General features: G+C 50.1%; 10 protein-coding genes and 1 long non-coding RNA gene across 26 annotated transcripts; 6 read left to right on the forward strand and 5 right to left on the reverse strand.

The window, feature by feature from the left end:
- The first annotated feature begins 1,725 nt into the window (after window positions 1-1,725).
- Agfg2 (ArfGAP with FG repeats 2) lies at window positions 1,726-26,015 on the forward strand. 5 transcript variants are annotated; one of them, XM_021728549.3, is made up of 13 exons: window positions 1,726-2,083; window positions 11,129-11,222; window positions 12,059-12,174; window positions 14,107-14,260; window positions 14,782-14,947; window positions 15,871-15,996; window positions 16,773-16,805; window positions 22,267-22,345; window positions 22,545-22,630; window positions 22,797-22,877; window positions 23,753-23,881; window positions 24,446-24,531; window positions 24,806-26,015. In XM_021728549.3, the coding sequence occupies exons 1-13, from the start codon at window positions 1,863-1,865 to the stop codon at window positions 24,863-24,865; spliced, it is 1,431 nt and encodes a 476-aa protein (XP_021584224.2). In that variant the 5' UTR covers window positions 1,726-1,862; the 3' UTR covers window positions 24,866-26,015. The 5 variants fall into 5 exon arrangements, with proteins under 5 accessions (XP_021584224.2, XP_005328511.2, XP_021584225.2 ...); XM_005328454.5 differs by having other exon boundaries at window positions 1,727-2,083; window positions 22,225-22,345; XM_078023803.1 differs by lacking the exon at window positions 1,726-2,083 and adding an exon at window positions 10,379-10,425 and having other exon boundaries at window positions 22,225-22,345.
- Window positions 26,016-26,158: 143 nt separating this feature from the next.
- On the forward strand, window positions 26,159-32,796 carry LOC101975126 (uncharacterized). Of its 2 annotated transcripts, none has more exons than XM_040278379.2 (3): window positions 26,159-30,153; window positions 30,322-30,928; window positions 31,141-32,796. In XM_040278379.2, the coding sequence occupies exons 2-3, from the start codon at window positions 30,493-30,495 to the stop codon at window positions 32,196-32,198; spliced, it is 1,494 nt and encodes a 497-aa protein (XP_040134313.2). In that variant the 5' UTR covers window positions 26,159-30,153; window positions 30,322-30,492; the 3' UTR covers window positions 32,199-32,796. The 2 variants fall into 2 exon arrangements, with proteins under 2 accessions (XP_040134313.2, XP_077879928.1); XM_078023802.1 differs by having other exon boundaries at window positions 30,427-30,928.
- A 132-nt stretch (window positions 32,797-32,928) lies between these two features.
- On the reverse strand, window positions 32,929-34,656 carry Sap25 (Sin3A associated protein 25). The gene is given in 7 exon segments (XM_078023807.1): window positions 32,929-33,304; window positions 33,391-33,488; window positions 33,597-33,747; window positions 33,837-33,952; window positions 34,036-34,065; window positions 34,068-34,126; window positions 34,292-34,656. Coding segments are annotated over 7 exon segments (900 nt in total). The 5' UTR covers window positions 34,438-34,656; the 3' UTR covers window positions 32,929-33,004.
- A 763-nt stretch (window positions 34,657-35,419) lies between these two features.
- On the reverse strand, window positions 35,420-46,659 carry Lrch4 (leucine rich repeats and calponin homology domain containing 4). 2 transcript variants are annotated; one of them, XM_005328457.5, is made up of 18 exons: window positions 46,370-46,658; window positions 42,500-42,644; window positions 42,236-42,362; window positions 41,935-42,040; window positions 39,078-39,214; window positions 38,831-38,943; window positions 38,596-38,695; window positions 38,275-38,365; window positions 38,106-38,182; window positions 37,934-37,998; window positions 37,706-37,831; window positions 37,496-37,564; window positions 37,309-37,418; window positions 37,107-37,190; window positions 36,806-36,891; window positions 36,494-36,631; window positions 36,325-36,402; window positions 35,420-36,052 (listed from the first exon to the last, which is right to left on the reverse strand). In XM_005328457.5, exons 1-18 carry the CDS (start codon window positions 46,587-46,589, stop codon window positions 35,855-35,857), a joined length of 2,070 nt encoding a protein of 689 aa, XP_005328514.1. In that variant the 5' UTR covers window positions 46,590-46,658; the 3' UTR covers window positions 35,420-35,854. The 2 variants fall into 2 exon arrangements, with proteins under 2 accessions (XP_005328514.1, XP_040134307.1); XM_040278373.2 differs by lacking the exon at window positions 37,496-37,564 and having other exon boundaries at window positions 46,370-46,659.
- On the forward strand, window positions 46,218-59,034 carry Fbxo24 (F-box protein 24). 5 transcript variants are annotated; one of them, XR_013426847.1, is made up of 12 exons: window positions 46,835-47,149; window positions 49,285-49,383; window positions 49,479-49,662; window positions 50,610-50,848; window positions 51,076-51,310; window positions 52,498-52,656; window positions 52,924-53,045; window positions 53,291-53,422; window positions 55,650-55,820; window positions 56,138-56,569; window positions 58,333-58,394; window positions 58,527-59,034. XR_013426847.1 is itself a non-coding variant. In XM_078023800.1 (10 exons), the coding sequence occupies exons 1-10, from the start codon at window positions 46,233-46,235 to the stop codon at window positions 56,498-56,500; spliced, it is 1,740 nt and encodes a 579-aa protein (XP_077879926.1). In that variant the 5' UTR covers window positions 46,218-46,232; the 3' UTR covers window positions 56,501-56,727. The 5 variants fall into 5 exon arrangements, 4 of the variants coding, with proteins under 4 accessions (XP_077879926.1, XP_040134310.1, XP_077879927.1 ...); XM_078023800.1 differs by lacking the exons at window positions 46,835-47,149; window positions 58,333-58,394; window positions 58,527-59,034 and adding an exon at window positions 46,218-46,268 and having other exon boundaries at window positions 56,138-56,727; XM_040278376.2 differs by lacking the exons at window positions 58,333-58,394; window positions 58,527-59,034 and having other exon boundaries at window positions 46,836-47,149; window positions 56,138-56,727.
- Window positions 56,622-62,871, forward strand: Pcolce (procollagen C-endopeptidase enhancer). 2 transcript variants are annotated; one of them, XM_021728552.3, is made up of 10 exons: window positions 56,622-57,857; window positions 58,661-58,769; window positions 59,280-59,538; window positions 59,743-59,817; window positions 60,380-60,504; window positions 60,925-61,061; window positions 61,415-61,698; window positions 62,140-62,217; window positions 62,335-62,505; window positions 62,632-62,871. In XM_021728552.3, the coding sequence occupies exons 1-10, from the start codon at window positions 57,754-57,756 to the stop codon at window positions 62,796-62,798; spliced, it is 1,509 nt and encodes a 502-aa protein (XP_021584227.2). In that variant the 5' UTR covers window positions 56,622-57,753; the 3' UTR covers window positions 62,799-62,871. The 2 variants fall into 2 exon arrangements, with proteins under 2 accessions (XP_021584227.2, XP_005328519.2); XM_005328462.5 differs by lacking the exon at window positions 59,743-59,817 and having other exon boundaries at window positions 56,821-57,857.
- LOC120887606 (uncharacterized) lies at window positions 60,559-64,970 on the reverse strand. 2 transcript variants are annotated; one of them, XM_078023806.1, is made up of 4 exons: window positions 64,325-64,970; window positions 64,045-64,066; window positions 61,669-61,704; window positions 60,559-61,275 (listed from the first exon to the last, which is right to left on the reverse strand). In XM_078023806.1, exons 1-4 carry the CDS (start codon window positions 64,873-64,875, stop codon window positions 61,108-61,110), a joined length of 777 nt encoding a protein of 258 aa, XP_077879932.1. In that variant the 5' UTR covers window positions 64,876-64,970; the 3' UTR covers window positions 60,559-61,107. The 2 variants fall into 2 exon arrangements, 1 of the variants encoding a protein (XP_077879932.1); XR_013426848.1 differs by lacking the exon at window positions 64,325-64,970 and having other exon boundaries at window positions 61,391-61,704; window positions 64,045-64,313.
- A 54-nt stretch (window positions 64,971-65,024) lies between these two features.
- On the forward strand, window positions 65,025-66,846 carry Mospd3 (motile sperm domain containing 3). The gene is made up of 5 exons (XM_005328464.5): window positions 65,025-65,229; window positions 65,466-65,541; window positions 65,748-65,977; window positions 66,365-66,529; window positions 66,633-66,846. Exons 1-5 carry the CDS (start codon window positions 65,025-65,027, stop codon window positions 66,662-66,664), a joined length of 708 nt encoding a protein of 235 aa, XP_005328521.1. The 3' UTR covers window positions 66,665-66,846.
- A 4,251-nt stretch (window positions 66,847-71,097) lies between these two features.
- On the reverse strand, window positions 71,098-85,969 carry Tfr2 (transferrin receptor 2). The gene is made up of 20 exons (XM_021728554.3): window positions 85,902-85,969; window positions 85,092-85,141; window positions 84,774-84,834; window positions 84,250-84,502; window positions 83,960-84,146; window positions 78,805-78,945; window positions 78,622-78,733; window positions 78,393-78,515; window positions 77,928-78,044; window positions 77,683-77,822; window positions 77,183-77,346; window positions 76,506-76,625; window positions 76,006-76,088; window positions 75,859-75,922; window positions 75,693-75,760; window positions 75,533-75,609; window positions 75,370-75,454; window positions 75,054-75,281; window positions 74,555-74,695; window positions 71,098-71,773 (listed from the first exon to the last, which is right to left on the reverse strand). The coding sequence occupies exons 3-20, from the start codon at window positions 84,804-84,806 to the stop codon at window positions 71,501-71,503; spliced, it is 2,409 nt and encodes an 802-aa protein (XP_021584229.1). The 5' UTR covers window positions 84,807-84,834; window positions 85,092-85,141; window positions 85,902-85,969; the 3' UTR covers window positions 71,098-71,500.
- Window positions 85,843-95,009, forward strand: LOC144367456 (uncharacterized). Its single transcript, XR_013426850.1, has 2 exons — window positions 85,843-86,192; window positions 94,630-95,009. It is a non-coding gene; the product is annotated as an uncharacterized LOC144367456 (long non-coding RNA).
- On the reverse strand, window positions 86,254-99,441 carry Actl6b (actin like 6B). 4 transcript variants are annotated; one of them, XM_021728555.3, is made up of 14 exons: window positions 99,309-99,441; window positions 98,774-98,850; window positions 98,402-98,567; window positions 98,002-98,102; window positions 92,640-92,737; window positions 91,920-92,014; window positions 91,746-91,852; window positions 90,966-91,055; window positions 90,755-90,816; window positions 90,517-90,631; window positions 90,314-90,394; window positions 90,123-90,218; window positions 89,835-89,921; window positions 86,254-86,537 (listed from the first exon to the last, which is right to left on the reverse strand). In XM_021728555.3, the coding sequence occupies exons 1-14, from the start codon at window positions 99,331-99,333 to the stop codon at window positions 86,457-86,459; spliced, it is 1,281 nt and encodes a 426-aa protein (XP_021584230.1). In that variant the 5' UTR covers window positions 99,334-99,441; the 3' UTR covers window positions 86,254-86,456. The 4 variants fall into 4 exon arrangements, with proteins under 4 accessions (XP_021584230.1, XP_040133121.1, XP_077879930.1 ...); XM_040277187.2 differs by having other exon boundaries at window positions 98,002-98,174; XM_078023804.1 differs by lacking the exons at window positions 98,002-98,102; window positions 98,402-98,567.
- Between the last annotated feature and the right edge of the window lie 3,381 nt (window positions 99,442-102,822).

Here is a 102,822-nt window from a genome sequence, read left to right on the forward strand (position 1 = left end):
CCCTACTTCCAATATTACTCACCCATAACCATTTCTCCTACATTGACTAGAATGAATTTTTTAAAAATATTTTTTAGTTGCCAATGGATTTTTCACTTTATTTATTTATATGTGGTGCTAAGGATCGAACCCAGGGCTTCACACATGCCAGGCAAGTGCTCTACCACTGAGCCACAACCCCAGTCCTACTAGAATGAATTCTTTAAAACTGAAAATAATATCAAGTGTTACCTTTGCTTTAATCCTCCAATGGCTTTGTCGCAGAGACTGTGGTTTTATCCTAATATTCCTTCTCTCTTATTTGGTGTTAGAAACTCTGGAACTTAGATAAGCACATGGAAGCCCCAAATAAAGAATATATTTTCCAGAGTATTTGAACTTAGGTGTGGTCACATGACCAAATTATAGCCAGTGAGATGAGAACCAACAGGGTGGTATGCAATTTCTTCCCAGGTCCTTAAAACAGTGGGCTCTTCCTGCTACCCAACAGGCATGATGGCTAAAGCTAGACTAGATCATGAGTGAACATGGGATAGAGGTGAGGCACTATGGAGCAACAAAAAGAAAAAAGCCTGGGTCCTAAACATAGTTTGAGGTTTTCCATCATTGTGGAAAATTATATTCTAACTAGATAATTTGCCATCATACATAGAAAATCCAAACCTTGCTGCTTCAACACAGGAAGCTCCATCTTGCTGTAGGGTTGCAGTTGTTTTTCTATCTGCCTGGGATGCTCTTCCTCCTCAGATGTCATCATGACTGACTCCTTTTTGTTATTCAGGTCTCAGTTTTAAAATCACTATTTTAAAGATGGTTTCCCTCACCAACCCTCTCCAAATTACCCAACCAATCATTCTCTTTTCCAAGAATTTATTTTAGTTACTTGCATACAAATTATCACTAACTGATGATTCTTCCACTTGTTCTGTGTCTGCTTCTCCCCATCAGAATGTAAATTCCACAAGGATAGAGATTTTGAGCGCTTCACTGCTGTATTTCCAGTGTTTAGAATGTGCCGGAAACCCAGCAGACACTCAGTAAGTGTCAAATGAAAAATCAAATACTACTTCACCAAACATGATGATTAAAAGTAGGGTTTAAAAAGCCAAGACTCAGATTCGAATTCCAGCCAGGCCACGTACCATTTGTATAATCCACTCCAAACGATTTAATCTGTAAAATTAGTATCCCATCTATGACTTTGGGCAGGAATACACGAAACAGCATTATTAAAGCACTCTCTTTCCTTCTCCCTCCTCCTTTCCTCTCTCCCCCTCATATGGCCACTTTTCTGTTATGCGTGTCATTCCGCGCAGCCTAGAGCAAGACTTTGAAATTTGGCGGCAATTATCACAGTCCGCAGGACTAGATTTGCGCAAGCGCAGAACACCTCCTCTACCTCGCGCGCTAACTTTGAGACCTCGACAGCCAATCAGAGTTAGCGTAGGAACCCTAGAGCGGAGAAGTCGCAAAGCGAAACCGGGAGGCGGGCTCCGGTGGAGGCAGTGGCGAGAGTGGGCGGGGACAAGATGAGGGCACGCACAGTTCTTGCAGCCGGGGTCTCTGCGGGCCAATGGGAGAAGCTTGAGGCCTGAAGGCAGTGGGGCGTGGCTTTGGAGGCTCCGGCAACCGGAGGCTGTCCCAGCTCGGACCAATCATAGTGAGGAGGTGGGAGAAGATTAGCCAATCAGCGTGCAGGATAGGCGAGGCAGGGGGCGGTGGAGTCTCGCGCGGACGCCGCCGGCTCCTGAGCTTCTGTCAGGGTTGCCGGGCGTGCGAAGGCGGCGGAGGCGGGAAGGTGGCAGTGGTTGAAGGAACGATTGCCGAGTTGTGGGGAGGAGGTCGGAGGGAGGTGGGCAGCAATGGTGATGGCGGCCAAAAAGGGCCCAGGCCCGGGTGGCGGAGTCGGCGGGGGAAAGGCGGAGGCGGAGGCGGCCTCGGAGGTGTGGTGCCGGCGGGTGCGGGAGCTGGGTGCCTGCAGCCAGGCCGGGAACCGCCACTGCTTCGAGTGCGCCCAGCGCGGGGTCACCTACGTGGATATCACCGTGGGCAGCTTCGTCTGCACCACCTGCTCCGGCCTCCTGTGAGTGGACGGGCGTGGGGAGGACAGGGAGCAAGGGCAGAGAGCCAGCCCAGGGGACCACGGGGATCCCAGGTGGTCGGGGAGGCCCAGCTCCGAGGGGCGAGGGCGGCGGGGAGGACACAGTCGCGCCAGACACGGTGAGAGGGTCGTCTGCTGCAGAGATGTTGGGAAGGGAAGCACAGGGGAGAGAAGAGCAAGCTGGAGTCGCGTTGTGGAGAGAAGGGTGGGGGCTGAGGAAGGACACCCGGAGACTATGGAGAAATTCCCTGAAGGAAGCGAGGCGAACTGCAGGTGCGGAGACAGAAAGTGTGGAGAATTGAAGGGAACCTGGGGTGAGCTTATGGAGTAGGGATTTAAAGGGCCAGAAAATGACATGCACCTTTAAAGGAAACTTCTTGTAGGTGGAAGGCAAAAAGGTAGGGAAAGCTGGACTCAAGATGAATAGTGCCCCCCCCTTCTGGCTTATGCCCCTCTTGAAGTGTCAGATGCAGGAACCAGTTGAAAATAGGTGAGTTAACCCAGCCTAGAGATAGTATCAGATAGGGAGCCAGGGTCCAGGGTTCAGGTGCAGACCTAATCTTGCAGAGCTTTGGAATGCTACCCAGGTTGACTTCTTACGAAATCTCAATAGTTGAGAACCAGAGGGTTACCGTAGTAGAGAGCTTAACTTTTTCAAAAAGTATGGGATGAGACATCCTTAAATATAATCATTTACACCTTTTTGTTTACCTGCATCTAGTCAACTCTTTCTAAATTGGGGAGGGTTTGTAATGCTACCCTTGACACTGACACTGTATTTGATCATGCCAGAGATACTTTTAGCTTCAGTTCTAGCCCAGATTTCTGCTTGTATAGTAAGGTTCCGTCACCCCAGCGAATGATCTGATTAGATGCTTGATTAACATCTGATACCATTCATAGATCTCTATTTTTTTGTAAGTTTTCCAAGGGATTTATTTTGCCCTTTTTTTAGTATTAATATATGTTGTTTTCTAAACAAGAAAAGCTTTCCTTGCTCTTACACCTTTAGGAGCCAAAAAAAATAAGCAGTATTGTTCTTGCATGACAGATGGGAGAACAGAAGCAAAGAGGTTTAGTAACTTTTCCAGTGCCATATGGGGGTTGCTGTTTTCAGCACTTGTTGTTTGATATTAGTTATGATCATGGCAGACCAGAAATGAGGAATTTCTGGAAACCTAAAATACTGTTTGGAACTATTTCTCTACTTTGTTTTACCTCCTTTGTCACATTTATGTGTTCTGATCATCCTCACTCATATGTTGTAAGGATGAACTTCATTTTGGTCTGAGTAAAAGCCATTGTGACTCTTGGGACAATAATTTAGAACCTCAAAAGGAGTGTGCCATAAGATAGATTCTCAAATGAAGTAAGAGAGTAGAGACTTGAGACTGAGAGAAATACTCTGTGAAGACAAGGAGGAAAGTTTTGGAATTATTTATGTAGCATAATGTAGAAAGAGAAAGGGCTGATTCCTGAAGATGCTGTTATGAAAAGGAAAACTGGATTAGAAGGTCTGGGAAGAAATAAAGGAAAGTAGGGGGGATAACATGGATGGTCCCCAAGAGCTAGGTATTGGAAGAAAATATCAGGAAATGGTGTTAATCTATTTCTTGGTTAGTGGTGATGGCATGGAAGATAAAAGTCTGAATAAATAGGCAGTGCTCTCACATCGTTATCATTTTCTAGATCTTGATTTAAAGTATTCCACAAATAACATTTCACTTCTGTAATGAATATCCCTCAATCAGGACAGAAGGAAGGCCAGGGGATCTGGGCCACATTAAAAACCTGATTTCTTTTGGTGGAAATGTTAACTCCTTAAATATCGATGCACAATTTTCAGAACCTTACCACTTTTCCTCATGGTCCCTATCACTATTGTGGGTCTTACTAATGAAAAGTCAGATGCCAGTGATCAGGGCATACGCTAGATGGAGGTGGCTATGGCCTAAGGATTGATAGTTTAACAGGGAATTGTCTAAGGAGGCCTGTACCTCTCTGGAATGTATGAACCTCAAACTCAGTGAAACTCTTTAGGGATATACATTCCTGTGGGACCAAATAGGAAGAATCAACTAACCCTTTTGAAGATTCAGGAAATTCTGGGGCTGGGGTTATATAGCTCAGCAGTAGAGGGCTTGCCTCACATTTGTGAGGTACTGGGTTCGATCCTCAGCACCACATAAAAAAATAAATAAATAAAAAGATATTGTGCCCATCTTTAAAAATATATGTTTTTTTAAAAAAGATTCAGGAAATTCTAAGCCAGGCATGACAGTGCATGCCTATAACCCCAGCAACTCAGGAGGCTGAGGCAAAAGAATGGCAAGTTCCAGGCGAATCTCAGCAACTTAGTGAGACACTCTCAAAAAAAAAAAAAAATTAAAAGGGCTGAGGATGTAGCTCAGTGGTAGAGCACTACTGAGTTCAATCCCTAGTACTGCAAAAAGAATTACTAGAAAGGACGTATTTTGGTAAAACTTTATGAGAATTACTGAAGGAATGAATTCTGGAGACAGTAGACTTTATAGAACATATTTTGGAAGTTAGGAAATGAGAAGTGAGGACAACACTTTGTTAGCAGGAAGTAAGACTTGAGTGAAGGATCAAGAGAATGGGCCAATGAATAAGGCTGAACTGAAGACATGGTGAGATAAGAAGAAGAGAAATATCAGGGAAAACTCTTAAGAGAGCTGGAGTTCCCCAGGGTATGACTGTTTGCCCAGGCTGTGGTGGAACTTCTCATTAGAAATTGGATTTCTGATTAACATGGATTAGGGCAAGGCATATAAACCTTTTACAGGAATCTTAAATTATTACCTGTGTCCCTGCTATGGGAAGGGCTAGGAGCTGGCAGGTATGCAGAATATGTGAGGCAGGGGGATGCCTTTTTCTGGCTGCCAAGTGAAGGGGGCACACAGTCCAGCAGACGATGAAGAGTCCTGGTCCATAGTAACACGCAGACCAGTTAGCATCTTAAGTCCATGTGTTGATTGCCATAGATTAGAATTTTGTGGTAGTGGGAAGTGGAAATTATGGTAAGCCAACAACCTGCACATTTATTCATTCAGTTAGCTGACAAATGTTTCTTGAGTCCCTATCAATGTTTTAGGTTCTGGAGATAATGGTAGCTGCAAAACCTCCATCTTCATATAGTTTGCTTCCTAGTGGAGGCCATAAAGAAGTTCTTCTGGGCTGGGATGTAGCTCAGTGGCAAAGCATCTGCCTTGCATTTGCAAAGCCCTGGGTTCAACCCCCAGTTCAAAAAAAAAGACAAAAAAGAAAAGGAAGTCCTTCTATATATAATTGTAGGTAGTGGTAAGTGCTTTGAAGTAAGATAAAGCTTAGTTGGGTTAGAGAGTGATAGGAGCTCACATTGAGATATGATGCAAAGAGAATATTCTTTGTTAAAATGAAGGGCATTTTGAAGGGACATTTTTTAAATACCATCCTCAGCAACCCGGCCAAAGAAAGAAGACAGCAGGATTGGCTTTGTTTTGAAGGCCAATTTTCTGTTGACTGTGTTACAAATATGTCTACCTCTTAGGAAGAGGGCATCTTCTGAGGGCAGTGAGCAGAACTGCCAGTGGTCTCAGCTGGCTGGTTTGGCTGATGGAGCAAAGCTGACTGTTCCAGCCAAAGATGAATTTCCAAAGATCTGAAGAAAAATCCACATTTTAATATTGGTGGGTGGGTATGACTCTGCCTTCATCCCTGCGTGGATGAGCTCATTCTTGCTCTTTTTTAATGGGAAATATTTTTTCAGCTGTAGCAAAAACCTATAGCGTTGGTGTGAGGGCCTGAGAGAGGCTGCTAGTTTCTGTCGTTTCTAAATTTACATATGGGCTGCCACAATTGTAGGTCCCAAATTTGACCTAGTTTTATTGATTTGGTTTTCTTCCAATACCTAATTTCCTTAACCTGGATTCAGATCCTTTTAATTTTCCCATATGCTTATTTATTTAGTTACAATTTCAACTCCTCTACTAAAGGATGAGCCTGCAATTTAATGCTTTATATGGGGTAGAAAGTGCTACTAAAAAAGCATCTATTTCAAAGTAATGCTTTGAATATTCTTTCTTGTTCTGGTTTATCTGATTACCTCTTTGGATAAAAGACTATTCTTCAGAAATAAAATGGACACTGAGGCTTGTGGTCTTGTTGACATCAGGGATGGTCACTAACTTTGACACCCATTTTTTTCAGTCAAGTATGACATGCTTCCATGACCTGGTTGTTTGGTCTTCCTCTAGTCCCTTGGGTCTCAATAATGGAGACTTATCCCTTCTACTTCTGCCCAACTTTACTTTAATAATGGAAATCAACTTAAGGTGGGTAGAGCTCCGGGCTAGGTGTCAAGAGATGTACTTGACAATTGTTTATATAACTGACAGATTCCTACACTACTTATGCCTTAGTTTCCCTTGTCTGGTTTATTACTAATAATTCTGAGTTGAAGTATTTGTATCTCCATGGAAGGAAAGGTGTAGTATGTTGTTCAATAATTCAGTACTTTTCCATCTTTCTGGGTTGAGGAGGTGTACATATACCTTGCACCTAATGAGTCTCTTTGCTCTCTCCCTACCTCCCTCACATTTTATATTCACCTCTGCTGGGCAGAAGTGGACTGGGCAGGCTACTAAATGACTGATTTAGGCACTTTATTATAGGGTCCCATGAACAACTAGAAAAGCCCCAAGGAAGTAACAAATTACCGAAAGATATGAAAAGAAGAAGGGGAAATGAGAACATGTAAAAATGTTTTGGAATTGAGACAAAAGAGGAACATAGCTGGTAACACTATCAGGCCTCTACCAGGCTCTGCCCAATAGGAGAGCTGTTTATTATTTCTGCTGAGGAATAACAAAGGAAATGGGTTGGAGCAAAATTGAGATTAGAAAAAGTTTCCTTAAAATTAGTGATATTGACCCTGGAGCAGATTAAAAGAAAAGCCTTCTATTTGGAACTTTTCAAAGTCTCTAACAGGGACTCTTAGTAGTTTGAGTCCAAGAAAAGAGCTAAATGGTTTAGCTGTCATCTGCTTAGGCAGAGGAGTGGAATCCCAGGAACAGAGAAACCCATTCTAGGGTAAAAGGATTTGAACACAAATATTAAGAGTTGAGGAATTCCCAAGTTCAAATTTGGCACAAATAAAAGAACTTGGATGCTGGGTGGAACTGGTTTTTTCCATTGTTGACCTGACAGAACCTTCTTATCTGAGCAGCTGAGCAGGTTTGATGCTTTTATGGAGCCAGATCGAAGCAAAATATAGGCCAGCTTGAGGGTGATGACCACAGGAAAAGCAAAAGGTGTGATATTTGTGGAAATGGTTATATGCTTCATGGAACCAAGGGAGAGGAGAGAGAAGGAAAGAGAATTGGGCAGACTAGAATTTACACTGGCAAGACTTGCCAAGTATTTCAGAGTACTTCAAATGTTGCAAGGAGCCTAGTGAAAAAGAAACTAAAGTAGATAAAGACAGCACAACTAGCTTAAGGCTTGAGTCCCAGTAATATGCTTGCTTTCAATTGGAAAAATGTGCCTTATTCTGGACAAATTGATATCTGTTTTTGCCTAGCACCTCGGGGGTAAAAGTAACAGAAAGGATCTGCTGTGGTAACAGAAGGGCAGCGCCTCCTTCTAACATTCTTCTTTTAGGAAGAACCTGAGAGTTTTGTTGGGGACACTGGGTACATATCAGAAGGTTGGATCTGTTTAATTCCAAGCCAGTGACTCACATCTGTCCAATTGCATAGCCCTGGTGTGTACCCAACAAAATGCAGCACACCTAGAACATTTGCTTTCAGCTGCTGGCAGGAGAGGGTTCATTTCTAAATTGCGTCTCTCAGCCAGCAATGGCTTCCCTATGATTCAGAAAGAAACACTCTGACTCATAAGCCATGTAACTAGGCCCTCTTCCTGAGCTGCAGAGTGTTGCCTTGTAGAGAATTCTCCCTGCCCCCAAACTGTGGCTTTGGTTATACATAATCCAGCCTACAGACATCAAGGTCAGAGCAGTGCTTTTTGTACTGTGCTGTGGAAACATCCTGTTCCATCAGATTCATTTGGTCCAAAGCACTTAAATCACTTCTTACTTTCTCTGCCTTTCCTTTATCCCATCATCCCCCATCTCCATGCCCCCTGCCCCCCCCCAAAAGAAAAACAACTCCAAGCTCAGCCATAAGAAGTTCTGTTGTTCTGAGCATCCCCTTTTGATTGATGCCTGGGTGAGCTCCTCTCCTCCCCCTGACAAGGAAGCGCACCTCCCTGTTTATATTTTGCTAACAGTTCCTGGTTGTCCTTTCAGGAAATGTCAGTGACCTTCATGTGATAGGCTTAGGATCTGTTTTTCTAATGTAAACATAACACGTTTTACCATTCCCATGACCATTTCTCTTCTTGCACTGCTGTGTCCTGAAGATACATTCTTCCTAATCTGTCAGTGTCTGACTGAATAGCGTCCTACACTGTAAAGAAGTACTTGTATGCAGGCTTCTCAAGTCCTTCTTGTAAGCTCCTGGGGGTCAAAAACTAGGTCCTGATATTTTTGTATCCCCCAAAGTGCCTACCATGTGCACAGACCTGTGTCTGTGCAAAGCAAATATTTGTTAGTGGGAGGTGAAGAGGAAAGGACCAGGTTCATAGGCACAGTGAGGTCAACTCTGGCCAGACTTCAAAAGGCGGGGCATTCTGAACCAGAGAAGCCTAGTGGTTAAGGTGAGAAGAAGCAATGGAAAGAGTATAAAAGCAGCCTGGTTAGAATTAAAAATGAAATCAGGCTGAGCCAGTAGCAAGAGAGGCCTTAGGAGAAAAAATTGGACTATCTCAGAAATGTGACTGTAAGAGTCTTCAGGGAAGATCATATTTAAGAGGTATTGTTTGGTGCACACCTGTAATACCAACAACTGGAAGGCTAAGGCAGAAGGATCCAAGTTTAACACCAGGCTGAGCAGCTAGCAAGTCTCTGTCTTGGGGAGGGAGAAGCAAAAAAAGGCTGGGGAGGCACACAGTGGTGGAACCCTTGCCTGGCATGTACGAAGCCCTGGGTTCAATCCCAGTATTAGGGAGGAAAAAAGAGCTGTTGTTTGAGTTTGCTGTGTCCAACTAAAGCCTTCCTTTTGGCTCTCCTGCTCTTGTTTCCTTAGGGCATCAGTCAGCTTTGATATTGCTTGTCTTTTCTAAGGACATTTTGAGACCCTTTACTTGAAAATCTAGCAGCAGAATTGTTGAAAATGATCTCCGCTGAAGCCTCCTGTGTCCTGTCCTTTGTTAGAATTCCTTAATGAGTAATTTATCATCCAAAAGAGAAGCCGCCCTTCACTGTTCACTCTGTACTGTGTCATCTGTCCCACTCCCCACCCTTCTCCTGTCACTTACACTGACAGGTTCTCTGCCATTCTCACAGACTCGTCAGGAGCACCTTTGTTCTGTGTGTGCACCTGTGATCGTGAACATGTTTCTCCACCTTCTTTATGAATTTTCAGGATTTCCCTTTGGTAAATGTCCTTATCTATTTCTTCTCCCTTTGTTTTTCTGAGGACATTAGCTGGGACCCTATTCCAGTTTTATGGTTGTCCCTCAGTATCTGTGGGGGGAAGATTCCCCAACCCTTATATAAAATGGCAAACTATTTGCATAGAACCTACGCACATCCTCCTGTATATTTTAAATTATCTCTAGATTACTCATAATACCTGATACAATATAAAAGCTATCTACATAAATAGTTGTTCTCCTGTAGTGCTTAGGGAATTATAATAATAAAAAAAAAAGTCTGTACATGTTCAGTACAAATGCAAATTTTTCCCCAAATATTTTTAATCCACGGTTAGTTAAAGGTATGCATGCAGAACCCATGGTAACGGAGGGCCAGCTGACTTTTTAATTCTAACTTCTTGATTTGCCCGGTTTCTTAAAGTTCAAAGAGGTCTCATCCGCTGTGACCCTCTTTCCTGCATGTGTCTGATCTTTCACTCCCAGATCAGGTTCATTTGTTTGGGTTTGGCTAGTTGTGTTTTAGCATAATGAGGGCAGAAGGTCTAGACCAGAGTAAAACTTAAGGTGTAAGGAAAGGCGAACCCAAGAAGCCCCAGCTGGCTTAGCCCCAAGTTTCCCTATTAGAATACTCCAGAGTCTAATTGAGTGGAGGTAAGGACGCCTTTCCTGCTGTATTCTCTACAGGATGGAACTGGACCCCCTGGGAGTTAACAGAAAACACAGAGCAAGCACAAAGCATCTCTACAGGATATACATTCTGGCCAGTGCCATCCTTACATCCCATGGTTGAATATGACTTCTTCTTGCTTTTTGAATAGATCTAGGTAATCTGGAATATTCCTTTTCTCAAAGATGGCTTCCTGAAAGAGAGGGTCCCTTCTTATACCCCCCAGCACACCACCCTTTTGTGGAGCCCAGGAGACGCAACTGGCTTAGGGATTCTGGTCACCATTATCAGGAATAGTTGTGGGCCTTCATTTTTGCCTTCCCTCATGATTGAGGGGTTTATATTTTCATAGTCTCTGGGACCTTGGGATATGCCCTATCTTTGAAACAATGGCAAAACAGGAGATGGGACATGGTCACATGCCTGAGTTCTTGGAGGTAGCTCCTTAGCCTGTTGGGACCTGAGCCAGGCTACTGGAAGCTGTTTCTGGAGGGTAGACTCTGCTTTTTCCTCTCTAAAATGATTAGGTCACAGTATGTCCCTAACTCTTCCCTGTCTCTCATTCAAGGCTTCCAAAACATTCTTATGTTCCTTCTTTCTTGGAATTAAGAAGCAGCTTTGAATGAGGTTCTTTTCTTATCTCTTCACCCCATGCTTGGGATCAAACCCGTGGCCTGATGCATGCTAGGCAAGTGCTGTACTACTGAGCTCCTCAGCCCCAGGTCTGGGTGGGGGCTCTTTCTTTCTGAGCCTAGCTTGTATGCTGTTGCTTCATTCTTCCTCCCTCCCGCTCTTCTCATAAGCAGACCTGCAGTGCTAACTGCATTATACTTCTCTTGCTTTCTATTTCTCCCCCACAGGAGAGGCCTGAACCCTCCTCATCGTGTCAAGTCCATCTCCATGACAACTTTCACGGAGCCTGAAGTAGTATTTCTACAGTCTCGTGGAAATGAGGTGAGCTCTCACCGAGGGAATGGTTAGTTGGTGGTAGTTGCCTTGTCTACCCACGGAGCTTGTCCTCAAGTATAAAAAATCCCCACAGTTTTCTTTTGAGGTCAAGTCTCTCTTAATTTTTTAGTATGTGAGATTTCTTGTATATGTATATTCGTGAATTTAAAGAAACTTAGTTATGTAAATTGTGGTTTGTCCAGTTTGAGGAAGGGGGGGAGCGGAGGCAGGAGGAGCAGTGTCTCTGTAGGGGTTGCCCCTGGGCAATGGGGATGGGGCAGTTAGCAGTCTGTGTTGCATTCAGAGTTGATGGGCCAGCCCCTCCTAGTGGAGCTGGGGTTGCTCTGCTGCCTTGAGCCTTGACTACCTGGGTTTAAGTCTATGTCATTTACTTGAAAGTAAGTTAAACCCCTTCCTAGGCTAAATCTGCCAATTGGAAAGTTGCTATCTTTGGTTTGAGCAGTACTTCTAACTTGCAAGTGATTAGTTTACTTAGACAGGAATATCAAGGGCTCTGAAAATTCTCTCTGATCTCATCCCCACCCAAATTTAGTTTTCTATAATTCTTATGGCTATTTTCCTTTTTTATTGTGCATCACAATATGTAATTATAAATTTATTTTTTATTCATTTAAGATATGACCTCCCCATTAGATCACAGACTTTGTGAGGATAGAAATTATGTCTTATTTGTTAGATATATCAGATCCTAGCTCTGTGACAATGCTCAGTAAATATTTATTGACGAAGACATTGAAAGTGGTATATCAATGAAAGATACATCTTTTCATATTTCAGTTTCTCTGCTCCATTTTCTCTGTCACCTGGCTCTATTCCTTCAGGTTTGCAGAAAGATTTGGCTGGGTCTTTTTGATGCTCGGACATCTTTAATACCAGACTCTAGAGATCCTCAGAAGGTGAAGGAGTTTCTCCAGGAAAAATACGAGAAGAAAAGATGGTAAGAAAGAAGATAGAGATTGCTGTGGAAACATGAATCTAAGATGTGTTTCATCTGACCTTCCAATGTCCAAAGTAAAATTTAAAATTAAAGCTAGGTTTGGGCTGGGTATGGTGGCACATGTCTATAATCCCAGCAATTTGGGAGGTACAGGCAGGTACATGTGTATAATCCCAGCGATTTGGGAGGCAGAGGAAGGAAGATCACAAAGTCAAGGCCAGCTTGTGCAACTTAGCGAGACCCTGTCTCAAAAAAAGGGGAGGAGGTCTGGGGATGTGACTCAGTGGTAATGAGCTCTGGTTTCAGTCTTCATTACCAAAAACAAATAAATAAATAGATTGATTAATAGGGCTAGGCATGTAGGTCAGTGGTAAAACACCTTGGGTTTTTCTTCCCAGTACCAAAAAAAAAGCTAGATTTGGGTTCCACTCAGATTCAATCAGGGCTAAATTCTGGCTTCAAAATAATAAATTAACATGAAAGAACATCTTGTCATCAGCTCCCAACCCAATCGCTTTTGGCTCACATCAAGTATAGCTCCCAACCCGGCAATTTTGATGTCCCCTGTTTTGGGGAGACTAGCCTGTAGAGCAAGGAGGTGGGCTTGTAGAAGTGTGAGCTAGTTTTTATAACTCCACTGATCTTTATATGGGGAGAGATGGTTGCAAGCTACACATCCTGTAGCTTTATGCTTTTCATCAATCTTCTTACCCATGGTTTATAGGTATTCAGTTTTCCTAATGAGGAAAACATCATCTCCATTCTCCCTTGCCTTTTTTACCCCCAGGTTTTCTCTCCTCTTGTTGCTCATTGGCGCTTATATATAGTTAAGGTAACTATTAGGTGGAGAAGAAAATTCAGAGAGAAGGGAGACTGACATGGATAAAACTACATTTTGAGTTCCTCATTGGAGTATCTCAGAATTAGATGCTTACTGAGCAGGGACTACTTGTGCTATGGTAGGAGGGGATTTTTATCAGAAGTAACATGAGCTGGAGGACAAGATAGATTGTGAGCACTAAAAGGATGAGATATTGACACCTTTTCTGTGGGCTTGAGAAGGAAGAATCTGAAGAAATATCCAGAAAGTAAAAAGGATGACCTTGAATCAGAAATTGAAAAATAGGCCCATCAGCATTATTGAATGTATTATTACTTGAAACATGCATGGTTTGAGATGTCAAAATAGGACGAGGAAGGAGCTGGGGTTGTGGCTCAGTGGTAGAGTGCTCACCTAGCACGTGCAATGCACTGGGTTTGATCCTCAGCACCACATAAAAATAAATAAATAAATAAAGGTATTGTGTCCAACTACAAATAAAAATAAATATTATTAAAAAAAAAAAAAAGTACGGGGAGAGGAGAAGGAGACACAACCTAGAGTAAACTCTGTGTTCCTGCAGAAACAATGAGCATCAAAGTGCTAAGAGGCAGCCAGGGCAGTGACTCACGCCAACAATCCCAGCAACTCAGGAGGCTGAGGCAGGAAGATTCCAAGTTCAAGGCCAACCTCAGCAACTTAGCAAGACCCTGTCTCAAAATAAATAAAAATAAAAGGGACTGGGAATATAGTTAAGTGGTAGAGTCCCCCTGGGTTCAATCCCCAATTTGGGGGTGGAAATGACATGCTCAAGGACAAGATCAAGAAAGAGGCAGAACTTTACTAAGTTGCTGAAATCCTTTACCCACAAAAAGGTGATCAATAAATAAAAAATAAGAGAGACCTCATTTGGGGTAAAATTGGGAGTTCATAACCCACTTCAATCCAATGTATGAAATATGACATGTCAAGAGCTTTGTAATATTGTGAACAACCAATAAAAAAAAAAAGAGAGAGACCTTTGACCCCTATTACCTGTGTTTTCCTAAGCACCTAAGTTGAGCATGGTCCAAGGTTTTAGCTCTCTCTTTACAGTCTATTTTTCCTCAAAGGTATGTCCCCCCAGACCAAGTCAAGGGGCCCACTTATACCAAAGGCAGTGCCTCCACCCCTGTCCAGGGTTCCATCCCAGAAGGGAAGCCCCTGCGGACACTTCTGGGGGATCCTGTGCCACCTCTCTCGGATGCTGCCTCCACTTCAAGCCAGGTAATTCTCAGAACTGCCCTTCAGGTTTACGTTGAGATTTGGATTAGACAGGGCAGACTTGAGACAGGGGTTTCGTTTTCCTGCTGTTACCTGTAGCTTGCATCTGTCACCCTGGCCATCCTGTCTTTTGGAAGACAGAGCCCAACAGGAAGTGGTATTTAGAGAAGTCAGTTTCATCTCCAATCCTGACCATTCCCTCTGAGGAACAGAGTAGGGGCCAGGATACTGCTTCTAGTACCTGGAAAGATGAGGCAGCAGCTCCAGGGCACTGTTGGAGACATTCATGTTATTGCAGGATTACTTGACTAATGTACCCTAAAATATGTGGTTCTGGGAATGGTTGTACTGAGAAAAAAAGGATGATTTGAGTTATGAGAGGAGCTGAGGCTTCTGCCGGGAAGCCTCTCAGTTGAGAGGAGGCGCTCACTCTCTGCTCTCTCCACTTGCCTGTCTGGGGGCTTCTTGGGGAGTCATAGAGGGGTCTGGTTCTATCTAAATGCCATATGCAATTCTTCTCCAAGTCTGTCAGCCAATCTCAGGCTCGGCCAGCCCAGGCCCGGACCTCCCAGCCTCCTCCTCATTCTTGCACCAAGAAAGCCAGCACCGACCTGCTGGCTGACATCGGTGGAGACCCTTTTGCTGCTCCCCAGGCAGCACCTGCTTTTGCGGCATTCCCAGCCTTTGGGGGTAAGTGGAACTTGTGACGAGCACCCCCTATAATATATACACCTATAACACAAGACATTTAGTCCCTTGGGGTGCCCAGGTTTCCTGTGGTTCTAGATCTCTCCACACCAAAGCATGTGATGGTCATTCTGAAGCAGCCTAGATGGAAAGATTCAGGTGGAATAGTGAAGCAGGGATTCCATTCAGGAGTGCAGCCATGAAGCACTGTAGCTGGAGGCCCCTTGTACCTCCTTAAGAACACTAGAGGAGCCTTTTTATTTCTTTCTCTTTATAAAGATGGAAGGAAAGGGATTAGCATGTTCCTTTTCCTTGCCTTCTTCCTAGACACCAGCAATAGCCAGTAGAGGGTTGAACAAAGTGATATCTAGTCTCCCTTTTGCTTTTTCAAGCCCCTTGCTCCACCAAAAAATTCTTTCACATGATCCTGCCATAAACTAGGCCTTTAAGAAAAAGTCAAGGAGTGGGCTGGGGATGTGGCTCAAGCAGTAGCGCGCTCGCCTAGCGAGCGTGTGGCCCAGGTTCGATCCTCAGCACCACATACAAACGAAGATGTTGTGTCCACCGAGAACTAAGAAAAAATAAATAAATATTAAAATTCTCTCTCTCTCTCTCTCTCTCTCTCTCTGTCCCCCTCTCTCTCTGACTCTCTCTTTAAAAAAAAAAAAAAAAGTCATGGAGTGACTTTTATCCTCATGGAGTGAGGATAAAAGATGGTAGGGAATGAACTTGGAGGCTTCTGAATGCCCCTTTCCCCACATGGGTCTAGTTCTCAGCCCCAGACTCCTTCCGTTTCCCTCTGAAGAGAACCTGTGGAAAGGCAGACGTCCTGTAAGAGCAATCCCTGGTCTTTAGAATTAGCACACACATGATGTAGACATGCATATGCTTTTTCTTCACATAACCTTTATATTCCCTCTGCCTAGTCCAGACACCTACCCATGGAGGCTTTGCCAACTTTGATGCCTTTGGCAGCAGCCCTGGCTCCTCTGCCTTCGGAAGCCTCCCTCCAGCGGGCCAGTCCCTGTTCCAGACCCAGCCAACCCCAGCAGGTAAACTGTCCCACCAGTTTCCTTTCTGTCTTCCAACAGCATCAGCTGTCCACATCCATACATCACCCTTCATTCACATCCCTGCTGATAAAAAGAACTGTGCAAAGGAAGCAGCACAGAGAAGCAGCTCTAGGAGAGGACGAGTGTGGTTTGACACATGCCTGTCAGGGAGAGGGGGTGCTCTAGTTCTGTTCTTCATGTAAGGAAAGTGGCTGCAGTTGCTGCAGGGGCTGTACATTTTCTACCCTGGAAAATATCTGACTGGGAAGTTGGAAGACCTAAGTTGAAGAAAAATTGAGTAAGGACAAGACCTTTTCTCTAAAGTGCTCTGATTTTTTGTGCCATATCCTGTCAAGGGGCTGGGTCAAGTTCACTTTCTTACAAGTACCTACTTATGCCACTGGAGCTCTGTGTAGATCATTTTCTATGTGATAAAAGATATTGTAATAAGAAAGCGTGAAAGGACAGAGAGAAGCTATAACATGGAAAACAGACTTTTCTCCAGAAGTCCTCACCCATTCTTCTAAGAGCAAAGGACTGTTAACTTTGGTTCTTATGCAGGAGACTCTAAAGACTCTTTAAAGCATTTGTTCCTCCAAAAGTCCCCAGGCATCAGTCTTTGTAGCCTTCTGACTGTCATTCTTTTAGACATCCTGGACACAAGAGAGGGCAACTGGGGTGCTGTAGAGACCAGATGTTGGGGGACAAGCTAGTGACACACCCTCTCTTTCTCCCTTCCTCTAACCTCCCTTCCCCTGCTCCACTCTCAATGCCAGCCAGTCGGATGCTAACTGGAAGCTGCAGCTTTGGTAAGTCATTCTTCCTACCCTACAGCCTACCCAGGGTCCTCTGATCATAAAGTTTTGAAGTCTGAGAGTGTCCTTTTAAAATGGGTATAGCTCAATGGTAGAACACATGCTTAGCGTACATGAGACCCTAGGTTCAATTCCCAGTACCACAAAACCCAAAAAATTATAAAATTGAGCCACTTTATAGATGAGGCAGTGAAGCAGTTTACCTGATTGTGGAGCCTGCAGAGTGGCAGAGCTGTGACTTCTTGACTCTCACTCTGCCCACAGCCTTCCACTGTGCCACTGAGAATTGCTGTGTTGTTTTTGCTTTTATTTTTTAATGGAGACATTTTATATTGATAAAAATTAAAATTGTCAATTAAATTAAAATTCATAAAGATGTTCTTATAATCATGCCCTTAAAGTAACTGACAGTATAACCTTGAGATTCACAAAGTAAAAACTATTAGACATATTTAATAAACCAATGCAGTAGTAGACTATAATATACTCTCACAAGATAGATAACATTGATAAATAAGCAAGCAAGAAAGAAGAATATAAGTAGAACTTTGTAACCTGTAGATCCTTTCTTTTCTTTCCTTCTTTTTATGGTGGTGGCATACACTCTACCACTGAACTGCATCCCTACCCCAAAATATGTTTTATTGTTAAATATATGACCCTTTTAAAATTTGACCATGTACTAGGAAGCAAAAATCTCCATAAATTCCAACAGAGAAACAGTATAGGTCACTTTCTTATAAGTACCATGTGCTGACTACCCCACTGGAACTCCACATAGGTCACTTTCTATGTGATGGAAGATGTTCTTAAAAAAAAACTTCAAGGCATGGAACAGATAGAAAGAAGATATAACATGGAAAACAAACAAAAGTTAATATCCATGAAGTATTTGTTAACCTTCTGTAAGTAAGAAAGAAAGAATAGGAAGATGGTTAAGAGATACAAACAGATGATACTCAGAAAAAAAAATATGAAAATAATCCTCAACCTAACAAAGAAGAGAAATGCAACAAGGATAAGATAATTTTTCATATTATATTGGCAAAATTTTTAAAGATTGATATTGGCCAGTATTATGTAGGGAAAAATGGACCCTTTGGGCACTGTTTGCCACAGTGTAATTGACATAGGAATATCCAGTTTAGCAAGAGAAAGGGAGTGGGAGCACTAGATGTAACAGCCTAGAGGAGGTTGCTTCTTATTTTATTTATCTGTTATTATTCTAGTGATGCTGGGGATTGAACCCAGGGCCTCACACATGCTAAGCACATGCTGCATCACTGAGCTATACTCCTAATCCAAGGTTGTTTTTAAACTGGCCCCTTCAGAAGAAATGCCTTCCTAGAATAATTGATTGCTTTAAAGACAAAGACAAAGCTTATGAGACACATCCAGAGAGAAAGAAGACCTCAGCAGTCCCACAGCTGTCCCAGGCATTGAACCTTTTGTCCAGTATCTAGTTGTCTCGAAAAGCAGACACTCTGTAGCCAAACCCAGGGCCAATCAACATTTTCAAAGATCTTGCTATGGCCTGGAGCATTCACATAGTATGTCAGGAGGAAGGAAAGATTTCCACTTTGCAGTTGAGGAAATTAGCTCACTCTGGCCAATAACTTGGCTAAAACCAAATGCTGATAAGTGGCAAAATCCATTCACTTTCTGCCAACCCATACAAGAGTGTGCCTATGAATGTGACATAATGAAGTATTGCTCTTGAGGCTTGGGTTGTGGCTCAGCAGTTAGAGTGCTCACCTAGCACCCACAAGGCCCTGGGTTTGATCCTCAGCACCACATAAAAATAAATAAACAAAATAAAGGTATTGTGTTCAACTAAAAAATAAAATATTTTTAAAAAAAGAAGTATTGCTCTTACCTACCCATATGAGGTCCTGGGTTACATCCCTAGCACTGGTGGTGGGGGGAAAAAAACATGATTGGGAATGGAGTAGGAAAAGAGATTTTGAGGTGAGTGTTTCTTTTGACAAGACTGGTTTTATTTTTATATTTCTGAGGAGCAGTATGGAGAGGTGAGATTTCTAAAACTGCAGTTTCCCTAAAACCCTTCTAAGGCAAATGTGTAGAAATCAAGCTGCATGGAGTTGAGGCTCTGTGAGTATATAAGCAGCATGTGATATGTGCACAAGGGCTCACTATCACTTTCAGGTGGCTTCATGTGTAAAAATGCCCCCGTGTGTGCAGGGTCCTGAAGCCACCTGGGTTAGGGCCAGCTCTGCCCCCTAGTGTCCACAGTGAGGGAATCAGGCAAGGGAAAGGCTGGGGCCTGGAGAATCAGTAGAACTTCACCTGCCTTACATCCTGTGGTCAGAGGCTGGATGGCCAAATGTACACAGTGGCATTGTAGCCTTGCCTGGGAGGAAGCTGGGAGCTGGAACTTGTTCATCTAGAAAGCCTGGGCATTTGTGAGGGAGGTGGCCAAGGAGGCACTGACACTCAGGAAGATGAAGCTGTTCTCCAGGACTGGTTGCAGGTAGGCATAGACATCTTGTCACCCCTGCTCCTTTCTGAACTGCTAGGTATTGTCATTTATACCAAATGCCTGTCACAGGGAAGCTCCCTCCAAGAAGGATAAATACAGCTTTTAGCAGAGGAAGAGCATAGAAATTCAAATTACAGTTCTGAGGCATTCAGAAAGTCCCAAAACTGTGCTGATGAGAAATCAGGCTGTGGTCATAGGGGCCAGGGAGCAGTGAAGATTTGGGAGCCAGCCTGGCTTTGCCTTTCCTTTGCCTTGAGTCTTTATTTTTCCCTTTCCCTTTTTCTTCCTCTTGTCTGTCAGGAAAAACAGATGTCTCCGTTTGCAAATGTTACCCCTTTGTCCTTTCCCACTTTCTACAGGGTTTTTTCCCATCGGCCATCTTACCTGAGTTTCCCCATCACTTTTTCTGGTCCTTTCCTTTTTTCCTACAGATATTTAGTTTTCCATCCTACATAATATTTCTACAGCCTTATCCACACCATCTCTGCATTCTTGCTTGCTTTCTATAACTGTGCCTCTGGAAAGAGGAGTCTGTAGACTTATTTACTTTTTTATCTTCCTGTTTTCCATTTTTTTATACATTTTAAAAATATTTTTCTAGTTGTAGATAGACACAGTATCTTTATTTATTCATTGTTATGTGGTGCTGAGGATTGAACCCAGTGCCTCCAACGTGTGAAGCAGGTACTCTACCACTGAGCTGCAGCCCCAGCCCATGTTTTTATATATTTGAAGGCATAATATACATAGTATCCTATACCTTGATTTTTTTCAACCTAACAGTACTATTAAATCTTTTTTGACAATACATTAAGAGCTTCCTTATTATTTTTTGATTTTTATCTTATTTTTGATGGTGGTGAGGATCAAGTCCAGGGTTTCAAGCTAGACACACACTCTACCATGGAGCTACATCTCCACAGACCTTTTTATTCTTTTTTTTTTTTAAGAATTCCCAGCTGGTAAACTTGTCTTTCTTTATTTTTTGTGGTGCTAGGGATTGAATCCAGGACCTCATGCATGCCAGGCAAGCACTTTACCACTAGACTACACCCCTAGCCCCTCCTTATTTTTTATAACTGCATAATACTCTATTATAGTATGTATATGTCATGTTTCATCTAATTAGTCCCTTGTTGATGAATATTTGTGATGGTTTTGCTACTAATTAGTGCTACACTTAATAATTATCCTACATGTGTTATGCTTTGCACATTTGCAAGTTGTATTTGTAAGAAAATTCCTACCAATGAAATTGCTCTAGTGAGGAACACAATTGATACAGAAATAAATGCATATCACTATAAATATGTTGAGTGCTCCAAAGGAAATGAGATTCTGGACATAGTGGTGCACACCTGTAATCCCAGCAGCTTGGAAGGCTAAGACAGGAGGATCTCAAGTTCACAGCCAGCTTCAGCAACAGCGAGGTGCTCAGCAACTCAGTGAGACCCTGTCTCTTAAAAGAGAAAAAAAAAAGGACTAGAGATGTGGCTCAGTGGTTGAGTGCCCCTGAGTTCAATCCCTGGTAAACTGCCCCCCCCCGCCTTCTATGAGAATAAAACCAAGATCAAACCAGGGGTCAGGGAAGGCCCATCCACAGATAGTCTTCTGTTGAGCCCAGGGTGAGCAGGAGCTAGTGGCCATGACCATGGATGGGGCCTATCCTTGAGGCCCTAGTCCAAAAAGGTTCAAGGAGGCCCTTGTTCTCGTGGATTTCCATCTGAAATAGCCATCATATGTTTGCCTCTGCTCCTGGAAGTGGTTATTTCTGTCATAGGTATGATAGATAGTGCCTTGCATTTGAGTTATACTTCACAGATTTCAAAATCCTTTCACATGTCTCACAGGGTCTTTATGGACACAGTATGAGAGGGCAAGAAAACAAATAGGTTCAGGAGAAGGGGATGGTTTGCCAGAGTCACAGCAAATGGCAGAGCCATGTCTAGACTCCAGTTCTTCTGACTACCCATTCAAATATCCAGTCCTCAAGTACTGGACACTGTCATGCAGTGGACACTTGGTGAAGTGAATTTTACTTCAGTAGTAATGAGTCTTCCAGCACACTAAAAATAAAGCCTTTTTGCATTTGTGGCCACAGTTTACCTTCACAGCAGCCAACAGTGATCACCAGGGTCCCACGATATATAGATAAGTCTGAATACAGACAAGGAAGTTTTGGGGAAATTACAGGGACTTGGGCCAGGGGGCTCCCCCTGAGATGAGTTTACTTGGAATCAACAGGACTCTTGGTCCTCGTGCTCTCTAAGGTTTCCAAGTGGGCCTTGCCCTCTGTGCTGCTTCTCATTGGCTGTGAAGATGTGGGGGACAGGAGAGCCTCTCGGTTGGCCTGGCCCAGTTTGTGAGCAGTGCACCCAAGCTCAGGGCATCAGTCAGGGGCCTTCTGCGGGGGCAGCTGGATGGGAGAGTGCTGACCGTTGGAGACTCTGCTTATCAGCTCTGGTGGCATGTGCACAGTCCCTGCACAGCTCCTGAGTATGCTCCAGATTTGCTGTCCTTCACAGTGCCTCGGCTTGCTCCTTCATGTGACATATCAATGAAGAAAAATGCTGGTTTGAGGAAGGGACAGACTTTTCCATCTGGGATGTGTCAGCCAAACTAGAGGAGGAGGGAGGAAGGCCTGATACAGAACAAATTATTTTCTTCTCACAGTGGAGGTGTCACATGCTAGGGAGCTTCAGGAGGGCTGGACTGCCACTGCCCAGAACTCTCAGTGGGAGGGAGACAAGTCTCCCAAGTTGGGTGATCTGTGGAAAATGGGCTGGCTCCAAGAAGCCAGGATGCCCTCCTGTCTTCCCTCCATCCTACTCCACAACAGCCCATCTCCATCTCTTCTTCTGCCCTTTCCTCCTCTCACCCAAATCCTGCCTTTTCTCTCCTGTGGTTGCCCAGGGAGTAGCCAGTCAGCTCAGTTTGCTGCCACTCCTCTTGCAGCTGCCAGCCAGCCCAACAGCCTCACAGATGTGGGCAGCCTCCTGGGACCTGGAGTGTCAGCTGGAGGTGTCCCTGGCAGGTATGTCCAGAAATGGAGGGACTTGCCTTAGAACTAGCAGCACTTTGCCAGCCTGATTGCTCCCTTGGCCTACTCACCTCCCCTCATGCTCCCTTCTGGTCTGTAAGAGCACCATGGGTTTTTGTCCTCTGATCCCCTGCTCACCTTTTGTCCCTGGTCCTGGAGGAGATGCATCCTGGCTTTTCTCCCTATATGACAGCATCTTCGGGATGGCTGGTCAGGTCCCCACCCTCCAATCTGCCACACCTGGCAGCAGCAGCAGCAACACAAGCCTTGCCTTTGGAGGTGAGTCCTGTCTGTGGGTACCAGGGCCAGGAGAGGGGGGATGCTGGACAGAGAGAGGCACACACCAAATTTAGAGGAATACACCATCATCACTGAATAAGGCAAATAAGAAAAAAAAAAAGATAACTCTCTCTTTCTCCCGCCTCTCTGGTTCCTCCCTGGGCAGCCTTCACCAATCCTTTCACCGCCCCCGCCCAGCTCCAGCTGCCTTCCACCAACCCGTTCCAGCCCAATGGCCTGGCCCCAGGTAAGCCACGTGCACTGTCCCTGCCTTGTTCGGACTCTGCAGAGCATCAGCTCACCTGCAACTCCCAGCCCTCGCCTTTCACGGTCTCCCCCTACTCCTGCTGATGCTACTATCTACCAGCCCGGCCCAGGCCCTCAGTTCTAGGCTGCCCAGCAGGATAAAGGAAAACCCCGTGTCACAGAACCGTAGGATTGGTTTAGGGGAACCAGTTCTGAAGGTTGCTTTCATGTTGACTCGTAGTGGCAGTGCTTCTCCTGTCTCCATCATCCTGTGTCCCTCTGGGCACCCAGCTTCTTTCTCTTTTGTGCCCCAAGTCCAAGTCACCAGGAAACTCAGTGAAAGTGTACTCCTTTTGTCTGCCCTCATTTAGCCAGGAACTGTGCTCTCCCCACACTGGCCCTCCACAGCCTCTGCTTCTGTCCCCTCCAACTCCTGGTCGTCCCTGTCCTTGGCTCACTGAAGCTTCAGGGCTGGGAAGAGAAGAACAGCTGCAGAGCTGAGCCACAGGTGGAGCCATGCCGAGGGGCTCACAGCCGTCAGTTCTCACGGCAGCCCTGTGAGATGTGTGCTGTGCCCATTTTAGAGATGAGAGAATTAAGGCTCAGAGCAGGGTAAAAACTCATGTGTGCAGTTTGATAGTCACAGAGAGCTGCCCCAGTTCATTGCTGTGTCTGCGTTCATAATGACTGTGCCCTCCACGCCACAAGCCCCATAAGCAGGAAGAGGGCAGGTTCAGAGGTTGCAGGAGAAACTGCAGAGTTCTGGGGTTCATGAAGGATCCTGTGCCCCACTTCCCACCAGGGGGGTTTGGGAAAAGTTGTTCTTAGTCCACCTGCAAGAAACTCGCTTGTTGAGTCTCATGTCTTATTCTGCAGGGCCTGGCTTTGGGATGAGCAGTACTGGGCCTGGTTTCCCCCAGCCAGTGCCACCCACGGGGGCCTTTGCCAGCACCTTCCCCCCAACACTGTTTCCCCCGCAAACCTCACTGGCTCAGCAGCAAAATGGTAAGAAATCCAGATGTGCCCTCCTGTGCCCCCTGCTGCTTACTCTTCATGGACTGAATCCTTTCGTGTCTTTGGGGGTTGGTTCCAGCACACCTACAGATGCCAGAATCCACAGATGCTCAAGTCCCTTATATAAAGTGGGGCAGTAGCTGCATGAAACTTCTACATGACTTACAAAACCTAATACAATGTAAATGCTGTGTAAACAGTTGTTTTACCCTACAGTTTAAGAAATAATAGTCTAAAAATGCCTATGCCTATTCAGTGAAGATGCACATTTTATATATATATATAAAATCTTTGTTGAATCTGAGGATGTAGAATCTACTATATCCATCCACAGACTTCTGCGTTAGTTTCCTTTTTAACCAGTAGGGGGACCAGGAGAGCAGCAGAACAGCCCTTGTCCCCTGACTGCTTTATGTTCTTTATGTTCTTTATTTCTGAATTCTGGAAGGGCCCCTCTTGCTGTCACCTTGGATATAGAGCCTTTGTCCTCCAGGACAGTGGGCGGCAGCATGAGGGTCCAGACTTGTCAGCTGAGTTACTGCTCTTGCCTATCAGGCTCCTCCTTTGGGGACTTAGGATCTGCCAAGCTGGGACAGAAGCCACTGAGCCAGCCAGCGGGGATCTCTACCAACCCCTTCATGGTGAGTGCCCCAGTTGGCGCTGGGAAAGAATCCTTCCAGAAGGAGCTGTGCACCCTTCCTCATGGAACTCTGTGTCGCCCAAGCCAGGGAGGAGATCAGTTATAGGGCTTCAGTTCTGGGCCCTACCCCCTCTAGTGCACCTTCTCCCTGACTCTCCCCTTCCTCAGCACAGTAGCTTCAAGAGAGAAAGGGATCCTGAAGTATATGTCTGTTTCTTCTATGGCCGACAACTGTTCTCCCCTAATCTAATAACTTTCTGTTGTTTTCATTTTAGACTGGAAGCTCATCGAGTCCATTTGCCTCCAAACCTCCAACCACAAATCCATTCTTGTAGCACTGTGTCTTGGGGGCCCTCTTCCCTGCTTCCTGGGGCCCCTCTGCTCCCTAGAGCTCTGGTGACCACTTGCCTGAGGGCATCTCTATGGATTTGAGACAAGAAAGGGCCTGGTTTGCAGGGCAAGGGCCCTGGGGAAGGTGGAGGTGCTAATGCTTTGCTTGGGGCTTCCAGATGAATCTGTCTTGGGTCAGCCACCCAGAAGCTTCCTCCCTTCTCCCTCTGCCAGCTCCTTCCCAGCAGGAGGCCCAGGAGGACTGAAGGCAGGGCTGGCCTGGAGGAGCCACGGCCATGGCGGTGTGTTTTTGTCAAATTATTAATTATGAAGACAACCCTCCTCCCCTGCCCTTGGCATATACATGGAGCTCCCTGAAGACTGAGGAGGTCGCGGGCATGGCCTGGATGGCCTTCCCCATAGGACCCACACTTGCGCCATACCCAGCTCTCCAACACTGTGCTCCTCCTGGACACTACTGCAGTGGGGAAAGCAGGGGAAAGATGAGGCATGGCAATGGTATGGGAGGGCGGCCAGACAGCCCAGTGCCCTTGGTGCCCTGGCGGGGCCACACCTGCTTCTGTCCACTTCCTTTTTTTGCTTCCCCAGCTCATCCAGTCCTGGCACTCAGGAGGTTAGTTTTACCTGCATACTGACACATGCCCAACTTCTGTCAAGCACTTTAGTTAGCCGTTGGTGTCACGTTTGGATACCAGTGTTTTATATTTATACATAGAGAGAATTTTCTAATATAGCCTATTATATATATAAATATATGTACACATATATATGCACATACATAGACACACACCCAGCCGTGCTGCCTCTCCCAGACAGCTCTTTAACATGGGGAGTGGGAGAAATCCCCATCTGTGCCTGGACCACCAACACTGAGGTCCCAGGGAATGGGGGGAGGGCAGCCATGTGTCCTGACCACCCCAGAGCCTGGGTTTTTTCCAGGGAAAGGCTTCATGCAGTTGACTGGGACTTGTTTTTTTGTTTGTTTTGTTTTCCTTTCTCTTTCCACATGCCTCACCCCCTACCAAATCTCTGCACCAAAGCTCATTGCAGGCAATGTTAGAAAGAACTGCATTTGAAAGTAAAGGAAATGGCTCTCTGGTCTTGCTTTGGGCCAGCCTGAGGGATCACAGGTCAGCCAACTGACTGATTCTTGACTTGGCTCCACCGGTCTGGACTGCCTGGGCTGATGACCAGGCTGTGTTAACGGATGACAGGACTCATGACTGGATAGAGCCAGTCCCTGTCTGAGTCCTGTGTTAGCAAGGGGAAGGAGCATATCAGGAGTCCGGGGACAACCCCTGCAGATATTGGGCTTTGTTGGATGTAGTGAAGGGGCAGTTCCCACCAGAAGAGGCAGCTGCAACTTGGAGACGGAAGTGGACCCAACGAATACATCAGCCTCCCTCCCCACCCCCAACTGTTATCAGCCTCCACTAGATGTTTCTACCCCAAGCTGTTGTGTCAACAGCCAGGTGTCTGGACTGTTTATGTGGTGACAAGACAGTCACTGGGTAAACACCTCTGAGGCTGAGGCCTAGGACTCGCCTTGCTGTTTTTAACCCAAGGCCAGGAAAGGCCCCTCCCCTCATACCATTGCCCTGGAACAGCCCTCGAGCTGTCATTCTTGGGATTGCTATGGGTCTTCCACTGACAGCAACAAGGAAATGTAGGGATTGGGTCATCAGTTTATTTGCTTTGCAGAATTTGCTGGAAAGACCTCTAGTTGCTGCTGTTTGCCCAGCCAGGCTTGGCCTTCTCCTTTTTCCAAAAGTCAATTTCCACCCCGCATGAGTCTATGTCCCCACTCACCCAGCCTCTCCCCTCCTCTCTCTTGTTGGGTGTCTCCCAGGTGTACCCATCCTTTACTTCCCATGGAAATTATCTCTTCCTGCTCTCCCAGTATTTTTCTCTACCACTTGTTTATCACTCTGTCCTCCCTACTGCTGTTTCCCATTCATTCTTTCTGCTTAGGGCCAAGAGAGAGAAGCTAAAATCTGGAGCTTATTTTCCCCTTAGCTTCAGTCACCCTTTCCTAGCTCCAAAAAAAACACTGAGGTTTGAAGAGAGCTAAATGGCCTTCCATCTGCGTTTCAGGCACACCATGCTGTCTCCCAGGGATTTTCTTACTGCCTTCTTGCTGCATGGGTTCTGGGCCTCCCTGCAGCCCTCTGGTCCCTCCAGTCCCTCTGTCTGACATGGACTCTAGCTCACTGTCCAGGGCTAGATCAGCCCTACAGCCCAGGGCAGAAAAATCAAAACGTTTAGGCACAGGCTGAGGCTAGGAGTGCAGCTGCCTCCCTTGGCATGAGCAGCCCCAGCCCTCCTCCATGCAGCCTCCTTCTACAGGCCAATGACAAAGCATGGAAAGAACCCTGGCCTGACAAAAAATGTCTGAAATGACTGGGCTAAATTCCTCCCTGCACAGCCTTGCCTGGCAGCTGCAAATCTAAACCCTCTATGCATAGGCAGGAGGCTGGAGTGACACACCAGCTCCTCTACCTTCTAGCAAAGTCCTCCCCTTGACACATGCCCCTGGCCAACACTGTGCCCCTGCCCTACAGTCCTCTGGTTTGGACCCAGTCTTCAGTGGGTTACCTGTAGGCAGTCCCTATGGGAGAGGGTGCAGGGGACAGCCCCCAGGATTCTCTCCACCTGGGGACCCAAAAGGTGGGAGGGAGGCGCTAAATCTATGGCACTCATGTTCACAGAAGAGAAAGACCCCACATGGAACTCTTCCCATTGGCTTCCTCCCCCTAGTAACAAGATTCTTCCACTGGTGTGGAACATGGTACCTGGATGAGGATACAAAGGTAGAACCCTCAGGTTGGGAGGGGTACTCCTGGTGGAGCTGAGGTTCTGCCACTTCTGTCCCTGGGGAGAAACAGGGCTAGGGCAGTGTTGTTGCTAGGACAACTGTTGTAGACCAGGTGGATTCCAGGCTTTTCCTGGTACCCAGCAGGCCAGCTCACTGGCATTGACTACCTCCCCTGACCTCCCACCATTGCTTGCCCACTCTCCAGGCTCTCGGATTGCTGCTGCTTCCTGTGTTATCTTTACCCGGCACTCCAGGGCTCAATGACACAATGTGGTTTGGGGCTGTCTGTGTGACAGTCACTGTGATTTCACAAGGACAGGTGTTGCAAGATGACCTGGTTGAGGGAGACCGGAAGAAGGCATGAAGAGAGCCTCCTTGGATAGGTTTGCAGCAAGCTTAGGGGAGTCCGGGTTCCCAGGCCAGCAGCACAGCAGGGGCATGGGTGGCAGCAAGACTGGGAAGGGGAGGGGTGTGTAGACATCTTTTGTGACCCTGTCACTTCTCACATGGTGCCCACATCAAGCCTCTTGGCCTTTAAAGTAGTCCTGTTTGTGTGGCTACTAAGGGATCCATCCCATACTTGCCTCTCCTTGGCCAGTATCCACCACTGGGCAGTGGCCACTGCCTCCCACCACACCAGCTAATCTGCAAAGAAGTTTCCTGACCCTGGATGGGATTTTGGCTGACCAACAGACACCTGAGCAGACCCTGCACACCTTGCCAGATGCCCATCCACCCATCCTTGGAAATCCCTGCATCTTGCTCTCAGCACGGCCTTTGAAAAAGTGCTCAAGGGCCAGATGTGATGGCATATGCCTGTAATCCCAGCAGCTTGGGAAGCTGAGGCAGAAGTTTCATGAGTTCAAAGCAAGTTGTACTGAACAACACAGTGAAACCCTGTGTCTAAATAAAATACAAAATAGGGGGGCAGGGGTTATAGGTAAGTGGTAGAGCACTTGCCTAGCACATGTGAGGCACTGGGTTCAATCCTCAGCACCAAATAAAAATAAATAAATAATGGTATTGTATCCATCTACAACTAAAAAATATATTTTTAAAAAATATAATACAGGGCTGGGGATATGGCTCAGTGTCCGAGTGCCCTTGAGTTCAATCCCCCGGTACCCACCCCCCCAAAAAAGGAAAGGTGCTAAGGGATCCCAGTACCACACATGGCAGGCTGTCTTCTCCAGTATTCAGCTCGGAAAAGGGCCCCATTTTCAGGAAGCCCTGCCCTCTTCTGCTCAGGCTGCCTTTAAGAACCAGGTTCCCTTGTTTCTGTTCTCTGTCTGAGGGAGCCCTTTCTCAATACCTTTTCTCTTTTGCTGGTACTGGGGATTGAACCCAGGGGCATTCAACTACTGAGTCACAGCCACATCCCCAGCCCTTTTTATTTTGAGACAGGGTCTCACTAAGTTGCCAGATTTGGCTTTGAACTTGCAATCCTCCTGCCTCAGCCTCCAGAGATGCTGGGATTACAGGCCTGTGCCACCACTCCCAGCCCAATACCTTCTTTAACAGAAGCCACAGCTTGACCTCTTCCCCATCAGGCCCTCAGTTTTCCCCTGCAGTAATATTGCTTGCCCACGGGAATGAGATCATATACTCCACTGAAGTCTGATAAGGCCCCATCCTTATGAGACTTTATATGTCACCTGGGCTTGTCTGAAGGTGTGCACTGGCCAGCACTATCATTCCCCTGAACTGTGCAGTGGTCCTGAGAGCAGAATTGAGGCACAAAAATGTCCAACCCTCCAGCCCCAGTCAAACTTCTCAGTATGCAAAGGGCAAAGAGGACATGCACCAGGGAGCCCACATTTCTGTGAGCAGTGTCTTCAGCTGGTCCGGGTAGCATTTTTGGGGTGTGATGGTGAGGAGGGGGCTGAAAGCAATGGAGCAGCATGGAGGTGTCCCTGAGAGATGGCCTCTTTCTCTGCAGGTCCTTCCGTGGCTACTTAGGGATTATGGGGGGTATGATCTGTGCACAAAGACCAGTCCAGAAGTCTACCTATCCTAAGACACCTCCTGTCACCCCAAACCCACAGACAAACTGAACCTGCAACTCAGAAATCAGACCAGCCCACAGCTCAGCAGCCATGGCTGTCGGGGCGATTTGCAGGGAAAAGCACAAAATCATCTGAATGGGAAGAGTGTACACAGGAGACCGACGCCTAGTGGTCCAGTGGAGTAATTAAGGGCGGAGGGGAGGCTGCTGTAAGGATGGCCCTCTTGGCCACCCTCTAATCGCTAGCGCCATCACCGCGAAGTCCAATCACACCCGCCTCACACATTGCTTTCGCGTAGCTCCTGCCTGCAGCAGGCGCTGCCCTTCTCCGCCCCCACAACTGGTCAGTTGATTGGCGGAGACGTCCGCACAGTCCCCGCCCCTGCTAAGGCATCGTCCCCAGGGGCGCAGGACCCTTGTCTCCACTTGCAGACTCCAACTCCTGCGCCCGGGTGAGCGAGGGTAAACCTCGAGTGGGTGGGGATTCCGGCAGCGGTCGGCGTAGGGCGGGAGGGACGGGACCCAGCTGGGTCAACCGCGGAGGCCCTAGGGAGCTCTGGGTGTCACAGGCTACTGGGCGGCCACTGAGTCACACGCTGTGTGTGTGTCCCAAACTTTAGAGAGCCGGGGAGAGTCGCCGGCACCTAGACGGTCGCAGCCTGTGGGGTCGCTGCTCTCCCTCCTGGACCTGACACTTCAACCCCACTTCTGCTGGCCTTTCCCAGCGGTCCAGGGAACGAGACCCAGCGGATCGGCTATTCCCCGGCCCACTTTATTGCCTGTGGCCCGGGATGGACGCCGCAGGCGGCGACCCCACAGCCACCCAGGAGTTGGAGTCAGCGGACGTGCCCCTCTGCCCGCCGCTGCCCTGGCCCTGTCCGGCAGACGTGCGGCTCTGCGGCCACCTACGGAAGCAGAAGTCCCAGCGCCGCCGGTTCTTCGTGCTGCGGGAGGACCCGCCGCGCCTCGAGTGCTACGAGAGTGAGAAGAAGTTCCGCTCCGGCTGTAGCAGCGGGGCGCGGCCCCGGCGCAGCGTGAGCCTGGCGGGCGCGTGCACCATCAGCAAGCGCGCGGACGCGCGCCAGCGCCACTTGATCGTTCTCTACACGCACGACAGCAGCCTGGGCGTCGCAGCCGCCAGCGAGGCGGAGCAACAGGTGTGGTACAATGCCATGCTCGAGGTGCGCGCCGCCGCCGCCGCCGCCGCCGCCACCGCCGCCGCCACCGGTGAGGCTAGAACACGGGCTGTCAAGCCCCGGGCCATCAGGAGGGTTAGGGCGGTGGGGTTGCAGACCTGGTTTATCCGAAACCTGTCCCCCTCACAGGTCAACTCCCAAAAGTTCAAATATTAAGCGTTTACACGTCTCCAATTCTCCGGGGACGGTGACTCCAACCTCCCGCCCAAGGAATCCCCTGTGATCAGCCCGTTGTCCTTCCAGGTCCCAGCTCCCACGAAGACCCCGGGGCCTCCATCCTCGCTCCTTTCCAGGACGTCTGGCCTGTGACGCTGCGGCCCAAGGGTCTGGGGCGAACACGAGGCCTGGGCAGCGGCGACTACCGCCTATGCCTGGGTTCCGGGTCCCTGAGCCTACTGCGGAAGCCAGGGGGCAGAGGACCCCGGGACACCCAGGCATTGTCGCCACCCGCCCTGCGTCTGTCCCTGCTCAGCGTGCGCCGCTGCGGCCACGCAGACTCTTTCTTCTTCCTGGAGCTTGGCCGCTCGGCGCCCACAGGTCCCGGGGAACTGTGGCTGGAGGCACCCGATTCTGTAGTGGCCCAAAGCATCCACGAGACAGTCCTGGCCGCTATGAAGAGACTCGGAGGCAGTGGTGCCAGTGGCAGGCCTGAGCCACCGTCCAGGGATCCTCCAAAGAGCATCTCCAGACCCCCTGTCCCCCAACCTTATGAATCTCCAGCCTCTGCAGCCCAGTCAAGAGGCTTGGTTGAGAGGATGGAGCAAGCAACCCTTAAGACCTTTGCAAGGCTGGGAGTGGCAGCTTCGTACCCCAAGGAGTCCGATGGGGGTGCGAGCTACATTACTATGGGAGCCAGGAGTGACTATGAGCACATGGGGGTTAGAGAGGCAGACGGCTATGTGGTAATGGGGCCCTCAGGTCTTCCTCTCCCTGAAAGCAATACTGCCCACCAGACCCTTCCAGATTGGGGAGGCACGGAGTACGTGCCCATGAAGAGCTTTCCACCAGAGTGCTTTTCCTACAAGTCCAAGGCCCAGAAGCCTGCTCCAGAGCATAGCAGCAAAAGGGACGGCTGGGGACCTGCAGGTGCTCGGCCCTGCTCTCTGCCGCCGTCAAAGCTGGCTGGGGAGTACGTGTGCATTAAGTATGGGGCTCCAGACTTGGTAGAAAAGGACACTGCTAGGCTGGCGCCCTCCGATGGCTACCTCAATTATGTCGACCTGGACCTGGTCCCTCCTCTAGACGCTCGTGGCCACGGCCCAAGGGCCGGCCCGCACAGCTACGCGCGCATCGAGTTCTAGAACCTCTGGGAGGCGCCGGTGAGCAGACGGGGGCACTGGCCAGCGGAAGAATGTGAAACTCGCCAAAGTTACCAATGTCCCCCATCCCGCTGATGCCTTCTAACACCCTCTACCGCGACTAAAAGGCCAAAGTCTTGACCTCCAATCTGAGACTTGCAGAGGCACTGGGTTGCCCCTTGGCCAGCTCTGTTCTTTTAAGGGAGAGAATTCTAGAACCTCTTCTACCTCCCCCCAACCCCACACCTACCTCTTCCCCAAATTATAAACTTCTGGATTTTCTCAATTGAAATCCTGATCCTGTTTCCCTAAAGAGATCCTAGAGAATCAGACTCAGGTGGGCTCTTAGGCCACAGATGAAGGTTCCCGTTTGGCTTGGTGTTCCTGCACACACCTGCGGTGCCTTAGTGTGAATTCCTGAGGCCCTAGCTCAAGAAGAATGGAAGGATCTTAAAACACCCGGCCTCCTTCTTAGTCCACCTCTCCCAGTCAAGCACAAGCCAGCAGAGCTGACCAAGTCCTTGCTTCCTATAGGTTCATCCCCAACTCTGTACTGTGGACCATCCCCCACCTATTAAAGGTACCCTGCTGGGTAACTGTCCTAGGTTGGTGGATTTCCCTGCCCCATGGTGATGGGGCAATGAGAGATAAGAATTTGAGGGAAGGACAGTCAATGCCATAGTAGAGGACGAGAGCCACTCCTGCCTCTATTCTGCCACCTGTCACAGGGAGCTTGTTTTGCAAACCAACAGTTTTATTGTCAACAGAACCTGCCTGGTGAAGTGGGAGGCCCACTCTGCCCCAGGGGGCTATGGACAATGGGTGTCTTGGGTCTGTGGAAGTGGTGGGTCAGTGTTTCCAGAACAGCTTTGGTTACCACTGGGGCCTGGGTGATCAGAAACAGGAACAGGGGCTGTGCAGCTGGCAGGGATCGGGGAAGCTGGTGGGGAGCTGGGTCTCGGATCCCCCTGACTCATCTGCAGCAGGCCAGTGAGGGCGATCAGTTCCGGCCCACTGAGCCAAGCAGTGGAGCAGCCCTGGGATGCAGAGGGGCAGACTGAGGGGGACATTATGGGGGGCGGCAGCAGCAGCTTCAGCGAGCTCATGTTCTGAGGAGAGAGAAGGAAAATGTTTCCTCTCAGGCTCCAAAGAAAGGCTCAATGGGGGAGGGGTGTCAGAGGACAGTCACTCTCACCTGTTGAGGGGGCTCCGACAGGTACAGGGGTACACGCTGCCCACAGGGTAGCAGAGGGTCCAAAAGAAAGACATCTTCACAGCACATCACTGGGAGCCCTGAGGAAGAGAGCCTGCTAGGGGGGCAGCAGGGGGCTCCCAACCCAGCACCAGGATGCTAGTGGAGTCTAGACCACTCCTCGGGAGCGGAAAGCACTAGAGAAGTACCTGCATCCCTGGGCGACTGCTCTTCATTCTGATGCCCTGGAGTGGGGGCCAGGGGCCTGGCAGCCTTGCCTGAGACCTCGTACATGGGCCAGAAGGAGGGATGACACAGTGTCCGGCCTGAGAAGGAGGCACCTGACCCACAGCTGGATCCCTGTGGAGCAGGAAAGTCACTGGAGCCTCAGTCCCTTCCCAGGACATCCTGCCACCCTGAGCCAGAGCCACACAGTCCTCCCAACTCACCCACACCAGCCGAGGTCTTGGTTTGGCCTCGTAGTTGGGGTCCCAGGGTGACAGCAGGGTCATCCTTGAGGGGGCCACCTCCCAAGCCACCTGGGGGGAAAGTGGGAAGGGGGGCCAATTGAAGAGATTAGAACAGGCTCAGAGTCAGGGAGCTGGTCTTGAGGGTAGAGGTAGCCAGGCCTGTGCCTACCTTGGGTTTCTGGGGACTGCTGGGTAGCCTGGCCTGGGGGTGGCGGGCCAGCTGCTGCTCTCTCCCACTCCAGGAAGGACCCAGGGCCTGGGGCTGCTGGCTGGGGAAGAGAACAAGATGTTTCACTCACCGTCCCCTTTCCAAACACTTCCTTGGGCTTAGTGGCAAGGCCAAGTGTGCCTGATCCCAGGGGAGACTGAACTTACACAAAGGCGGAGGGTCCCCTGTTGTTTGCCCCGCCAGGGGCCCCAGCCAAGCCCCTCACCTGTCCTGTGTGGGTGCTCCTGGCTCCCCCGGAGCTTCCTCTCCAGAGCTCCAGGCCTCCCCTTGGTCACTGCCCGCCAAGGGGCCTGGTTCCTCCTGCAACTCCTCCTTGCCTGTGCCCCATGGCTGAGGCGGCCAGGGCAACATGCTGCGTCTGGGGGAGCGCGGGGCAGCGCCGCTGTGCCCCCACGTCCGCTTCCCGCGGGCCCCGCTTGGCCTCCCTCAACCTACAGCCGGGCCGTGTGCACAAGCCTAGGTCCACGGCCCACTTCCGAGGCCTCGCCGCGATGCCTCGCCCGACGCCAGCGCCGTCTCCCTACCACGTGGCGCGCGCTCCCGCCGAGCTCCACCGGCGCCCCCTGGCGGCGGGGCCCACCAGCCCGACCCTGCCCGGTGCCCCGCATGGGCGCGCTCAGGAGGGCACTTCAGGCCCCGCTTGCCCTGTGAAGAAGGGCGTCCAAGTTCCCGCCGCTCCCTGACAGACACACTCACACCAGAGGGCCAACCTAGGGGGCTTCCAGCTTCTCTTTATTGCGCTCACAACATCATATCGGGCCTTCCATCCAGACCCTCAGCTGCAGGAGGCTCCAGGGCAGAGGGGAGCCCCAGGCCCAGGGTCAGGCCGGAGGCCACCCTCACCAAGTCCTTGTTAGTGAGGTCTTCGGTTCCGGGGTCAGGTGGCCCTGCACCCCTACCTCCACCCCTAAGGCCGTTCCAGCAGTGCGTGGAGGACAGCAGCGATGTGGGGGAGACCCCTTCCAGGGGCCACCTCCTCTTCCAGGATGTGGTGGGGCTGGCACAGGGACTCCTGGGGGGAGGGGCCCAGGTTAATTTCCCCCTGGTACCCCCTCCACTCAGGTTCCCTGTCCCGGGCAAGGTGTTAAGAGGTGAAGGTCGGGGACATCCTGGTAGACACTGTATCCACAGCTTGGGGACAAATGATGCACATGAAAGCTGTCAGCAGGTAACAAAAAGGAGGTAACATACAGGACCAAGGTTCAGGGGGCAAGGGAGACCTGTCATTTCCAGAGGCAAATGCTGGAACAGGCAAGCTGGCACATGGAGCCCAAGGGGCTCCACCAGGACTGGGCCTGGCCACAGGAGAAGCAAATGCAAACACACAGGCAGCCACAGTCTGTACAGTTTATACACAGAGCCAGGGACCCAGCCTGGGCCCCACATCTGCTACAAATATAGAGTTCTCTCTACAAAATAGAGATAATTTAGCCCCCCATAGCAGCTAGTGGGGGGGAGAAGAAAGAAGGGGAAGGAAGAACCAAGCTCCCGCCCCTCCGGGGGTGGGGGGTCAGAGGGCGGGGCCTGGCTGGGTGGGAAAAGGACAGGAAGGCACCATCAGCACTGAGGGTGAGGGGCAGTGAGTGAGGGGCTACAGGAGGGGGCCTAGAGGCAGGGGGCCCAGCTCTGGGGACACCAGAGTGGGGCCTCTGAGGTCAGTGTTTGTGATGGGGGTACACTAGTGTCTTTGGTAGGGGCTGAAGGCACCACTGGTGGGGATGGGGTTGAATAGGAGTCTTATAAATAGAAATGGGGGGTGACTTCAGTCCTAGGAACCCAGGAGCCAGGTGTAGACGACACAGAGCAGCAGCATGAGGACGACGTAGAAGAAGACGAAGCCACCCAGACCAGAGGGGGGCCAGACAGGCGGGGGGGCCTTGCCCCCCACCCGCTTCACAGCCTCTAATGTGGTCCACAGCCCCTGGGTGGTGCCCTGGAGGAGATCCGAGGGCGAGCACAGGTCAGCCTGGGAAGGGAAGGTAGGGCAGATGGACAAGGACAAAGGACAGATGTCAGCAGCAGCAGCCAGTCCTTCCCACCCCTGCCCTCACATGCCAAGGCCAGAGCCATGCCAACATGCAGACATGCAGGGCAGGGAGACGTGCGGGTGGTGGCATGTGATATGCTTCCTCTAGGAGCAGACACCCCTGTGAACAGAACCCTGCCATCCATGCAATGTGACCAGCTGAGCCCAGGACACTGCCACCCTCTACAGCAGACAATAGCCCCCATACATACCTCAGGTACCCCCATTTTTCGACAGGCTTCTAAGAAACTCTCCACATTCTTCCGAGACTTGAGAGCACTGAGCTTTGGCTGAGGATGGGTAAAGAAAGAAAAGAGAGTAAGGGAGAGGCCACAGAAGTCCCTGACCCATCCCCTATTTCCTCCCTGCACCCCAACTGACCACAGCAGGTGAGGGTACATGAATGAAGGGCACAGAGCGAGGCCGTAGCTGATTGGCCAGCTGACAGAGGATGACCCCATTGGCCAGAGCCTCACCCAGGTCCTCAGGCAAGGGCTGCTGCAGCCGTGACTCAAGGACCTGGGAGTAAGGGAGAGAGAAGCAGATGGGGTCAGTCAATAGGGAATGCACAAGTTCCCCTCTTCTACCTCACAGGAGGGCCAGGGTGAGAAAGGGTGTTGAGGGAGGGAAGAAGCTGGAGGAGTCACCATGCTGAGCCCAGGCCCAGCCCCTGAAGGTTCTACCTCTGCTTACCTGGCGCACTTGAGATACTAATTCCTTCTCATCTGGAACCTGGGGTGCTGGCCGAGGTCTCAAAACAGAGTCTGGGGAGGATGGGCCTAAGAAGAGGAAGGCATGGGCTGTCTCCACTACACACCATTGACTGCAACCAGCTGTCAGTGTCCGGCACCCACACTTCTTGTCTCTCTGCTTGTGGGATTTTCAACACAAAGGGACAACAGACCCAGAAAGCTTGCAGACCAGTGTGTGGCACTAGTCTCATGGTCAGGGCTTGCTGAAGGTAGGCAGTACTGGGGAGAACGGGGAGACCCACCTGAACCACTCTGAGAGGAGGAACGGAAGAGGAAACTGTTTGGTCTCTGAATGGAGCCTAGTGGCCGGGGAACAGGTGCTGTCGCTGGGGGCCAAAGTCAGGGAGAAGGACAGGTGAGAAAGATATACCCTCAGTGTCCCACTCTTCCCTCAGGACACCAGGTCCCAATCACCCCCATCTCTTCCCAAAGTCTCTGTCCTACCTGGTCCAGTCATAGGCAGGGACTCCTGGGGGGGAGGGGCAGGCACAGGGACTCCCTGCCCCCCTGAAGTTCCCGGTTGTGGTTCTATGGTATTAGACTTAGGCAGCCCGCTGAGAGACAGAAAGGGAATTAAAGGGGAGGATCAAGGAAAAGGTTTGTGGGCAGAGGTCACAGGGACGAAACCTACTTGTAGGTAGCCTGAGTGGATGAGGCAGCAGCACCTCCCCCAGCAGCCCTGATCCCCAGCTTCAGGAAACTGGAAGAAGATTGGGGGGGGGGGGTCAGCTGTGCCAGGCACCCCACGGACCTGAGGGGCAGAGCAGCTCAGGAGGTGCCTATGTCCACCCAGTCCCAGACCACTGTCCAGCAATAGCTCCAGTCTGTCCTAAACCCACACCTGTCCTTCCTGGGGGCACTCCATCCCCCACTCTGCTGTTGCTGCTGCTGCTGCCTCCGTTCACGTTCCTGCCACAACTGCAAAGTGTCAGGGCGCCGCCGTTCCTCCCCTGCCGGTTCCTCCCGCCTAAGGATGAAGACAAAGCAAGAAAGAAATACTGGCAGTCAGGGAAAGGGGAGGGGCCCAGGGACTGCAATATAGGGCAATGTGGGCTAGGAGCTGGGCTACCTGCTGCTCAGTGCCCTCTCCCCATCCCCTGCCGCAGGGCTTAATTCAGGTGGTGGCCGCTGTTCCTGAAAAGAGAACACAGTAAAGCTGAAGGAATCCCTGGTCCCCAGAGACTGCACCACCTCCCTCCCTCCAGCTCCCCTCCTGGAGGAGGGGCATGGCTGGTCCTCACCTCAGCAGCACCTCGCTCTTCATCTTCTCCAGGGACATGGCTATCAATGAAGTCAACCTGCTCTGGGTCTCCATCAGCTGGAGGGGAAGAAAACATCAGTCAGCAAGCAGATGAGGGCCTTTGGGCCCTCGTCCTCCCTGTGCCTCCCTGGCCCCACTCCACTACTCACCAGAGCCATCTTCTCTCCGTTCTTTGGGGGCCCGAGGTTCCCGGGCCAGCTCTGAGATCCGGAATGACAGCTCTGAAAATTCATCTGTTGACTGTAAAGGCAGAAGCACATATGGGAGGTGGGCTCTCTGCAGTGCTGGGGATTCACAGGGGATCTTGTGAGAGACTGAGAGTAGGGTCTGGGATGGTGGACAGACGGAAGGAAGAGCTCTAGCCACTGCCTGTCACTCTGAGAGCCAGAGGTATGAGGCAAAATGCCCCCCAGTGCAGAGGTTCTCTCCCAGGGCTGCCACCACCAATCACCCTTGGAAAAGAGCCTTACCTCATTACCAGACCACCTCTTGCTGCCGCTGTCAACGCTGTGGAAGCCTGAGTCCAGCCCACCATCGTACCGCCGTCCCGGGAATAAATCCTCAGCAGGGCTGGGGCCAGCCAGGGAGACCTGGTCAGCCCCATGCTGACAGCACCCACATCCTCCTACAGGAAATGAGGGGGTCTCTGGGGCCAGGAGGGGGCATGAAAATGCAAGGGCTTCCTTCCTTCCCACTGGGACTTACCAGGGACTAAAACTTGGGGGGCGGGAAGGGACCAGGTCCCCCAGGGCAGCCCCACGACGCGCAGCCTCTGTTGATAAGTACTTAAAGATGTGAAGCTTCCCCTTCAGGCAGATCTGCGTAAGGAGGCGCAGGAAGGAGAGTGAGGGGGAAAAGCAGCTTTCCAGATCTGGCTACCAAAGGTACCACAGTAACGGCCCCACTCCTGCCTAACTTCATCCCTGTCCCCAGGGTCCACCCAGCACCTCACCTGAGCAGGCGGGCATTGCAGGGGGTTGCTGTCCAACAGAATGACCTGCAGGTGCCTGAGGCGGCAGAAGGAGACCGGGATGTGGGAGACACGGTTACAGGAGAAATCCAGGCGGACCAGAGGAAGGTCCCCCAGCTCTGGGGGTGGGTGAGGGAAGAGTCAGCAGCAGACCGAGCCTGGGACCTTGTGCTCCCTTCCTCACCCTCTGTTCTGGTGGGTTGGTCACCCCTGACTCCATCACAGCCTCTGCCCTAGCTGGCTCAGGTCAATCCCCAGAAGCAATCTTCCTGGTCCTCTTCTTATTCACATCTGGTCCCTACAAGGCCTATCTAGACTTGAGTTCCCGCCCAGCCCTCACCTGTCTATCAATACTGCAACTGATCCCTCATTCTCAAGTGATCCGCATAAGACATGAGTCAAACAGTGATGCCCACTGCTCAAAATCTTCCTGTGCCATGCAGTCAGGACTACTAAGGCTGCCTGAGCTGTGCCCTCCCCAAGAGCATCCACTGGCTGCAGCCTCATCTCCCTGTGCTACCAGGACCTGCAACTTGGGCAAGGCTCAGTCTGTCCACAGAGATGGTGACTTTTGTTATTTCTCAAAAATACAAAGTCTGGATTTATGGCAGCCCTAGACACAGAATAGAAAAGCACAGCCCCTATCCAAGCGTGACCAAGGCATTCGTGATCCCCCTGCACTCCCATTTCCTACTTTGCTGCCCGCCCATCTGGATTCTCAGTTTCTGGGCCTTTCCACATCCTCTACACTCAGCTGAGAATAAACATGCAACTCCATCATCCAAGTCTATGTATCTTTCAAGGTTCACCTTAAGGGTCCATGAATCTTTCTAGACACCTCAGAGTCATGGAATTCATTGCTCTTTCTGTGTGTTCCCAAGACATTTTGCTTGGATCTCTTTTTATGGCCCAGGGAAAGCCCTGAACAAATGTTTATTTGTACACCTACTGCTATGGGTTGAATGTGTCCCCTAAATTTCATGAGTTGGAAACTAATCTCCAAATTCATATGTAATGGTGTTTGGAGGTAGAACCTGCGGGAGGTGACTAGGTCATGGGAGTTCTGTCCTCATGAATGGACTAATCCATTGATGGATTAATGGATTAATGGGTTATTGAGGGAGTGGTTTTGTTATAAAAGCACGCTCTCTCTGGCTTGCTTGCTGTTTTGCCACGTGATGCAGCACAAGGGCCTTGCCAGTTGCTGAGCAGATGCTCTTGGACTTCCCAACCTCTAGAACCATAGGCCAAAAACTGTTATTCTTTTTTTTAAGGGCAGAGTGGGTACTGGAGATTGAACATAGGGGTGCTTTTACCACTGAGCTGCATCCCCAGTCCTTTTTATTTTTTTGATAGAGAGTCTAACCAAGTTACTGAGGGTCTCACTAAATTACTGAGGCTGAGTTCTAACTTGTAATCCTCCTGCCTCAGCCTCCCAAGTTACTGGGATTATAGTCATGCAACAGTGCACCTGTCTAAACTGCTGTTCTTCACAAATTACTTGGTTTCAGATATTTTGCTACAGAAACAGAATATGGTTCAAGATGCCTACTGACTTATAAGAGAGAAGGTACAGGAAAGGGTGGGGAAGGCAAAGAAAATGAATAATCATCTGACTCCCCTCTTGTTCTTCAAAACCAAGTTCATACCCTTCCTGCCTTGGCCTGGCTTGCCCTTCTAACTACAACCACTTCCCTGCTGGAGGATGCTCCTTCCCATCTCCAACCCTTGCACATGGTGGTTCCTCTGCATGGATAAAGGATGGAGAATTCTCCTTCCAAGGTCAGTTTATGCTATGCCAGAGCTTCTGGGGAGAAGTCCTCCTCAGGTTTCCCAAGCAGAGCCCTGCCACCCCTCTAGCTCCCAGGGCTCAGCATCCTGCTCTAATGGTTCTCTATAAATTTCCCCATTAAACCATTAAGCCCTTGATTGTTGGCTCAGATCTTAATCACATCACCCACATTTATTTGACTCTCACATCTACCTGCCTTTTATGTAAAATGCAGGAAGCAAGCGCGCGCGCACACACACACACACACACACAAAAACAGTGCTGCCAAATAAAAGAAGGTGTGCCTTCTCCCAAGCAGAGGCTATCAAATGTTGTTGTGTCACAATTAGCTGGCTAGAATGGGGCCGCTTAGCATGACTTCTAATTCAGAGCCCTGGGGAGGAAGTGCAGAGCAAGGTAGGGTTAATGGTGATACTGGGTGACTGTGAAGGCCCCTTCTAACCTTGAGATTTTACGTGGAGCTAACCCACTCACTTACTCTCCTTTCTGTGCCTGTTCCCGTATTTGTAAAACAGAGATTGTAATCCATGCTTTACCAGCCTCAGAGGGTTGCTTGAACATAGCAAATAAAACCATTTACAGTTTGCTTTAAATACTGTAAAACCCAGTACAACTAAGACATGATTCTTCTTCAACCATTTCTTGCCTGTGACTTCTTCAAAGTAGATGCATTATTTCAGACTGAATTCTTGTTTCCCCCAAATTCATGTTGAAATGAATGGTGTGGGTCACTTGGGTGGCAATGGAGGTCATGAGGGTAGAGCCCTCAAGAATGGATTAGTGCTCTTATAAAAGAGACCTCAGACAGTTCTCCTTCCTGCCTTCCACAATTAAAAGTTGGCAGTCCCAGAAAACTTGGCAATAAGAAGAGGGCTCTCACCAGAACCTGACCACACGGGTACCCTAATCTTGGTCTCCTAGCTTCCAAACTGAGAAATAAGTTTCTGTTGTTTATAAGCCACCCAGTCTATGGTATCTTTGTTGCAGCAGCCTGAGATGATGAACACACACATGCATGCCCCTCATCCAATTCTTCATTTTCCTTACCATCAGGCAGGGTGCTTAGCTGATTCCTTCGAACATTGAGATCCCGCAGGGAACGAAGGCTACACAGCTCCACAGGAAGGGATTGCAGCTCATTGCTGCTTACATCCTGAAATCAAGAAAGTAGCTGGGAAGGGGTCATAAGACTAGGATCATCAGAAACTGTCCTCTTGTCTTTCCAGGCTACTGGCCTTTAGTCCAAGCCTTTCCTCAAAGATACTTCCTGCTTTCCCCAGATTCTCCCCCAAAGATCTCTAGTGCCTGGCTCTACAGTCCCTCTTCTAGCCCTGTTTCCCATCCTCACAAGCTGTCGCAGGCTTCCCAAGGTGCCAATGTCGGGAGGCAGGGCTCCCAGCTTGTTGTTGCTGACAATAAGCACTCGCAAGGGCAGCTGGCAGATGTATGGTGGCAGCGATGACAGCTGGTTTCGACTGTGAAGGGAGAAAAGAAGAAGGCTCACTCCCCAGTCACAGCATCCCAGCACTGCCCACTTTTCAGGGACAGGAAGGGTCATTCAGGGTACTAAGCACTGGTTCTTTAAGCCAATAAAGACCAGCTGCCTTCCTACCTGAGGTTGAGGTAGGTAAGGGCTGTGAGATTCCCCAAGGCTGGGTTCAGGCATCTCAGGCAATTGTGGTAGAGGCTCAGACCCTCCAGAGACACCAGCTGGCATGCTGCCTCAGGCACCTCGGGAAACCGGTTCCGGGACAGGTCTGGGGAAATCAAGTGCCAGGGGAGAGCTGTGGAAAGGCCAGTCCTGCACAGGGGTACTTTGAATGTCCTCTGGATCAGACATACTGCTCTCCATCCCCAGAAGACCTAAAGAATCAAGCCCATAAACCTGGGCTTCTGGAGAGACAACAAAGCCTTCTGCAAACTGGAGTATACACCAAGCATGACCAGAAAGGCAAAGGGAAGGCAAAGACCTTAGGGTCACCAGGCTGGAGAAGCCCAGATTTGGGGCAGGATAGAGATACACCAATCTCCAGATGAAGAGCTCTCCTGGAAGGGTGGCTGGATTTTGTAACTCTTACAGTCCCTTATGTTCTGAGATGCCAGGAGAGATAGAAGGCAAAAGGTCACAGGAGAGGATTATGGTCCCAAGAAAACAGTAAGGTGGGAGCTAAGGCATAAAGCATGTGGCTAGCATACACAAGGCCTTGGGTTCAAGTCCCAGCACCAAAAAGTAAAGAAAGAAAGAAGTAAAGAAACAGTAAAATGACAGGCTGGAAAGCTCAGAGAGAGAATATGAAAAATACCTGGGGACTCCTAGCAGAGTCCTCCTTCAACCTCAATCTGTTTTCAATACACGGAGAACCAGGGGTCACTATATCCTGGTTTTAGAGATTAAGAAAGGCCCTAGCACTAGATACAAGTTTTTGTTTGTTTTTCACTAGCCCCAGAACCAAAGGATTATGAAGTTCCATACTCCCAAGGACAGAGAGGCAAAGGGAGAAGGCTGAGATGAACAGAGAGCCAGTATCCTCAGGTCCTTCCCCTCTAGGCTCCCCTGCCCCAGGGTTGGCCTCCTTTTCACCCTCTTCTAGGCCACTGGTCTTCCTCTACTTCCCCTCAAGAGTTCGGGCTCCTTTGTATGTTATCTCAAGCATGTCAAGGAGTATGGGGACAGAAGGGGAAGAGGAGGTGAGAGGAGGGAAGGAGCTGTTACCCACTCTATCTCAAGCAGTATCTTGCCATGGCAGTGCCAGGAGGCAGGACTGGAGATGCCCTTCAGACTGGAGACACTGGCTGCATAGACCTATATAAGTCAGTGTCTGTTTGCTCAGCCCAGTCTCCACTGGGAGGGGCCCAGGCCTGCTGGGGAAGTCCCAGGCAACAGAACTTCTTTGAGGGCCCTCTGGTGGTGTGAGGGGGACCAGGGAGGGAGCAAAAGCAGAGGGGGTGTGGAGAAGCTAGGACATATTCCCCAAGGAAATGAGTCTTGTGACAGGAAATCAAGTGGAAATTATCCATCAGATTGTTTCTGGTAGGCTCTGTTTGCTAGAGTGAGGACAGCCTGATGTCCCAAGAATCACTCCCTCTCCTGCTCTGCTCCAGCCCCGGTGCACAGACAGAAGACCTAGCACTAAATAAGACGGTTCCGGAGAGGGTGGGAGGACAGCATCTGTTCTCCCAACCGCACTCAACACCTGCCTGCTTCCTCTGTGTCTACAAATGTATTTTGTGTGTGTGCATGTGGATGAAGTGGGTGGAGACCAAGTTCTGATGGGGTAAGCTAGGAACGGAAGGGAGCCCAGGCTGGAGGAGGCAGGGCCCAGGGGGCACAGGATGTGGTCTATGAGAGAATGAGCGACACTTCTCCTTTGCTTGAACAGCCCTTCCTCCCCCACCTTAGGACTATTTGGCCCAGGGAACAGTCCATGGGGTTTCAGGGACCTAAGCATAGGAAACATTCAGGGAAGATGAACAGCAGGAGAGAGTTCAGAATGACTTGGCAGCAGACTGCTGAAGCAGTATGTCTGAGTTAGAGAGCAAGGAGATGCAGAGGGCAGGGTAAGGGCAACTCTGTGTTTTTGTCACTTCCCCTTTCCACACCAGGCTAGGAGCACTCCATTTGGGGAAAGGGGACAGAAGAGAGAGATCTGGATGAGATGGAACCTACCTGGTCTAGAACCCGGCCCTGAAAGGACCGAGAAGGGCACACAGGGGTTCTAAGGAAGCTGGGATTTTCCGCTTCACTACACAAGCTGCACCCTGAGCCGGAATGCTGGGGGAGGAGGCTGAGAGGGGTCAGAAGTTGGGAGGGGCCCTGGAGTTCTTGGTAGTTTTCCCCAAGAGTCCACTCACTGAGACAGAGCCCCATGAAAGTACAGAATAACATTTGGTCTTTGTCAAAAAACAAGCAACGGGGAGGGGAAAGGGAACAGACAGCAAGTGTCACACAGCTGCTGAGGTCAATCTGGAGCTTGAGGGTTGGAGGGGGGCCTGGGAAGGATAGGAATGGCTTGTGGGGCTCACCCATTTCCTGAACTCACAGCATAGTGAACAAGAAAAGCAAAGAGGTTTAAATTGGTTCTCCCCGGGGCTGGGGATGTGGCTCAAGCGGTAGCGCACTTGCCTGGCATGTGTGCGGCCCGGGTTCGATCCTCAGCAGCACCACATACCAACAAAGATGTTGTGTCCGCCGAGAACTAAGAAAAAATAAATAAATGTTAAAATTCTCTCTCTCTGTCTCTCTCTCTGTGTCCCCCTCTCTCTCTCACTCACTCTTTAAAAAAAAAAAAAAAAAAAAAAAAAAAAAAAAAAAAAAAAAAAAAAAAAAAAATAAATTGGTTCTCCCCAAAACAGTAGAGGGAGTGTGTGCTTGGGCCAGCCTGAGTGTTTACAGGTGGTCAGTCACCTGCTTGAAGAAAAATGCACTCTTTCATCCAGCCCCAGAGCCCTGGCCTTGAAGATAACAAAAAGTGGAGGAGGTTCCTCACACCCCAGCCTAGGCTAGGGTGGAGCTGGGGAATGCAATCCTCCTCTCTGCTGATCCCCACCCCTAGCTGCCAGCCCAAGGTCATAGGTTGCCTCCTGAGCAGCTGAGGCCTGACTCACCTGTCAAAGTAGAACCCCCCACCAGCCACCTTCAACAGACACTAGGATGCAGACAGCATGATTAGAGGGATTCTGAAGGCGGAACGTGAAAGAGGAGTCTCCAGAGGCCCAGCACTCCCGGCTAGGAGATATATTTCCTTTTGGCAACTGCCTCAAGTCCTTCGCGGAGGAAAAGCAGAAATTGAAAAGGGAATTCTAGGATCCCTATGAGGTCACAGGCTCCAAAGTGACTTCATAGACACAGGAAAGAGAGTGAGTCTCAAATAAGGGGTTCAGGGATAATGAGCGGAAGAGCATAGGGAGAAGAGTTAAGGGAGGCAGATTTGCTTCTTTCCCATAGGCTGGCTAGGTGAAGAGTAGAGAGGGTCTGGGACTTTAGGGGGCGGGACTACGGCAAAGAAAGCAAAAACATCCCGTTGTTAGAAGCGATCCATGGGAAACGGGTGCCCGGGGCTGCTCGGATCTCGGTGGAACGGGGAAGGAGTTGGAGACAACGAGAAGGGAGAGAAAGGTGTAGTTAGAAAAGCCCATGGGGGCTGCTTTATGGAACTAAGGTTGAAGAGGCCATGCAAATGAGCCAACCAGGTGAGGGGCGGGACCACTCTACAGGTGCGCAATATGCAAATAAGAGGGGAAGTGTCTCATAATGCTCCGCCAGAGACTCTGGGTGTTCTGTGTAAACTAGAAGTGCGCTCATTGTCCAGTGGTTCTTACAGCAGGGAGGGGGTGGTCGCAGCCTTATGCCAATCAGGAGGGGCGTGCACCCCCACCGCCAGGTGAAGGGGCGGGTCAAACTCGCAAGCGGGGAGGGGGAACAAGAGGGGGCGGGGCTATGCAAATGAGGGTCGCAGTGAGACCCTGGGCCGGGCGCACTCACCAGCCTGGGTGATGTCTGACAGGTCGTAGCTGCGGGCCGCGCCCCGGGGGAAGTGCTTCAAGCGCCGATTAGACAAGTTAAGGGTCCCGGTGGCCACGGCCTCCTCTAGGGCCCGCTCTGCGCTGCGGCTCCCGGGCAGACCCGGAGACCCTGGCACGGGGATCGTGGCTGCCGACTCCTCACCCCCGGCGGCGAGAGGGGCCGCTACAGCCGCCGCCATCCGCTCCCGGCGGCTCCCGCTGCCTGACTGACGGGACCGGCCGTCCCTCCTTCCCCCTCCCCCTCCTTGGAGCCGCCGTAGTCGCCTCAAGGGGGAGGAAACGGGGTCAGGGACTCGGCGGACCAATCGTGGTCCGAAGAAGCGTCGGAGGCCACTAATCAGAACCCGCCCGGGGGGTGGAGCCTCCGGCTCAGGAGCCGGGAGAGGGGAGGGAGGGGGAGAGAATGGAGCGCTCGCCAACGGCCGACGCTCCGGGCCGGCCCACCCCGCGCAGCCGCATCCAATCACAATGCTCAGAACTAGAGATGGAGCCAATCAGGTCCTACCAGGAGGCGGGGACACCGGTACTCTACTAAGAGAGATAGAGACTGAGACCACAAGCCGGAGGCACGTGGTCCTCTTCTAACGAAGGCCAATCGCAAGCAGATACAGGCGAGTGACTGTCAAGAAGGCCAATTAGCGCCTCCGGAGGGAACCTGGCCCGGCCTCTTCTCTGAGGGACGGCTCTACCTACCAATAGCATGGGCGAGAAGGCGGTCCCTTCGCTAAGAAGGAGGCGGGTGAGCTAGAACTTTGAGACTGAGGTAAAGAAAGTGAGCGCCGGGCGCTGGGCCGGATGGGACCGCAGTGCAGGGGCTGGATAGTGTATATAAGTTGGACATGTTAGGAAGCTAGCTGGCGTCGAGGGCGTGAGAGAGGCCGATGAGAACCTGAGGCCAGCTCACAGGCTTTGGTCTCAGCTGTGGAGGCCCCAGGGCTATTTCCGCCTGAGGAGTCTGAGGACTGACTCCCCTCATCCCTGGGCAGAGGGCGGCGGCTTCCCTGAGCCTATAGACCCCCAGCTCACGGAGGGGGAATGTCCTGGCCTGCGAGCTTCACCAGAGAAGCTTCCCTGGGCAGGAATGGTGACCACCCGTCCTAAGGATTTTAGAGGCTAGAAAGGACCTCTTGGTGTAGAACAAGACCTTCGTTTTACGGATGAGGAAACTGAGGCAGAGAGAAGTTGATGAGTTAGCAAGAGCAAACAGCAGGACCCTGACTGCTGGCACCCCAAACTAGGTCTCAGTCCTCTACGTGGGGTCCTTCCTCACTTCCTCTGTGTTTAGAGTGGACAGTGTCTGCTCGAAATCTCTTGTTTACTTCTCAGAATGAAATGAAGAAAGGGAACCAAATGCAGAAAGTGCTTGTTCTGTCCCCTTGAAAGTCATACCACCCTTTGCAGCCCCATAAGACCCTCATAGAGTCCACTTCGTATGCTGCTGGTTGCCTGATCACCAATAACTGAAGTTGCTTTCTCCTAAGTCACATCTCAGATGTTGATAGGCCTAAATGTTTATTAAATTGTTAAAATTTCTTCTTAGGTGCCCCAAAGGAGCAATTTGCTAGTTACTATAAATAAGGAAGTTGGAGTGGGTGGTGAACAATCTGTTGGTTAGCTAGTCAAAGAATGGATCTATAATTTGGTGCTGTGCAGGTTGGTTGTCTAACAGGACTGAGTCCCTGGAAGAGCCAGCTACTCCTTGGATTTGTTGTTGCAGATCTTCTGCCCCTACCTGGTCAGATACAACCTTAACTCCTGCTATTTCTCCTAAATGTCACCCCCATAGAAGAAGCCAATCACCTAGGCTCTGGGAGATAGATTCTAAGCTTTCAGAGCAAATCCATCCATATTTCCCACCTTAATAGCCTGTCCCTTTGTACCTGCAGTGATGTTACTGGTCCTCCAGAAAGCAATCTGCTTTTGAATGTGTTTTCTTAAGATTGTAAGTTTGTGCCAAATTGTTCCCACATTCATCTGCTATGTGCCTTTGTGAGCAAAGTAGTCAGAGCAGAGTCCTCTTTCCTCCTCACCTATAAAATTGAGTTTATACTTTTTTTCCTTTTTTTTTTTTTCCTTTTCTGAGTTTATACTCTTAAACTGAAGTGCCTGGAGGCCCCAGCCTGCTGAGATATGGAGGATTCATCAGTGTTAGGAAACACTGATGGAAAATATGAAATATGGAAAATCTCCTACTATTCCCTGAAAGTCAAGGCCTCATCTACCAGTAGTTTGCACTTTATTTGTCTAGTAAAATGCAAAGCTCATAAGCATTCCAGTAGCTAGAGCTGATCTAGAACCCAGGAACCAGGTCCGTGGTCCAGGTTAAAGCAAACAGGTCACAGTGGCTGGACAGTGAGGTCATAGAGAGGTTTGTTTGTCCCAGACTCCATGGGGGAGGGGCCTAGGAGGTAGAGGGGCCCCAGAGGTCCCCCAAGCCCAGGCAGGGGACATGGTGTGGGAAAGGCAGCCAGGACAGGGGCCAGGGAGCTGAGTACGGGGGGCCAAGGGGCCCGGAGAGATGAGGGCAGGAGCAGGGAGGGGACAGGCAGGATGGTGAGGAGAAGCCGGAGACAAAAGCTGCAAAAATTGACCGGGCTGTGCGGACGGGAGGAGGGGCTCAGGGTGAGGGGGTGGCAAGGCAAGGGAAGGGCAGGGAGATGATGGCAGCAAGAGATCTGGGGATGGGTTATGTCAAGGAACAAAGCGGACAGGGAGGGTTGGCCCAGGGACCTGGAGAGAGATGGGAGGATTTGACAGCACAGAGCTGGAGTCAGATGAGCCCCAACAGGAATTTATGAAAGACAGGTCAAGAGCAGGGAGAAAAAGAGGTGGGGCCCTCACAGGACCCCCCATACTTCCCCTTTCCCTCTGCAGGTGAAGCGGAGCTGTCCTTCTTGTGGCCCAGAGCCAGGAGGTGAAGAGAAGAAGGGAAGAGGGAATCCTATTTCTGTTCAGTTGTTTCCCCCAGAGCTGGTGAGTCTTAGGAGCTGAAGTATTGAGAATGAAGGACTGGGGGCCAGGCCACTAGGGGCTCCCAGTGACCTCCACTTCCTCCCTGCTGCCTCCAGGTGGAGCATATCATCTCATTCCTCCCAGTCAGAGATGTAGTCGCCCTAGGCCAGACCTGCCACTACTTCCATGAAGTGTGCGATGCTGAAGGAGTGTGGAGACGCATCTGCCGCAGGCTCAGTCCACGCCTTCGAGAGCAGGGTTCTGGGGTCCGGCCCTGGAAGAGAGCTGCCATTCTTAACTGTACACCTTCCCCAGCACCTACCTCCCTCCTTGCTTCTGTCCTTTCTTATTCTGGGAAACCTCCTGCTCTGTAAAGTTGCCTGCTGACCTCTGCACTCCCTGTCAACCTCCCAGCCCTTTTCTCTGGAAGAAACTTATCAGATACAAACATAGTCCATTGAGTTTCCTATAAGGCTCTGAGGCCACCCTCCAATATATACATAGTCCTTCCCTCCCACTGCCTCCATTAGCATCCCTGCCAAGTCTCCCTCCATACACCAGCTCTTTAAATCTATTCCCCAAACCTGGAGTTTTCCTTTTCTAAACCAAGGATTCTGAACCTTGTCACCATTGACAGTTTGGGTGAAGTAATTCATTGTGGGGCTCCTGTGCACTGTGGGGATGTTAGGGGCAGCTCTGGCCTCTACCCACTAGGTTCCAGTTGCAACTCCCCTAGTTGTACCAACCAATGTCTTCCAAGGGACAAAATCACCCCTAGCTTGAGAACCATACTGTAAACCCCTGCCACTCCAGAGAGCCCCTATCCAATTACTTCTTTCACACACAGGGAGATTAGGGGAGAAGACTGATCCAGAAAACAGATCCACAGCTGGGGGTGAGGGAAGGTTACTGGCCTTTCTTGGTCATTCCTTTTCACTTCTCTTTCTGCCTCATTTCTGTGGATTTGTTCTTATGTTTCCTTGATGACTCTGATGCAAGGTCAGACCAAAGAGGTGCTTATTTAAAAGCATGTGTCTGACCCTGGGCTGAGGCGGGGAAGATATGGGGTATAATCTAAGCTTTCCAGGTCTCCTTTGGAAAGGAACCTGTTCCCCAGACCTAGGGATGAGGAAAAGCTAAATATTAAGATGTCTGAGAGATCTAGTTTACCCAACCACATTGTGTTCTGACCCATCCACATTGTGTCAGTGACACTCTTTAACCTTCTATGTACTTCCCTTCTCCAGACACGAAGGGCCTGTATTTTCAGGCATTTGGTGGCCGCCGCCGATGTCTCAGCAAGAGTGTGGCCCCCCTTCTAGCCCATGGCTACCGCCGTTTTTTGCCCACCAAGGATCATGTCTTCATTCTCGACTACGTGGGGACCCTCTTCTTCCTTAAAAACGCACTGGTCTCCTCTACCCTTGGCCAGATCCAGTGGAAGCGGGCCTGCCGCTATGTTGTATTATGTCGTGGAGCCAAGGATGTGAGTAGCAGAACTGTGGCAGCTAAGAACCCACCCCCACCTCCAGAGCCCTGAGGTCCCAGTCCTAGGGTGCCCTTGTTAGGACACTGACCCTTTCTTACCAAGAACCTGAAAACAAGTCTTTATTTCCCAAACCTGGATGCAAATACCTCTGCTCCCACCCCAGGATTCACTTGCTCCAGCCCCATCCCTTTCCCAGGCCATAGATCCCTCATCTATCTCCACAGTTTGCCTCAGACCCAAGATGTGACACAGTTTACCGTAAATACCTCTATGTCTTGGCCACTCGGGAGCAGCCAGGAGTGGTAGGCACAACCAGCAGCCGGGCCTGTGACTGCGTGGAGGTCTATCTGCAGTCCAGCGGGCAGCGGGTCTTCAAGATGACATTCCACCACTCCATGAGCTTCAAACAGATTGTGCTGGTTGGTCAGGAGACCCAACGGGCTCTATTGCTCCTCACAGGTATGGCCTGAAGCAATGTTTAGTAAATATGTCCTTCAAGACCTGCTGCAGGGGAAAGGGATGAGGCCTCTCAGGATCCACATGCTACCTGTTCTGGTTCTCAATCCAAATAGCTTCGCTTTTATCTCACTCCCAGTCTAGAACTCTACATCCTATTTTATACGAATAAAGGGCCCTGCTGCCAAAAAAAAAAAAAGTCCAGAAACCACTGCTCTAGTGAATGCCTAATTTTTTTTTTTTTTTTTTTTTTTTTAGAGAGAGAGAGAGAGAGAATGAGAATTTCAATATTTATTTTTCAGTTTTTGGCAGATACAACATCTTTGTTTGTTTGTGGTGCTGAGGATCGAACCCGGGCAGCATGCATGCCAGGCGAGCATGCTGCCGCCTGAGCCACATCCCCAGCCCCCTAATTTTTTTTTTTAAGAGAGAGAGGGGAGAGAGAGAGAGAGAGAGAGAATTTTTTTTTTTAATATTTATTTTTCAGTTCTCGGCAGACACAACATCTTTGTTGGTATGTGGTGCTGAGGATCGAACCCGGGTCGCACGCATACCAGGCGAGCGCGCTACCGCTTGAGTCACATCCCCAGCCCATGAATGCCTAATTTTTAAGATTCTAATCTCCCCAACCTCCATGCCAGGGACCTCACTTTAATACACCAAGCTGTCCTCTACTTCCCAGTGTCCTTTATGCTTGACCACACCCTCAAGTCTGAATTCCTGTGGACTTCTGAATGCCAGGCAGGGCCCTAAGTCCCCAGACTTCATTCTTCCTAACAAATTAGATTCTGCCATATCTAACGCTTACGTTTTCTCCCCATCTCTCATGCTGAACCACTTCCTGATGTATTTTTGCAATTGGTGCCTGAGGGACTTGAGGCCTCTCTTCCTTTATTTTGTGTCGTGTGTGTGTGTGTGTGTGTGTATATATATATATATACACACAGTATTTATTTATGTTTATTTATTATTTTTTTATGTGGTGTTGAGGATCAAACCCAGGGCCTTGCCCATGCTAGGTGAGCGCTGTACTACTGAGCCACAACCCCATGTCTATCTTTTTTTCTCCAACCCCATTCTAGGGCAGTAAATGTTTCACCCTGCATGGCTTAAGGAGTCCATTGAGCATTGATTTGGATATTGATATGCCCCCTCCCCCACATAATTGTATGACTACCCTCATTCCCCAGAGGAAGGAAAGATCTACTCTTTGGTAGTGAATGAGACCCAGCTGGACCAGCCACGCTCCTACACAGTTCAGCTGGCCCTCAGGAAAGTGTCCCGTTGCCTGCCTCACCTGCGTGTGACCTGCATGGCTTCCAACCAGAGCAGTACCCTCTACATCACGGGTAAGAAGCATCTCACTTCCTTTCAAGATCCCAACCTTTAATAGCCCTTCCAAGTGCTGACACCCCTAACCCTTATTCCAGCTCTGTGACATAAACCCCTTAGGGCATCCTAGTGAAAAGATATGTCTAGGTTCCCAGGCATCAGAGCTGATGCATTTCTATCGGGTATGAGACTCCCTGGATCTTGCAGTTTTCATCCCAGGTGGGGGCTTATCCCTAGGAAACGGGTGCCCAAAGCTGCTGAGCTGAGGGCTCCCGACCCCCCAGACCAGGGGGGAGTGTATTTTGAGGTGCATACCCCAGGGGTGTATCGTGATCTCTTTGGGACCCTTCAAGCCTTTGACCCCTTGGACCAGCAGATGCCACTCGCTCTCTCACTGCCTGCCAAGGTAGGATCTGGAGGGATGGGGCAGACCAGAGGGATGGGGCTTTAGGGATTGGAAGACACCAAGGGCCTGAAATATGGACCGAAATTAAATGATTGATCAGAGAGGGGCAGGGGACTCAAGGAGTGGGGTAACATAGAGGGCAAGGCAAAAGAGATGAGCTTGGGGGATGGCAGGTTAGCAGTTGAGCTCATGGTTCCTCTGGAGGGAGCCCAAGGTCCACCTACTCTTTTTCTCTTATATCCTAGATCCTATTCTGTGCTCTTGGCTACAATCACCTTGGCCTGGTGGATGAATTTGGCCGAATCTTTATGCAGGGAAATAACAGATATGGGCAATTGGGAACAGGGGACAAAATGGATCGAGGGGAACCCACACAGGTAAGATTGTTCCCCAGTAGTTTTCACCCCAACTCTCTTCCTCCAATTTCCTGCTTCTATCCACCTCTCCAATTTCCACAGAATTCACTTTCTCCTCCCCAGGAAAGTTAAGCCAATCATTAGGGTAATTCCTGTGATATTGTTGCGTAAGCTTAACCAGGGTTGGTACTAGGATGTCCATTCTGTGTGGTGCGTGCTGTCACTGTAATGGGAATTTGGTGAAGATGTGGACTGGGGGACCTGGGTAGGCTAGGGTAACTAGAAGAAGTGAGATGCCAGCAGGGTCTTATGGGTTAGAATAGGGTTCAGGTGGGGATAGGAAAGGTAGTTTTTGTTCTGAGGATGGGGACAGGGTTGAATCTTGCACATACCTGAGACCATTGAAAGATTGGCCTGATTAAAGGGAGGGTATGTTGGAAATCAGTGAGAATATGAGGTGGTATCAGTATAGTTGCAAGCCTGGTAGACATGGGAAAGAATCATCGCAGGTTCTGGAACAGAAGGTGGCCGCCAAGGTGGCCAAGGGGTGACCAAACTGGTCAGCTGACCATAGTGCAATGGAGCTCCAGAGCAGGCAGCCTCCCAGAAAGCTGGTAAGGGAAAACAGCGCCTGAGACAAGGACCTGGGCTGGCTGGTACGTGGCAGTGAAAATGAAAAGGAATGGGTGGGTATAGGAGATGTTTTAGAAGAAATAAACAGGCCCTTGAAACTGATTACTGCTTTGAGGAAAGAGTGTGAATTTAGCTTTTTTCTGTGAGAGGAAAGTATTAAGTTGGAAACATCTAGCTGGCTATAAGATTCCACATTGAAACAAGGTTGAAATGACAAAAGCAAATGTGGGCAGTAATCACAATGATAGGCAGGGAAATGAAGAAAAGAACAGGAGGCATGCCCCTCTAATGCCACACTCCAAAAGTCATGAGAGCAGAAAGTTTCTTTTCAAATGAAGTACATGAGAAGGGTGGTAATGGTCACAGTGTGGCAATATAGGAACTTTCCATTACTGACATGGAAAGATGGTTGTTCCATATTTTTAGGTAGAAAAAAAACCTGAAGAGTTGGGTGTGGTGACACATAACCTGTAATACCATGAGGCTGAGGCAAGGAGGATAACAAGCTCAAGGATAGCAGGGGAAATTCAGTGAGACCCTGTCTCAAAATAGAAAGGGCTGGAGATATAGCTCAGTGGTAAAGCACTTATCTAGCATGTGTAGGCCCTGGTTTCAATCCCAAGTGCCACAAAACATATAAAATAAAATCTTTATGATACTGATTATTTAGTACAATCCCATTTTTGTTCAAAAATATGTAATTTATGTGTATTTGTTCAGTCAGAAATGAAGAATATTCAGCAGATGCTAATAGTTGGTAGTGGGATTTCCAGTGATTTTAAAATTTTTGCTTGCCAATACATTGTCATTTTTCCTTTAGTCACACTAAATTACTTACTCATGTCTTTGGAATTAAAGTTCTAATAGTCTCAGGAGAATGAACATATGAGAAGTCCTGGGATTTAGCAGCTGGGAGACTAAATGCCTTTGGAAAGAACATGTCAGTAGAGTTATAGGGAGAGAAGCCAGATCAAAAGGAGGTTCAGGAAAGACTAGCCATGGTAAGGAACAGGAACAGTCAACCTCAGACAGGTCTCATAACCAATTCTGCATTGGGTGTGTGGGGGGGGCGATGCAAAAGAAATCAGGTGGTCTTTTTTCAAAATAGTGTGGCCACTTTTGAAGATAATGATGGGACAAATGAAAATGCTAGAGGCCAGGAGGGATAGTAGAAGGAATGTCTCCTTGGGGCTAATATGGAATTGCCCAGGAAGGGAGAGGAGGCTTGAGCTCTCAAAGAGGAAGGCTAGTACCCGCTGAGGCTACAAGGCTGGATGGCACAGACCTGCGGCCTGAAAATGAGGGAGTAGAGTAGATAGCAGGCCCCAGCCTCAGACAAGAGCTTTTTTTCTTGGGAGCAAAGATGAGGTACCCACAGAAGTACCAGACACCCCATATGGTTAGATTGTTGGAGGCTTACAGGGGTACCAAGAAGGGACAGATTACTGCTTTTCTGCATTTGGCAGTGCAGACCTCTTGGAGGAGGAGAGCAGACTCCCATTTCTTCCCTCCCTTAATTACATTCAGCCCTGAGCCTCCTAGTTAACCTTCTCTGATCTGGGCTCCCCAGCCCCCTGAGGTTCCCCCATCAAGGACCCTGGCCATGTGTCTTTAGGTACATTATCTGCAATGCCCCATTGCCCTGTGGTGCGGCCTCAACCATTCCCTGGTGCTGAGCCAGGGCTCGGACTTCAGCAAGGAACTTCTGGGCTGCGGCTGTGGGGCTGGAGGCCGCCTCCCAGGCTGGCCTAAGGGGAGTGCCTCCTTCGTCAAGCTCCACGTCAAGGTCAGAGCAGAGTGAGGCAACGGGCAACCAGCGGGGGCAAGGTAGAGCCAGGTAGCCCATAGGACTATAGCTGGGACCCCTACAGGGACCCAGTGGTCCCATTTCCTCAGCACCTTCCAACTCCCTTTCCAGCCACTCCATGGCTCTCTCCCTTAGCAGACCCTGCTGGCCTTGTCCAACCTTGCATACCTTGGCAGAGAGCCAGCTGTAGCTCACTTGCTGGCTCAGGGCTGGTCTGAGAGGGTGAATATAACAGTGGATTAGCCCAGCTTTCTAGGAGCCAGGAGCATAACCCCACACCCCTTCTTTCCTCCTAGGTTCCTTTGTGTGCCTGTTCCCTCTGCTCCACCAGAGAGTGCCTCTACATGCTGTCTAGCTATGACATCGAGCACTACCCTGCCTATAGGGACCTGCCAGCCAGCAGGGTGGTGGGGAGCCCTGAACCCAGCCTGGGGACTGGAGGCCCCCAGGACCCTGGGGGGGCAGCCCGGGCCTGTGAGGAGTACCTCAGCCAGATCCACAGTTGCCCCACCTTACAGGACCGCATGGAGAAGATGAAGGAGATCGTGGGCTGGATGCCCTTGATGGCCGCACAGAAGGATTTCTTCTGGGAGGCCCTAGACATGCTGCAGAGGGCTGCTGGTGGTGTTGGCCCAGGCCCATCAACCCCTGAGAGCTGATTCCCCTCTCCCAACCTCACCCCTGGAGGGAGTCTGGCCCCGAGCCAGGGGCTAAGGAGAGATGGAATGGTGACAGTGAACACTGTGTGCATGTGGGGATGGGTCACAGGGGGTAGGGCAGGGAACTCTTTTGTAAAATGTTCAGGGGGCTGCCCAGGAGGGGCCTCCAGTCTGACTATCATGGACAAGAGATTTGATGGACAAATAGAATAAAAGGCTGAAGCGAGGCCCCGTTTGGAACCCTGGAGCCTGGGGGGGATTGGGCAGAGGATGGGGACAGTGCCCACCCAGTGGATAAAGGAGGGCAGGAGCAGCTCAAGCTCTGTTGCTTAAGAGCTGATGGCACCTGAGTCCTTGGCTTTACTCTCAAGACTTCACCAGGTCTTTTTGACTTTGAACCCCTGGCCCCACTTTCAGGAACAACTCAGTCAACATACACTGCTTAGTCCCCCAGTTTGGATCCTCTCTACAGGTGTTTTCTCCTTCCTTAGGGGCCACTTCTGACTCTGTAAAGCTCCCTTACCCATCGCTCTAGTTCCAAGGAAGTCAGTCCCCTCCTCTCTCCCTCCTGTTTTATTCCCAGGTCTGGTCTCCTGTATCCTTTCTTTGCCTTACTTACTACTCTTTCCCTTCTTTCCTTAGTAAGAGGGACATTCCATGCCGCCAACTCTCTTGTACCTCAGTTATTTGAAGAGAGAATGGGTGTGCAGAATTCTTCCTCCTTGGCCTGTCTGGCCCAGAGATAGAGGGAAGGCCATGGAAATGTATGGTAGAAAGCTGACTAGGGCTGAAGGTGGCCAAGAGGCTAGAGAAATTATTTGGGTGGAAGACACAGGAAGAACTCATCTGGGTTCTGAGGAAGCAGGGTGTGTGGTGGGGAAGTATGGAACAGAGCCCCAGGAAGGTCCAGAGCTGTGCTTACAAGGTACTCGGACACGGGACAGAGTGGGGTTCCAGATGACATTACTTCATGCATGGATGATACTCCCTCTGCCCCTCATTGCTCCACCTCCTCCTTAGGTCATGATGTGTACTAGACCTAGAGAGGCCCCAGGACTCACCACTGTCCCAGCTGTCTCCCTGTCCCGCCTTCCTGCCGCCCGCCCTGCTGGCCAGTCCCCACGCCCACACACCCGGTGCTGCCTCATCTGGCACTGATTATCCTGCTGCCGCCGCTGCTGCTGTTGCTGCTTCTGCTGCTGCTGAACTCAGCTGCTGCCTCCGGCTGAGGACCCCAGCACACTCCCCCCACCATGCTGTCTGCTGCCCCAGCCTCCCTTCTGGGGCCCCTCCTTACGGCCTGGGCTCTGCTGCCCTTCTTGCCTCTTGCCCAGGGCCAGACCCCCAACTACACCAGGTAGGTCTCGGCATCTTCCAGATGGCTGGATTGAGCTTCAAAACCCTGACTCCTCTGGGGGTGCGGAGGCACGGTAATGCCTGTGAGTCTTTTGGGTTCTTCTGCTAACAGCCCCCCAGGTTTCCCACCATCACCACCCTATGCCTAAGTCCTTCCCCTCTGCTGCAGGAGCAGTCTTCCACTCCTTCACCCTCCTAAGTCTCCCCCACCAGCCAGACCCATGGCCCCCCATGAAGCTTGAAGTCAGAGCCAAGACCCCAACTTGCCTGGTAGCTGACATCTGGATTCCAGAAAGGAATCAGATTGTGGGGGGTTGAGGGGGGTAATGAGCAGAGACTTGGGTGTCAGATACTTCTAGCCAGCAGGACAGGAGCAGGGCAAAGGTGGGAGCACAGGGAGCCTGGTCTCCAGGTCCAACTGGAGGGCCTTTGCCTGCTGCCACTCCCGGCATCTCTCCGCCCCCTCCCCCCTACAGCCTCGTGGCTTGTCCACATCTGGAAGTAGTTAGGCGGCTCCTGTCCCGGATTGCCAGGCAGGGTAAGGGGGGAGAGTAGTGAGGAAGGGAGGCTGAGAAGGATTCCGGGAATTCCTGTTGGGGTGGGGGTGGGGCCTCTGGGGGGTTGGAGGGATGGTCCAGTTGCTGTTCCCACTTTTTTCTCCTGTCTGCAGGAATCTGGAGTAGCAAGTCAGCCTGCTGAGGCTTCCTCAGGGTCCCTTTGGCCTCCTTCACCACCCATCCTCCCATCATTAACCCATCCCTATCTCAACTACTTCCCACTCCTGACACCTCTTCTGTTCTCCAGACCTGTGTTCCTGTGCGGAGGGGATGTGACTGGGGAGTCGGGTTACGTGGCAAGTGAGGGCTTTCCCAACCTCTACCCCCCCAATAAGGAGTGCATCTGGACAATAACGGTGAGAAAGCCCTTCTGATCACTGTCCCCTTATCAAAGTCTCCCAGGCAAGGAGTGCCCCCTGCCAAGCACCACCTTCCCAGCGCTGCTCTCCCTCTGCTCACTGAGGGCATCTAGTCCTTACAATAACAAGTGCCCTGCACTTTATTTTAGTTGTAGATAAACAGCATGCCATCTTTTTTGTTGTTGTTTAATGTGATGCTAAGCACATGTGGTTCCTCACATGTGCTAGACAAGTGCTCTGCCTCTGAGCTACAGCCCCAGAATTAATTAATTCTTAATTCATATCTCCAATCCTGATTCCCTACTCCCAACTTCCTTTCTGTCTTTGCTAATATCTCCTGAGACCATAGGCTATTGCAGAGCCCAGACCCTTTGCTCTGCACCTGAATGAGGTCCCTTCTAGTCCAGGCCATTTCAATAGAAGATGCTTGTGGAAGGAGAGATGCCCTCTGTCAGGGTTGTGTGTAGTCTGACTCTGTGGGTCCCCTGCCTCTGGCGCCACCATCAGGTCCCTGAGGGCCAGACTGTGTCTCTCTCCTTCCGAGTCTTCGACCTGGAGCTGCACCCCTCCTGCCGTTATGATGCTCTGGAAGTCTTTGCTGGATCTGGAACCTCTGGCCAGCGGCTTGGACGCTTCTGCGGGACCTTCAGGCCAGCGCCCCTAGTCGCCCCCGGCAACCAGGTCACCCTGAGGATGACAGCCGACGAGGGCACAGGAGGACGAGGCTTCCTGCTCTGGTACAGCGGGCGGGCCACCTCCGGCACCGGTGAGCCTCCCTCACCTCCGCCTCCCCCTCCTGGCCCCGCCCTGTGCAGGTCCCGCCCCAGCCCTAACCTCAACCCCCAGAGGACCCTGCGCCTTGAGCCAAGGGCCACCAGTACTCTCTTGCCCTTTTTCCTCACTAACTGCCCCTTCAGTCCCTCCTCCCGGTCTTCTCTCCCCCCTCCCGCTCCCACCACCCCTCTTCCAGGCCCCCCCCCAGGCTCGAGGCGGAAATGGGTCATGGACCCGCGGGTGGAATGGGCGGCCTGGGGTTACTGGGACGGTGAGTAACTGCCCGCCCCCCGTCCGCAATCGGGCTCCTTCAGACGGGCGCGAGGGGGCATCCCAGGGCTGGGGGACTAGGTTCCCCCGACCTGGAGTTCCCTACACCCAGCCCTGGGCTCCCGATTGCGGTCCCATCACCCCCTCCTGGCAGCAGAAATTCCCTGGAAATGTTTCAGGCAGGAACCTCCACAAAGAGGCCAAGTAGAGGGCACCCTCAAAGCGTGGGGGCTCTCCAGCCTGCAGAGGGGACTCTTCTGCCGGGTCGGGGAGATGGGATCTCCCAGGGGAAGAGGCACGGTGTGGCAGTGGGTAGGGGAGGGGCAAGAAGGGAGCACATCCAGCCAGTTCCTGCCCGCCTCCAGGGCCCTGTGGCCCAAGACTGTCCTGCTCCTCCAAGCCCCTCTCTGCTAACCTCCCCCCTCTCTCCTGCCCTGATTCTTGTCCACTCATCCTGAGACCCAGACATCCCAGCTGCCTGCCGGCTCCCAGCCTAGAGCTCTTCTGGAGCTGACCGAGGGTTTCCACCGCCCCCCACCCCCGCCCCTCTCTCCCCTCCCCAGAGCACCAGTTTTGTGGGGGGCGGATGGAGAAGGAACAGGGAACCTTGACCACGCCCAATTGGCCAGAGTCTGATTACCCCCCGGGCATCAGCTGTTCCTGGCACATCATCGCACCCCCAGACCAGGTACTGCATCCTAGTCCCAGCTGCCCAAGGGGACCCAGGCAGCATCCTCCAACATCCAGCCAGTGAAGATTTATTTAACATTCTGTCTGGAGCCCTAAACTGGGGATCAAAACCAGACCCAGACCCTGCTTGCATTCAAACAAAAGCTAAAATTACAAACTGTGACAAGTCTTAGGAGGAGAGCTAGGTACAAGGTGTTAGCAAACTGTGTAGTGCTATGCAGGTGGGAGTCTCTCCCTAGTGAGCAGGTGATGGACACTCCTGCAGGGTACTATGGGAGTGCATGACCTTCCAAGCAGGAGCAGCAGTGAGAATGCCTTAAGGGAGGGGCTCAGAGGGCTGCAGGGAGTGGATAAGACTCCAGCAAGCACCTGGGAGGCACCAGGAGCGGTCCCCCAGCGCAGCCTTCACCTCCACCAGGTGATCACGCTGACCTTTGGGAAGTTTGACCTGGAGCCAGACACCTACTGCCGCTATGACTCGGTCAGCGTGTTCAACGGAGCAGTGAATGATGATGCCAAAAGGCTGGGAAAGTTCTGCGGCGACACATCCCCTGGGTGAGGGGGCAGAACCTAGGTGGGCGGTGGCCAGGGCATCTTCACTTCACTGGGTGAGAGTCGCTTCTCTGGGTGAGTCAGCTTGGCTTGGCCAGGGCTTTGAGGGATGGAACTCGGCTGAGGGATGGGATCTGAGCTCCTGGGCTCCAAACCAGAGCAAAGAACAAGTAGTGGACAAGGAGGAGGCTTGGTCTGGGGTCTGTGGATCCAGAGACTAGGAGATGAATGGAGATTCTGTGAAGTCAGGAAACTAATGCAGACAACTGAGGAGCAGAGATCAAAAGACCACCAGACTGGGAGGGAGAGGGGTGCACAGCCTGCTCTAATACCTCCTGATGGCCCATTGCCCGCAGCCCCATCTCCTCAGAAGGTAATGAGCTTCTGGTCCAGTTCGTCTCAGATCTCAGTGTCACCGCCGACGGCTTCTCAGCCTCCTACAGGACCGTGCCACGAGGCACTGCTGAAAAGGGGCCAGCCCCAAACCCAGGGAAGGATACCAGGCCAGGTCCCCCATCTCTAGGCCCTGGCCCAAAACCTGGAGCTAGGCCCAAAGTCAAGCCACCCACCAAGCCCAAACTCCAGCCTGGAGAGAAGACAGAGGTCTTACCTGAAGCCCAAGCAACTCCACTGGGCCCTGGTGAGTCTAGGAAGGGTGAAGAAGAGGATATGAACTGAACAGAACTGTTTCAAAAAGTTCTTCCTTAGCTGACCTATGATATACATCTGTAATCCTGACTAATCCCAGCGACTAAGGAGGATGAGGCAAGAAGAATGCCAAGTTCCAGGCCAGCCTTGACAATTTAATGAGACCCTGTCTCAAAAATAAAAAGGGCTGGGGATGTAGCACCCCTGGGGTCAATCCCCATTACCAGCTCGGGGAGGGGATAGTTCTTCTTTGGCTTGTTTATTCAGCATTCACTAGAGCCTCCTTCCTGCCAATGGCTGGTATTGGTGCTGGGAACCAAAGGTGAAGAGAGCTCTGAAGGGGTTCAAACCTATGCAACTGTTATGGGGAAAAGTGGTCCTTCCATACTTGCTGGGTAGGTCACCTTCCACAAACAGTACCCCTCCCTCCTAGATACACCCAGTGTCCCTTGCCCAAAGCAATGCCGGAGGACAGGCACACTGCAGAGCAACTTCTGTGCCAGTGATCTTGGTAAGAAGACCCATCTCCCTCCCCTGCCCTTCCAGCTCCTCTAACTATAGTCCTCTTCTGGTTTCACACCTGCCCTGGCCTCCTGTCTTCTCATCTCTCACTCCCATTCTCCCACAGTGGTGACTGCAACAGTGAAGTCCATGGTTCGGGGCCCAGGAGAGGGTCTCACTGTCACTGTCAGTCTCATTGGTGCTTATAAAACTGGAGGACTAGACCTGCCCTCTCCGCCCACTGACACCCCCCTGAAGTTTTACGTGCCCTGCAGGCCATGCCCCCTCATGAAGAAAGGTAACAGAGATGGGAATGGGAAAGGGGGCACTTAGCCACATTAAAATGATAGGCATGGAATCTTGAGAATACACCCTGACAAGGTATCAGCAATGTGAGTTCTCAATCTCATCCTTCTTCCCCCAGGACTCAATTATCTGATTATGGGCCAAGTGGATGAGAACAGAGGTCCCATCATTCCTTCAGACAGCTTCGTGGTTCAACACCGGCCCAGCCAGGACCAGATCCTCACCAACCTCAGCAAGAGAAAGTGTTCTTCCCAACCTAGGCAAGCTGCAGAGTCTCAGGCCTAAGAGCCAGGCCAGCTGCAGCCCAAGGCTCATGTGCTGCCTTTCTTATCCAAATAAATGTTTCTCAACTGAGGAAGATGTTGTATGTCTGTTTCTATCGTTCAGGGGCTCACCTTGGAGATTTCATTTATTCATTCCACAAGTTTTTACTGTATAATCTTTTAGGAATGAGCCAGGCTTGCTGGGGATGTGGCTCAATTGTAGATGCTTGCTTCCTTGGGGTTCAATCCCCAGCACACACACACACACACACAAGAAAAAAAAAGAAAGAAAGAACTACACTTGGATGGCACAAGCCTTTAGTCCCAGCTATAGGGGAGGCTGAAGCCAGAGGATCACAAATTAGAGACCAGCCTGGGCAAATCAGTGAAATCCTATCTCAAAATAAAAAGGCTGAGGATGTACTTTAGTGGTAAGATGCCCCTGAGTTCAATCTCCAGCACCACAAAAATAGAAAGGGCTAGGAGGAAAAAAAGCCTGAGCATGTAGCTCAGAGGTAGAGCACCCTGGGTTCAATTGCAATATGGGGGTGAGGGGGTACGGGGAATGTCCTATCACTCCTTTGCTCAAAACTCTCTTGATGGTTCTCAGGATAAAATGCAAATTACTATCCTAAGTTCTAAGTTTCTTGGTATTCTACATCCTCTTTTCCACCTTATCTCTTCTGTCTCCCTTATGCCTTACGGTTTCTTGCCTATTTACTTTTTTCAGTACTGGGGATTTAACTCAGGGGAGCTTTACCACTGGGCTCCATCTCCCAGCCTTTTTATTGTTAGACAAGGTCTCACTAAGTTGCTGAGGTGGGCCTTTAACTTGCAATTCTCCTGTCTCAACCTCCGGAGTCAATGAGATTTCAGGCTTGCGCCATAGAGCCGGGCTTTCCTTGCCTACTTCTAATACACTTCTTCAGGCTTTACTGTTTCCTTTTTCCAGAATTCTCTTCCATATCTTAATCAGACTTCTGATCAAAGTTCATCCTAGTCTCTTATTCATTTATTAATTCCAAATGCTAAGAACTGTTTAAAGATACAGGAGAAAACAAAAGTCTTTTCTATAATAAGAACATTCTATTGGAGGAGAGAAAAATGTCAAGTGGCACTATATGTGTTTATAAAAGGAAGCAAAAGTATAAGGGGACAAAGAGAGGCGGGGTTCTACTTGTTGTAAGGAGCTCCAGGAAGGCTTTCCCAAAAGATCAACTTAGTTTTTCCTCCACTAATAATGAGTGGCGTACGGTGAAATTCTTTACCTTGTCAAGGCCGTGTCCTTGTCTGCAAAAAGAAGTTAAAGATTCGATGGGATGACGTAAGCGGCAGGATTCGGCGAGTCTTAATAACCTGAGCAAATATAAGTGATTTCCCAGGCCCGAGCAGGAAAGGAAGAGATCTAGCGATCTGGGCAGTCTGAGGGTGGAGGAAGGAACAAAGCCCTGCACTCAGCCCCGCTCCGCCTCCCAGAGTTACTTTGGGACTCCAGTGAGAATAAGAGATGCCCTAAAAGTCTTACGTCACTAGGATCAATCCAATCACCTGCGCCAGGTGTCTGTGAGGTCTTTAAGGGCACCAATCACGGTAAAGTTAGGCGGAAATGAGGCTGTCATGACCAATGAGAGAGGTCGTACGGCGGAAGTGTGAAAAGGGACTCTCCGGAAGATGGCGCCCTCAGTCTGGCCACATCTGATTGGCAGGTGCTTTGACCACAAGGTGATCATCATAGCACGAGCGGCCGTTCGGAGACGGAAGCTCGACGGGCACTGCCGAGGTCGGGGAGGGATCGTAGATACAGGTGTCCCGGAGAGCCGGAGGCGTAAAGGGTAGTTCCAGATGTGGCCGCTGTGGCGGGCGGAGTCTGGCCAGAGAGACTGGGCGGGAGCCCTGAAGAGCCCGGAAGAGGCGGGGTCTGAAGCGGGGCCAGGATAAGGAGATTGCGACCCGGGCCCGAAGAGAAGGACCGGATTGGGAGCCACGAGGGGCAGGGTTTGGCGAGGTAGGCGTGGCCGTCGAGGTGAAGCTTGGGGGCGGGACCAGAACTGTGAAGGGGAGGTTTTGGGGGCCTGGGCCTGGGTCTGCGAGAGCCGCATCCAGCGGGTTTCGAGGTGGCAAGGGAATCAGTTCAGGCCTTACGCAACGATCTAGTCTTGTCCTCTTTCGTCCCTCGCGCCCCCAGCCACAGACTCCAGGCCCTGCCCCCTGAGCTCTGCCCTCGGATGTCCGACCGCCAAGAGCCTGCATGCGCCGTGGGGCGCCCCAGGACCAGGAGCTGGTGGGTCCGGGGGCCCCTGGGCGGGGGTCCCGGGGCGCCCCTCCTCCCTCAGGATCCGTTGTCCCGGTCCTCGTCTTTCCCCCGGATCTAGTATTCAGGGCGGACCAAAGGAGTGGACCCCGGCAGCTGCTGACCCTCTATAACCCCACGGGAACCGCGCTTCGCTTCCGAGGTGAAGGAATGGGCATCTCGTGCTTGGGATCTGGGGGCTGGTGGAAGGACATTGAGGGGTTGTCCTTCAATGGGCTGGTTGTTGGGCTGGAAGAGTCAGATGAGCAGGATCAGATGCCCACCCTTGGCGACTAGAAGAATCCTAACCATGCCTGGCTGGAATAGAAGGCAGAGGGGACGCTGGTTACACCGAGGCCAGACTTATTTAGGGTCTCTTTGTATGCCTTTATCCCACAGTCCTGTGTACAGCACCTGCCAAATACACGGTTTTTGATGCAGAAGGATATGTGAAGCCTCAGTCCTGCATTGACATGTGAGTTGGGAGTTGGGGAGGCTGATGGAAGCCAGGGGTCGCTGCCACTTATTATCTTAGGTCTGAGACCGGGTTTTCCTGAAATTGTTTTCCCCACCTTCTGTGTCCCTAAGGGAAAGGTTCCTGGGGAGGAGACCTGGATTTACTTAAATTTCTACTTCTCATTCACTTCCTCCCAATGGGCTTCTCTCCTGTCTTGGAGCTAGTGTGATTCGCCATGTGGCCCCCATTCCCAGCCACTATGACATCCAGGACCGCTTCCGCATTGAGCTTTCTGAGGAAGGGACCGAGGGCAGAGTGGTGGGACGCAAAGACATCACCTCAGTTCTGCGGGCCCCAGCCTATCCCCTTGAACTTCAGGGACCGCCCCAGCCAACACCCAACCCAGAGCCTCCTGCCTGGACAGCACCACCCATGACAAGACACTTGCAGGAGAGTGAGTTGGAAGATGGGGATTCTTGAATTCTGTCTGGAGGGAGGAACTAGCATTATTCTGGAAATGAGCTAAATTGAATTTGAAGAAGTTTCCTGGTCCAGTCTTTTGCCTTTTGATGAAAACACTTCTAATTGAGATTTTGTATTAAGGGGAAGAAAGACTACAATTTCTCTGGTTTCTGGTTTCTACTTAGAGGAAAGAGTTCTTCCTTAGCTCTATCATACTTCCTATCAGGTGTCAGCTCAGTTCAGTTCAACGACAGACCTCTATGGAGCAATTCTGCTGGTCTGCATTGTATATGGAAGACAGTATTGAGGCAGGGGGAAGAAAGGGACCAAAGTTGAGAGGGTTAGGGGACTGTCAATGCTGATGAGCCTTGTTTCCCAGACCCCCGCCAGCAACTGGCTACCAGCTCCTTCCTCCTCTTTTTGATGACGGGCATTGTCTCTGTGGCCTTCCTGCTGCTCCCACTCCAGGATGAACTTGGCAGCCAACTGCCACAAGTCCTACACGTCTCCCTGGGACAAAAGTTGGTGGCAGCCTATGTCTTAGGTGAGCAAGTAGTAGTGTGACCCAGGCCCACTTGTAGAGAAAGGGGAGCAGGGGCCCGGGGAGGGCTACTCCTGGGACTTTCTCTTTGTTTTTCTACCTCCAGGCCTCCTCACCATGGTGTTCCTCCGGACCTGAGCTTCCTGCTCAACCCCACCCTACTGTCACCTCCCCAGGCAGGGACCTGAGGCAGCCACTGTGATGCACGTACCTTGCCTCAATCCTCTTCTTCCCATCTGTTTCCTAACCCCACCAAGAAAAATACCCAGGGATTTGTACTCATTTTCCAAATTGAATAAAATGGATTTTTAAATGAGAAATGTAGGGTACTTGCTCCTAGCTTTCCACTCCTTCCTTGATGCCCTGATATCTTTCTGTTCCTCTCACCCCCATTCCCAGGGGATCCAGAAGCTCAGGGCAGTGAAGAAGCCTAGTGGGAATTTAGAAGACCTGAGCTAATCCTGGTGTTTCCTCCAAAAGACCATGTGACCTTGAGCAAGTCATTTAGTTTTCAGAGCTTTGGTTTCTATACCTCTAAAATTAGGGCATTGGGCAAGTTGATTCTCTTGTGTGTGAGCATGTGGTGCTGAAGACTGAACCCAGGTCTTTGTGCATGTTAAGCATATACTCTCCCACTTTACCAAGTTGATTCTTTTCTTTCTTTTTCTTTTTTGGTACCAGGGATTGAACCCAGGGGCACTTAACTACTGAGCCACATCTCCAGCACTATTTTGTATTTTATTTAGAGACAGGGTCTCACTGAGTTGCTTAGCACCTTGCTTTTGCTTAATCTGGCTTTGAATTTATGATCCTCTTGCCTCAGCCTCCTGAGAAGCTGGGATTACAGGTGTGAGCCACCACACCTGGCTCCAAGTTGATTCTTAAGTTACTCTTTAGGCTGGGAGTGTCACACTATCATCACAAAAAAAAAAAAAAAAAAAAAAAATCTTTTGCCCTACCATAGGATCCTGTCCTCCAAGCCAAACTGCCTAACTTAACATGAAACAAACAGAAATGTCACCTAATCCTGCCTGATGCAAAACCCACATCTCACCAGAAGGATCTCTTGCCTGGGTTACCCACATGCTTACAGTCCCCAGAATCCTTTTCTGCCTCTGTGACCTTTATCTATTCTCATTTTATCTCTCCTTTAATATTTCAACTCCCATGAATAAGAAACACCAAGGTCCCTGCCAAGATGGTGAGAAATGGCATTGCCTGATATAACCTCACTCTAATCAGGCAGGAGAAACTACAACACAGGAAAATATAAAACCAGATCCTCAAAAAGTAGCTTCCAGCCCACCTGCCCTCCTTCAGATGCTAAAGGAGAGGGGAGAAAGGAAGAGGGGGACTCTGTGACACTGGGCAGATTGTTGGTTAGGGACAAAGAATCAGTAAATGTTTATTAGACAGACTGAGTCTGGTACACTCCTGGAAGGTGATCTGTTGTTTCAGTTTTGCCCTAGAAGTCTTGTCCCTCCCATATCCTGAGCTGGCCATAGTGGGGTGTGGCCCCATAAGTGTACAGAAAATGGACCCAATGTGTGCCAAGGCGCACCTGCCAGGCTCAGGAAACCCCTCTCACCGAGTTACATGTGTGTGGATGATTGCCATTAGCACTGTAGGGGCTGGGCCTGGGCCCCCAAAATGCAGTCGAGCACAGATTATGGTCCTTGTGTGGTATGTACCTGTAAAGAGGACTGATGGCCAGTGGGACCCAGAAAGCTTCCAGAATGCAGCTGTGAAGGGATGGGATGGAGGCCAGATGGGCTTGGGACATAGAATGCCTTTTAAGCAAACTTTAGAAAACAATACTGAGCTTACAGCAGTTGGAACGGGAAAGTGTTCATTTCCTGTAGCTGCTGTTACACATCATGATAGTGGCCTTAAACAGCATAAATTGGGATTGGGGGTGTAGCTCAAGTGCATGAGTGGACACTTAGCATGTGTGAGGTCTGGAGTTCAATCTCCATCATCAGAAAAAACAAAAGCATAAATTTATTTTCTTACAGTTCTAGGGGCCAAAAATCCAAAATGAGGCTTCTGGAGCTAAAATTAAGGTGGTTGCAGGGATTCATTTCTCTTAGAAGCAACAGGGAGCATCTGTTTCCTTGCTCTTTTCCAGCTTGGAGAGTCCACCTGTGTTCCTTGGCTCATGGCCTCTCCCTCCATCTTTTTTTTTTTTTTTTTTCTCTTTCCCACTGCTGGGAATGGAACCCGGGGCCTCACCTCTGCTAGGCCAGTGCTCTATCCCTGGTGCCTCTTTGTGTGTCCAGATTTCCTCTTATGAGGACACCAGTGAGATTGGATTGGATTTTAACTTAGTCACTTCTTTAAAGTTCCTATATCCAAATATTGTCACATTCTGAGGTTCCAGGAGTTAGGGCTTTAAGATGTGAATTTGGGCCAGACATGTGATGATGCATGCCTGTAATCCCAGTGGCTCTGAAGGCTGAGGCAGGAGGATCACAAATTCAAAGCCTGCCTCAGTAACTTAGCAAACCCTAAGCAACTCAGTGAGACCCTGTCTCTAAATAAAATTCAAAAAAGGGCTGGAGAAGTGGCTTAGTGGTTGAGTGGCCCTATGTTCAATCCCTGAGGAAAAGAAAAAAAAAAGTGAATTTGTGAGGCACAAATTGAGCTCATAACACTCCCCATCTCTTAAATCTTAGTCACATCATCATGCAAGATGACATTCTTTTTCAGGTTTCAGGGATTAGGAAGTAGGCTCGTCTGCTGTAAGGAACAAAGAGACACGGGGAAGAAGTGGGGCCATTTAGGAAGTTTTCTCTGGAGTGTATGTCTGGGAAGCAAATAGTTGAGATTTAGAGTCCCCAGAATCCACCAAGTCAGGCCCGTGGGGCTAAAGAGGGCAGTTTCATCCTGAACCCAGAAGGAACATCCCAGACCTTAACCTCAGCGGCCACTACTTCCCAGTGTCCTGAGGAGCTAGGTGAGGTGTCTCTTGCCATGCTGAGAGCAGATGACCAGGAGATGGGCCCTAAGATTATATCACTGCCCAGGGAAAAAGAGTCAGGCCACTACAATGCCTCCAGAAGCTGTGACTAAAAAGAAAAAGGCATCGGCACTTACAATCCCCTGCCCTCTTGTAGCTCAGACTTTGTCAGTGGACAAAGATTGGCCAAAGGCAATTCCAGGGACAGATGTCCAAGGCAGGGCCAATCGAGCAGGTGTGTGACCATTAGTCTTCTAGGGCCCATTCTCATAAGGGGACCCACTATTTGGAGTTTATGCTCTGAAGTTGCTGTCTGAAAAATTCTTTTTTTTTTTTTTTTTTTCTGGTACTGAGGATTGAACCCAGGGGTGCTTAATCGTGGAGCCACATCCCCAGCCCTTTTATATTTTTATTTGGAGACAGGGTCTTGCTAAGTTTCTTAGGGCCTCGTTGCTGAGGCTGGTTTTGAACTTGTGATCCTTCTGCAAGTTCTCCTCCTGAGCTAGCCACCTGGAAATTCTTTTTTAAATTATTATTATTATTATTTGTATGTGGCACTAAGGATTGAACACAGTGCCTCGCACGTGCTAGGCAAGCGCTCTACCATGGAGCTACAACTCCAGCCCCTGGAAATTCTTTGTGTGTACACCAGGAATTGAACTCAGGGGCACTCGACCACTGAGCCATATCCCCAGAACTATTTTATATTTTATTTAGAGACAGGGTCTCACCGAGTTGCTTAGTGCCTTACTGTTGCCGAGGCTGGCTTTGAACTCTCAAATCTTCCTGCCTCAGTCTCCAGAGCCACTGGGATTACAGGTGTGCACCACCATGCCTGGCTGGAAATTCTTAATATCATCTTGAATTTATGTTTTAGAAGGAAACCATTGCTACATGTGCAATTTTATTTACCAGTTGTGTGCATTAAGGACAAGTACTCATGTGGAATATCTAGTCCTTCTATATATGTAGAATTGCTTGATATATTTAAAAGTAGTAGTAGAATAAAACTATAAATACCTTTAAAAAAGAGAGAGAGAAGTGAAGTGAGTTGGAGTTTATGCTGAGACACTTGCTTCCCAGGGGTGAGTCTTTGCTGTCCCTCTGCCCCTACCAGGGAAGAGCTGCCATCTTCCTTTCCCAGCAGGGGACTGGGCACAAGAACAGGGAAGGTCAGGGTTAGGCACACAGGTTCTTTTTACCAAACTGGAGTAGAAGCCTGGGTACCTGGGAGGGTCTGCACTCACGCTAAGCATCTCCATGCCAGAGTGTGACAAAACACCCAGACAGGTGGAGACTGTGGGAGAATAAATCGCTGTTTCCACTTTTTAAACAAAAGTCCCTCATTTTCACTGTGCACCAGGCCTTGCAAATAATGTAGCTGTCCCTGGTTCCAATATCAGTCCTCCAGCCCAGCCCCATGGTGGTCTTCGGAGAACCACAACAGGCCTTCATCATTTGCTCAGGCAGTTTCCCAAGGTAACACACAGTTCAATGCTCCCAGTGGAGGCTGTGTCCTACATATATCCTCTCTGACCCCTTCTGTTCCCCAGGTCTCAAAGGAGGGGTAGGCGGGGAAGGGGGACAGGAGAAAGCATAAAGTGCTTATGAATAACATATAACCAGGTGGTTTATTGCCATCCAAACCGCCACAGACCACCTGTTGGCCCTAAAGCTGTCTCTCCCATTAAGGGAACTGGCCAGGTCCCAGAGCCCAGCAAAGCTCTCAGAGTGGGCTCTGGGTACTGGGGACCCTGCTCCTGAAATGGAAAGGGGGCTGTGATGGCCCCAAAGGATGCTGCTCACTGTCACACTACGGATGAGCTATTCATCTGCACTGTAGGACCAGGGGTGTGTGGGTGTCTGCGCAGAGCCGGTGGAGAGATCGGATGGGTTAATGAGAAATCGGTCGCAGGGAGAGGTACATGGGTCACCTCCTTCGCCCCGCACCACTCAAGCAGGGAGATCAAGATTCTTCAGCAGGGGTCAGGAGCCTGTGGGGTTCCAGGCAGGCCTCAGAAGTTGTTATCAATGTTCCAGACGTCTCCTCCAAGCGCATTGGCTGCCCCCTGTAACGTCCAGGTGAGCAGGGCCAGCTGGCGCCGGAAGCGGCTCTCCTGGAAGCCTAGAGCCTGGGACAACTTGGGGGAGGCCCCGGAACTGTTGGAGCGCAGCAGCTGCAGGTGGTCGAGCAGGGCGCCCAGCGTGTGGTCTCCATGGCCCAGAAAGATGTGTCGGAACGGGAAGTCGGCCGGCGACACGTACTGTGACAGCAAGTAATACTCCACCTGCACCAAGAGGAAATCAGGTCGGGGTGGGGACCCAGTGCTCAGGGCAAAGGTGCCAACCACGCCTTCCTCCAGCAGTTCCTAGCCGACCTGGGGACCCAGTGCCTACTTCAAAAATATTGTCCAGCGGCTTCCTTAAGGCCCACCTCCCTTTAGCTGTCCAATCATGAGCAGCCATCTTGTGACGTCATCAGCAGCCGGGGAGGATGCCTTCTCCAGCTGTGCTGGGTTCTGTTCTGGTAGTTTTATGCCCAGCGCCCACAGCTGCGTCTAGATCGCCCCAGTCGCCCTCATCCATTCACGCACCTGCCCAAAGCCTCCTGCTGCCCTGCCGTTCAATACCGCACTCCCCGCACTGTCACTCTGCCCCGCCTCTGCCAATGTCCACAGAGCAAAGGTCAAGAGACAGCCCAGTCCTGATGAAGCACACTGTCACCCTCTGCCACAGTGCTGTTTCCTCTTTCCCCAGATGCTCTCCCTCCTGGTCATTCTTCCACCTTTCTGACCCCATCTGTGGGCAGATCTCAAGGTGTGATCTCCCTCTGTCCTTCTTTACCTATAGTCCCACGTTTTCAGCCCTGGATGGATGTTAAGAGTCACCCAGGGAAGGTTTTAAATCATTGCCTAGGCACCACTCCAGAAAAAAACATAATCTCTACAGGGGACCTCAGATGCTTGCATCTTTTCAATGTATTTACACACAGAGCTCATCTGTCTGTCTTCAAGGACCCCTGTGGGCACACTGCCAAATCTCCTCACCAAATCATCCACTGGAATGCTGCCCCACAGGATAGGGTCCACCTGGACATAGCCCCACTCACATACTAGAGCCAATCTCTTCCAAAACCTGAGCAAGTAATATAGCAAGGTATAGCTCAGCGGGGGAGCACTTTTCTAGCACTCCTGGAGCCCAGGGGCCAATCCCTAGCACCACACAACAAAGACAAAAACCCTGCTTTATGTCCTCATTTTGCTAAGAGCATCAGTCTTCCCCAGAGCCTGGGCTCTCAACCTTGCAGGTGAGTGTGGGGTGGGTACAGGCTACGAGGTCAGATCACCTGGCCCCAATTTCAGCTCTATCGCTCTGTGTAACTTGGGTAGTTATTTAGTCTCTCTGAGCCTCATTATCTGCATACAATACTAGCAACCTCACTGGGTCTAGGAAGTTCTATTAGGCAAAGTGAAGTAAAGCCCCTAGCACATGGCAGCTTCTGTTCCCTTAATAGCCTATTTTTCCATCCGAATGCTTCACATCAGTCCGTCCACCTGCCATCCTCATCCAGAGCTCAGCCTTCTCAACCTCATTCCCTTCTCAGCCATTTACTCTCTGGTCAAAATCCTTTCTAAAAACTCCACTTTGCCCATATCATCTGCTGGCTCCAGATTTTCCTGATGCCCAGAACCAAAATCCAAACTTCTTATCCTGGCATTGGAGGCCTCCCACTGTTGACCCCTAAGCCACTCTCTGGGTTGCCACTCTCTTCCTCTGCCCCTCTAAAGGGCCTCTATTCCGGCTCTGCTGGTCCATGCCCTGTTTCCAAGGATGCCAGACCTGTTTTATTGCCACACCCTCGTTCTGGGTCTCTCCACCCTGAAATGTCCTCTTTTCTTTGAACCAACTGAACTTCTGCTTGTTCAAGACCCAACTACTCAGCCCTGCTACTGTAGTGTGAAAGCAACCACAGACAATATGAAAAGCAATGAGCATTGCTGTGCTGCAAGAAAGCTTTATTTACAAAGCAGGCTCCTTGCTGAATGTGGCCTGCTGCCTGTAGGTTGCCAATTGCTGGTTTAGAGCCACAAAATTCCTTGGGTCTAGCACAGCCCTGTATTTCTGACTTTCTTAAGAAAGTCCTAGTCTTTTCCTTCGCCTCCCTAAAGCCTGAGTCACGTTCCGAACACACAAGTGCTCTTTATCCCTTGATGGGGGCAGGGGTTCGTCCTTGGAGTCTAAGGTATCAGAAATTAAACCAAGACCTATAAATGAGACATAGCCAATCTCTTGGATCGCCCCAGGCCCACGTATATCTCAGTGGTGGGGACAGAGGGAAGTGGAGAATAAGGGATCAAGAGGGAAGGAAGAGGAGATCCTGAAGGCAAGGAGAATGAGCAGGAAAGACAGGTTTGTAAACTGAATGAGTGACGCCAAAGGACATAGGCATTGGCACACCTGTGCACATGTGGCGTACACTGTTGGCTTCCTGTTCACCCCACACTTGCTGAGGATGATCGATCCTGCTTCTAATTTTACCCTATAGACCTTTTCCCTGAGGGATTGCATTCTTACGGTGAGAAAATGGAAGGATAAGAACTGGAGACGGTGGACCTCCAAGTATTCAAAACTACACAGGAGGGATTAGCAAGGGAATCAGCGCTTAACTTTTACTTGACGCCGACTCCAAGCAGCCTCCCAGGATTCCACCCACCTCATTATCAGAAGAGAACGTTCCACCCTCCCAATTCTTTGGTCTTTGGCACCTCCCAGGCTATAACCCAGTGCCCCTTGTACTGTGGACTACGCTTTGTCCCTCCAAAGGGGCGGAAGAAGTAAGTGGGAACTGGGTTGGTCCCGCCTGTCCATTTCATCACTCTGCAGGGCCTGCCTCTGTGACCCCGCAGCTCCTCCAGCCTGGCTGGTCTGTGAGCACTACGTCCACAACAAGGCGCGCCGGGCGGACAAGAGCAGCCAAGCGACGAGCACGAGCTTGGAGAGCAAGGTGTGCGCTAAGGCAAAGGTGTCTGCGTTGCCACCGGAAAGGGACGGGAGGGGCGGGGCCTCACCCGCATGATGCGCACGTTGTACATGCGCATCAGCCTCTCATCCCTCTCCTCTGAGCTGTAGATCTCCTTCCGCAGTTTCTCCGCCGCCCGGATGTAGTCTCCCCGCGCCGAGTACACCCACTGCAGGGTCAGCCCGCGGGCCTGAGGGCAAGACGCGGGCTGGGGCCGAAGGCAGGGACCGGGACCCGGCCTAGGATAGGGTCCAGGTTCCCGGGGACAGAGCTGGGACCCTGGGCCTTGCAGGATGGGAGAGGTATAGAGGGACAGAGGACTGGGGATAGGAAGCAGGGAGAAGACCCTGGACATTTGAGGTTGGGAGAGGACAGATGCCTGGGACAGAGCCCCGGTTGTGTCCTCGGGGCTAGGGTGACTGGAGGCAGGAGTCAGAGGACCTAGACTCCGAGGACTGAGGGGCTGGACCCCCTGACCTAGGCAGCACCCTATAAGGATAGAGCACCCCCAACCCCCAGAGGCTGGTAGCAAGGTTGGCATCTTGGACCTTGAGGTCCCCAGAGAATTCGTTGAGGCTGCCGATGTGCCGGAGGACCACGTCCCCATAGCGGCCGAAGTCGAAGGGCAGCAGGTGGTCGTGGCTCAGCCGGATGAGGAGCTGCCCAGCGAGCTGGGCCACAGCCTGGGCCACGGCGGGCAGTCTGCCTTGCAGCATCTTGTGCAGGTTTTCGTATGTGTCTTCCTTCGTGTGCAGGAATGGGTACGCCGGGTCATCCTGCCGGGACAGGGAGGGGCTAGGGCCAGGGGCTTGGTTCCCACAAGCCTAGAGACTGATGCCCTGGGGCAGGGCCGGAAAGTCTCACCTCCAAAAAGGAGAACTCCACCGCAGGGACCCCAGCAAAGGCCGTGAAGGAATAGGCGCTGCTGTCCATGGGCAGCGGCCGGATCCTGGGGGCAGGTAGGATGGGGGGCTCCGTGGGCTCAGGCTCCTCCCAACCCCCTGCTTCCCACCCCACCCCAACTTACACCTCGGCATCCCAGCTGGGATTGGTGAATACCACCTGCTCATAGAGAGTCTGCCCACTGTGGTTAGGAGAGTCCACCTGGGGGCAGATGGGGGCGTGGTCAGGCCCCGCCCCGCCCCCCGCAGTTTCCCCTCAGTCCTTCTTCCTGACCCATCTCTTGCCTGCTTCAGGATGTTCTCAATGAGGCTGATCAGCAGTGGGCTGGTCTTGGCATGGAACTTGTCGTCCCCTTGAAGAGAGGGGAGGGGAGGCATACCAGGTTTAGGAATGGGCCCAGGGGCCAGGGTGGGCCTGAGGAGGCCTGGTGGTGGCATTGCCCCAGCTCACCCAGCACTGCGTTATCCAGGCTCACGTAGGCTACAGCTTTGAGGTGCAGCACACTGAGGTAGCCCTGTGGGTGGGGGAAGAGTATGGAGAAGGAACCCACGCCATACCTCTCCCCACCCCCTGGCTACCTGCCGAGATCCAAATCACCTCCAGCCACTCTGTGGAGCCCACACTCCCAAAGTCGCCTCCATCCCAGCTGATGAAGAGAAGACTTCTGCGGGGTCGGAAGCCTGGAATGAGGGGACAAGAAGGATGGGCTCTTCTGGGAACCACGAAAGATCCCCCTTTGTCTTCCTCTGTCCTGATCCCCAAGGGGTCTCCTCTTCCCTCTCACCAACCCCCATCCCAGCCCATCTTTCCCTGCATCTGCCCTGACTTGACAATAATAGTGATGGGGATGATGCTATATATGGAATTTCTGCTTAACTTTCCACTCAGACCCAAAGACGCCATTATTTCATTTTTAGATGAAAAAATAGAGGTGAAGTGACTTACTTAAGGCCACATGCTAGGCTGTGGAGGTGCCAGGTGTGGAACCCAGGTCCCAGTGACCTCCCTCTGGTCTGAGCTCCCAACTGCCTTTCTGCCCCACCCCTGCAGCTGCACCTGACAGCTCTGCCCAGCCCAGGCCCAGGCCCTGACCTTACCATTGCTCACCATGGAGGAAAAGGTCCGCACCAGCTCTAGTAGTATGCCTGTCCCCACAGCTGACTTGGCTGCTCCTGGGCCCCATGCATCTCTCTGGGCCCCGATGACAACATAGTGATCTGGAAAGGATGTGTTTGGTTCCCACCTCTTACACTGGAAGTACCCAAAATCTCCCCCCCCCCGCAACCCCTACTCCCACCTCTCGCATCCTCACCCCAGGCTCATCACAGGCCTCCTGCACCTCTCCCTGGTGCTTATCTGGATGCTTAACAGGGCCATACTCTTCCCCAAGTGTCTGGTGCCCTCTTCTCCAGGTCAGCAACCTACTTCAATTCCCCACCATCATGAAGTCATATTTGGAATAGTCATCCAGCTAACTGGACCTCTTTTATGCTGAGTCTCAGTTATAAATAACCTGTCCATCCCACCTGTGTCTACTCACCTCCCAGGCTCAGGAGCTTACTCCCCAGCAATGCTGCCCATTCTGTCTCTGGTCATGAGGGTTCCTCACTGCAACCCCCATCAGTCCCAGTTCAGCCTCCACTTGCCAGTCTCCCTCCCCTGGATACCCCTCCTGCTCCCTCTCCAGGGCCTCCTACATCTGCCCCGTATGGCAGGGGTTATGAGCAAGGGCTCTGTTCCCACAAGCTGTGGGTGCTGGGCAAGGGAGACCCACCTGGCTCTGCCAGGCCCTCAATGCAGCCAAAGATGTTGCTGATGGGAGTGGAAGTTCTATGGTTGTTGACCTCTAGGTGCAGGCCTGGCCCGGGGCCCAGGCGATAAGGGGAGCCTGGGAGGCGCCCCTGCCATTCCTGAGGGGCCACAGGGCCTTTAAGCTTCCTGGAAAGGGATAGAGCAGAAAGGTTTAGAAGTGGCAGAGAAAACTGTCCAGGCTACATAAGAACCCAGAGATCCCGCTTTACTCTCTCTCCCACCCTTGGCCTCCAGGTCTCTGCCTCTGTACCTCATCTGGGATGGGGGTAGTGCAGCCAGGGCAGCCTTGGGCAGTTGTACAGGTTGTGCCCTGCTCCAAGGTGCCCAGCAGAGATGGGTTTTGAAATCTAGTGAGAGCTCTATTTGCTAAATGCTGGACCCTAGTAAAACGTGTCCACTCAGAAAAGGAGTCTCCTTTTTTCTAGTTTGCATCCCACTCTCTGCCTCCCTGTCTCCCCTCACCTTAGCAGGCGGAAGGCAATGTCTGCACTGATGGGCTGGGCAGGAATGCTGGGGAGGCCAGAGGATGCCACTGGAGGGAACTGGGTTTGGTTGAAGGAAGGGAAGCCAGGCGTATAAGGGTCACCAGTTCCCAGATGCACCTGTGGTAAAAGAGTGCCCATTCTGAAACTGGGCTGGGCAAGCCCCGTTTCCAAGGACCTGTGGCCTGGACCTCAGGAAAGCACTACTGGCTTCCCCAGACTCACATGTCCATATACAGCCCGGTGGCTGGACAGGCTTGGCTTGTGTGGGTCCTGGGAGAAATCTGCTGGGTCAGGGTATATGAGCACTCCTTTGGCCCCAAAGTCCTGGGCACTGGCCACCTGGGGGAGGGTAGGAAAGCAAGGAAAAGTGAAATAGTCCCTTTGATCTGCTGCTGACCATCCTTAATGGGCCCTCTGTGGCATCTGCTGGCCTATCAGAGGGCCACAGTGGGTGTGCATCCTCGATGCGCCCCCTACAGACTCTAACCCCCCCATCTGATGTCCACGAACCTCCCGATTTTGTGGCCACCAACATTTTTTTTTTATTCTAACTTGTCATATATGACAGCAGGATGCTTGATCTTTCCTTTCTCCTTTTATAGCCTCTAGAAACTTCCCATGGTTAGGTCAACCCCTGGTTTTCCCAGCCCGCACGCTCTGCATGCTGCCCGATCCAAGGACCCTTACCTTCTGGGCAAAGCTGGTCACCCCGACACGCACCAGCAGGAGGCTGTCGGTTAGCTCCACGCCCCTGGCCCGCAGGCCCTGCAGGTCTTCCGGTCGCCCGTAGTGGGCGTACACCAGCTTTCCCTGGGGACGCCAGGGACCGTGAGGCTTGCTGCCCGCATCTCTCCTCCGCGGCCCCGGGAAGTGCGCGCGCTGCTCCGCATTCTGGGGGTGGGCAAGAGGCGCTCACCGTGGCGTTGCCGGTGGCGCTGTAGGGACAGTAGGCGTCGGGGTCCTCCAGCGGCAGCTGCTCCCCGGCTCTCCCGGTCTCGTCGAGCCAGCGCAGAGTATTGGGATGAGCCCTGAGGAGCAGGGGAGGTGAGCGTCTAAGCGCACCCCCATCGCGCGTCCCCGCCCCGCCCCGCGCACTCACCGGTCGGGGAACTGCAGCCCCACGTAGTGAGTGTCTGTCCACACGTGGTCCAGCTTCTGGCGGGAGAGCGCTGCAACGACGTCCTGAGCCAGGGCAGCCATCCCGGGGGAGCCGGCCACCCGTTGGCGAAGGCTGGTTTCCCTGAGTGGAGAGAGGCGAAATTGAGGCCCAGAACGGAACAGATGTGGGCCATCAGGAACCTGCAGGAGTGGGAAGGAGCAGAGAAGGATGCCAGAGAAGTGGGGTCATCCCAGGGTAGGGCCAGTGAGGGGCTAAGTTTGGGGACTCTCCTTATGGATTGGTTCTCTCCAATCACCACCAGGACTCTGCCCCCAGCCTCTCCAGGGCCTCCTACTCGACCTTAGCTTCCCATGGCCAGGGAGCCTGTCCACCATCCCTTAGCTTCTTCCTGGCTGTGACCAAACTCCTGGATCCATGTTGCTTCCCCCTGCATGTGGGGCACAGGGGCACTGCCCACAGGCACCTGCAGAGGCGGGCCTGTGTGCCCAAGCAGCAGACCCTGTTTTGCACCTCCTCCTCCACCTGGGCCTCCTGGAGACACTGCATCAAGGTTGGGACACTTAATGTTGAATCACGTGGTCTACTACAGATAGCACCTTCTGTCATAGTTTCCACCCACAGATTGTCACCTTAATTCTTACTTCTCTTCCATCTCACCTCTGTCCTGGGCTGTCCCTGGCTTACCTGTCATCTGGCTCCAACTGTGCCCTCTGTGGCAAACAAAGTCCTGTCCCCTCTGATGATCACAGAATACCCCTTCTACATCTGTCCTGGGCAGAGACCTAGCTCTTGTTGAGTCCACAGAGGGACTGCAGAGAGCATGGCTCAGTTCTTATTGCCCTGGGTTTGCAGTGAGGTGCTCCTGGTTCTCCATTTTGATTTCTGACCATTTCTCCTGGGTGAAACTCTCTTCTTATGGAAACCCAGCCATCCAGTTCTCCAGCCCTTCCCTCCTCACTGTTGGTAGCTTCTGACCAATCATCCATTCTCATTGAGAACTATAGCATTTAGCTTATCATTCCCCTCCACACCTCACCATGGTCCCCAGTGCTGCACTGCATCAGAATCTCTGTGGATGAGACCCCTTAGTCTCTGCCACCATCTTCAGCTCTCACAAGGACCACGATGGTCCATGGGCTCAAGGCCATGTCTTTCCCCCAACTCAGTTCCCATCCAGAATCTCAAGTGCTTGTTTGGAGTTGCACCCAATCAATCAATGGGTACATAAAATATGGTAATTGCACCAGAAGTCCTGTGTGGCAGCAAGGAACAATTGACTACACAGCAATAGAGACAGAACTTTAAAACATTGTGTGAAGTTTAAAAAAAAATCTAAACTAAAAACACACTAACCATAGCTATATCTGATTAATGGGTCTTGGAGTGATTTTGTAAAAACTTATTTTTCCGGGCTGGGGCTGTGGCTCGGTGGTAGCACACTTGCCTGGCATGTGTGAGGCACTGGGTTCAATTCTCCGCACCACATATAAATAAATGAAATAAACATCTATCAACAACTAAAAAAAAAAAAAAAAAGTTTTTTTTTTTTTAAAAAAGAACTTTTATTTTTCCATGTTGCTTAAGTTTAGAAATAATTTTTAGCCGGCACAGTGGTGCACACCTGTAATCCCAGTGACTTGGGAGGCTGAGCAGGGGTATTGCAAGTTTGAGACCAGCCTCAGCAACATAGTGAGACCTTGTCTCAAAAAATAAAAAGGGCTGGGGATGTAGCTCAGTGGTAAAGCCCCTCTGGGTTCAATCTCCAATACAAAAAAAAAAAAAAAAGCATTTTACACAAGCATTCTGTGTATGTGTGTGTGTGTGTGTGTGTGTGTGTGTGTGTGTGTGTATGTTTAGGTGCCAGGGGTTGAACCACTGAACCTAGTGCCTTATACATGTTAAGCACACACTCTACCATTCCCAACATTACTGTTTTAAAAAACCTACACACACACATAAAACAACATTACATGTTGGGTCTCATCCCTGGGAATCCACAAGGGATTGGTTCCAGGACCCTTGCAGATACTAAAGTCCACTGATGATCAAGTCCCTTACATAAAATTGCATAGTTATATTTGCATATAATACACATGTATCCTCCCAGATACTTTAAATTATCTCTAGAGTATTTATAATACCTAATATAATGTAGATGCTATGGAAAGAGTTGTCATACTGTATAGTTTAGGGAACAATGATAAGAAAAACATCTTTACATATTCAGATGAAGATTTTTGATTGAATGAAACAGCCCAAAACAGGGCTGGGATTGAGGTTCAGTGGTAAAGCGCTTGCCTAGCACATGTGAGGCACTGGGTTCAATCCTCAACACTACATAAATAAATAAATAAATAAATAAATGAATAAAATAAAGTTATTGTGTCCATGGACAACTAAAAATATTTTAAAAAGGAAAAAAAAAAGTCTAAAACAACGTTTGCAGCCCTGGAGAGCCAAGTCCAGGTCCGTGCTCCGACCCTTTGCACATGTCATTTTGGGGCCTGAAATGATTTGCCACCTACTTTTTTCCTGGCATACTACTCATCCCTCAGCTGTCAGTTCCTCAAGGAATCCTTCCCGGGCCCTCAATCTAAATCAGGTCCACTGATAATGGTCATTTGTCACACCCTTTACTTTTCTTTCAAAGCCATGATCCCAGTAATGATTATATGGTCGTGAATGTGACTGTTAGTTTCCTATTGATTTCCTCCAGTGGACTGCAAGCTCTATAACAGGAGGATCAGACTGCTTTGGTCTCTGTGATGTCAGATGTCCACCAGTTCAGCTTAGTACCTGTCACATAGCATGTGCTAAAAAATTTGTTGGGTAAATGAATAAATGACTTCATCCATGTTACCACCAACACAATTCCCTGGTCACTTCCTGGCTCTTATCATTCGTTACCCAGAACTCCAACTCTGGAATATTTATCCATTGAGGATTTACTGGAAACTACAAAGTACCGAGGCACTGTGGAAAATACTCCAAGAGAAACAGTGAGAGTTTATCAGATCCCACTTCAAAGCTCCAGAATCCACTCTCTGACTAGACCTTTTCAGGCTCCAACCAGCTCCCTTACCCTTGCATATCTGCTCCTGAACCTAGGCAGTCCGGATTGTCCAGTTTCTCCACGTCTGTCAATTTCTCTCTCTGCTTTCCCTCCCCTCCTAGCCAAACTAGAGCCTCGCATCAGCTCATCGCCCTGCCCCGAGATGCCACCCTCTCCTCTCTGCCTGGGATGGAGCCACAGTGCTAACCATATTCTTAGGCCTGTCAAATCATCCACCTCCTCAGCCAGTCCTGGGGCTGCCAAGTGCTGCTCAAGAAAACAAACAAATCCCTCAATGTTGTAGAGGCCACAGATTTGAGGTCTTTTAGCAAAAGGAAAAAAAGTACTTTCCAGTGTATCAAAAACGAAATAACATTCCTTGATCAAGTTTAAATGAAGAAATCTATGAATACAAATTATGATGTAAATATTAAAAAAGAAAAATCATGTGGTCTTTTCTTAGTACATTAATAATAATAATAATAATAATAATAATAATAATAATAAAACTCCAAGGCTGGGGTTGTGGCTCAGCGCTCGCCTAACACGTGCACCACATAAAATAGCACCACATAAAAATAAATAAATAAAGCTGGGCATGGTGGCACACACCTGTAATCCCAGTGCCTCGGGAGGCTGAGGCAGGAGGATCTCAAGTTCAAAACCAGCCTCAGCAACAGCAAGGTGCTAAGCAACTCAGTGAGACCCTGTCTCTAAATAAAATACAAAATAGGGCTGGGAGTGTGGCTCAGTGGTCGAGTGCCCCTAAGTTCAATCCCTAGTACCAAAAATAAGTAAATAAATAAATAAAGGTATTATGTCCAACTACAACAAAAAAAAATTTTAAAAAAAAATTCCATACAGTTTTTCCTTTCCTGATCATTACATAATATCAATAAAAGAAAATAAAATAAAAAGGTCTTGGGCTGGGGATGTAGTTCAATGGTAGAGCAGTACTTGGCTAGCATGTGTGAAGCCCTGAGTTTGATCCCTAGTACTGTAAAAAATAAAATAAAATAAAAAGGTCTCAGTAAGCTAGGAATAGAAACTTCTTTAATTCAATTTTTTGGGGGTATTGGGGATTGTGCTTAATCACAGAGCCACATCCCCAGCCTTTTTTTTATATTTTATTTAGAGACAAGGTCTTTCTGAGTTGTGTAGGGCCTCACTAAGTTGCTGAGGCTGGCTTTGAACTTTCGATCCTCCTGCCTCAGCCTCCTGAGCCTCCTAGGATTACAGGAGTGCACCACTGCAGCTGGCCAATTGAAGTTTTTGAAAGCCATACAAAGTCTGTAGCAAATTTCATACTCAATAACAAAGTATTATAAAAAAATTCCTATAAAATCAGGAAGTAGGCCAAGATAGCTACCATCACCAATATCCAAATTCATGCTATCTCTAATGCAGTAAGAAATGAAAATGACATAAAACATACAAGCATCAGAAAAGAGAATATGTGTCTCTTGCTTACTACAATTTAAATTATTTACTTAGAAATCCTAGGAGGACCCACTGAACATGATTCCCAACCAGATGAGGGCCGTGGGTGGGTTGACCTCTTCTCTGGACATAGCTGGGCTCCTTCCCCTAGGGTGTAGGGACTACCTCACAGGAGGAGAGACACAGGCCTATCTTTGCTGCACCGCAGGCCTGCATAGTCTGGCTGGCATCCTCCCGCACTGTAGTTGGGGGTCTGTCCCTACAAATGCATTCATTTTTTTTTTTCCTTATCTCCTGAAACACTCCTCCTCTGAGTCCCACAGAGCTCCCTCCTGCCAATGTGGTATCCTGGCCCCCAGGTACAGCATGCAGGACCTTTCTGGGTTTGTCCTGCCTTATGTTGACCCTTCTCATTCAGCTAGCATCTTCATCTCCAAAATATGCCACCCTCAGAGACTCAGCCCCCTGGAGCTCAGCTCTAAGTGCTTGCCATCCTTCCAATGAACCAGGAGACCAATGAAGCAGGTGGAAGAACTCGGAGGGGACCAGACACCAGACACCAGGGGCCTGGGCAAACAGAAAGGGAGGCCAGTCTGAGAGGAGAGGACACTGAGGACCAGGAAGGGGGCAGGCTGATCTTACCTGATGGTGTCTTCCAGGCGCCCCTCCCCCAAGAGCCGCAGGAACATGGCCTGGAGGTCGCTCCAGTACAAAGTGCCCTGATGGGAGTCCAAGCCCAGCTCATAGTTGCCGTCCTCACTGACCACCAACAAGGAATCCCCACATGCTTGACAGGACCTTCGGAAGGCCACGTAGCCGAGAAGGAAGGCTGGTGGGTGGCAAGATGAAGAGATTCTCCTTGTGCCCCTCTGTGAACACCAGAAATCTCCCCCACTCCAGGCCCTTCACTGAGGGGCAAGGGCATGACTCACCCCCAGTGAAGATCAGGAGGGCAGTCAGGACCAGGTAGGGGGCAGCCCTTCGTCCTGCTGCTGCCCATGGTATGAGGTTTGGCAGCCCAGCTCTAGAGCCTGGGGACTCAGGGCCCCTCAGCTCCATGGGGCAGAAATGGACAGGCAGCTCGGCCCCCTCCTCCCTGTCTTCCTCTTCCTCCTCCAGTCGCCCCTGATGGGGGCTTTCCACACGTTTGTAGATGGTCTGAGAGCGTTGTGGGGACAACTGTTGCTGTGGGGGACAGGGCCAGCACGAGATAAGGGGAAAAGGCCTGGGGGAAGAGGAGGGATCTGGCAATAATGGTGTTTGTGACTTTGGGGTGCTGAATGAGCACCAGGCAGAGAGAGGAGCCTGAAGGAGGCTGGAGGGGAGGAGCCAGAGGGGAACAGGAGGAGGAGGGAAAGGGTCAGGATGCTGGTCAGAAGGGGTCGGTTTTATGGGTTGGGGGTGCCAGGGGATCTGATGGAAGGCCTGAGGTATCCTCCAACCCCACTCGTCTTACCGCTCTCTGGAGTAGACCCCTAAGCCGCTCCATGCTTGTGCCCCCTCCTGAGCCCTGCAGGCTACAACAACCCCCCCAGTGATAAACCGTTTGTGGGAGCCCCCGAGGGCCCCTTATCAGCCCTGGCAGGCGGTCTGAACTCAGGCCAGTTCTCACCCCTCCACACACACAAGGGTGGGGGCGTAGTCCTGGCCTCAGTCCAGCCTTCCAGAGGGCCCCCAGCCCAGGCCAGAGGACAAGGGGCTACGCCTCCCCTGCCAATCCCTCCACAGCACCCTCCTGCCCCCTTGCTGCAAAACAATCAATATTTTTTTTTACCTTGGAGCAGACTTTGGCCTCTTAGTTCCCGTCAGGGGTGGGGGAGGGGGCTGAAAACCAGGGAGAAAAGGATATGGGTACCTCTCCTGTTTCCAACTCTCCCAGTGACCTTCGGGATCCCTTCCTAAACCCTTCAACCCCATGCAAGATTCACCATGAAGATATCTGGACCCTTCTGCAGCTGGCTTGCAGGTCCCCTGAGGCCCAGGCTGCTGTCCCTGCCCTGATACTGCCCTAGTGAATCCTAAGCTGGAGACATTTGGGTCAATTGACTCAGGGTTTGGACTGGGCATGTGGATGGAAGTCTTTTTGGAATTAGATCCCTACTGACTACTGGGGAGGGAGGCAGATGGGTAGGGTAATGTGGTCAGGAGGGACCAGTGAATATCCAGGATAGGGAGGCTGGAGTCAGGGTCAGGGCCCACCAGTCATTGGGGGAGTCCTGGCCAAGGCTGGCAGAGCAGCCTGATCTTGGAGAAGTTGTAGTCCACCCTGGGTGCTGGAGCCTCTTTGGTCACAAAATGATTTAAATTAAGTGGATTCTATTAGGTGGGTCTGAGACCTTCTAAGAGTCTAGTGAAAGGCCAGATAACCTCACCCAGAAACAGATCACAGTTATAAATAAGTAAGTTTTTCCTAAATTTCTAGTGGTGGTCGCAAGTGTCCAATCCCAGGACTCCAGGATACTAGCCCTCTGTCCAGGTCAGGAACTCCCCTGGGAAACCTCAGCTCCCATCCAGGCCCACAGAGAACCCTAGTCCCCGACCCACGCCTGTCAAAGCCAAGAGACCCTCTATAGCCCTGGCTCACCTGGGGTATAGGTCCTGGGGAATTTGAGCGCTACTCTCAGTTGACCCAAAGGCTGTGCTGAGGCCCCGCCCATCTAGGCTCCTCACGGGTCCCGCCCAGGCCACGCCCCCATACTGGCCCTCGCCTGGCCCCGCCCCCACCACATCCGCCTCCTGCAGCCCCTGGACTCCAAGCTCGGCTGGTCATTGGATCCTCCCTGAGTGGACTTCTCGGGGTCGCTTCCCCTCAAACCTGAGGAGTCCGTGGCTCTTGAGGCTGTGTCCGGGCGCCCACCGTCGGATCTGGATGAATGTAGGTGTGCCCTCCCCTCGCCTCCCTCCGCTCCCCACCCCCAAAGAGGCCAAACTTTTTTTTTTTTTTCGTAAAACGTTTTTTATTTCTTTTAACTCAGAAACATCACAACCTAGGAGGACAAGAAGGGAAGAGGGAAGGTGATGAGGGCTTGGGGTGAGCGGGCTGGGATCTGCGCTCGCGGAGGCCTGGCCGGGGAACACCCCTCTCGCGTCCCGCTGTCCCCAACGCTGCGGGCTGGTGGGTGTGTGCGGAGGGGCGTCCTTAGGGGCACTTCCGCTCCACGCACTGCTTCCCGCCCTCCTCGTACTCCTGCTTGGAGATCCACATCTGCTGGAAAGTGCCCTGGGAGGAGGGGAGACACAGCGGTCAGGGCAGTCCAGGGGGAGCGGGCAGGGACCGCCCCCACCCCACCGCACCTCCTCTGGCCTGGCCTCCTCTGGCCTCGCCTCTCCGGGTCTCACCCTCCCTGGCCCGTCTGTTCCCTCTTTGTGTATTCAGAGGGAATACAGACAGCATCTGTAGTCAAGGCTTCAAGCATTCAGCAAGGATTTATAGAGCACCTGTCTGCCCTGAGCCAGGCACCGTTCCTGAGCTGAGTGGTGGCACTTACAGCTTAGGCTAGCCAATCACCCCCACCCAACACCCCTCTACACACGCATACCTGGTGCCCCGGCCTCGCCACACTCCATCAGGGCGCAGGCGCACTCTCAAGTCGCTTTCATTCCCAAGGAAAGTCTTTCCTCTTCCCTCACCATTCTGAAACCACCTAAACCACTTAACTTCTAGGTCCTGGTGCCCCGCTGTCACCCACCCCTATTGAAGCCTGCCATTTGAGGAGACCCACACTGGGCATCTCGCACTGGGCATCTCACACTGTTCCTTCTCTTGGATGGCCATTCTGCCTTCACCTGAAAGTTAGTGTCTAGCCCTGGCTTGTGTCTCTGTTTCTCTCAGAGAACAGACTTCCTGGCCTGGCTCATTCAGCCCCAGTCCTAACCAATCTCTTGTTTCCAACCCAAACATCCAGCTGTCTCTTAGATTCACGGCCCTAAGTGTTCCTCTGGATCCTAAATTCATTATGTCCGTAATTGAGTAAGCCATTTTCCCCCAGGCTCTGCCTAAACCCGCTGCTTCTTTGATCCTTCCCACTCTCCGTGCCTATACCCTCCAATGTGGTAGCCACTAGCCTCTGGTAGCCCGCCATCTCAATGTGCTTCATCCAAACTGAGATATGATCTATGGGGGAAATACAGACTGGATTTATTTATTTATTTTGGTACTGGATATTGAATCCAGGGTCTTGCATATGCTAGGCAAGCACTCTACCCCTGAGCTAGTCTCCAGCCCTTTTTATTTTATTTCGAGATAGGGTCTCACTAAGGTGACAAGCTGGTCTTAAGCTTTTGACCTTCCTGCCTTAGCCTTCCAAGTAACTGGTATTACAGTTGTGTACCAGTACACCTGGCCAATATGCTGATTTTTTGTTTGTTTGTTTGTTTTAGTACTGGGGATTGAACCCACAAGTGCTTGACCACTGAGCCATATCCCCACCCCCTTTTATGTTTTTATTTGGAAACAAGTTCTCACTGAGTTGGTGAGCGCCTTGCTAAGTTACAGAGGCTGGCTTTGAACTTGCAATCCTCCTGCCTTGGCCTCCCAAGTCGCTGAGATTACAGGCATGTGCCACCATGTCCGGCTATATGTTGGATTTTGATGACTAAGTATACAATGTAAAGAATGTAAAATATCTCACTAAGAACTTTTTATATTGGTCATAAATTAAAATGGTAATATTTTGGATATATTGGATCAAATAAAGTATGTTCTTAAAAATTAATTTTACTTTTTTTTGTATTATTTTTCAACATGGCTACAGAAATTTTTTTTTTTTTTGCACCAGGGATTGAATTAAGTGGTGCTTAACCAGTGAGCTACATCTCTAGCCTTTTTTTAAATTTTTTTTTCTTTTTTTAGTTGTAGTTGGTACAATATCTTTATTTACTTATTTATTTTTATGTTGTGCTGAGGATCGAACCCAGAACCTCACATGTGCAAGGCAAGTGGTCTACCACGAGCTACAGCCCTAACCCCTCCATCCCTTTTTTAATATTTTATTTAGAGATAGGGTCTCACTGAGTTGCTTCAGGACCTTGCTAAATTGTTGAGGCTGCCTTTGAACTTGTAATCCTCCAACCTCAACCTCCCAAGCCAATGGGATTACAAGTGTGCACCACTGCACCCAGCAGAAATTTTAAAATATATGTCTTGTATTGTGCTCCTGTTGGGTAGGACTGACCTAGCCCCTACCTAAGTTAGCATCTGTGTCTTGTTCTTGACGTTGTCTCTTTCTTTTCTCTTGCATTCGAACAGTGTCCACGTACTGTCCATGTACCATTTAATAAGCTTCCAGTGTACACTCACTGGTACCCATGGCTCTGCTGTGTCCCATTCGGAGTGGAGATGGTAGCAGCTCTGTCACTGCCTCCTTCTCCTCCTTCTTTCTCTCTCTCTTTTTTTTCTTTTTTGTAACACTTGGTATTGAACCCAGGGCCTTGCACCTGCTAGACAAGCACTCTGCCACTGAGCTACATTCCCAGCCCCTGTCCCTGCCTTCAGCTTTGCCCCATTGATCCACTCCCCACTCTTATGAGGGAGCATGTGGGCCTCTTAAAACCCAGATCTGCTGCATCTGTCTTTGGCCCTGCATCTGGCCCTCCCCACAGTCGATGCCGTGTTATCCGCTTTGCCTTCCAAGTTCATACTCTTCTCATCTCAAGTTTATAATCCTGAAGGCCCTTGGAAACTTCCAAACTGGATCACTGCACACTTCGTGGTCACTTTCTGTTTAACAGTCTTGACTGTAGACTGTCACTGTCAGGAAGACAGAGACTATCAGGCTGTCTGTCCACTTGAAACACAGAGGAAGCCTTCAGTCACTGTGGAGCTGACATGTGCCAGCCCCCAGCTAAGTTCTAACTGCCAGCCTCTGATTTTCTGACTCTCCTTTCTGTCTCCTTGGAGGTCTCCCCCTTCTAGTGGATGTCCTTTTCTGTGGTGGCTCTGCCATCCCCTCTGTGAGGGGATTCATTTTGCACCCCAGCTCCCTGCTTGAAGACTTGTGTCCACCCCAGTGGCTGATCCAGACTAAATTCTCCACCTCCTGCACCAGAACCAACCTGCCTACCTTCTTGTCCTGTTGCTCCTCACTCTCCCCCACCTCCGCTGCTTCCCAATCCACGATTCCAGAGACCATGGGAAGAGGCTTCTGGCAAGGTCTCCTTGGTTCCCACTCACACCCTGATCACAAAGACTCATGCCTGACAGTCTTCTCAGAGGTGCCTGTCATCATCACATCACTCCTTTGCCCTAAACCCCCAGGACATCCCTTCTGCTCACAGAGGACAGTGGGTGCCTTACCACGACCTCATCCCAACCCATCTCCAACTTCCTGTCTTTCTGCTCCCTGATTTTTGTCCTGATAAAGCATTTAGGTTTCTGGGAGCACTGCTCTTTATCAAAAAAAATAAAATAAATAAATGTTAGTTAAATGAATGAGCGAGGATGCTGGCAAGGCAGTGGAGTGTGTCTGGGTGTCCCCTTCCCCACACTCAGCACTAGGCCAGGCCCCTTCCTTCTCACCAGTGAGGCCAAAATGGAGCCCCCAATCCAGGGGCTGAACTTGCGCTCCATGGTGCTGTTACTGGCGATGAGCTTCAGACGCATGCTCTGTGGGGAGAAAGGGGCAGGAGAAGCAGACATCTAGGCTCTGGGAAGGGACAGGGCTTGGAAGGCGGGAAGAAGCCACAGGGGCAAGAGGTCTGCTCTGATGGACAGAACGTTCCTTGTTTGGGAAGGAAGATGGACTTGGTCCTGAAAGGCTACACCAGGAGTGGAGCCCAGAGCCCCGGGTAAGGGGTGAACACCTACCGGTGGGGTCTTCTGGGAAAGCTCTCGATTGAGCCTGTCAGTGAAGCCCTGAAGCAGCGTGTTCCCGCCAGTGACAATGACACTGCCATATAGGCCCTGAGAGCAGAGAGGAAGAGTGAGCCTGCAGGGAACTACCCCTCCCAACCTCCCCACTCCTGGACCCTTTCACTCAGCCCTGGCCCAGGCCTCACCGGACGAATGTCGATGTCGCACATGCCAATGCTGGTGGTGACCACATGACCTACGCCTAACATGGTGTTCCCTGAAAGGCCCTGTGGACAAAGGTGACCTGGGCTTTGGCCCCTGTGATCCTTCCCAGCCTCTCCCACACCCTAGGATTTAAGAACTCCAGCCCAGCCCCCATCCCAAATCAGTGCTCACCACCCCATCAAACCTTGACATTGGAGGGATCAAACAGGCCTTCAGGGATGCGGAGTCGTTCGGCGCCATAGTCTGTATTGTAGCCATTGGGCATCTCATAATGGACTGTGGGCATTTGCGCAGCCACCCTGCCCAGGAAGGATCAAAACTCTTCCTGGGGTGCTCACAAAGTCCCCAGGTAAGAAGCTCCATAGGTGCCCCCTGAGCCCCACTTGTACCCTCCTCCCACCCCAGCATGGAGCCCCACTCACTGCTCATCATAGGGGGAGTCTGAGACCTGCAGCACCGAGGCCTGGAAGTCCTGAATCACCTCCTGAGAATCAAGAAGGGATGAGGACTTGGCCTCCCTCTCGAGCACCACACCCCACCTGCCTTCAGGGCCTCTGTCCCTCCCCACAGCTTGTGGCAGAGGGCCAGGAGCTGGAGAGGGAAGCTCTTTGCGGAACATTCTTAGTGCCTCACATTGCACATGTAGTTATGCCAGGACTTGGAGACTTGGGGTAGCTTCTCCTTCTTTTTCCAGTTTGGGGGAGCACCTTCCCGCACAGGCTCCTGTAGGGGCACAGTCTCTGAGCATCCTTCCCTCGCCGGTGCTTGTCCACCCCCTGTCCACACCTCCCTTCCCAGCCCTCACCAGCTTTGCAGTTAACAAGCACTGGGGGTTCTGCTTTGTTGCCCCAAGGAAGGGTTTTTTGTCCTTCCTTGACAGAGAGGAGAGGGAACTGGGAGAACTTGTTCCCATTTGTGCCATACACATGTTGGGTACAGGTGATTGAAAAAGCCCAGTTAGGGAAAGCTGAGGGCATATGGGGAAGGCCTCTTCTTGGGCTCTATCCCATGTAGGGACCTAGAGAAGCCCTCTGCATGCAGTGTCATTTAACACTTTTCCCTGTTGTTCTATTTTCTTAACTGGAGAGGAAACTGAAGTCCAGAGAGTGTCAATATCATGTTCTGGGTCACACAGCTCTTATGTGGCAGAGGCAGAACTTGAACCTGGGCCATTTGGACCCCCCCACACACACACACACTAGTTTTCACACATGTTGCTGCCAGCCGATTGCATGACCTTGGCCATGTCCTTCAGCATGTCTCAATCTTTGATGCCTTGATTGAAAAATGAAGAACTGGACCTATGATCTTTTGGGGGTCCTGCTGCTCTCTGGTCTGCTATATCATGGGTTGGTGGGCTGACAGGTACCCAGGACTCTATGGTGGCAGCTCTGGACTCCCCAGAGGTCCCACCTTGGCTGCGATCATGTAAGGGGGGATGATGTCAATAGCCATTTCCTGGAAGAGCTCCCGGCACTGCATGGAAATGAAGTCCCCGGCCAGGGGCGACTTGACAATGCCTGGAAGAGGAGGCAGTGTCAGGACCTGGCCCTCTCCAAGCCCCCCTGGCCCCTGCCGAGGCCCCACCTTGCTGCAGGACATAGCCATCATGCACTGGAATGGCCGTGGTGTGGGTGGCCCCACTGTCCAACACGAGGCCTGTGGAACGTCCATTTGCAAAGCTGGTGTGGGATGGGTCAGTCAAAGAGACAGCTGTGGCAAGTGAGGGGCTGGCCTGGTTCCCCACTCTTCCTGGGGTCCATCCAACCCCCAGTCTGCAAGACTCTCCCCTTGACTTATGGCCCATCTCCTGGAGATAGGCTCCTCAGACCTTAGTCACTTCTTTCCTGGGTGAATTGCAACTTTTTCCTCTGTTCCTATGGAACTCCAGCCTCTCTTTATTCTTGGTTCTAAGATCTGGGCTCCCTGAATTATGGTCCCTGTCCTGCCAGTGAGTGCTTAGCACAGGGTTCTGTGCAAAGCAGATGCTGAAAAAAAGCAATGCTGACTGGTGGTTTGAGAAGGAACAGCCTCAGAGTCATATACCCCTCCCTCCTCTGCCCAGTCCCAGCTCCTGCTGTCCCCTTAGCCCAGCTCTTTCTCTGCTCAGCCTGATCCATGGAATGGGGAAAGCCACTTATCTGGACTCCGGAAGTCCTGGGCACTTGCCCATGGGTCTTTAGTCCTGGTGTGGCTAAGGAAGGAGTCTGGCTCTGATCAGAGTCCTGACTCTGATCTCCAGAGAATCAGGCCTACACACCCCACCCTGTCCCTCCACCCAGCAGAGTAGCACAACCCAGAGGATACGCGGTGAGCACAGCTGTCTTGCATAAAAAGAAGGCAGGAATGTTGTACTGCTCGAACATCAGCTCAGTCAACTTCTCCCGCTTGGCCCGTGTGTTCCACTGCGGAGAGAGTGCAGGAGGGAGGAGTCAGGAGGGACACACTGAGACACACGATCACACACATACATACACACTCACATTCATGCACATAGACATACATCTACATACGCATATTTGCAAACACACTTATTCACACACACAACTCATACTAGGGGAAGAATTCACATTGAGAGAACTATAAAGAATTTTAAGGATCACAGTCAAAACCTAGATGAGGAAAACAACACTCAGAGAGGAAGATGACACAGGAAGCTCTAGGCAGAGCTGGATCTGGAGTCCTGTTCCTCTGATGCCTGGCTCAGGGGCTCTTAATTGTTACAATATACACTTCAGGCTCCTCCCAGTCCCCAGGTCATTCCTTTCCCCCATTCTAATCATCCAGAGGCAAGAAAGCTGGGGAAGAGGATGTCTGGGTAATGATGCAAACATCTAATTTTATTCCCTCCCAAGATCCCAGCGAAACTATAATGAAGGGGCAATTTAAAAAGATTTAAACCCACAGAAGTCAACAAGCCCAGGAAAAGAAGTGCCACAAGGGAAATGCAAATCAAACATTCTTAGCCATTAGGGAATTGCAAATCAAAAGCATAATGAGATACTACTTTGTGTGCACTAGAGTGGTAAAATAATTAAAAAACAGAAAATAGCAAGTGCTGACAAGGACGTGAAGAAATTGGAACTCTCTCACACTTCTGGTCAGAACATAAAAGGGTTCAGTCACTGTTGTTGGTTCCTCAAAAAAGTAAACATTACTATAAGACTCTGATATTCCACTCCTAATTACATATTCAGAAGAATGGAAAACAGGTACTCCGATAAATAAATGTACACAAATATTCAAAGCAGCACTCACTATGCCTAAAAGTTAGATATAGTCCAAATGCCCATCAGTGGAAAGTGGATAAGACAATGGTGGTTTATCTGTACAATGGACATTATTCAGCCACAATAAGAAATGCGGTACCAATACATGCTAAACATAGATGAACATTTAAAACATGTTAAGTGAAAGAATACTGACATAGGACTGTGGGTGTAACTCAGTGGTGAGTATATGCTTAGCATTTATGAAGCCCTGGGCTCAATCCCCAGCACACAGAGAGAGGAAGAAAAAGAAAAAGGAGAAGGGTGAAAGTAACATATTGAGCTGGGTGTGGTGGTGCACACCTGTAATACTCTCAGGGAGGCTGAGGCAGGAGGATCAAAGCCAGCCTCAGAAACTTATCAAGGCCCTATGCAACTCAGTGAGACCCTGTCTCTAAATAAACTACAAAAATAGGGCTGGGGATGTGGCTCATTAGTTGAGTGTCCCTGACTTCAGTGTCCAGTCCAAAAAAGATATATTGTATGACTCCATTTATATGAACAATTAAATACTTAGAGACAGAAAGTAGATCAGTGATTTCTAAGAGCTTGGATTACAGAGTAACTATTTAACAGAAATGGGTTCTTCTTTGAGATCATGAAAATGTTTTAACCAGATAGCAGTAATGGCTGTGTAACACTGTTAATGTACTAAATGCCACTGAATTGTTAACTTTAGAAAGGTTAATTTTAAATTGTATTAATCTCTGTTCTGGGGTGGGTTGGAGAGAGAGAGAGCAAGAGGGACAAAAAAAGAGAGAGGAGGGCTTGGGTTGAGAATAATAAGGGGAAACAGTGACAAAATATTGGAGCTAGGAATCAGATAAGTGAGTGGTGAGGTTTGGCAAACTGACTCCTAAACTGGTAGTGGGAAAAAACAGGAACAACCTGTGATAAGGCACAGAATCCTGAAAGGCCTCAGGAATAGGGTTCAGGTATTTCTAGAAGTGGAAATGAAAGGAAATCTAAAATAAGATTGTTTGAAGCTACTCACATAACAGACTCCTAAACTCTCTCCCCAACTCCAGGTCACTGAGCTGTTATCCCCCATGCCAGTTCCAGAACCCCAGAGAGGATGACACCGAGGATTCCTGAACTGATGGGACTCTGGACACAGCGGGAGTGAGGGCATCTGCCCAAGGCAGAGAATGAAGCGATGCCAGGTACACTGGATGCTGAGACTACCAGCCCCATTCTCTCACTTGCTCTAAGAAAGAGGGATCCAAGCAGGTCTCCAGGGTGGAAGCCTATGGGGTCACATCAAAAATCTAAAGATGTGGGCTGGGGATGTGGCTCAAGCGGTAGCACACTTGCCTGGCATGCGTGCAGCCTGGGTTCAATCCTCAGCACCACATACCAACAAAGATGTTGTGTCCGCCGAGAACTAAAAAATAAATATTAAAAATTCTCTCTCTCTCTCTCTCTCTCTTTCTCTCTAAAAAAAAAAATCTAAAGATACAGGTTGGGGTGTAGCTCAGTGGTAGAGTATCTGCATGAGAGGTCCTAGGTTCAATCCAGCACCCCTCCCAAATCTGAAGATACCAGTATTTGTATAGTATAGCATCTGTATGCTGACCACCAGAACATTCCATTCAGATTAGCCCATAGCAAACATTAATCAATAAGCTCTCCATTCCTCTGAACCAGGGTTTCTGATCAGCTTTTTAGAGCCCCACCACGAAACAATAAGCAAGCAAACATGGGCTTTCAGAATCTAAGAAATGTCTCTATAATGAGATAGAGACCTTCCCAAAAACAATGCAGATAAAAAAGCAATTTGGTTTTATTTTTTCGGGAGAAGGGGGTACTGGAGATTGAATTCAGGGGCACTCAACCACTGAACCACATCCCCATCTCTATTTTGTATTTTATTTAGAGACAGGGTCTCACTCAGTTGCTTAACACCTTGCTTCTGCTAAAGCTGGCTTTGAACTCGAAAGCCAGCCTCAGCCTCTGGAGCCACTGGGATTTTACAGGTGCGTGCCACTTGTAAGAACAACTTGGAAGAACAGAGATTATTCAGGAAGATACGAGAGCAAAAACAAAATCAGTAATATTCTTAGTGAAGGAGCCAACAATAGTACACCCATGAAACCAGGCGAGGACACTCAAATAGCAACATTCATGGAACAAAAAAAGAACTCATGGAAAGTAAGAATGTAGGAGCAGAAATGGAAAACTTGGAAGAAGGAATGTAAATTTGAGGGAACATCTTAGAAACTAGAGGGGAAAAGTAGAGATGGAAAACAGAAGAGAAAATATAAGAAAAAGGGTTGGGGATGTGAGCTCAGTGGTAGAGCATCTGCCCGGCAATGCATGAGGCCCTTTGTTCAATTCCCCAGCACCAAAATAAATAAAATAAAAATCAGGGGACCAGTTTTGGCCCAAAATTTAAATAATAGAATTTCTTAAAAGAGAACAGAGAAAATTGAGAGAAATAAGTAATAAAATGAATAAACTTTTTTCATTGATTTGAAAGGCAGAGGTTTTTAGATTGAAGGGACATATTAAGTATATACAGCAATGAATGAATATAAACCAATATCAGTACATATCATAGTAAAATTGTAGAATACTTAGGATGGAGTGAGAAATCTATAAACTTTCAGAAAGAAAAAAAAATCACACCAGAAGATCAGGAGCTAGACAGTTTCAGCCTTCTTGGTGGCAACTGTGGAAGAGAATGGAGAAATACCTTCGAGATTCTGAAGGAAAAAAAAAAAATTCCAACCCGGAGTGTGATACCTAGCTAAGCTATCAATCCAACATCGGACATGCAAAATCTCAAAAAATTTACTTCCTAAAATCTTTCTAAGAAGTAAAACAAGAAATGGAATCAAATATCAGAAACAGGACTTCTAGGGGCTGGGATGTGGCTCGGTGGTTGAGTGCTTGCCTAGCATGCATGGGGCACTGGGTTCAATCCTCAGCACCACATAAAAATAAAATAAAGATATTGGGTCCACCTAAATTAAAAAAAAATTAAAAAAAAAAGAAACACGACTTCTAACACAGGGGTAGTAAAGGTCCAAATTTCTTCCCCAATATAGGAGTGAGGCAAAGGGATTCTCCACGGGGTTGACAAAAGGAGATGCCAGATGACAGTTCTGCCCCTGGTGTAGAGGGCTGCTAATTCAAAGTGGAATAGGTTATTAGGCTCTCCTGGAGAAATTTCTTCAAGAAGATGAAATTAATAGACTATCTAAAGCAATTAATGTCTTGAGAAAATATACAGGTAACTATATATGAACAACATATGAATAACATAGAGTCACATTATTAAGTAGATAGAAGACTAAGCAACATAAAACCCAAGACAATTTTCAGATCCAGTGAACAAAAAGTTGCACAGGAAAGAAAAAATGATCATATTTTCTTGCCTGCTCAGGATAAAAAATAATAAAAGCATAGATTCTGAGTATTGATCTTTTCAAAAGTATAAAAGACAAATGTACTTAAAGGTGGGGAATCAGAAATGTGTGTGATATAGTGGGGGTGGTGAAGAACCAAATGCTTGTTTCATTAGTGGGAAATTCATAGAGAATATCTAAAGCTGGGGCTGGGGTTGTGGCTCAGTGGTAGAGCGCTTGCCTAGCACATGTGAGGCACTGGGTTCGATCCTCAGCATCACATAAATGTAAATAAATAAAATAAAGGCTAAAAAAAGAATGCTTTACCTTTTAAAAAATATCTAAAGCTTAGGGGGGAAAATCCATGCAGTCAGGTGTTGGAGTACATTCCTGTAAACCAGTGACTTAGGCAGCTGAGGCAGTAGGAGCTCAAGTTTGAGGCCAGTCTGGACAACTTAGCAAGACCTTCTCTCAAAGAAGAAGAAGAAAAAAAAGTAGTGTGTGTGTGTGTGTGTGTGTGTGTGTGTGTGTGCATGTACACATGTGGTCTGGGGATAAGCACTTGCCTAGCATATGCAAGGACCTGGATTCAGTTCCCATACTGGAAAAAAAAAAAACATGCAATAATTTAAGTGTGACATTTAGAGATATAGAAAAAATACTACAATAAAAAAAAACTAGCTTAAAAAGAGAAAGGCAGTTTAGTTGTCTTTGGAATGGGGAAATGAAAGGAGGAGAGTAAGAACTGCAGGCTTTTACCTTAACACACTTTATAAAGCAAATTGATTTCTTACGTGTATATATAATATTGACCCAAGATTTTTAGTTAAAAAGTCAAAAAAGAACTGGGGGCAGGGGTGAAGGGCAGAGTGGATAGAGCTGGAAGGGAGGAGAGAAGCCAGGAAGGAAGAAAACTGGTTGACCATTATAAGGTTGGAAGGAAAATGTAGGTGAAGCCACTGATAGGGGTGACTTGAAGTGAGGGGTGAATGATGGAAAGGGTGTGCTGGGGGCCCCAGAGCTGGATGTGAGTCTGAATGAGGCACTCACCGGGGCCTCCGACATGAGAACTGGGTGCAGGTTTGGCTCAGACTTGACGTGTTTGCTGTAGGTGTGATCCAGAATGGCCCGGAAACACTCCCAGTCCTCGACTTGGGGGAAGAAGACCAGTGTGGAGAGATGCAGGTGGGCAGGCAGGGGTGGCAGACATGAAGGAAAAGAGTCTTGGGAAGAGTGAGTCCAGCTCCATCAGAAAAGTCCCCATTCCCGGGAATCTGGTGGACCCTGGACTGGGTACCAGGCAGCGGAGGGAAGCTGTGAGGAGGTCCCTGGGACTTGGGCAGTTGCAAGGATGACTCTGAAGGTATGGGATGCTGTATCCCAGGTGGTGTGTGTGTGTAGGGGGGTGCTCCCGGTCTGTGTGAGGAGGTGATGGGCAGGGGCCCCTTACTCATGCCATTCTTGAGGGGCGACATGACTTCTGCTCCATCCCGAGGCACGTGCAGGGCGTTGGTGTCAATGTGGAAGATCTTCCCCTTCTTCTCTTTCTCCCCCTCCAGCTCCAGCCCGCCCCCCTCTTCAGCGGCCAGCAGCCCCACCGTAGTGGGGAAGTCAGCCTGGGGGTGGGGAGGATAGGCAGGGAGAGAGATCGCCCTCTTATCCCTGTCCAGTCCCACCCAGGGCCCTCAGCCCGCCTCTGGGTTTACTCCCACCTTCCCGCTCAGCACAGCTTTGGGGCTGGGCTGTGAAAGCTCTGAGTCACAGGAAGCCTGAAGCTAAGTGCAGAAGCCCTAGGTTTTGGGGAGGGGGCTGGAAGGCTCACCTTGGGACAGTCCTCCCCAGCGTACCCAGCGCGGACTGAGAAGGAGCCAATGTCAAAGACCAGCGCCCCCACCTCATCTGTGCAGAGAGACAGGAGTGTGAGGGGACCTCCCCCGAACTCTCTCCCCCCGGGTAGTTTCAAGAGGAGCTCAGGGCACAGCCGGTCTTGCCACGGTTAATATCTGCTGGGAGCAGGTGGGAGCTAGGCCTGGAGTTCGGGGTCCTGGGAGTGGAGGGTCAAGCTGTCAGAGTCCCTCTCGCCTAGTGGCCTTGTTCATGCCACTCTCCTGGAGGGGAAGCAAGGGGCCATTGGCCGGGCGGAGGCGGGTTGTATAGTGGAGAGGTTAGGCTCGGTGCGCTCGGGGCCGTCACCGAAGGTAGAGAGGTGGCGGGAGACACAAACCTCGCGCTGATCTGCTCGAGCGCGAAGGTGACAGGCCCCAGGGTGCCCAAGGCTTGGGTCGCGCGGGTTCGGGGCGCAGGGCTGCGGGCCAGGCCGCGCGGGGCTGGGAGCCCGAAGCCCAAGGCTGGCTCACCTCCGCCGTAGACGCCCCCGCTCATAGTGCCCTCTTAACACCGCTCGCGGCCCGTGGGCGGCGGTGGGATCAGCACCGAGGCGGCCGGACAGCTCCCGGGATCCCGGGCGGGGCGGGGCGCGCGGCGGCCAATCAGGAGGCTGTATCTCCCTCCCCCAACGGCGCCGCGGATTGGCTGAGAGGCCAGACAATAACCCGGCCGGGGGCCGCTGCTTTAAAGGGGCAGCCGCCTTGGCGTTCTGGGGCGGTGTAGGGCTGAGGGTGGAGTAGATAAAAACGCTGACAGGACCTACCGAATAGGCGGAATAGGCGGAATAGGAGGCAGAGAGTAGGAAAGAGATAGAGACCCTTTCCATCCGGAGACCAGGGCTCTGTATGGTGACTGATGAGGTCCCTGCTCCCTTCATTTTAAAAATAGGGTGGGGGGTGAAGGTGCCCTGGGGCACCTGAAGAGTCAACCATCCACAGGCTACTGAGCAAGGCTTTGTCACACTCGGGCCTGAATGAAATTACCGGGAGAGGGAGGATGGAAAGATAGAAAGAGGGACCAGAGGTGTATGTGTTGGGGGTGTCTCTTGTCTCTGATTCTTTCCATCTTTGTCTTTCTGATGACCACTTTTTTTCCTCGACCATCCCCTGGAGCCTGGGCCTTACACGTACACATCTGTGTACCTGTGTTCACACATAGGTACTCAGCTAATCGGGCTTTAGACACCTTGCCCCATCTTTCTATTTAGACACCTGTTCTCAGGAGGCACTGATCAAGAAGTGGGTATTTTGGTAGTTTCCTAGGTTCTTTGGGGCTGCTGGTCCCACCTTCAGGGCATTTTTGCTGGGGAAGGTAAAGGAGCATCTCTGACAGCCTGGGTTAGTTGAGCATGTGTGTGTGCTGGTGTTTGTGAGTATGTGTAGACATATGTAATGTAGATACACTTGTGTATTGGGATTTGTTGGGGGTGGAGGGTGCATTGAGACCAGAGGTGGCATAGGAAAAGAGCACTGTATGACAGTCTCCTGCCCTTGAAGGTTCTCTGCTCATCAAATGCCCACTCTGGAAGGACCTCACTTTTCCCAGTCAAAGGTCAGATGGATTGGGTTGGCTCATGGGTTATCTCCTGGTGACAATAGCATTTTACATGCCCAGGATTAATTCTGAGTTCAGTTGTGGCTTCCTAGACTGGAGGACTTCTGCTATCAGCAAGAGTGATAAGCTGTAGAGAACATAGCTGACTCAGGAGCTGGGAGACTGAGATTTTCTCTAGTGACCCTTGATCAATCATTGACCTCTATAAATCGAGACCTTGATGAATTGGATGGCCCCTTAAGCTCTTGAGATCTGCATTTATTTATTTATTTATTTATTTATTTATTTATTTATTTATTTATTTTGGGAACCTAGGGTTGCTTAACCACTGGGTAGCATCCTCAGTCTTTTTTTGTTTTATTTTTTAGACCAGGGTTCTTAGGGCCTTGCTAAGTTGCTTTAAGTTGCTGAGGTTGGTCTTGAACTTGTGATCCTCCTATCTCAGCCTCCAGAGCTGTTGGGATTACAGGCAGAGACCACTGTCCATGGTGAGACCTGCATTTCTTCATCTTTCAAAAATGTTAAGAGGATCAAAGGAATGCTGAGAGAGAAGCAATTCTATTCATGGCCTGCACCTCTCCTTCTGTTGACATTTAATGATATTGCCTCACTTCTTGTGAAATCACCTTGTAAATTCCCATTACCCACTCCCCTGCCGCATTCCCCCAAATCTTCTCAGATTTTGAAACTTTACCAATCATGAATTAACACCCGCCTCTTCACCCTGGGGTTTTGTAAGGGTTTCCCCAGATAGAGAAAAGGCTCTGTCTGGATCATGAAGCTCACTGGGGTCAGAACCAGGATTAGAGCCCATATCTCTTATCAGCCAGTTGAGATATGACCTGTTTCATAACACCTCTGTGCTCCTCTCAAGCTTCATTGTCTCCATCCATAAGGTAGCTTGTGGTGAGGACTCAGTCTGATGACAGAATCAAGTGCCTGGCTGAGAGCTAGGTACACAGGACTATTCAGTGAACACTGGGTCATAAAAATGTCCTTTAGGGGGCTGGGATTGTGGCTCAGCTGGAGAGGGCTCCCCTAGCATGAGCAGGACCCAGGTTTGATCCTCAGCACTACATAAAAATGATGGCATTGTGTTGTGTCATCTACACCTAAAAAAAAAATGTCCTTTAGGAGTTTTTTGAAGCTTTACTATATTATGCATAAGTTAGAAGCCTGCAGTCTATCTGGTAATGAGAAGTGAATTTTCCTCTTGTGGTAGGAAGAAAAGCTATGGTCAGCAAGGTATAAGACTCAATTTACCTCCCAGCCAACTGTGGCCAATTTGCATTTGTCATGGGATCTAATTTGACTTTTGTCCCTTTATTGATTCAGCAGACATCTTTTATGCCTTCTTCATGCCTGCAACTATATGTCTCTGGGAAGGTATCTCAAAATGAAGTTTGAGCTGAACTGGGAAGTATTTATAGGGGCACAGAGGTGAACAAGATGGGAAATATTTGCACAGAAAACAGCATGTGCAAAGATTTGAAGACATGTAAAATTCTGGAATATGTGGAAATAGAAACTCAGTCTAGAAGGAGGGCAGTGTTGGGGGGTGGGGTTAGGGGAAGACAAGACTAGAAAATAATTAAAGATCAAATGGTCCATTCCTACAACTCCCCCCCACCACCGAGCTTGGGACAGAATTCAGGGCCTCACACATGTTAGGCATTCTCTCTACCACTGAGCTACACCCCAAGTCACAGGCAACGCTGTTTTCATTTAGTAGACACTTTGTGCTTTCTATATGCCAGGCATTGCTATAAATGTTTTACAAATATTAGTTCATTTATTCTCAATAGCAACCAGACTAAGATCCCAAATTTCCATGGACAACAGAGGCAGAGAGCTTGTGACTTGCCCAAGGACACTCAGCTGTTATATGACAGAGTTGAGACTTAAACTGAGACATGTGGAAAGTGCTGATTCTGCGGCAAATGTTGTCAGGCTTCTATTCATTCTATCAATGTTCTCTAGGTGCCTAATAGGCACTGGGAATAAAATGGCTCAGAGGACAATATGTAACTTCAGTTTAATGTCCATCCAGGAAGATGGATGATTAAACAATTAATCTAACAGAATCTTCTAGACATGGTCACATTCCAAATCCATGTTCAGGTTGGTCAAACCTGAGCATCAGGTAATGATGTCCAAGGTGCTGGGGCCAGGGCCAAGCCTCTCAGATCCCCATCTTGGAAATGATTTGGCATCTTGTAAGGTCTGTTCCTTATTGGCCAAGCACTTATCCAGCCCTTCTGCCAGATAAACCAAGTGCCTTGGCTTTACAGAGAGCCCCTGTCCCAGTGTTGGTGGCGGGTGCCCAGAAATACACAGTCTAATAAAGCCTGCAATAGGAATACAGCCAGCATTGCAGTGTGACACAAAACAGTGTGGTCAGAGAGGAACATTTAAACTAAGTCTCAGAAA

Source organism: Ictidomys tridecemlineatus, chromosome 10 (genome assembly GCF_052094955.1).
Source record: "Ictidomys tridecemlineatus isolate mIctTri1 chromosome 10, mIctTri1.hap1, whole genome shotgun sequence".
Lineage (NCBI taxonomy): Eukaryota > Metazoa > Chordata > Mammalia > Rodentia > Sciuridae > Ictidomys > Ictidomys tridecemlineatus.

What these genes read in the sequence shown, in the direction of transcription:
- Mospd3 (XM_005328464.5), top strand. Translation starts at nt 65,025, where the DNA reads ATGCGCCGTGGGGCGCCCCAGGACCAGGAGCTGGTGGGTCCGGGGGCC. An exon ending in CCTCAGTCCTGCATTGACAT is followed by an intron (nt 65,542 to 65,747) that starts GTGAGTTGGGAG and finishes TCTTGGAGCTAG; the next exon opens with TGTGATTCGCCATGTGGCCC. An exon ending in GGTGGCAGCCTATGTCTTAG is followed by an intron (nt 66,530 to 66,632) that starts GTGAGCAAGTAG and finishes TTCTACCTCCAG; the next exon opens with GCCTCCTCACCATGGTGTTC.
- Agfg2 (XM_005328454.5), top strand. Translation starts at nt 1,863, where the DNA reads ATGGTGATGGCGGCCAAAAAGGGCCCAGGCCCGGGTGGCGGAGTCGGC. An exon ending in GCCCAATGGCCTGGCCCCAG is followed by an intron (nt 22,878 to 23,752) that starts GTAAGCCACGTG and finishes CTTATTCTGCAG; the next exon opens with GGCCTGGCTTTGGGATGAGC. An exon ending in ACTGGCTCAGCAGCAAAATG is followed by an intron (nt 23,882 to 24,445) that starts GTAAGAAATCCA and finishes CTTGCCTATCAG; the next exon opens with GCTCCTCCTTTGGGGACTTA.
- Pcolce (XM_021728552.3), top strand. Translation starts at nt 57,754, where the DNA reads ATGCTGTCTGCTGCCCCAGCCTCCCTTCTGGGGCCCCTCCTTACGGCC. An exon ending in AGTGCATCTGGACAATAACG is followed by an intron (nt 58,770 to 59,279) that starts GTGAGAAAGCCC and finishes CGCCACCATCAG; the next exon opens with GTCCCTGAGGGCCAGACTGT. An exon ending in CTTCTGTGCCAGTGATCTTG is followed by an intron (nt 62,218 to 62,334) that starts GTAAGAAGACCC and finishes ATTCTCCCACAG; the next exon opens with TGGTGACTGCAACAGTGAAG.
- LOC120887606 (XM_078023806.1), bottom strand. Translation starts at nt 64,875, where the DNA reads ATGCGGCTCTCGCAGACCCAGGCCCAGGCCCCCAAAACCTCCCCTTCA. An exon ending in CTCACAGACACCTGGCGCAG is followed by an intron (nt 64,067 to 64,324) that starts GTGATTGGATTG and finishes TTCTTTTTGCAG; the next exon opens with ACAAGGACACGGCCTTGACA. An exon ending in AAGGACACGGCCTTGACAAG is followed by an intron (nt 61,705 to 64,044) that starts GTAAAGAATTTC and finishes CACCCTTCCTAG; the next exon opens with ACTCACCAGGGCCCAGTGGA.
- LOC101975126 (XM_040278379.2), top strand. Translation starts at nt 30,493, where the DNA reads ATGGACGCCGCAGGCGGCGACCCCACAGCCACCCAGGAGTTGGAGTCA. An exon ending in CGCCACCGCCGCCGCCACCG is followed by an intron (nt 30,929 to 31,140) that starts GTGAGGCTAGAA and finishes TTGTCCTTCCAG; the next exon opens with GTCCCAGCTCCCACGAAGAC.
- Actl6b (XM_040277187.2), bottom strand. Translation starts at nt 99,333, where the DNA reads ATGAGCGGGGGCGTCTACGGCGGAG. An exon ending in GCCCCTCAAGAATGGCATGA is followed by an intron (nt 98,175 to 98,401) that starts GTAAGGGGCCCC and finishes ACTCTTCCCAAG; the next exon opens with ACTCTTTTCCTTCATGTCTG. An exon ending in TTCTCATGTCGGAGGCCCCG is followed by an intron (nt 92,738 to 98,001) that starts GTGAGTGCCTCA and finishes CTCTCTCCGCAG; the next exon opens with TGGAACACACGGGCCAAGCG.
- Lrch4 (XM_005328457.5), bottom strand. Translation starts at nt 46,589, where the DNA reads ATGGCGGCGGCTGTAGCGGCCCCTCTCGCCGCCGGGGGTGAGGAGTCG. An exon ending in GAGAGGGCACTGAGCAGCAG is followed by an intron (nt 37,832 to 37,933) that starts GTAGCCCAGCTC and finishes CTTCATCCTTAG; the next exon opens with GCGGGAGGAACCGGCAGGGG. An exon ending in CTCCTCTCAGAGTGGTTCAG is followed by an intron (nt 36,892 to 37,106) that starts GTGGGTCTCCCC and finishes TCCTCTTCTTAG; the next exon opens with GCCCATCCTCCCCAGACTCT.
- Fbxo24 (XM_021728553.3), top strand. Translation starts at nt 48,961, where the DNA reads ATGGTGAGGAGAAGCCGGAGACAAAAGCTGCAAAAATTGACCGGGCTG. An exon ending in GAGAGCTGCCATTCTTAACT is followed by an intron (nt 49,663 to 50,609) that starts GTACACCTTCCC and finishes TCCCTTCTCCAG; the next exon opens with ACACGAAGGGCCTGTATTTT. An exon ending in TATGTCGTGGAGCCAAGGAT is followed by an intron (nt 50,849 to 51,075) that starts GTGAGTAGCAGA and finishes CTATCTCCACAG; the next exon opens with TTTGCCTCAGACCCAAGATG.
- Tfr2 (XM_021728554.3), bottom strand. Translation starts at nt 84,806, where the DNA reads ATGGAGCGGCTTAGGGGTCTACTCCAGAGAGCG. An exon ending in GGGGTCTACTCCAGAGAGCG is followed by an intron (nt 84,503 to 84,773) that starts GTAAGACGAGTG and finishes TGTCCCCCACAG; the next exon opens with CAACAGTTGTCCCCACAACG. An exon ending in AATTCTCTGGGGACCTCAAG is followed by an intron (nt 74,696 to 75,053) that starts GTCCAAGATGCC and finishes TCTTGCCCTCAG; the next exon opens with GCCCGCGGGCTGACCCTGCA.